The 144,179-nt window shown below is 40.8% G+C and overlaps 5 protein-coding genes, 1 non-coding gene and 1 pseudogene across 16 annotated transcripts; 4 read left to right on the top strand and 3 right to left on the bottom strand.

Moving 5' to 3' along the window:
- Positions 1-3,105: 3,105 nt before the first annotated feature.
- On the top strand, positions 3,106-7,187 carry LOC104588939 (P-loop containing nucleoside triphosphate hydrolases superfamily protein). Of its 2 annotated transcripts, none has more exons than XM_010247076.3 (10): positions 3,106-4,347; positions 4,421-4,504; positions 4,584-4,745; positions 4,851-4,954; positions 5,044-5,228; positions 5,321-5,485; positions 5,575-5,793; positions 5,963-6,000; positions 6,096-6,223; positions 6,322-7,187. In XM_010247076.3, the coding sequence occupies exons 1-10, from the start codon at positions 4,122-4,124 to the stop codon at positions 6,934-6,936; spliced, it is 1,926 nt and encodes a 641-aa protein (XP_010245378.1). In that variant the 5' UTR covers positions 3,106-4,121; the 3' UTR covers positions 6,937-7,187. The 2 variants fall into 2 exon arrangements, with proteins under 2 accessions (XP_010245378.1, XP_010245377.1); XM_010247075.3 differs by having other exon boundaries at positions 4,848-4,954.
- An 18,465-nt stretch (positions 7,188-25,652) lies between these two features.
- On the top strand, positions 25,653-26,717 carry LOC104588947 (uncharacterized). The gene has a single exon (XM_010247091.1). It carries the CDS (start codon positions 25,653-25,655, stop codon positions 26,715-26,717), a length of 1,065 nt encoding a protein of 354 aa, XP_010245393.1.
- On the bottom strand, positions 25,881-25,987 carry LOC148801769 (small nucleolar RNA R71). The gene has a single exon (XR_016084902.1). It is a non-coding gene; the product is annotated as a small nucleolar RNA R71 (small nucleolar RNA).
- Positions 26,718-45,799: 19,082 nt separating the features above from the next.
- LOC104588938 (uncharacterized) lies at positions 45,800-53,310 on the top strand. 6 transcript variants are annotated; one of them, XM_088902078.1, is made up of 3 exons: positions 45,800-46,269; positions 46,778-47,068; positions 53,214-53,310. In XM_088902078.1, the coding sequence occupies exons 1-3, from the start codon at positions 45,917-45,919 to the stop codon at positions 53,293-53,295; spliced, it is 726 nt and encodes a 241-aa protein (XP_088758204.1). In that variant the 5' UTR covers positions 45,800-45,916; the 3' UTR covers positions 53,296-53,310. The 6 variants fall into 6 exon arrangements, with proteins under 6 accessions (XP_088758204.1, XP_088758203.1, XP_088758202.1 ...); XM_088902077.1 differs by lacking the exon at positions 53,214-53,310 and adding an exon at positions 49,438-49,684; XM_088902076.1 differs by lacking the exon at positions 53,214-53,310 and adding an exon at positions 49,427-49,684.
- On the bottom strand, positions 50,380-52,142 carry LOC148801768 (protein ZW2-like; annotated as a pseudogene).
- Positions 53,311-60,554: 7,244 nt separating the features above from the next.
- On the top strand, positions 60,555-111,884 carry LOC104588937 (ARM repeat superfamily protein). Of its 5 annotated transcripts, XR_733875.3 has the most exons (24): positions 60,555-60,936; positions 73,656-73,757; positions 74,636-74,779; positions 74,908-74,988; positions 75,090-75,159; positions 75,262-75,332; positions 75,415-75,578; positions 75,713-75,784; positions 75,906-76,143; positions 86,410-86,472; positions 86,606-86,896; positions 87,861-87,974; positions 88,118-88,244; positions 88,335-88,504; positions 88,606-88,707; positions 91,025-91,128; positions 91,216-91,510; positions 91,716-91,960; positions 94,698-95,201; positions 95,297-95,591; positions 95,804-95,987; positions 110,985-111,115; positions 111,226-111,274; positions 111,394-111,884. XR_733875.3 is itself a non-coding variant. In XM_010247069.3 (22 exons), the coding sequence occupies exons 1-22, from the start codon at positions 60,829-60,831 to the stop codon at positions 111,471-111,473; spliced, it is 3,624 nt and encodes a 1,207-aa protein (XP_010245371.1). In that variant the 5' UTR covers positions 60,555-60,828; the 3' UTR covers positions 111,474-111,884. The 5 variants fall into 5 exon arrangements, 2 of the variants coding, with proteins under 2 accessions (XP_010245371.1, XP_010245372.1); XR_733876.3 differs by lacking the exon at positions 111,226-111,274; XR_016084190.1 differs by lacking the exons at positions 110,985-111,115; positions 111,226-111,274 and having other exon boundaries at positions 95,283-95,591.
- Positions 111,885-116,375: 4,491 nt separating this feature from the next.
- LOC104588936 (protein TRANSPORT INHIBITOR RESPONSE 1-like) lies at positions 116,376-119,618 on the bottom strand. The gene is made up of 3 exons (XM_010247067.3): positions 118,956-119,618; positions 117,686-118,178; positions 116,376-117,586 (listed from the first exon to the last, which is right to left on the bottom strand). Exons 1-3 carry the CDS (start codon positions 119,408-119,410, stop codon positions 116,786-116,788), a joined length of 1,749 nt encoding a protein of 582 aa, XP_010245369.1. The 5' UTR covers positions 119,411-119,618; the 3' UTR covers positions 116,376-116,785.
- Positions 119,619-144,179: the final 24,561 nt, after the last annotated feature.

The raw sequence follows: 144,179 nt of genomic DNA, 5'->3' as shown, positions 1-144,179 counted from the left end.
ACACATTGGACCCTGTCTTCCCCCCTACTTCAGCACAATGAAGAGCAATCGTGACATTGCCGATGACATACTACATGGGCTGCATCAAGCCCACGACACCAATGAGGCTCCACTCGACGATCCTACCAAGATGCAAGTCCCAAAGGGCCGCACAACTAAAGTTAGCAAGCGTGACAAATCTGTCGACCAACTAGCTAGCATGGACATGCGTATCCTACGTTGCGAGGCGACAGTGGGAGAAACCCGAGGTTGGGTTGATGAACTCCACCTCAAACTAGAGACTGTTGAGAATGCAGTGGTGGAATTAGAAGGACGTTTCAATGGCGCCTTCAGAGACATGCACACTACCATACAAAATTCGGGAGCAGGGCCTTCCCAAAGTAGCATACAGGGCTTGCTAGACAGATTTCAAGTGCAATTGGACGAGATGACTCTCCTAAAGAGGACGGTGGCCAACTCATCTAGCACTCCCTCCACCCTAGCTTCCATGCACATCAAGATTCGTGAGCCAACACCTTAGTCGGGTGCTCGGGATGCTAGGGAGCTTGACAACTTATTGTGGCAATTGGAGCAATATTTCTCTGCCACTGGCATCATTGACAACCAAACTCAGGTACGTACAACCACTATGTATTTGACTGTTATCACAATGTTATGGTGGTGTAGGTGTTGCCAAGACATTGGACGTGGAACCCCCACCAACGACACCTGGGTTGCATTCAAGCATGAGATCAAGCGTCGATTCTACCTTGAATATGTGGAGTACATGGTGCACCAAAGAATGAAGAATCTCAGACATCAAGAATCACTACATGACTATGTGAAGGAATTTTCGGCTTTGACGCTGGAGATTTTCGACATGTTAGACAAGGATCTCCTATTCAATTTCATTGATGGTCTTAAGTCATAGGCTGAGCTTGAACTTCAACAACGCGGGGTTAAGGACCTCGCCACCGCCATGGCCGTAGCTAAGAAACTTGTTAATTTGAGGGCACCTAAGGAAAAAGAGCAAAAGCCATCCAGCCCACGTACCATGAGTTTGAGTGGGGGAGATCAACAATCAACCTCTACAAAGAAGAAGCCAGTGCACACCGACAAGCCCATCAATCACCAACAAGGGAAGACGCCACAAGCAGCACAAAGCCATCAGGGCCACCGGTACACCAGGAGACCAACTACTCCTCCCGCACCTTGTTACATTTGCAATGGAAAGCACTAGACTAGCGATTGTCCTGTGCAGAAGAAAATCAATGCCCTCATTGCCAAACTCAGTGATGATGAAGAGAGTGATGAGGAGAAAACCATAGTGGCGCCAAGAGTCGACACCCTTCAACTTATAAACGCCATGGTTAAGAAAGAGGCCACATCCAAACGGCCCACCAAAGCCCACAAGGGGCTGAACTATGTGGACATCACCCTCGGCAGGAGGACCTAAGCCTTGGTGGACACTGGGGCCACCCACAACTTCATTTCGTTTGCGGAGCCAAAGCGATTCGGCTTGGCCACCACCAAACAAACAGGGTGGGTCAAGGCTGTCAACTCAGGGGCCAAAGTAGTAGTGGGCATGGCTCGTGGAGTAGAACTCCAAGTTGGGCCATGGAAAGGACCCATCAATCTATCTGTGGTACCTTTGGATGATTTTCAGGTTGTTCTTGGAGTGGAGTTCCTCACGCAGGTGGAAGCAACACTTCTGCCACACATTTGCAGTTTACTTATATTGGATGAGCACTCCCCTTGCATGGTTCTCGTATCATCAGCCCTGCAGATACATGGGAAGCAACTTTCAGCCTTACAGTTGTACCAAGAAACAAGCAACCATGAAGCCTGCGCCGTGCCAACAAGGAAGACCCCCTGTCAATCATCGCACATCAACACTGGAACTGGTTGGGAAGTCATCACCAGGAAGAAATCTCCCCCAAAACCGTTCCGTTTCTAGCGCCAGCACCAACATCAGCATCAACATCAGCTTCAACATCAGCAGAATCCAACTTTGTAGCAGAAGCCGCAAGTGCCTGCAATTGATGGGCCCAAGGGAAGACCCAAGGCCAACTCCAACACCCAGTTTACCTACCATAATGGGAAGAGAGTGCCACCCCAACTCGTTAGGGACCATTCCAACACTCGGCTTTCATCTAACCCATATAGTAACCCTGTGAGGAGAGAACCTTGGGAAACACCCCTCTACATCCAACCCGCTCTTAATCCAAACTCACCTTTTGCACCAATCCTTCCCTTAGCTAGTAGTGCAAGTCAACCTAGGCCTCATTTGACATACCTTCAAGTCGCTAGCCAAGGACTTAATCTAACATATAGCCTTAGATCTCCCCAACGCCTCATGAACATTCAATCCCATCACCTCAGCACTTGCCCAGGCCTTGGAAGAGAAGAAGCCCGTGGAGCCACTGAAGAATCATTCACCAACAGTAGTCTCATGCCACAAGCAGAAGTTGGTCTTTGAGGACGAAGATCGAATTGAGTGGGGGAGACTATCACAAGTGACAAAATTTTCATACCATCAAGTGCCTTCAACACGCCCACAGCCTGCCATCCGAGTGTCCAAGTGTCCAAGTGTATGTCTTGGGTGGGGCATTGCATGATTTTGTACAGGGAGATTGTCAATGACATTTTTATAATTCTATAGTATGATTTTTTACATTTTTTATGTTTTCTATTGCCACTCCCCCAAAAGGTTAATGTACTATTTGATGGGAGGTAGGTAGTTGAGTGAGTCAAGAGCATGTAAAGTTTAAGCATGAGATCCCCTCGACACTGAATTGAATTGTATGATTATGCTTGTCATCCATTAATGCAATAGAAGTTGTATTTTGTCCATCTTTTGCATTTTCTTGTATTGTTGCTTGTTAGTTATTCGTCGCATTCGAGTGTCGCACGGGCCATAACGACTAGCCCCATGACACGACCGCACGATAGGGATAGAGAAAATCTCTTTTTGGTGCAAATTAATCCGACGGATCATAGCCCTGGTCCCACCACATCATACGCGCATCACAAGTGCGGGTATAAAAAAAGTTGGTGGATACTCGTCAAGACTCAAAGTACATACTCCTGAAACGAGAAACCAACCCAACTTCCAAGACAGAGGCCGCAGAGTCTAGTACTCTCTCTCTCTCCTCTCACACACTTTTTAGAACTCACACCTTTCCAGCAAAGGCCACAGTGGCACCGTCCTTTCAGTCTCCCCAGAGAATCCAAGGTTGTTTCTGTCCCTTGCATCTCAACCTTTTCCCACATTCCGGTGGCCGGAGCTCAGAATATCAGCGCGGTAGTCTTTGGAAACTTCCACCGAGCAGAGATCCACTCACAGCAACCAATGAGTACGATTACATTAAATTTTGAAATTTAAACTTTTAACACCCCGGATATCAATCCTTGCCGCCATTATTACAGTTTTTTTTTGCCGTTAACGCCAAGTCTCCTCTCTATAATTCCGTTACCCAGGAGAAAAAAGGCACGTTACAGTCAAACGAACTGTCTCAAGACTCTCAACCACCGCAAAATTTAGAATTAAAAAAAGGGAATTCACTACCTTTTCTTTAATTCCAATTCTGCCCTCCGCTCCTCACGCTCCTGCCTGAAAATCACCTTTTGGCAGTTCAATTTTAGATCAGAATTCAGAAGCAACTAGAGCTAGAGATAAGAGATTCCCTTGTTTTATTTATTGCTGTTGTGACCTAACAGACCTAATTTGCAGAAGCTCTTAACTTTGTCTTAATAAGGGTGTGTTTAGAGTAGAGATTAATCAATCATCGAGAGTAAAAAAGTACCCAAATTTTATTTTGGTCTGGGTTCGGCTCTTAATGGTTTCTAGGGTTCTTTTTTTGATTCTGTACTGTTCAGCTACAGTGGTGTCATTGTAGCCGCAGTGGTCGTACCCGCTACTACTCGGCTCTTAGCTCTTAATGTTTCTTGCTCGGAAACATGGAGGATACAGTTTAGGCCCCAACATGAAATAATTCTTCGCGTTTGCTCTTCTCTGGAGCTAGATTTGTTCTCATTTTAGAATTATTCATTTTCGTTTAGTCATTTTTCTATTTATTCGGAGTTGCTCTTGATCCACATTAGTGGAGTTTGTTTTATTCTCTTCTTGTTCGTCGAGAGACATGTTCATTTCGACTGAAGAAGAGCAGATCTCCTTGCCTTCGGAGAAGGTAAGAGAGTCAATGGAAATGGAATCACCTCCTGGGTCTAACCAGGATTCCTTCGATGGGCTCCCACCGGTTTCTGAGTCGCCAGATTCGCCGCCGGCGTTGGCAGCTTATACGGATGTTAATGTTGTTCCTGAACATGAAAAGAAAACGCTCGAACAGACCATCCTGAATCTTGAAGGTAGTTGATCTTCTTGTGAATCTTAACTGGCTTTTTTTCCTGGTCAAGTTTTGATTCTGATTTGATTCTCTAGGAGAAATCATGGGATTGAAATCGAAGCAGAGGTCTCTGGACAATAAGCGGAGGGAGGCGCTGAACAAGATACTAGACCTGAAAGGTAGTGGGTCTCATTTGGTTAACCACGAGTGTCTTCCCTTCAAACTGAGCTTTACCCAGTCATGGATTTCATTTTACAGGCAGCATTAGAGTATTCTGTCGAGTTCGGCCTTTCCTATCCACCGACAGGAGAAGACTTCAAGAACCCATTTCTTCTGGATCAGAGAGGATCGTGGTTCGGTCGGCTGGAGGTAGGAAGGAATACGCGCTAGATAAAGTTTTCACTCAAGAGTCAAACCAAGGTGAGTACCCAATTCTTTGATTCTTTTACAAGTTGATGCTTTCTGATTTACAGTCTAAGAGACTGAGGACGGAGGCTCTATCCCTTACTGAAAACTTGGTAGAAGATGTTTTCGTCGAGGTTGAACCGATACTCAGATCTGCACTTGATGGGCACAACGTCTGTATTTTGGCATATGGTCAAACTAGCACTGGCAAGACATTTACCATGGTTAGTAACTGTGATGTGAATTGGATCTTTCCGGCCTGTGATCAGTTGAATTTTGCTTGCTCATCATTGTCAACACCGGTGATTTTTAGGAGGGGACCAATGATCAGCTCGGAATTGTTCCACGGGCTCTTGAAGAGCTCTTTTGTCAAGCTTCTCGTGATAGTTCGGCTTCTTTTACTTTCTCAATGAGCATGCTGGAGGTTTACATGGGCAGTCTCAGAGATCTACTTGCCCCAAAGCCATCTGGTCGAGTGTATGACTCTGTTTGTAAATGGTAATCAGATCAACACCCACCCAGAAGACTAGAGTTGTGAACTTGCAGACTATTTGTTGGGTTAATTTTTTTTGCTTTATCTGGTTTAACAGTAATCTCAACATTCAGACGGATCAAAATGGGTCGGTGGAAATTGAAAATCTCACAGATGTCGGTGTCTCTGATTTTGCACAAGCTAGTAGGTGGTACACAAAGGGGAGGCGGGCTCGATCCACATCATGGACAAATGTGAATGAAATGTCTAGCAGATCACATTGGTGGGTTCTGATGCCTCTTCTGAGTTTCTTGATTTCATGGATTAATTTGGATTGGTAATTATATTGTCTCTTTAGTTCTATATATCTAGCTTAACTAGAATTACTATTGGGCGATCTGGGGCTACGGCGGAAGGCAACACAGAAGTGAGCAAATTGTGGATGGTGGACCTTGGAGGAAGTGAGCGGCTATTGAAAACAGGAGCAATTGGGCAGACTCTTGATGAGGGAAAATCCATAAACCTGTCTCTCTCAGCTCTAGGGGACGTTATTGCAGCTTTGAAAAGAAAGCGCAATCACATTCCTTACAGGCAAGTTCTCATTTCTCAATTGGGTTGTTTTCAGGACCACGGCTTTACACATGTGACATTTTGTCCCATTGCTTCCATAGTCACAATGGACCATAAATACCTCACTCCAGCTCCATTTATTCTGAAAAGGCAATCTGTTTTAACTTGGTTAATTTTTCCTTATACACAGAAATAGCAAGCTGACTCAAATTCTCAGAGATTGCCTTGGTAAAGCTCTGCAATTTGATGTTTGTTCCTTTAACTGTATAGATTGTACCAACCTCCTAAGTGCTAATTGCTAAGCTACACCTTTGTTGATTCAGGTGATGGCTCAAAGGCATTGATGCTTGTGCATATAAGCCCATGTGAAGAAGATGTTGCTGAAACAATATGTTCTTTGAATTTTGCGAAGAGGGTGAGAGGGGTAGAGTCCAATAGGGAACTTCCAGAGGTATATCACTTTGCAACTGATAATAGTGATTCTACATGCTATCGTTTTCTTTCTTTTTTGTTTTTTTTTTTTCAATCAGGCATTCTTTTTGTTTTTAGGACTTGAAGAAGCAGCGGGCAAAGAGGATTGCTGAGCTTGGTGAAGAGATGAGAGATGCTGAAGAAGAGTGTCATAAAGTAAGGAACCAACTACAGAGAGCTGAACTTCTCTTACATGAAAACAAGAAGCTTTTCTCAACCACTTATGGACTTCTTGAAGAAGACCAGAAAGAGGCTCTCCTAACCCCCACCAAAGATCATAGAGAAGTCAGAGGAACTCCTCTTACAGATGATAAATTTACTAGAAGAAATGTTTTCCATTCTATGCCTCGGTTCATGACTTCAACAGTTGCCAGTCGCCAAAGGCAAAACTCCATGGAAGGGGAAATTAATAGAAGAGTGAGAACTTCAAGATCTGGGACTAGAAGTACAATATTATTTTCAGCATCTCAGTCACTCAGTTACACAGATCCTCATTTTAAGATGATCCTTCGAAACAGACATAAGAAACCCCGGCATGGAGAACAAAATACTCTACTTGCAGAGAGCCCAAATTGCAATCTGTCGGCCTCGATGGCATCTTCCATACCACGAAACAAGAGGGTCACTACCTCTTATTCTAATTTGAGAGTCACAGTGGGTCACCACAGAAGAAGGATGTCAGATCTGATCTGAGGGAATAAAATTCTTTACCATAGCTTTTTAACATTCTGTAAAATGTGTTTTGTTTTCATGTTTCGGTTAAAGGTTATAAAGTGCTGAGGTCTTGTTTTATTTTCCATTGTATACTGGCAGTTTGTTCAGGCTTTTATGCGATCTGTTAAATATTTGTCTAGTGATCTCATCTGACCACCTGGAACTAGATCTTTACTGTATTCAAAGATTATTTTGGAAACATCTGAGGCTTGAATTTTGTATCTTTGAAATTTCCCTACACTGTTCTACAACCAAATAATTGTGTAAACTGTTTATGTGCTCACTTGGTTCAATCATTTCTGCTGTGTACAATCATCATCATCATCGTCATCATCATTGTCATCATCATATAAATATTATATGGGGTTGGCTACATGAATCCTGTTTTACCACTCCGTTCTGTTTGGTGCCAACATTTAACCAAAACTGTGAATGATCTTCTGATCAATTGCTTTTCGGTGGTTGCTAAAAAAAATCGTTGGAGCTGATTGTTGAAGGGGCAATGACTGATGAAGCTGTGGGTTTTGCAGTCTCCTTTGGAAATTTTTAGATGCTTGCTTGCTTCAGACCACTTGAGGACGTCTTACTTGTATTCACCTGAATTCCCTCTTCCCACATCCTGGTTCAAATGCGTGGAGGTATTTTGATCACCATATCGTAATATTCTACTATGTAAATCATAGAAACAAAGCTCCACAGTATTCCACCAATACGGCAAAGAGAGACATTAATATGTATGCTGTGTCTTCAGTATTCACGGGCTTTAGTTCAGTATATATGATTTTATTTGTTTACTCATCTGAGGCCAACCATGTGATGGTAAAATGCTTGCTCTGCCACCTGCATGATAAGATAACTATAAATTTACTTCTCACTTTCTCAAGTCTGGGCTCTACTTGTCTGTCTTGTTGTGGCCTTGTGGGTGACTGGGTTCTTGAACCAGACCTCTGAAGAAATTCCCCCTTAGGAGTGGAGCCTTTTATCGTGAACCATCCTGATTTTGAATTAATTGGATTATGGAAGAGGAGACCCTTCCGGATAAGCTACCTTTTCTCACTTTTTACAGTGATGACAATGGCGATCATAATATCATATCTGAAGTGCTCTGGGCACTTGCCTGGTTGGTGGACCCATAGGTTGGGTGAAGAGATTTTATGTTGGGGATTCTATATCCAAGTTTTTCTAATCTTCTATACTATGGATTTAGATTTGCTCTTTGTAGTCTCGTTCTCCATTACCTATGTTCCTATATGAGCACATGGGAGATGGAGACCTGTGATTTAATTGGTCCCACAATCATGGCCGTCTAATCTATAACATTCTTTTGGATATAAAAGATCCTAAGATCTCAAGAAAGAAAAAAAAAAGGAAACTCAGAATAAGGCCCACTTATTGGGGCATTTTGAATCATCTGACCAAATTGGGGGCTGTTTAGTCCCATTGATGTTTATTTAATAAACGTTTTGTACTACATTTTCCTTGAAAAAATGAGAAAAACTGTTGAATAACATTTTTTGACAGGTTGAATAGTGAAAAAATATGCCAAGGCATTGGAGGAAACATAAATAGATAGATTTTCACACAATCTGAAAAAAATATTTATTTGATAAATGATTTAATCAAACAACATTTCAAATTCCATTGGAGAAATGCCTATGTAGTGCTGAGCTTGTGCCATTCTTCAGTAAACGGCAATGAAATCAAACACTATTTTGAATTCTAGATTTTGGTGGGTTTCAAACTGTTTCTATGCTATGACTTCCCATCAGGATCCAGCTATTCAATTCGATCAAGTTCAGATGTTTCAGTTGTATTATATATATTCCTTAAGGGCAGCTTGTAGATGCTGGATGGCCCTGAGGCCTTCATGGTTTTTGAAAGCATGGGCCACCAATTGAATGATAATGACCATTTAGGGGGTGATTGACAATAAGGGTGGTTTAGCTATAATTTTGCTGATGTGTTTTCAAAAACAAAATCAACCACGTTGTCAAATACCCCCTTAATTTATTAATGATTTTCTTGGAATGCATCATTGTGACTTTTTATAACCCACATAACTAAATCATTGGTCTAATTTTAGTACTGCTTTTAGGATGTGACCCATTAGCCAATAGATTGATGTGCTCATTGACCTACTTTTTCTCCCATGATTTCAGATTTGGAGTTAAAAGAAGTAATTTGTTCTACTTGTTGATTAGGAAGATAGTAGTTACTGCCACACTTCAGAACCCATTGGGAGTATGAAACATGAAAACAGTGTTTTTTTTTTCCCACAAGTAAAATAACTCGGGTAGTCAAAAAGAATATGGGTAAAAATAGTAAGAAATGATTTAAACACTAATAATTTAATAGTGAATATGGCTTTAAATAGAACCGATTGATGAAACAAAATTCATATAGCCGGTCTCATATAGTTGGGATAAAGCATGGATGATGATGATGATGACAGTGAAGTAGAGCTCCTAGTCACTGAAAATCTGAACTGGAAAAAAAGATTGGTTGTTTTGGTTTGAAAACAATTCAACTTGCAAAGCCCCTGAAGCTGCCCTACCTCCAAGGACAGGGGTTGATGGGCAGGCTGGCCAGAGGAGCATTATTTTTCATTTTTGGCCCTTTTATTGCCTCAGTACCTAATTCCATTCTCAACTTACAATTAAAAAGTATACTTTCTTGGTTGTTGTTGGGTGCATGCTTAACATTTTGTCCTTTTGTTTAATGTGATTTTTCCTATTATTCTTTTCTTAGGTTAGGTTCCATAGACTTGGATCAATATTATAGGTTACCTGTTCTTTGCACTATATCTGAATTATCAATGCCTTTCACTTGAGATTTTATTCTTAATTTGTGGTGCCTTATGTTTAATTTTTGAAGCCTTGTGGTATTCCTGTAATCTTAAATCAATAAGATAGTTCAAGGGAATAAATCAATTTTCAAATCAACTGAAAATGGTTCTATAGTCATATATATGCAATTTCCCTTCATCCATGTTTTTGCTTTCATGAGTCATGACCATTTTGATTAAATGAATCCAACCATTGAAGATTTCAGGTTGGGAATTTTGTCTGATGAAACCTAGAAGTATGAAACTGTGAAGTAAGAATCATATGTATGTCATTTGTCACTTTTCTGGGTAAATGATGGTAAGGCCTTATTTAATTCTGATTTGCAGTTTGCACAGCTTTAAATTCAGCTGATTTTTTCTTCTCGGCATTCTATTTCAAAAGATTCAAAACTAGGTTACACCAAGAAATATTTAATGTTTAAGGGCATCAAAGGCTGGGATAGATGTGGTGGGTTCAAAATCAGAGGGCCATGTGCAAGGTTTGACAACAAATCTTCACAGTTCTTTTAACTATTTTTGCTGTGTGTTCATGTGCTTGTGGGACTTGGATCAAAGTTTAGTGCATTGTATTTGTACTGCTTGAACATGAGACTGATAGTATAGAGTTGTAGGTTGATACTTACGTCATCTAAATTGGACTGAAGACACCATGAATTAAGTTTTAGAGACAACCTAGTCCTCAATGTTCTGTTAATAATAGTAAAACAAGTTAGTGCATTTGACTTCACAATTAATAAATGAACAATGATTTGTCCAGTCTAGCCTGAGAAAGATTTGAGGTTTCACAATAAGGAACGAACAATTTTTAAATTGAAGAAGGCAATATGTAATTGTTAAGTACATGGAATACGGTTTGCAACATATGCTTCATGCAGCACTCCAGTCATTAAAACCCATTTATTCATTGAGGTGGAGTGTATTATAATTTTTACTCTATTTTTAATCTGGTAATTCATGAGGCAGAAGGGAGAGAAGCACTAATGGCATCAATCTAGAGAAAGAAAATTTATGATCTATCTTTACTATTTGGAGTTGGGTGTCGTTTTCCTCTGTAAATATGTCTGCCTTGTGAGCCCATTTGGGATTTGGGAGGCTTCTGCGTTGATTGACCTGCATTGATTGAGTACCCGTTTGGGAGGGCTTTCGGGCAGCAGCTTCTGGCATTCAAAGGTAGGCTGCACATGGAAGACCCAGAAGTTATATTTGGTGAAAATCCAGAAAGCCAATAAATTGTTGAGTTAATATGAAACGGGGGTGGATTAGCTGGAGACAAAAACATACACACCCGGCTGAATTACCTATCACGATTGGACATGCTAGTGTTTAGTACAATTGGGTTCCAAATGGGGAAAGTTGGGTCAATGGGTATTTCTTTCATATTGACCAATTTTACAATATTTTTTCCTACTTGAGGAAAAAATATTATAAAACATAATGGAACAAATTTATCCTTTTTAACATTATCTTTTTATGGATAAAAATGTCATTACATTAATTGGGAATCAAAAGAATATGGGCAATAACTTACTTGGGTAAGTGTTACCTAAAAAAACATTTACATGGATATGTAAATGAGAAATTTGTAAATGAACGAGGCCTTAGAATGACTTACCCAGAACTGGTACGAACAACTCAACCAAAGCAGTAACTCATTGAAAGCTGAAGCCTTCCCAAATGGACCCTTAGCTGCTTGGAGAAGTTAACTGAGATGGCTTCATCGGAAAGTCAATTTAACGGTCTATGGAAGTCTATTTTCGACTTTCCGGTTGCTTACTAAGCATGACTTTCCTGAAAGCCCTACCAAATAGGCAATGCCATTCCCAGGTGTAAAAACATAAAACTAGTTTACTTTGAAAAGCCTAAGGCCAGTTAGATTTTAATCTTACTAAAAAAATAACTGCCATCATTTCCAATATAAATGGCCATAATCCATTAGTAACATCAAAATATTGTTTGGATTTAAATATCATATAGGCAGTGTTTGGTAAAAAAGAAAAGGTAGGGAAATTAGTGTTTGTTTCCATTAAATATCATTAGTAGCATTCGAATATTCTTTCCCTACCTTTTCTTTCAAGCCAAATACAGCAATAATTATTGTCCTTTTGATTGGATTATTGAAAATAATAGTAGAATATGTGCAGTCAGGCTTCAAAATTTCGTCACATATCAGCCCACATGGGTCAATATGTATCATATTGGTGGGTCACTAATACACAAAATATAGTTGTTTCGGACATTGGACCTATTCCAGGAGGTAGATATGCCTAAAACCATGGTTTTTAAAATCGGATTAGACCGGACGGTTGGACCGGAAAAAATCGGGAACCGGTTAGGTCTGGTTTCATTTTTCCTCAAAATCGTTGATTTTGATTAACAAACCACTGAATCGGTTGGTTAACCGTTCCAACCGGTAACCGGACCCCTAATCGGTTCGGTCACCAGGTCGGTTTTAAAAATCATGCCTAAAACCTACCCCTAACATGTTTTTGAAAAATAAAACTAAAAAAAAATAAATTGGGTGCATGTTGCAAAGTACTGATACACCCCTTGCACTGTATGGTATGGGGGTGTATCAATGATTTGAACCTTATGCAGCAGTGACATAGGTTGTTTCAGCAATTGAAAAGAAAAAAGAATAAATGTGAGATTAACGGTTTATAAAACAAAAATAAATTTTGTGGTATAGAAATTATATGATTTATGAAATGTGATATAACGAGATTAAAACATGTTTTTCGAAACAAAGTATTCAAGAACATGTTTTTTGGTTGCAGTTTTGAAAACAAAAAATAAAACATATACACAACCAAGAACATTCTGATTTGTGTGTGTGTTATTTATTTTTTTTTTGAGAAATAATATAAAATCAGGTGATTTTAATTTATTTTTGGAACCGACAATTAATTCTAATTGCTATGTCTGAACCAAACAGACTACGAACATTCCGATTCCAATTAATTCTAATTCCTATGTCTGAACCAAACTGACTACAAATATTCCGATTTTAGACTGCAAATCAAATGGACCATAAATCAATTCATATATCATACATTACATAATATATCGGATAAGGGTGGCCCCAAGCACCGCTGTTAACCCAAGTGGACCCCACTCTATACCAGATTTTCAATTCATATCTTTAATCCAATCGTCACGCTTTTTTCTTGTGTGAATTATAGACAATCCGGAGATTTTTTTTTTTTTTAAATCTCCGAAACTTTTAGATTGTAGCACTTTCACAGTTTGACCCATCCTTACTTCAACAACATCATGTCATTTAATTTTATTCCTTTAAACATTTCTAAAACACGAAGTATCATTATATTATTTGTATGGAACCATTTTGCCCTTTTAGCTTAAGGAGTGTTCTACAATATGAATGCTGAAGTAGGAGTATTTGGCCGACTCGTTGGTCTTGATACGTGGTATTGATCACATGCATCCCGGCCATCCTGCAGATTTTGACATGTGGTATTGGCCGGATGTATCCTGACCACCCATTACCAACTGCCACCACCTATTTCCAACTATACTTTTTTTAGGCCATTCCGACTATAAAAAGGGGCACCCACATTGAGGTAAGGGGACACTGGAACTTAAGCACTAAGTTTCCTCTCTTGTTTGGTCCGACCCCTCACAGCTCTAGGCTAACTTGATCGTCAGAGTCTTCGCTCCTATGATAACTCCCAGGGGCTTTGACATACTTCTTCTTTCAGGTTGGACTTGTCGACCTCGAATGCTAGAAATTACTTTGTTGCCCTCGACTCCACATTTGGTAACAACAATTGGCACTGCCAGTGGGAACACGTCTTTGAAACTTTTCCTTAAGAAAAAACTAACCTAATTTGATCAACTAGCGTCCCTGAAATGGTTGACAAGTAAGACCATGTCCTTGATGTCCGGAGCTTAGTCACAATAGACCAGTTCGAGCTGGTCCTAAGCAGGCTGAACAACCTGGCCCAACAATTAGATAATATAGGGCATCTAGAAGGAAGCCACCCACAAGGTGGCCGCCTCGCCAGAAGCTACGGACAACGCAAAGGGCGATCCGTCCACACCCCACTAAGCTAATGCTTGGGGGCCCAGAAGGGGCCGACCCTCAGATTCTGACAACAGCAACCAGTGGGCTAGCAGGCCCCATTCTAAAACCCCTCAGCTCCCCAACCAAGGGGGCGGCCCCGTAGGATCCCATGTCGGTCACAAGAATCAAGACCATCAGCATCGTCATGCTGCAAACAACCAAGACGATGACGAGCGCTCAAGCCACCACAATCCTCCTTCGGGGGCAAGAGTCCAACCCCACGCCTCTCCTTCGCCAGTCTCTAACCTCCGCGACCTCCTTAATAATCGCCGCACCCACAAGGCCTAGGACGTACCAACGTCCGAGCACTCTGGGAACAAGGCCGACCCATCCCATGTACGAGAGAACCAGGATCACTCCAAAGCAACAATGCCCTACATTGACAAGTGCTTCGAAGACATTCAAGCACAAATTGGTTTCCTTCAAGACCAGCTTTGACAGGTAAAGGAGGGCCGAGGTGACGTCTCCACCAGTTGCCCTGCCTCATCTAGGTGAATGGAGGCGTTCATAGATTCCATTCTCTCCAAGCCCCTCATGCCAAATTTCAAGGTCCCGACATTGGAGACCTACGACAAGAACACAGACCCTGAGGACCACCTCTAAGGCACAGGTACTCAAACGCCCTCATGTGTTGGGCCACCCAAAGCACGACGATAGTTCTCCACACTGCATCCACACTCCATCAGCTCCTGGGAACAGTTCGTGAACCTCTTCCTGGGCCACTTCATGAGTAGGCAACAGTGTCAGAAAACTGTCATCTCCCTTATGTTCGTCAAGTAGAAGCGCATAGAGAGACTTCGGGCATATATGAAGAGGTTCAGCCAGGAAGAACTCAAGGTCAAGGACCTAGACCCCTCGGTCTCAATGCATGCGACCATTAGTGGCCTCCGGCTTGGACCCCTCAGCCGGTCCATCTCCAAGACTTTGCCCAAGACCAAAGCCGAGTTCTTGAAGAAGGTTCAGAAGTACATCGCCACCAAAGAGCCTGAAGCCAACAAGTGCCTCAAGAACTAGAAACCGAGGCCAATTGAGGGCCCAATGACAAGAAGATGAAGGAAAGAGATGGCGGCGATGACAGCCCCACCAATAAAGGTGGAGAAAATAATTTTTTGGCCCCTTCCTTCAATAAGTACACACCATAAAACTCCTCCAGAATGCACATACTGATGTAATTACGGAATGAGGAATTCATGAAGTGACCAACTAAGTTGAAGAGAAACCCAAGAAAAGGGAACCCCAAGAAGTACTACAAGTACCATTGTGGCACCAACCACGACATCGAGGACTGCTACAAGCTCAAGAACAAGATCGAGTCCTTCATCCGTTGCGAACACTTAAAGGACTTTGTTGAAGGTGATGCCCCAGCGTCGTCCTCCTAGCAGCCACAAGCTGAGCCCCGCAATCACCATCCCCTCGCCAAAGTCATAAAGTCATAGCTAGAGGCTCAACCTGGGGGGGAGCATCCGCCTCGCCTCATAAGGCGAGGCCCCACGATGACACGTTGGTGGTGCTAATGACCATTGCCAACTACATGGTGAAAAGGATCCTCATAGACAACAATTCCTCAGCCAACATCTTGTTCTATGAGACGTTCGAGAAGATGCAATTGACACCGGACCATGGTTTTGAAAACCGGACCGGACCGGACAGTCGGATCAGAAATCAGGAACCGATCAGGTGACCAGTTCTGATTTTCCCCAAAACCGGGTTTTCCATAAAAACCGTTGGTTTTGGTCAGCAAACCGCTGACCCAGGCGGTTAACCGTTCGAACGGTTTTGACCGATTTTCATTTTTTTTGTCAAAACGAGTCGACTGTTCGGGTCGACCCGGTAACCAGACCCCTGACCGGTTTGGTCTCGGGTCGGTTTTAAAAACCATACACCGGACCAACTACAGCCCATTGACGTGCCACTCACTGGCTTCTCTGGGGCAGCTATCATGCTCAAAGGAAAAAAATCCTACCGGTCGCCATATGGACTAAACATCGTAACGTCAGTTGGATGACTAATTTCTTGGTCGTGAAGATAAGCTCGTTCTATAATGCCATCATAGGGAGGTCGCCCCTTCACGCCCTCAAGGCGGTCATCTCATCTTACCACATTGCCATGAAGTTCCCCACGAAGCTTGGTGTAGGAGAGGTTAGGGATAACCAGAAAGCCGCCAGATAGTGCTACATGGCAACGCTAAAAGGCAAGAACAAGGAAGCCCTACCACTGGAGGAGATTGACCTCAGGGACAAACCATCAAGTTGAGGCCAGCCAGATGAGGACCTCATCTCGGTTCCCCTAAATGAGGTTGAGTCTAAGAAAATGGTAGGAGTTGGGTCTCGCCTCCCTCAGGAGACATTTTCTAAATTTGTAAGCTTCCTCAAAGCCAAGACCCACGTGTTTGCTTGTTCCACTACTGATATGTCAAGAAGTGACCCCTCGGTCATTACTCATAGGCTGAGCATGGACCCGGGCTGTAGGCCAGTTCGACAAAAGAAGAGAAACTTTGCATTGGAGTGTTGGAAAGCCATCAAAGAGGAGGTGGACAATTTATTCGGTGTCAGATTCATAAGAGAGATACACTACTTCTAACATGGTCATGGTTTAGAAGGCTAATGGGAAATGGCGTATATTTATTGACTTCACATATCTCAATAAGGCTTGGCCCAAAGACAACTTTCCTTTGCCGAGGATTGATCACCTCGTCGATGCCATCACAGGGTATGAGCTATTGAGTTTAATGGACGCCTTCTCCGGCTACAACCAGATAAAGATGCACCCAATTGACGAGGACAATACCTCATTCATCATAGAGCACAACACCTACTATTACAAGGTGATGCCTTTTGGACTAAAGAACACTAGGGTCACCTACTAGAGGTTGGTGAACAAGATCTTCAAAGAGCATATGGGGAGTAATGTCAAAGCCTATGTCGATGACATGGTTGTGAAGGGTCTTAGGGCTAGCCAGCACACCTTGGACCTCGATGAGACATTTGGAGTACTAAGAACATATAACATGAAGCTGAACCCCACCAAGTGTGCCTTTGGGGTCACCTCGAGAAAATTCTTAGGTTTTGTAGTCACCCAACAAGGCATAGAGGCCAACCCTGAAAAGATACAAGCCATACTGAACAAGGAGCCCCCACGATCAATAAAAAAACCCAAAGACTCACTGATCGAGTCGCGTCCCTCAGCCGATTCATGTCCAAATTGGCCGACCAGTACATACCCTTTTTCCGAGCCATCAAGAAGTTGAAGGATTTCCAATGGACAAAAGAGTGCAAGAAATCCTTCAATGAGTTAAAGTCCTACCTCGCATCACCACCTTTGCTCACGAGGCCCCTTCCGGGAGAGACTTTGTTCTTGTACCACTTGAATGAGGACGAGGTCATCAGCTCAGTGTTGGTTAGGGAAGACAAGGGAGTTCAAAGGACAATGTATTACATCCGCAAGGTGCTCCACGAGGCCAAGACTAAATGCCAAGAAGTAGAAAAAGTAGCCTTTTGTGCTAGTGATCTCGGCCAGGAAGCTGAGGCCTTACTTTCAAGCACACAACATCTTGACGTTAACTGACTGGCCCCTCAAGTCGGTACTCTCAAAACTTGAGACCTTGGGTTGGCTAACCAAATGGGCAATCGAGGAAGGGTAATTGCCGACTTGGACCTTGTTCATAGATGGATCATCCAATGCTAAGGGAAGCGGAGCCGGCCTCATACTTCTCACCTCAAATAACAACGAGTTGGAATATCCAATGTGATTTGGTTTCCCGACATCCAAAAATGAAGCCGAGTACGAGGCCATGCTAGCCACCTCCAACTCTCAAAAGACCTCGAAGCAAGTGCATTGAAGTATTCAATGACACATAGTTGGTTGTGAACTCGAGGGAATATGTATAGAAGATCCTTCACCATTCCCTATCTCAGATGCTTTCACCGAGATGAGGGCGAGTATGTGTTGAGAGAAATCCATAAAGGCATATGTGGCAATCATTTAGGGGTAGGGCCCTAGCATAGAAGGCAATCAAACAAGGATACGTTTGGCCAACCATCCAAAAGGATGTTGTTGAATTGGTATAGAAGTACGATCGATGCCAAAGGTATTCCAACATCCTCCATCGATCTGCAGCGACCCTCTCGGCTCTTAGCAGCCCATGGCCCTTTGCAAAGTGGGGTATGGACCTCCTTGCATCCTTCCCCCCGGCCACGGGGAACAGGAGGTACCTTGTCATGGTAGTGGACTACTTCACCACGTGGGTCGAAGCCGAACCCATGGCAACCATTACGGTTAGGGCGATTCAAAGCTTCTTTTTGATGAATATCATTTTCCGGTTTGGCATCCTATACATGCTCATCACCGACAACGGTCGACAGTTCGACGACACCAAGTTTAGAGAATGGTGCGGAAGCCTAGGGATAATGCAGCAATACACGTCTGTTGGCAATCCTAAAACTAACGGGCTAGCCGAGGTCACCAATAGGACAATCCTAGACGGACCAAAGGCAAGACTAGACAGAGCCAAAGGGCTTTGGGCAAACGAATTATACAACATTCTCTGGAATACCGAGCGACACCACAAACTGCCACAGATGAAACCCCCTTTAAACTGACATATGGGAGAACGGTTGTTAACCCAACAAAGATTGGCCAACCTTTCCTTCGAACTGAGGCCTACCAGGAAGCCGAGAACAATGAAGAGTTAAGGAAGAACCTCAACCTATTGGAAGGTGTCCGAGAACAAGCCTAAATCAGGGTCACGGGATACCAACAAAGAGTTGCAAGATACTACAACTTCCGTTAGGGAGTGTCACTTCAAGGAAGGTGGCCTCGTCCTCAGAAAAGTCATGATCCCTAAACCTGGTGTCGGAAAGCTTGTTTGAAACTGGGAAGAGCCCTATATAATCAAGCAAGCAATAGGACTTGATACCTTCCCACGGGAATACCTGAGTGGAAGACTGGTGTCTCGCACTGGAACTCTAAGAATCTCCGAGTGTACTATCAATAAAGTTGTAAATACCTTAGTTAAAAATTATGAATGAAAAGTGCAAAGTTCCTCTCACCTTGGATCTCTCTTTGTGTAAATGTTCTCGTTCCCTCCAACTACTATGACTCCTCGATTGGTTGACCACAGCATACATCCTTCCTTAAGGTTATACACTCGGAATGGACATCGACCATAAGGCATACAACCTTCCTTATGGTTATTTGCTCGAACTAGATTTTAGCCACCAAGGCATACAACACTTTGCAAGTCATAGGCCTATCTGCCTTTTTACTTTCTGTTACTAAGGCAAGAACTTCCGAGACCTCGGCAACTGTCGATAAGTTAGGTCACGACCCCGGCCTCAGCCTCAAAGACACTTAAAGAAGCGAGTCTTTGGAGGCCAACAAGCCAATGTCGGCCAATGACTTAATAAAAAATGCAACAAACGACACACTAAGTAAACGACACTTCTCCACTAAGGCAAGCAACCACTAATGACCTTGACCACCAAGCCCCTGTGAGATGACGCACTAAGCATGATGTCGGACTCAACCATGACCATCTTTCTTCTTTTTCACTAAGGCAAAGTGTTCCAAGACTAAGTAAATAACGACTCATGGTGTCAACATTGGCCTAAAGGACTCAGATACGAAACATCCTCACAAAAGACTAAGAAAAGAACACTTTCGAGGTAAAAGGATTACTTTCAAGCCAAGTTTCTTTGCAAAGATGCCTCTTCGCAGTGAGGCGTTGGCCCCTAGTGCAAAACAAAAAGAAGAAAAGAAGAACATCTTTGGCAAGAATCTCAGATTGCATTCACTCAAGTGTCTTTACAAAAAAAAGGGCCTCTTATGGGGGAGGCGCCGGCCCCTTATAAACAAAAGAGAAGAAGAAAAGTACCTATGTATCAAGGACCGCATGCCCAAACAAAAGAAAAAGGAAGAAAGTTTATTGGCCCCCTCCGCTCTAAGCGGTGGCCTGGGCAGTGTCATTGGCTACTGTGACGGCGAATGGGTATATCTACATTTTGTTGAGTTTTAGCGGCAAACGGATCTAGTTGGCTAATGTCGAAGCTCAAAAGGATCTTCGTCACCTAGGCCTTGCAATCCTCGAAGCCCTCCAAGTAAGCCTAGGAGGCGAAGGAGGTCAAGTCCGTCTCATGTTGGTCCGTAGTCTTATATTTTTCAGCCGCATTTATAGTTGACTCCTTTAGCTGCTGTTCCATTGATGCCAAGGAGGACTTCAACTCCTTAACGAGATCTTTGTTATTAGCCTCCTTGGCCTCGAACTTCTTGCGATGCTCATGCCCGTCACGCGCCCAGCCCTTGGCTTCCTCCTGACCGGATTGTGCCTTAGCCATTTGCTACTTTAGGCACTCGATTTCCTCTTGCACCTGCCGAAGTTGCTTAATCATCACCTTGACCTTATCACAAAGGCCGATTGAGCAGGAGACCATATGCACATAAGAAATGAAAAACATCAATCACATACCGCTAAGAAGAACTCAGTGATGCCACAATCTAAAAGATGTGCATGCATACCTTAGCGGCCTTGTCTAACAGTGCGTCTTGGACTGAGTCCACCGAATACTATGTCCAGGAATCGGCAAAGAGTCCACCTCTCGAACACTCCATGTTGGCCAGAAGGTCCAATGAGTAGTGAACAACTCATTGTCCTAGGGATCATACGACCGAGGTTCCGCCTGATGCGACCTCGGGTAGACGCTGCTCGCGCAGTTGAAGCCTTTTGGCTTGAGGATCTTGGGCCGTTTCGGTAGGGAGCTCCTGCGCCTGTCTTTTTGCAGGCTGCCTCGACCTCGGCCCATTGTCTTGCGTCCCCCTCCTCCAGTTGACACTGAGGCATGCTCTTGTCTGTTTCGTTCCCAATGGCTCTCTTAGATGTCGTAACCAGCAATTTTGCCTTCCTGTTGACCTCCATTTTTTGCGAACAAGAGAAGCAAACGAATTAGAAGAACGCCAACAAAACTCAAGAAACTTTACAATTGGTAGACAATAAGAGTGTCCATATGGGGGGGGGGGAGGACTAAGGCCGAACATCACCAAGGCCTCATCCTCCTTCACTAAGGGTTCAGCGTGAATCGTCCCACCCAATCGAAGCCAACTAGCCAAGTCATCACAGCTTTCTCCTCATCGTTGTTGCATGGCTTAATCCTCTCGGGCAACGTAACTGGTCTCCCCCAACCAAATCGAAAGGACCATCCCTCGAGGCAACAAACGAAAAAGAATTTCTTCTTCCAGTTGTGAATATACGATAGGTTGTTCACCACCCTTCCCCATCGGCCTTGGAAGTAAAACGGGCCCTCCTGTCGGTGCGAATAGACACCGAAATATATTCAGCATCACAGTGGGCCATGACCAATACAACCACTATTGTCCTAATGGCATTGGGGGTGAGTTGGCTAAGAGTGAGGTTGTAATGGTTCTGGATCTCGAGGATGAGGGGTGCAAGGGAAACCGCTGCCCGAAGTAAAGGTAATGCTCATAGATGAACACCTCCTCTTCAGGAGCAAGCCACGACATATCACCCACGCTGGGGACTCTAACCCTATAGTCCCCGGGAATGTAGTTCCTCTCAGCCAGTGTGCTAACCTGCACCTTGCCTAGAGTGTTGTCTAAGTCAGAGTGGGGGTAATGCCCCAATGCCACACCACGCCTCGGCCCATTGGGTTCTTGAGCCTCTTCCACATCCACCACCTCAAGGTGCCCAAGAACACTCCTTAGGGTGTCGGCCCTTGCCGCATGGAACCGGTGCCCTCATTGACAGAGCCCACACTCTGTTGATTGCGCTCGGCCCTACAAGACATGACTCTCTTCCTCAACACTTGGGCGTTAGACGTCCAAGAGGAGCTCTAGGAGTTACTACTATCACTCCCGTCACTACTAGGAGTGCTGTTAGGAGTAGTCCAGTCAGAAAGGTTATATCCCTCACAACCTGAATCCGAGGTCAACATGTTGAGGAGAGGAATCCTTTACCAAAATGTTTGTTAAAGAAAGTTTAAGGGAATTGCTTATTGATAGACAAGGTGTTCTGAGTAGCTCCCATGTAGAAGGTTTTGAACAAATGGTGGAGTGGTGCTCAACCAGCCTCCCTATTTAAAGAAAAAATGTATGGCTCAAATCTAATTGATCCAACGACCATAAACCTTTCGACCCGGAACCCCAAACCGACGGGCTCCACGTGGCACCAACTTAGGGAGACAAAACGATGCCAAGAGACGGGGCCAGTTTGTCCATCAACTCTACCTCAAGGATACTTCGAATCGGACCCCCCTGCATAGTCTTGAGCACGACTTCATTCAGTCGACCACGATGCTCGTCCTGCGTACGAACATATGACTGGAGACATCAACGCCTGTGTGAGGCATGGGAAATGGGCGCGAACAACCTACAGTCACACAGACCACGGTCGTGATCCCTTAACCCGAGATGGTCCTTTACTGACGTAAAGGGTGAACGGAGGAGCAGTTGCCTTTTGATGCTGAGAAGATCTCTACAACCAAGGCTAATGCCTCCACGCAAGTACACTATACTCTCTTCGGCCAAAGCTGAGGCCTCAACGCAACATGCCAAACAACCTCGATTGCTACGACCTCAAGAGTGGGGGGAAAGTGATGTAGGAGAATTTGGTCAACACGCAGATCTTGACTCGCGGTGTCAGCTAGACGTATCCTAACCATCCTTCACCAACCACTGCCAATTGCCGTCACCTGCTCCCAACTACTCCTCCTCTCAGGAAACTCCAACTATAAAAAAGGGGCTCCCACATTGAGGTAAGGGGACACCAGAACTTAAGCTCTAAGTTTCCTTTCTTGCTTGGTTGGACCTCTCACAGCTCTTGGCTAACTTGACCGTCAGAGACTTCGCCTCGGGATAACTCTCGGGGCTTTTGACATACTTCTTCTCCCAGGTTGGACATGTTGGCCTCGGATGCTGAAAATAATCTTCTTGCCCTCGAATCCAGATTTGGTTGTAACAAATGCTTTTGCTGAATCACCACATTAGCAAAAAAAAAAACATATTATTGAACTCTATTTTTGTTTTCGAAGTGAAAAACAAGTTGGTTTTATTTAAAAAAAGTAATACATGTTTTTGGAACCAAAAAATATTGGTTCTTAAATAGATCGCATGATGGTTCACGTGCGATCTAACGGTTCACGTGAAAATCGATCGCACGACGCCCTCTGAACACAGATCTGAATTGATGCAAATTTGAGGTGAATTGGGTGCCATCATCACCCCAATTCACCCTAGGACACTTCTGCTATTCCCCCAAAGCCATTTGGTTGCAATAACTGAAGGAAAGGCAATTGAGAATTCTGATCCAAACTCAGACTTGAGTTTAGATCTGAATTCTGTTGTTGCAGAACTGCTCAGTTCAGATCTGAGTTCATTTGAACTTAGACGAACTCGCACGACGCCCTCTGAACACAGATCTGAATTGATGCAAATTTCAGGTGACTTGGGGTGCCATCACTACCCCAATTCACCCTATGACACATCTAACCTGCTTCAAGGGTGATTGGGTAGCAAGGAATGAGGAAATTCAGATCTGAACTGGTACAGATCCGAATTGCAGTTGAGGACTGAACTGATACAGAGCACATTTTGAATTTTGGGTGGACTTAATTCTTGGCTTTATCCACTTGTACCCAATCTAAATTAGCTAAAGATGTGTGTTTGGATTGAATAATTGTGATGCCTCAAAATATTCAATAAAAAGCAGCAGTGCATTCTATTAGCATTCAGATCTGTAGCAGGGCTGCTACAGTACAACAGTTAGAAGACCTGATTTCAGGTCAGGTTTGTGCTTTCAACCACCCGCACACACTCTTGGATATTCCTTAATTTCAATTTTTTTTTCTTTCTATGATGGCCAGCTCTGATGTCTATTGAGAATGGATATGAGGTCTGATCTGAACTGGAACTCAGACCTGCTAATTTGCAGCAATGTAATGCAGACTTGATTTCAGGTTTCTGCAAAAGTTGTGTGGACCGAATAGCTTGATATACATAAACTAGAAAGCTATGGGTTGATTTACACTTGTATGGACCTGTAAGAAATTTCAAGCAAAACATGGGCTGAATCAACTGTGAACTGAACTGCTGTCATTAGTCCGAATTGCAGCAGCATATACAGGGTATAAGCACATCATACTTGATTTCAGGTCAAAGAAGTTCTTCAAGATTATGAGCCATACACTTGCATAGCTTACAAACCTGAACCCAAACCTGGCTCAGGTCTGGTTATAGCTCAATTTAGGTCCTCTGAAGGCACCTTGGCAATTCAGCTCTGATAAGCAGCCCTCAGTCTAGTAGATGTGAATGGATATATGCAATAGTGTGCAATAGTTCCAATAAGTGTATATTCAATTCAGACTCCAATTATTATTTGTTTGTTAATTTTTCTGCACCAACAATCCAAAAGAATTGCAGGTCTGAACTCAGTTGAATTGTATCTGAATTCAGATGCTGCAATTAAGGGATGTAAATAAAATTGTTGGTTCAGAGCCCCTTTTAATAATCAAAATCATTTATGATCTAAAATCAAGTGGTTATTTGAATGCTAATAACTACTGATTTCAGTATAAATGACTACTGCAATTTTAGATATGAATTTAGATCCAAAGGTTGCTATTCTCCATAGGTAAGTTTACTGATCTGATTTCAAGTCTATAATTGAGGCTTACAAGACATATAAGTTGGGTCTTGAAATGAGAAATCTTAAGCTCTTGAGTTCAGACTTATTTCAGACCTAATTGCATCATATTTCAGACGTATTGATATTAGGTTTTTTTTGCAAGACTGTTCTCAAAAGCTAAGACTTCGGGTCTAATTCTATAAGAGCCTGAAGAACAGCCTAAAGATCCTAATTTCAGCAATGATTTTAGATCTGATTACAATAGATTTTAGATTGTTACTTCTTTTCATAGTGTGTAATAAACTCCATTGATAATTTAGCTAGCTCTCTTTTCCACTTATGATCTATTTCACACTTGAATGCTGGTCTAAGTTTCAGTAATGGAGCTCTATTTTTCTAGTCTGCAAAATTTGTGGATAAGATATGCATACACTCTATTACATTGCTGAAATCAAATTGCAGATCTGAGCACAAATAACTTTGGTAGTTTTCCATTCTATCAGTTTATTGCTTGACTTTTATCTTATTTTTGAAGTTTCTCTTGTTGGATAGAAGTTAGACTTCTTGGTTTTGTAAATTTCTCTTGTACAGTAATCTTTAACTTGTAAATGGATGCTAGATTAGGATTACTTACATTCTTTTGATCTCTCTTGGTTTAAATTATTTTTATTACTTGGTTTAAATTATTTTTAGTTAGAACAAAGCTCATGATCTCTCTTGCAAAATCCTCATAATAAGATTGCTGGTTCGGATCCCTCTTAATAATCAAAATTATTTATGATTAGTAAATCATTGTACATATCTCAGTTATGATAAGTTTACATTTATATTCTGTTGTATTGGCTTTTTTATTGCCTTGACTTTCACAGTTTATGACAATCAGAGTCGAGCTGGAGGAGATCCTCTACGACCCGGAGATTGAAAGAACTCTCCGTGTCCGTCTAAGAGCAGCTAGACAAGTCCAACAAGAAGCTCAAGAAGCTCAAGAAATGGCTGAACAGAGAACCATGATGGATTATGCCAAACCCTCACTCATTGGAGCTGCTTCCAGCATTATCAGGCCTACTATTGTTGTTAACAACTCTGAGATTAAACCTGCCATTATACAAATGATTTAAAACACTGTGCAATTTTATGGAATGGCCCACGAAGATCCCAACGCACATATTGCTAACTTTTTAGAAATATGTGACACCTTCAAACAAAATGGGGTAAGTGATGATGCCATTAGGCTGAGGTTATTCCCATTCTCTTTGAAGGATAAAGCCAAAGCATGGATGAATTCATTACCATCGGGATCAATAGCTACGTTGGATGAAATGGCTAGCCGTTTCCTCTCTAAGTATTTTCCCCCTTCTAAAATTGCTAAAATGAGGAATGATATCACTACATTTTTCCAACAAAAGGGGGAACCTTTATACGAGTTATGGGAACGATACAAGGAGCTGCTGAGGAGAGTTCCCCACCATGCTCTTCCCATATGGCTGCAAGTGCAGACCTTATATAATTGTCTTACCGAGTCAAATAAGACCATACTAGATGCTGCAGCTGGAGGGTCCATAAACAATAAGACTCCTGAGGTTGCCCATGCACTCATTGAAGAAATGGCAGCCAACAATTATCAATGGCATTCTGAAAGAACCCAAGCTAGGAAGCAGCATGGCCTGCATAATGTTGATACTTATACGGCTCTATTTGGTCAACTTGGAACACATAGCAAAAAGTTAGATGAAATGCAGATAGCAGCCATGCATGTACAGTCCCTGCCTTATGATAAGTGTGGGGGAAGCCATAATAGCACTGAATGCCAAGTTGGCAATCAGTCTTTTCAGTCCACGGAAAGGGTAGACTTTGTTGGCAACTTTGCAAGGCAGCCAGGAAATCAATACCATCATGCCCATAACCCCGGATGGAGAGACCATCTGAATCAGCCATGGCAGAATCAGCATGCATCGAAGCCTTTTCACCAAAACTTCCATCAGCCAGAACCGAAATCTAACTTAGAGGAGCTGATGACCAAGTTCATAACTAGTGTGGAAACTAGATTTCAGAATAACGAAACATCGATAAGGAACTTGGAAGCTCAGGTTGGGCAGTTGGCACAGATGATTTCAGAAAGGGTTTCGGGTACCTTACCAAGCAACACCGTGGTAAACCCAAGGGAACAAGAGGCTGTTGGGAGAATTCCCAATTCAGATGCTTAGTCATAAAACTGCCTTACTTGCTTTCTGTCTTTCTTTTGCATTCATAACATTTAAGTTTAGTAAGTTTTTCTTAGAATTTAATTGAATAAAGCTATTGATCTCCTCTTCTAGTTTGAAAGTGATTTCTAGCATAAGAAGCTTCCCATCGATAGCATATTGTAGAATTTAAGAATGATCTTCAGGGAAGTCCTCTAAACACCTCCTGACGGTGCACAATCTGGTCGGTCTTAGCTGCCGGTAACCTTGCCTCTAACGGAGTCGAAGATGCCTGAAACAAGGAAGAAATTGGAGATTTCCGGGGAGGAACCCGATAGGAATACTCCGAAGATCAAGTTAATATTCTTGAAAAGGCAAGAGAAAATAATAGATTTCAAGACCAGAAAGCCCAAATATCACATACCTCTTTTGTCGTGCCAAGCTGACGTTCTTGCCAGGCCACCCCGGTTTCTTCCACGTGTCGCACAGCCAAGGGGTTCGGTTAAATCTACCTCCATCAATTGGCCCCCACTCCTCGTGTCTAGGGTCTTGACCCGGCGCGGGGAGTTCACGGACTGACGGGTGGATTTGCTCCGTGGTGTGCTTAGTCCAGCTCGGAGATTTCCCGATCTGACCTGTCGATGCCCCTGGTTCGGCTAGGATTAGCGCGACTTCACCAGAGTCAGCCCGGGTCGCGTACAGCTCACGCGCGGACGTCAAACGATTTATCAACTATCAGACGTCAAAAGTTCGCGCTAAACTGATTTCACCAAGGGGGTCGTGCAACCGATTTTCCTGAGAGCCATTGGATGGCTTTGATCTCGACCGTTGATGCGCGAGTACAGCGGCTATAAATAGTGGGGTCCCTGGTCACTTTTCCTTCGCCAATATTCAGCGATCGTTCCTTGAGCTTGCGTTCAGGGTCCTCAGCTCGCGTCACTTTCCCTAATTCGGGGTCGTTTCCTTGGTGAGTTCCCTTAGCCTTTCTCGATTTCCTTTCCTTTCCTTTTGCGATGTCTAGTTCAAGTAGTTCGGGTAGCTTAGATAACCTCTTGGACGGGCCTGAGGCAGAGGCCTCAGGTCGGGCTGACTCTTTTGACAACCTTCTGGATGAGCACGAGGTAGGGCCTTCAGCCCGGGTTACCCCGGGTAGTCTAGAGTCCACTTCTCGTCGGGTTCGGATGCCGGACACGTTCGGACCCTCCACCATGATGTCTAGGAGACTTCGGTCCCTTATTCGTCAGTTCAACCTGCCCGGGGAGTATGTATATAGCATACCTTCGGGCAACTTCCCTTGGGAGCATGGTCCAGATGAGATCGTGGTCTTCTGGGAGCATCTCATTGCCGGGTTGCGCCTTCCTCTTCACCCTCTAATCGTCGAAGTCTTGAACCACTTCGGTGTCTCAGTCGGTCAGCTTCACCTGAACTTTATTCGCAACGTCATCGGGACCATATCCCTCTACTACGAATATGTCATACCTTTGGACTTAGAAATTTTCTCTGCTCTTCTTATTTTCAAAAAACAAGCGAGCTTCCTTCCCAAGCACAGGCGGGCTTACTACCTGTCTCCCCACCCAGGATTCAAGCTTCTTCACAAACTCCCGAACAAGGTCCCGGCGTGGAGGCGGGACTACTTCGTGGTCCGAAGCGCTACGGGGTGGTTGTTTCCTACTCAATGGAGGGTGGTTGTCCCTGACCCCGGCGTCATGTTGGATAAAGACATGGCGGAGACATTTCAGTCCTGGGCCCAGGTCGAGCTTGAGTGCGAAGAATACCTCTCGGAAGCTAAACTTATTCAGGTCGGTCTGAGTCCGGGTAGGCTTCTTTACTTAGTTTCCTTCTCTTTTATTTTTTTGTACTGATGTCGAGCCCTTTTTCGCAGGTATCATGGAGGCGGAGAAGACCCGCGGTGCCAACCTACTTGACGGTCTGAAGAGGAGGAAACGAGTCACCAAGCGTGCTCGCGTGGAGTCTCCTCGGGCAGTGGAATCCGAAGCCCCGAGCCACCCTCTGGTCATCAACCAAGATTCTCCCAGGGAACCTAAGGCGGCGGGGCCCATCCCCGAAGTGGCAGCGGAGCCCGTCGTCACGGAGGCTCGAGAAGCCGAAACCACAGAAACTCCGACAATGTTTTCCAGCTCGGGGAGCCAGGAGGGGGTTGGCAGTGTGCTGACTCCGAGCTGTGCTCTTCGGAAGAGTAAGAAGGCTGTTTACCCAGGCGAGGTCGCGGCATGGTCCAAGCTACCTCCAAGTCACATCGGCGCTCGTGCTGCGTCTCATGTCATGGTGGTAAGTTGACGCGGTTTTCCCTTTGTGATTTTTCCTTCATTCTTTACTTTCTTTCCGAACTGACTCCTTGCTTGGCAGGCGAACTCCTCCATCCATGCCCTAATTATCCAAGCAGAATGCAGACTGAAGCGGGCACAGGCTGCCGAGGAGGCCTTGGAATCAGCTCGGGAGCGGGCGCAAACTGCCGAAGAGGCTTTGGGATTAGCTCGTGAGCGGGTCTAGCGTCTTGAGGGCGAGACTTCAGCTCAGAGGAGTGAGTTGGAGAGATACCGAAGGGAGAAAGGTGCCCTGAGGCTTGTCGTGAAACACCTCGCGACCTCAAAAGGGAGCCTGGAGCACGAGGTGGAATACCTCAAGGCCGACATCAAGGAGAAGTCCGAGATCTTCTTCTAGGCCCTTGAGGACACCAAGGTGAAGGCCGTCAATGACTACATAGCGTCGGAGCGCTTCGACAACCTGATGGTGGGCTCATACCGGAGGGGCTTCCAACTGAGCCGGTGGATGATAAGGCATTCCTACCCCGAACTTGACATTCGTGCTATCACCACCTCGCGTATCACTCCGGAGATGGCTGCGGCCGATGAAGATCCCAACTCTGATGACGAGGTTAACCATCCGAGTGTTGCCGAAGTCCCTTCTGAGGGCAACGGGGATATCCCGAAGTGGTGTACCGGGCCTGTGAGCCCGAAGTGATATGTATCGAGCATGCGAGCTCATCATCTTTTTTTTAACACTGTAAAGCAAACATTAGTAATGAAGTACTTTTTCTGCTTGTGTTGTGCAACTATTCTTCTTTTGCCGAGGTGATTATATTGCCGAGCTATATAGAATTAGGTCCCCAAAACAAGGCTTGAGGCGGGTCAACATAGTAAGGCTATATGCCCGATTTGTACTCCGCCTGAGTAAACATCAGTTTAGTAGGCCTGGCTTGGAGCGAACTATACACCCTGGGTTTCATACCCGTGCTGCTTGCTCTTCTTGGTGCTTAGCTTGCGTTGATGAGGTCCCGAGGTCATCCTCAGCTCGACGCTTTAGCCCTTAGGATATTTTCCTAGGTTTTTTGCCCATGCCGGAGAGGCGACCGGGTCTTGTAGCGTCGAGGTCTTTGTTACCTCGGCATTCTGGCCCTTAGGCTCTGGGAGCGGCTCACAGTCCGCCCAATTCGGTAGCTTATAGGTAATATCGCCTTAGATTGACGATGTTCGAAGCTCGAGGTATTTGCCTACCCTCCAGGGTCTCGAGCTCGTACGCTCCTCCGAGTGCTCTCTTTACTCGGTAGAGTCCTTCCCAGTTCGGCCCGAGCTTGCCAACGCCGAGCTCAGGTACCACGACCTTGCGGAGAACCAGGTCGCCGACGCAGAAGTTCCGCTTCTTGACTCTGGCGTTGTAGTACCGAGCTACCCTTTGCTGATACGCTGCGGTCCTGATGTATGCAAGGTCCCTCACCTCATCGAGCAGGTCGAGGTTGGTATGTAGCTCGTCGTTATTGGTATTGTCGTTGTATGCTTCCAACCGAAGTGAAGGGATTTCGATTTCGGCTGGGATGACTGCCTCCGTACCATATGTGAAGTTGAAGGGGGTTTCTCTGGTGGCAGTTTTCTCTGTAGTTCGGTATGCCCAAAAAATGCTGGATAGCTCGTCCGCCCATAACCCTTTAGCTCGGTCTAGCCTGGCCTTTAGTCCGAGGAGAATAGCTCTGTTCGTGACTTCTGCCTGACCGTTTGCTTGTGGGTGCGCGACCGACGTGAAGTTTTGCTGGATCCCCATGTCTTGGCACCACTCTTGGAATCTTATGTCTTTGAACTGCTTGCCCTTGTTGGAGATTAGTATCCGGGGTACCCAAAGCAGCACACTATGTTTTTCCAAAAGAAGTTATGGACATTTCGAGTTGTGATTGTTACGAGAGTTTTAGCTTCAACCCACTTTGTGAAGTAATCTACCGCCACTACTAGGAACTTCCTCCCACCCGTTGCTGGCGGGAATGGCCCGAGTAGGTCGATGCCCCACTGTGTGAAAGGCCATGGGCTGGTGAGATACTTGAGGTCGGCGACGGGCTGGTGGTGAATATTGACATGCTTCCTGACTAGCTCAACGGCGTCTGCTTTCATTGTTGGCCAATAGTACCCCTGTCGTAATCCTTTTTGAGCGAGGGCCCTGCCCCCCAGGTGTCTGCCACACAGGCCTTCAAGAATGTCGTGGAGTATGAGCACGACTTCAGGAGGCCGCAAGCAGCGTAGGTAGGGGAGCGTGGAGGATCTTCGGTACAACCGTCCGTCTATTCTGACATATTTGGCTACCTGGCGCTCTACCCTCCTAGCGGCATTGCGGTCTACAGGGAGGGTTCCATGTACCAGGAAGCTCGTGAGTGGATCGATCCAGCTCGGCTCTGCTTGGGCGACAAGAGCGAACTCCTCTGCCCCCCTGAGAATGCTAGGCCGAGGTACGTTCTCTATGTACACGGTTCTCATGGTGTTGTCACTGGTGCTGGCTAACCAGGACAGGGCGTCGGCCTCAGCATTCTCTGACCTCAAGATTTGCCAGATGAAGTGTGACTGGAAGTTAAGCAGAGCCTCTTTTACTTTTGCTAAGTAGGTGATCATTGTTGGTTCGCGGGCCTCGTATTCGCCTGTAACTTGGTTAACCATAAGCTGGGAATCGCTGCAAATAACTATGTGTTTCGCTATTACCTCTTGTACCAGGGTTAGCCCAGCTATCAACGCCTCGTATTCCACCTCATTATTGGATGCCGTGAACTCAAAGCGTAGTGCGTACTCCAGTTTCGTGTCACTCGGGCCGCAGAGAACTACACTGGCTCCGCTGCCCTGCTGATTTGAGGAGCCATCTATGTGAAGGATCCATGGCTCTTCATATCAATTCGTGCTTGGCCTAACCAGGAGAGATACCGAACTGGATGCGACCTCACGGTGCTCGGACTCAACCGGCCTGGGAGCATTGAGCTCCCCCGAACTTGGAGCCTCGTGCTCAACCGGACTAAGGACCTCGGAGCTGAATGTGCATTCTGCTACAAAATCCGCCAAGGCTTGGGCTTTGATAGCAGTTCATGGCTTGTACTAGAGGTCATACTCACTGATTTCGATGACCCACTTCGTCAATCGACCGGAGACCCCGGGCCTGAGCAACACTTGCCTCAAGGGTTTGTTGGTGAGGACAATAATGGTATGGGCTTGGAAGTATGGATGGAGTTTCCAGGCCGCAATGACCAGCGCATAGGCTAGCTTTTCTATCTCTGGATATCTCGTCTCTGCTCCATGCAATACTTTACTAACATAATAGATGGGTCGTTGGACCCGATCTACTTCCTTTATCAGTACCGAACTGACCACTTCGTCGCTTGCCGAGAGGTACAGTTCTAAAACATCACCTTCTTCGAGCCGGGTCAAAACTGGGATACTTGCGAGGTATCTTTTGAGCTCGTCAAACGCGAGCTGGTATCCTGGGTTCCACTCGAACCCCTTCCTTTTCATTGCTTTGAAGAAGGGCAGGCAGCGGTCTGCCGATTTGGACATGAAACGACTCAGAGCGGCTATTCTGCCATTTAACCTCTAAACCTCTTTCATTTTTCAGGGTGGTCTCATATCTAGGATGACCTTTATTTTGTCCGGGTTGGCCTCAATAACGCGCCGGTTGACGATGTACCCTAGGAGCTTACCCGAGGTGACTCCGAAGACACACTTGTTTGGGTTTACTTTCATGCTAAATTGACGCAGGATTTGAAAGACATAATGCAAATCTTGTATTAATTCATGCGAAAACTGTGTTTTGACAACCATGTCGTCTACATAACATTCTATCTTTGTGCCAATTAAGGGTTGAAACAACTTGTTCACAAGCCTTTGAACGGTTGCCCCGGCATTTTTCAGCCCGAAGGGCATAACCTTGTAGCAGTATAGACTGAACTCGGTTTTGAAGGCGGTTTTTTCCTCGTCGGTCGGATCCATCCTGATTTGGTTGTAGCCTGAGTAGGCATCCAGGAAGCTTAGCAACTCGTGTCTGACGTCGCATCCAGTAGGCGGTTGATCCTGGGGAGGGGGAAGCAATCTTTTGGGCAAGCTCGGTTCAGGTCGATGTAGTCGACGCACATGCGCCACTTGCCGTTTGCCTTCTTTACCAGAACAGGGTTGGCCACCCAACTCGGGTAATGAACTTCCCTTATGAAGTCTGCTGCGAGGAGCTTCTCGACCTCCTCATCGACCGCCCTCCAGCGTTTTGGGGCTAGGTTGCGTTTCTTGTGTCTAATGGGCCTAACTACAGGGTCAGTATTCAGCTTGTAAGTTATAAGGTCGGGGTTTATACCGGGCATATCTACCGCGGACCATGCAAAAATATCTAAATTTTGAAGTAAGAAACTTACCAGTTCGGTTCGTAGGGGTTCCTGGATGGAAACACCGATCTGAAGCGTCCGAGCTGGGTCTACGGATGAGGTCGGAACATCGACTGTTTCTTCCATGGGCGCAGCTCGTTCTTCACCTTACTCTGTAGGCCGCTCCAGTTCGAGGTCGCCGACCATCTTGGTTTTTTCCTGTAGGGCAACAACATAGCACTTGCGAGACTCGAGCTGGTCGCCCCGCGCTACCCCCACACCAAAGTCTGTAGGGAACTTCATTGCCAAATGATAAGTGGAGACCACTGCTCGTAGGATATGGGTGATCGGCCGACCTATTATGGCATTGTATGTGGAGGGGGTCGCGACCACCAGGAAGTCGTTGTTGAGTCTGACTACGCAGGGCCATGTGCAGACTTCCACAGGTACTGTCACTTTCCCAAGGGGCCTGACTTCTTCTCCACTGAAGCCCACCAAAGGAGTGTTCGCGGGCTTCAAGTCACTTCCCTGCAACTGAAGCTGGTCGAACGCGGCTTTGAAGAGAATATCTGCCGAGCTGCCCGAGTCAACAAGTACGCGTCTGACCTCGAAGTCATTGATCTTTACCTTTATGACGAGGGCGTCATCGTGGGGGTAGTGAACCCCGCGCGCATCGTCCTCGGTGAAGTATATGGGGTCTTCCGTCCTTGGTCGCTTTGGGGGATTTTGTTATTCTCTGGCGGCCTCACGGGTTGATGCCCGAGCTGCTGCCGAGGTGCATCCTGCTACAATCGATCCTCCAACGATCACATGAATCATTCCCCGAACCGGCCTTTCCTCCAGGGGCTGCTTTTGTGACTGTTCTGCTGGACGACCGCTGGACTCGGGGGCATCTCTGCTGTGTTCCCCCTACCGACCTATCTTATTATTGTTTTTATTATTATGTTGTACAAAATTTCTTAGGTACCCGCAACGGATAAGTTCCTCTATCTCGTCGTGGAGATTCTTACAATGCTCGGTGCTATGACCGTGGTCTCTATGAAAGCTACAATACAAATTTTTGTTCCTCTCATTAGGGTTCCCTTTCAGACGAGGTGGCCACTTCACGTACGGGGCATCCTTGATCGTCATCAGGATCTCAGCCCGCGAGCTGTACTACGGGGTCTAGGCGCGGTATCTGCAAGCATGCGTCGTTGAACCGTTTGATAAAGCCTCGGATGGATTCTCCTTCCCTCTGGACTATCCCGAGGAGGCTCTCCTCGGTTCAGGGACACCGCTTGCTGGTAACAAAGTGCACGGTGAAGAATTGCACAAACTGGGTCCAGCTCCTTATCGACCCGGGGGCCAGGTTCCTATACTAGGTGCGGGCCACTCCCATGAAGGTGGTAGTGAAGGCCACGCACATGCAGGACTTGCTGGCCCTCGCCAGGTGCATCTGGGACTGGAAAGCATCAACATGATCACTGGGGTCAAAGGACCCATCATATTTGTCTAGTGGGGGGAATTTGAAATCCTTGGGCATGGGAACGGCGAGGAGTTCTGATGACAGGGGGGAAGGGACTAAAAGAATAGGATCAACCTTTACCTCGTCCGAGCTTGCTTCTTCTTTACCTTGGAACTCAGGCAGGACATGGGTGGTAGTTCGGCGGCTCCGTCGGCGCCTCCGCTACTGCTTGGATGGTCCGGAATTGGCACTGCTTGCCTCGGTGTTGCCGAGCTCAACGGGCTCGGACTGCTGGGGGTAGTCTGCGGCCAGGGCGTCGAACTAGTTCTCCACGAGCGGGAGCCCGAACTTAGAGCGCCGAGGTGGTGCCGACTTGATTGGCTGGGAGGTTCCCAATCCACTCGCGAGCTGCGAAGTGGGGGAAGTTAGTCTTCCCCTCCTGCCAGGGGATGAGGTCTGGCTTCTGGCGGGGTTTAGAGCTTGAGAAGCCTCCCCTCGGTGAAGGCGCCCGCCCTGAGGAGAGGGCTTGACTTACCAGGCAGCAGGGTGCCGAGGTGGGAGCTGTGGCAAGTTCTGAGGTAGTTAGGGGAACTGCTGTTGGTACTGGTGCTGAGAAATGTGGTGCAGTACTTGCTGCTGATGGAGTTGGTGTTGTTGAAACTGGTGCATTTGGGCTTGCATGGCCCGCATGCATTGCATCAAGTCATCAAGCTGGTTCTGGCTGGTCGCCAGAGGGACAACGGTCGGTTCGGCGAAGGTTGTCTCAATAGAGGGGGGAAGGGGAACATTCACAGGCACCACTGTTCGTGGCGCATTGAGGCTAGGGATTCCGTCCGCCGAGAGGGGGACGGTGAACTGTTCGATGCACACAGTGGCGGGCTGGGGGTGTTCTCCTACAGCATTCAAGTCGACGTTATGTCTGCCACTGCCGGAGGAAGCCATGAATGCTAAAGTTTTCTTTTGAAGAGAGTTAAAGGTTAGGGGAGGCTTTTTGAAGTTTTTCCCACTGACGGCACCAAATGATGGTGCACAATCCAGTCGGTCTTAGCTGCCAGTAACCTTGCCTCTGACGGAGTCGAAGATGCCTAAAACAAGGAAGAAATTGGAGATTTCCAGGGAGGAACCCGGTAGGAATACTCCGAAGCTCAAGTTAATACTCTTGAGAAGGCAAGGGAAAATAATAGATTTCAAGACCAGAAAGCGCAAATATCACATACCTCTTTCTCTGGGGAAGAAGGTCTTTTATAACCACCTGGTGCATTCACTCCCAAGTTTCTGCCAAGTCAGGTATAACCGCCTCTGTGGGGGGGGCAGACATAACCGCCACTGTCCTCTCTGTCAGAGCCGTCTCTTCCACAACTGAGATGGCGGTAGTAGGTGGCCGTTACGGCGTGGTTGCCATCTGTCAAATCCAGACCAGTCAGGCGTTCTTCCTCAGAGTACGGACTTGTCAGGTACGGTTTCACAATTGCGCGACCTGGAGCCGAGGTGTCGGAGTGGTTCGTGAGGTGAAGTCTTGAGTTCGAATGGGTCCTATTGTCCCGAGGTGCCGGCATATAGTCCAGACCGACCCGAGGTGGGTTAGTCTGGGCTTTGCCCCTTGCGGGCTTCTCTGTTAACCTCGGGTTTCTTAGGGAGAGCTCGAGTTTCACCTCCCAGGAAGTGTGGGTTCCTTTTGGGGAGCTCGGGCCTCTTCTTGGGGAATTCGGGAGCTCGGGCCTCTTCTTGGGATGGCCGTGCTATGTCCCCGTGCCGAGCTGACGTTCCTGCCAGGCCACCCCGGTTTCTTCCACGTGTTGAACAACCAAGGGGTCGGGTCAAATCTACCTCCATCACCTCCTATTAATTGATGATGCTCTTGCTAGTTTTATTATTACTCCCTAACACTAGGAACATTGAGGACAATGTTCGTCTTAAGTGTGGGGGAGTGAGCCTGAGGCTAGGGTGTGGGGGCTGAAACCATGCACCTCATTCACCCCAACACACATATGCATGCAATGACATATCCAAGTAGACTGGGTCCCCTCAAGTTCATTGCTATTTATCATGTGATTTTTAATAAGGAATACAACGAGTTGAGGGAGACCAATGTATTTGTTAAGTTCTTATTCTTGTAAACGACCTAACTTAGTATATGCATGAGAAAAAGGGGGAGCTGAATATGTCTTTTAGCATAACTAGCCTTAACTACCTTCATGTGTATGAAAGCACTTGATTTCATTGTTAATGATCAAGAAAGCTAGTGCGCATCTGAACTTCTGATACATGAGGTTCAATAATTGAGCCCAAATTGACTTCGCTATTTTGAGCTGAATAGTAAAATTAGCAGCTCAGAACATGAGTCATGTTATCTACGTCAAGCATGTGACCAGTGTGAGATGGAGCATAAAATGCACTCACACCAAAAAAAAATAAGAAGAGTGTGAGACGGAGCATAAAATGCACTCACACTAAAAGAAGAAGAAAATGGTGAGACGGAGCATAAAATGCACTCACCCCTAGAAATAAGTAATTATGGTGATAGCTGAGGTTCAAAGGGGCATACTAAAGTTGAACTCTCATTAAGATATAGTTACATATGTGAAACTTAGTGCAATTAGATTATTAACTTTGACAATTAAGGAGTTGATTTATATATTGATTGGGAGTGAAGGCTGGACTTTGAAGAACTTCATATTCTCTATTCCTAGGATCTTATACATGTGTTAAATGGTAATTTACAGGAATAAGAGCTGAACACTTACAAAAGTTCCCCGACTACTCAATGCATTTCTATCCTAAACATTCACCGGGTAAATGGTGAGAATAGATAAAAGGTGAGAATAGAAGGGGGGAATGTTCAGTTTATGGCTGATGTCTTTGCTTGAGGACAAGCAAAAGTTTAAGTGTGGGGGTATTTGATAAACATACAATTTATCTTTAATTTATGAGGACTTTGCATGGATTATTATGTCGGTTTTATTTAATTTTTCCCTAATTTAGCTTAATGCTAAGAAAAGATTTCGGGGGTAATTAATCCAAGAAAAAAAGGCAAAAGGTAAGAAAAAAATGTCCAAAAAGACCAATTTCAGCCCAGCCCGATTATGGAAGCAAGAGAGCACACTTCGGCCCAAAAAGTACAAGTTGATTCCTTGAAAAAACCCAAAAAAAGAAAGCCTAGCAAAGAGTAAAATTTGACCCAACAGAGAAGGCCCATTCTCAGCCCAAAAGGGCAGCCTAGAGTGTAGCTATCATGTGCTAAGAGGGAGCCTAAGTGTAGCCCAAATAGCAGCCCAAAGAGCTAGGAGCGGCAGCTCTTAGAAGTCTTTCAAGAGAACTCTAGAAAGTTCAAGAAATGGGTGTAATACACCCCATTCTAGAGGCTTCAAAAAGGGGCAAGAGCCCCCTTGAAAATCTATATAAGGAGGCCTCTAGAAGGGGGAAGGTGTTCAATTGCTTGAGAGAAAGGCTCTCCCACTCCTAGAGGTTCGAATACCTTGAAGAGAAGAGAAGAAGGGCTAGGCGCAAGGAGGAGAAGAAGAAGGGTTGAAGGAGTTCAAGTCAAACTAGCAAAAATAGAAGGTGAGTTCGAAATTGGGGGTTTTTTATTCAGAGATCTATTGAAATAATTACATTTTAGTTTCATTTTCCTTTGATTTGAATTCAGCTTCCTTGTTGTAATTTTATTTTCTTTCTCCCTCTTTCATTCTTTCTTGATGTAATTAAGTTTGTAAAATTTCAGTTCAGCAATCAATTTCTTTTTTATTCATTCGAATGCGTGTGAATTGTTCTTGAAGTTTCTTGATTAGGGGTTAATTGTAGATCAATTCAGCCAATTAAACTTTCAAAACTCATATCTGAATTCTCAGATCTGAGATTACAAGATCTGAATTGCTTGAAAGATAATTCAAATCTGCAACTTTTCAGATTGGCCGAATAGATTTAAGCTTGGAATTCTTAGAGATAACTTGGATGCAAGGTTAGAGATAACTTGCACAATTCAGTTGGTGATCAATTCAGATTTGAATTGATGCCTTAGAAGTGTTTGAAGAAATGCATGCATGGGGATTAGATTCTTGTTAGAGATAGAAGAACAGTCACTCTTGCATAGGATGAACATGCACTTGAGAGAGATTGTTCATGACCTTGGGGTGTCACCAAACCAAGGCTCAATCATGATCTATTCGAATGGTTCAATTTGATTGATTGCTGAATTTTGAGATTGACATTAACTGCTTACTCTTCTAACCTGAATTGAAGGCAATTGGGCCAATAATTTATATAGATTTTAGTTTAGGATTTGTAGCTTTTGAATAAAGTTTTGATTTGTTGTTGATCAGATAAGAAGTGTCCATTTTAGTATTGGTAATTGTTTCCTAAATCCTCCTGGGAACGATACTTTATTCACTACTTTACTACTTGAACGACTAGATCACTTGCTAGTGTCACAATGAGCCACATCAGAGCCCTAGATCCTCCATGTTGACGGCTCGTCTAACCAACAAGGAAGAGGAGCGGGCATAATTCTGTACGGACCAAGCGGGGTGAAACTGGAATACGTGCTCCGGTTCGGATTTACAACTTTCAACAACGAAGCAGAGTACGAGGCGTTGAAAGCCGGGCTCACCTTAGCCAAAGAAGTAAAATCTAAACACCTCATCATCTGCAGCGACTCCCAGCTCGTGGTCAACTAGATCAACGGCGAGTATGAAGCTCGCGACCCCACCATGGCTGCCTATTTATCCAAGGTTAGAGAAGTTCAGCACGGCTTCTTATCCTACTTCGTCAGGCATATCCCAAGGTCCGAGAGTGCTGAGGCCGACGCCTTATCCCGGTTAGCCAGCACAAGTAGTAACACAATGAGGACCGTGTACATAGAGGACCTGCCTCGACCTAGCATTCTCGAGGGGGCAAAAGAGGTCGCTCCTGTAGTACAAGCAGAGCCGAGTTGATTTGACCCACTCACGAGCTATCTGCTTCACAAGACCCTTCCTGTAGATCGTAATGCGGCCCAAGGGTAGAGTGTTAGTCAGCAAAGTACGTTATCATAGACGGACAGCTGTACCGAAGATCTTTCACGCTCCCCTACTTGCGTTGCTTGCGACCCTCAGAGGCTGAGCTCGTTCTCCGCGACACTCATGAAGGCTTGTGTAGCAGTCACTTGGGGGGTAGAGCTCTTGCCTAGAAAGCGCTGCAACAGGGGTACTAATGGCCCACGAAGAAGGCAAACGCAGTCGAACTCGTCAAGAAGTGCAACAAGTGTCAAAGGCACGCCAACATCCACCACCGACCTGCTGCCGACCTCAAATATCTCACCAGCCCATGGCCCTTCGCACAGTGGGGGATCGATATTCTTGGCCCATTCCCGCTAGCGACAGGACATAGGAGATTCCTGCTAGTAGCAGTTGATTATTTCACGAAGTGGGTGGAGACGGAACCCCTAACAACGATCACAGCCCGCAACATACAAAATTTCTTTTGGAAGAATATAGTATGTCTTCGGGTACTTATCCCCGACAACGAAAAGCTGTTCAAGGACATCAAGTTCCAGAATTGGTGCACCGAGATGGGGATACAGCAGAACTTCACTTCGGTGGCACACCCTTAGGCAAACGGGCAAGCAGAAGTCACGAATAGAGCCATACTCCGTGGACTAAAGGCCCGCTTAGCCCGAGCTAAGAGACTATGGGTAGACAAGCTGCCTAGTGTATTATGGGCCTACCGAACTACCGTTAAGACCACCACGGGTGAAACCCCCTTCAACCTCACCTATGGCACGGAAGCGGTGATCCCAGCCAAGATCGAGGTGCCTATACTACGCCTGGAGGCATACAACGAAAAAGTAAACGACGACGAGCTTCGTACCGAGCCCGATGTTGGTAAGCTCAGACCGAACTGGGAAGGTCCGTACCGAGTAAGGCGTGTACTCGGGGAAGGTACGTACGAGCTCGAAACCTTAGAAGGAAAACAGGTACCTCGAGCATGGAACATCAGCAACTTAAGGCAATACTACCTGTGATCGCCGAACTAGAGAGCGGACTACGAGTCACTCCTAGAAGTCCAAGGACTAAAGCTCCGAGCTGATAAAAGACCTCGGAACCACATAAGATCCATTCACCTCTTCGGCATGGGCGAACAAGTCTCAGTTCCCTCTTCGGCATGGGCGAACAAGTCCCAGTCACCTCTTCGGCATGGGCGAACAAATCCCAGTCACCTCCTCGACATGGGCAGATAACTCCTAGTCTTTTCTTCGGCATAGTTAAAGTACCTCTAATGCCTAAGGCATAGACAGCTCGGGTATAAGCCCTATGATGTCTAGCCCACTTCGGCATATAACAATAGGTTGGGCCTGTTAGGGACAACTGGCATCTAAATGAGTAGCCCGTGCGGGACAGGTCGGGTATATTCCCTGCAATGTCGCTCACCTTGGCATACATTACGTTAAGTTACACTTACTAGTAGTCCGGGTAGACAGTTCGGGGTGACCTCCACTTAGAAAAATTTTATTTTTGGTTATCCTTACTTGTTGTCCAGCTCGGTAGCTCGACAATTCGGGGTAACCTATACACCTACTCCTACCACTGTCTGGTTCAATTCGCCAGATTGGGAGTCATTTACACTTAGAATATTTTTGCACAAGGATTAGTCAAAAAAGTTTCTATTTCATTGATGAAAAGATTTTAAGTACAAAGATCTCATTATAACCCGAACTAGGTGGCCTCAAGGTGTACATCCAAACAGTAAAAAGAAGAAAAAGCAGGGATCATGCATGCGGACTGCCAGGCAGGTCGGTCTCCATATGCTCCTTCGCGTCCTCTAGCACTTCGTCATCACTTTCTTCTTTAGAAGAGTCGGGCTCTCCGTTCATCGCCTCTGCCACCTCGAGAGTAAGGTCAGACATAGAGACGACTCTGAGGTCAAGATCGGGGAATTTCTGCTGCATTAGATACTTGCACAGCTTGAAGCCAGAACGGTAGGAGCTCGGTCCATATTCGACCTGGAGATCGTAGAACTCCGAGGATTCCTTGAAGTGGTCGATGGCGTGGCTTCTTTCTTCAGCTCGCGCCTATTGGATGGCAGTCTCGAAGATCTCAGTTTGCTCTCGGATCATTTCTTCGAGATTCTCGATCTCTCGTTGAAGCTTCGGCTTCTCCTCGGTCATTGCTAAGATCAGCTCTTGTTGCTTCGGCTTCTCCTCGGTCATGGCCAAGATCAGCTTCTGTTGGCTTCGAGCTCCCTTCTTGGCCCGAAGAACCTCGCCCCGAGCTATGTATAGCTCGCGGTAAAGTTTCCGCACCTTCTCCTCAGCTTCCCGAGCTTTCTTCAGGCAGACCTCAGACTGGTAGATCAACGAATGAATGACGGAGTTCACCTAGTAAAGAAAACCAAGGTATGTACGTTTGAAAGGTTGACAAGGAAATAAAATGTAAAGTAAGATACTTACCACCATGCAGTAGCTGGCAACCCGGCCTCCGAGCTGGCTTGTGGGCATGTTAGCCCATTCCGCAACCTCGGCAGGAAAAATGGCATCCTTGCTCTTAAGTAGTCCAAGCCGAGGGGTCATTATGCTTTCTTTGGGGGACTCAGGCTTGGGTGCGGAAGTGCTTTCCGGCTCATGAGGCTGGACGCCTTCCTCTTGGTCTTCGTCCAGGTCCACTATGGGGGGTTGAGGGCGGACCTCCTCCTCAGGGAGCTCGGCAGAAATTGGCTCTGGAGCATGGACTTCGGATGGGGCAAGGGCAGAAGGACCTGCCTCCCAACGAGACTTCTTCGAAGCCTTCCTCTTCTTCCCTCTCTGAAAGCTCTTGAGAAGGTCCTTACCATTGACCTCCGGCATGGTAACTACAAGAGTAAGAGAAAAGGTTAGCCGCGAACTAAAGAAAACGTTAAAATAAAAACCGAGGTGGAGACCTACCAGGAGGGCTCAGTCCAGCTCGCACAAGCTTCTCCTTGGCCAAGAAATTTTTCATCTCCAGGCCGAGGTCCCTCCAAGAGTTGATAACTGCCATAGTCTCCGCATCTAAGGTCACCCCGGGATCCTTGATAGCCACCCTCCAGTGAGTTGGAAAAGACCATCCCTCAAGATTCCGGACAAGGAAGTACCTCCTCTTCCAGGCCGGAACCTTGTTCGGGCTGCCGAACGGGATTTTAAACCCGGGCCGAGGAGAGATGTAGTAACTTTGTCTGACGTCCCCGTGCAGACAAGTGGAATTCTTTTTTATCGAACAGATCGAACTGAAGACGTCTAGGGACAGAGGTCGGTTGTACTCATGGAACAAGGAGATAGTACCTACTATGTTCCGGATAGAGTTCGGGTGTAGTTGGTCGATGGTGATATTAAAAAACTTGACTATCTCTATAATGAAGGGGTGGAGCGGGAAGCGCAGCCCGACAGCGAGCTACTCCTAAAAAACCGCGAGCTCATTAGGATCGTGAGCCCAAGGATACTGACCTAGAGGAACACTAAAGACTAAGCTATCGGGAAGACAATAGCGAGCTACTAAATACATTAACCTATCCGAGGTCAAGGTAGAAGGACCGAAGTTGTCCGGATCCCGACCCCGGGAAGAAGATGGGACCTCCGCTCTAGAGGTCGGTCCTTCCTCCCAAGCCTCGGGTCCCCAGGCCGAGATGGCCCAACTTCAGGAACAGAAGTTTCCTCTAAAGACCATAGAGGGAAGTCGCCCAGCGACGAGCTGACCTCCCTAGCAAGGGCCGCGGACTGCACCTCGGCACCCTCGACCTCACTAGAGTCACCTAAGAGCCTATCTAGACTAGAGCTAGACATGATTAAAAAACAAAGGAGAACAAACTAAGGAAAACACGAACTCACCAAGAGAAGGACGACCTCGGAATACAAAGAAGGAAGTAGCGAGCTGAAAGACTCCAACGCGACCTCAGAGAGAGCTCAATTACAACTTTTGGCGAGGAAGAAGGGCCCCTCGACCCCCTATTTATAGCTCTCCGCGAGGCGATCAACGGCTGTGACCTACTTGATATAACGGTTCACGTGAAAACCGATTGCACGACGACCGAGGATGAAATCGATTGAGCCCATTTTTGACATCCGTGGAGTCCATAAATAGCGTGACGTCCACGCGTACACCTGACGCAACCTGGGCTATTGCTGGTTAAACCGGAAGTTCAAACAGGTCCAATCGACTGATCCGCTCGACAAACCGCCTAGGCCTCGTGCCAAATCCACTTGGACCCGTCGTGAACTCCCCGCACCGGGTTGGGACCCCCGGCTTGGGGAGTGGGGGGCAATTGATGAAGGGTGATTTGGCCCGACCTAGTAATAGGGGGACACGTGGACACAACCTAACTAGTAAGATGACAGCTCAGCCCGACATGCCAAGTCCGCAACAGATCGAGTTTGGATAGTCAAACCACCTCGGAACGAGTTCACCTTGGTGTAAGTGGATGAGTTCACCTTAGTGTAAGGTCGCATCAGGACCACCTCGGTCCCAAGGCACTTCGGTGTTCACCCGAGTCGGATCTAAAGAGCACTAGCTCGTGTAATACTGACAGACCACTACATGGCAACCCCAAAGATCTCGCCGTCAAATTCCGAGCCTCGCGGGATCACGCCTCGTAACGGTAAGCCTTATCTCCTCTCTGCCCGTTTCGATCAGAATTGATAAGCCCTATCAGTTATCCCCCATTAACGCAAAAACGGATCTCATCGTGACGAGGATCCCGGAACTGCTCCGCGAAACCAGCGAGGACTCCACTATATAACGGCTCTACCCCCGGAGGCCCACGGTATGTGTGATTTCTCTGCTCTCTAGCCAGGCAAACAACCCTGAGTTCTCTGATTCTTCTTTTGTAGATCGACCTAGTCCACCGTTATTGGAAGCCAGGTCACCTCCAACAGGGAGCAGTCAGATCGTGCTTCATCAGTAAGGTTGCAAAATTGCCGCTGCAAAATCATCCACCGCCGCTGCAAGTCGGTCACCGGACCTGCTACTACCACAACCCACAATTGTTACGGCTGGATCTGCTGTAAAATCAACGTTGGCCGCTGTAGATGAAGCTCACCGCTGTCGCTGGTTACCGTGAATCGCCGTCGGTCGTTGTATATTGCCATCGGACGCTGTAGGTTGTGGCCGCTGCAGGTGATCGGTTGGGTGTGGCAGCTGAGAGGAGGGAAGGGTTAGAATGAAAATGGGGTCGTTCTAACCCTAAACGTAAGAGATGGGATTGGGGATATGGGTGTCATTTTGTTTTTTGTTTTTTTTTATTTAAATCCGTGAAAATAAAAATTATAACCCGCGAACCGCTGCCTGAGTCAAACGGTTTAGCGGTTCGATCGCCCAGGTTAGCACTTTTCTGACTTTTTCAACGGGTTTTAAAGATTAAACGATTTATAGTATAACCGGACCTAGGGGGCTGAACGGTTATTGGTTTTTCTGGTCCGACAGTCTGGTTCAGTCCAGTTTTGAAAACCATGGTCTAGAAAGTAGACAAGTCTGGATATTGAACTGGGTTTGGGCTGATTTGATCGGAAAAGGAGCTTGGCCCAATACGGTGACATCATTGGAAGTGAGAGTGTTGTCACCGAGTCCGGATTACCTGCCAACAAAACACGTTCCAATCTATACCAACTTTATTTAACACTGCACATCTCACCATGAGATTGGGACCCATCATAAAAATGAAACCCGCCATGTATGAGATATACGGCATCAGATGATGTTGATAGATTGGTGGAATGCATATTATTGACAAGTGATTCAAACTCGTTGAGGGAGCATCTTTAACTTGTATATATTATTTATGAGGAGATGTTCCCAATAAATGATAAGATGTAGGTGAGGAGTAGATATCAATTTGAGGTGAAGCCAAAATGTAGAGATTGATCTAAAGAATTGGAATCTGTTCCTCACATACCGTATTTCACACCAACATCACAAGCACATCTTACCGTGTATTGCGAACATCTCCCATCAATAATAAGATAGAATTACGAGAGATGTTTCCGATAGATGGTTGGATGTGCCTGTGAGGTGGAATGAGGTGCGGCTCTGATCTGGGGCCACACTCTTCTTCAAAATGACCAAAATTTCCTCATCAATCCTCCTTCTGAGTTCTGACTTCTGAGTGCCAAGCTGCCAATTTCCAAACCCGTGCTCCGTTTGGGATCAAAAGAGAACTCAAATTTCAGGAAAAGAAAACAGCAAATCAGCAATGGCTCCGTCGAAGGGTGTGGTTGTTACAGTTCCAGTTCTAGCACTATCAGTTGCAGCAACAGCCATTCTCCTCTTCTTCCTCATTCCTTTCCTCTCCTCCTGCCCCGCCGCTCCTTCCACGATCTCCGCCACTCCCTCCACCACTCCCTCCACCACCACCACCACAATCACTTCCACCGCTGACAGCCGTCAAGCCTTCGACCGATCTAACTATCAAATCTCTGCAACAAAAGAAGACATTGCTTGGGTGAAAGATCAGATCCAACAGAACAAACTTGCAATGCAACCAAATGTTCTCCGCAAGGGCATCAACCCTCGCACTCGTGCCCAACAGCTCCAAGATTTAATTCAGTACTCTCTCTCTCTCTCTCTAGCTGCTTATATTTCAAATTAATTATTTTACATTTCTTAGTGAAGAACAAATCGGAAACGAATCTGTGACCTGACCTCAAGGTTGTAGTAATAAATTGACGTTTAAATTGAACTATCATCTCGACCCCCAAACGGAGTAAACAAAATGAGGGTATTTTCTCAATTTGTGCATAAGATCTTAAACTTATAATCCTTTTCTAAATTGCATTGAAATTTGGTTTTTCGCAATTCTTGATTGAGATCTAGGAATTATATATTCAGTTTTCGAATTTAAGGAAGTTTTATGTAGTACCAATTTTTTCGTTATTTTAGGAGACGCTCTTATTAGTTTAGTACTTTTTTTTCAACGGTTTGCTTGAGGTTTATGCTTAATTAATTTTCCAGATACTGAAAATCAAGAGCTTTAGTTAATTTAAGTTTTTCTTTCGTTTATTTGTTTCTCCCCCTGTAGTTGTTGAGACCTGGGGTTAACTTTGCCATTGTTCAGATACAAGGGCATATCCCACTATGAGGGAGAGGAAGCTAACAACCACACTACCCTGCCTTGCCCCGGGGAATTGCTCGTAGAGGAACACCACAGCAACTATGGGGAACCCTGGGCTGGAGGTCGCGATGTGTTTGAGTTCCTCGCAGAGTCCATTAAGCTCAGGCTTGATGCCCGGGTGCTTGAGATTGGATGTGGCACTCTTCGTGTTGGATTGCATTTTATTCGATACCTGATTCCGGAGCATTACCATTGTCTAGAAAGGGATGAGCTTTCTTTGATGTCTGCATACAGGTACGAGCTTCCATCTCAGGGTTTATTGCATAAGCGTCCTTTAATTGTGAGAGGCGAGGACATGGATTTCAGTAGGTTTGGATCTGGTATTCAGTATGATCTTATATATGCTAGTGCTGTTTTTCTTCATATGCCCGACAAGCTGGTTTGGGTAGGACTAGAGAGGTTAGCTACCAGGTTGAAACCTTTTGATGGACGGATTTTTGTCTCTCATAATATAAAATTCTGTTCACGGTTGGGTGGAGAGGAATGTACAAAGCGGTTAACAAGTCTAGGACTCGAGTATATGGGTAAACACTTCCATGATAGTCTGCTCTTCAACCATTATGAGATTTGGTTTGAGTTCAGGCGGTCCAGGGCTTAGGGTTATCTCAGATTGTTCCTCATGGGTTCAGAGGATTGTGATTTGTTTGAGAGGAAGGCAGCTGAAAGCAGCTTCAGTATTCTTGTTCTTGCATCATGACATTCTTGGAAGCTGAACTTTGAATTCTTGGTTGACATTTTTATATGAAGCAAGAGGTCTGAATATTTGGATGTGATGGATAATTCAGCCAGAAGTTTGAACCATGTTGTTCTGGGATTTTTCATCTATAACTTCGGTTTTAGGTGCTTACTATGGCATTGATAGGTGAAGGATCTTTGGCATTTGTTGACTGTCACATGTGGGGACTACTTGTTACAATCAGAAGCATTGGTTGTGGTATTTCAATCTTTTTTATTGATGAATACTACAATGAAACCACTTTAAGAGATGTGCAAATAATAGAGAAGTAGCCCCACAAACTTGGAGGAATGTGAATTGATCTGTTGTAATTATCTTTTAATTAACTTTGTTGTTGGCACATCAGAATAGGTGAACAATTTGACTTCTCAATTCATATATTCACTTGAAGTAGTTTAGAAATATGTGTGCAAGTCATTTATTTGATTAATTCTAGATGGGTGCATATATTTCAATGCAATTTATTTTTGTCATTTACCAAATAGAAAAGCAAAGGTTATTGTGCTTCTAAATATGGTTCCAAAACTCATTCATGTGACATCCTTCTTTACGAAATTTGTCAGCCCATCATGGCACCTTGCTATCGGTTCTGTTTTAAAAGCAATCAAGTGAAACCAGGTAGCAAATTACCTTCTATGGAGTTCTTTGTGGTAAGTTTGTGACAGGGGCTCAGACTTGACACTTTATGATCAAGTAATTAATGGACTTAAAAAATGTTTGTTGTTATCTCTTTAGATATTCTTTTTTTCATTGCAAAAAATCAAATAGTATAACTAATGCTAAACCCAGTTTTTATACAAACTATACAATAATAGCTCAGGCCAAACTAACTTGATTAACCATAGTTGTCAAAGAATCTAGGTGATTCTGGGTGACACTGGGGGTGCCCAATCTCTTTGCCCTAGGCAATGACAGATGGTGAGAATTTTACAAAATAAAAAACTAACCTTTGGTTAGTTCACTAGTTTTATATACCATTCAGGTTGTATATTAATTGAAAAGAATTAAATTTCTTTATTTAGAACATTAAATTTCCTCTAAAAATATGCCCAATCATCATATCTAAACTAAAAGATAGAAAACATTTTAAATAAAGTATTTCAGTATTTTCAAAAATAATTACCTTTACATGGTAAAAATTCAAGATGGAAGGTAAAAGAGAAAAAAGAATAATTAGCTTCTATTTTGTTTTGTATGTGTGTGTGTGTGAGAGAGAGAGAGTAGTAAAACTTAACAACAAAATAATATATATATATATATATTTATTTATTTTTATATATAGACATACACATTAGTAAAATGTAGCAATATGAATGATATTATAATAAGGCAGTGTGCCCACTTGTTGCTTAAGCAGGTGCCTTATTGCTTGGTCTGCCCAGCCAAGGCTACCTAGTCACCTAGACAATGGCTTGACAACTATTTGTTTAACTATACCCAAAAAAGAAATTTACAAAAAACCCCCTGCTGTTTTAAATTGAAAGATTTGCTCTCTAAAATTTCAGACATCCAGTTGAGATAACTAGGTCTTAGGGTACTATTGTGGTGCCCTAAAGAAACAATTGCTGTTTGGGCCCCACCAACCAAGTTTCCTCCAAATCTGGTCTTCTCTCCCCCAAGGTTTCTTCTACCCTCTTTTCTGAATTTCCATTAATAGGTATGTTGTACAATAAGAATAAGGTTTTGGTCCCAGGCTCCCAGTTATCTGGGCCCTGGAAGGGGTTACGGTCCTAACATTTGGGTGGTATTTCATTCAATGCATACTATCTCTTAAGGTGCATATCTGGGTTACTTTTTTAGTGGTTATCCGTGTTTTTATTTTTTATTTTTTTGAGAACTTCTGACATATATTTCAGCAATTATAAAGGATGGACGACATGCATGGATATTCTATTGCCTGTTTGGAGTTCGTGTGCATGCGTGAGAGAAGAATCTATGTACTGTGCTTTTATCAGTAACAGTAAATGATTTTGTTTTATTGATTAAAAGTGAGCTAATGTACATATGAATGGCTGGATGGTCAGCCTCATAACCATACATGATGATTGTGACATCAATTACCAAGTCCCTTCTTGTTCAATTACTTCCCAACACGGCAACACATTGAGTTCCTTGCCGTCCCCTGTTTTGCCAACCTGTCCACTAGCCCATTATCAGTCATAGGTGTACTGAACCCCATTACTGGTTGAGATCTTGGTTAATGCTCAGTTGTAGTTGGATGATCCCAAGTCCTAACCATCCAATCAATTTCTTTGTTTTCTTTTGAACAAAGTAAGAAGGATCAATTCAAGTGGTCAGATGGGGTATAATCACCTGAGGCGTTTAATTTTGGCCTAAAATCTTTTCAATGGGATCCATTGGTTAGTAGCCTTCTGTTTGCTGCCTGTGGGTCAGATGTTCATTATTGCCAGATAGAAATTCCCATAATTGATCATGGTAATATCCAGACACATGTCCTTTTTTGGTTCATGACAATCTCCATTTTAATGCACTGTTTTTGTTAATGAATCCCCTACTGCTTATTGTCTTGAATTCCTGTCCAGTTCCTTTGTCTTGCTTTTTTTATTTTTTTTCTCAGCAATAGCAATCAAAAGCTTATTAATGAAGCGTAGGATCTATAGTCCAAGTGTCTAGAATGAAGGGAACCAGTGCAATCAATTCATGGTTGACATTCAAAAAGGCAACAAATACATCACAGTTTTATATTTTCAGTTTTTCACTCATCCAAGTGTCTAGAATGAAGGGAACCAGTGTAATCAATTCATGGTTGACATTCAAAAAGGCAACAAATACATCACAGTTTTATATTTTCAGTTTTTCACATTCAAAAAGGCCTCGCCTTGGCGCCTTGAAAACTATGCTCTCAAAGATATAGCTTTAGCTGCTGGACTCGAGTAGCTAAGCATGATGTTTCTGTATGATCTTTTGAAATTTCCACCTACCCCTTAAAGTAAGGGGGTTGTGTTTTATTTTTTTAAGGGTTTCTTGCCGATAAGGGCAACTTTTTTGAAAAGCGGTGGCAAACCTTCCCCACCTCCGATCTCCCCCACCTCTCTCCTTCTTCTTCTCTGCATCTGAGTTCTTCCAAACTTAGAGCAGAGCATAGTTTCCCTCTCATCTCACCATTCTGCTCTGAGTTTGGAACAACTCAGATGTGAAGAAGAGAGAGAGAGAGAGGGTATTAGTGGTTTCTACTTACCCTCTTGCTCGGCGTCTCTTTGAAAACCCAACCTTCGAATCCTGAGCTGAAGCTGCACTGCGGCTGCTAAGAAGCTCACAGTCTGAACAGGTCTTAGTAACTGAATCATTTTGGTTGCAGTGTTTGCTCGTAGCATGTCTGGACTCCCCAGCAAAATCTTGAAGTCAGTCCCCTCCTCCCCGTTCACCGCCCTTCCTCCCCGCCTCAGAAGTTCAGACAGGGGTGGCGCCACCATGCTCTCCTGTAGCCTCGCCAGTTCCTCCTCCGGTTGCCTCCTCCACACTTGTCTCAGCCCTCAGCGTTTCCATCCTCTGCACTTGGTCCTGTGACAGGTCCCCAATGGAATTGGCAACGAGCCGGAACACCAGTCCGGGTCTGAATCCGCCAATCCAGAACAAGGCCCGCTCTAAGGAGCTGAACCCGGGGGCGGCAGTACGAGGTACACGTCCCTGTGAGCCGCTCTGGATTTCTCCTCCAAGTGCTGTTGGTAGTGTGTCAGGACCCGTGCGATGAGATCTCTAAGGTCCTGCTCGCGTGAATCGTTCGAAGGAGGAAGGAGGTGAATAGAATTTTTGCCCTCATTTGATATTTTTTCAAAAAAAGTAACCTATTCTAGAAATTATATTAAAAATTTTATTTTTATTGATATTAGGGGCCAAAAGTTGCCGTTATCGGCAAGAACCCCTTTTTTTTAAAGATAAGTAAAAGGAAAATTCATAAATTCATTAGGCTCAGTTTGGAAGGAGTACAAATGCAAATATGTAGAGTGCAAAACCTTATATTTTGTATTATTTTATATGTATTTGCACTGTACATATTTGCATTTGTACTTTCCAAACTTAGGCTCAGTTTGGGTAGAGACATTATAAAATGGTTAGGGGAGAAGGACAATGGCCCTTGGAGACTGGTAAACTATCTGGACAAGGTAAGTGACATTATGGCCTAGATGACTGTAAATGGATCCCTAGGAAACTTAATTCTTTGGCAGGGTCCATAGAGATCCTTTGTTTAGTGATTTTTCTCTGCCCTTGTAGTCTCTTAGGAGAGTCCTTGTTTGCAGTTGTACATCTTCTCATGTACCTTGTTTCTTTTCTCTTTAAATGGAATTTGTTACTTTCTTTAAAAAAATGCAATGAGGTTATACAATGTTTTGCACTGAACATATTTGTATTCGCACTCTTGAGCATTAATCTTTAAGAAAGAAGGTACAATCAAGAAGAGGTGACGAGTAATCACCAAACAAAAGCAAGGCATCACCCATCAAAGTGTATTTTTATCCCTTCAATCTCTTATGCTGTCCAAGCTTGAATAACCTGCTTCTTTCTAGGGTCAAATCCTGCTTGGAAGAGCAGTCCTCTCAAAATAGAGTCCATTGTGATCCCCTTAAGTTCCTCCTTGTTAGATCCGATGTGCTAGTCTCATCATAATGAGTTGTCCTGTTACTTTTTATTTTTGCAGATCTTGGCATTCCTTTCACACCAAAAACTCTAAAGCACTACTCGGTATTCTCCATTCCTATCTGATCCACCATGGTTCTGATGATCATTAACACTTTTATCATATCGTCTGATTCCTCTTTTATTACTAACATCATTCTTTCAATTTCATTCTCCTGAAATCCAAAGTCTGTTCAAACCTTAAGGTATATGAATATTGTCAGTCTTTCTGCCTTTAGACCGAATCTTCAACCGAACACACCGACTTTTTAGGCAGCTGTTTATTTTGTTTGATTCTGATCAGAGTCTCTCTTGTCTGTCGATCATAGAAGACAAGTGTTCTATGGTTGCGAACATACACCCATTAATACTGTAACGAGAGACTATTTTCCTTGCGTCTGTTATGGTGAAAGCTAAGATTTTGTATCTACGGGACTGAGACTCATAATTTCAAGGATGGTAACATCTCATTAAACTTTTCAGCACACATCCAATCAAAACAGAATATATTTATGTAGTATTGTTATTTGTTAATGTGTTTTCTGCAATATATTGTTAACTCTTAATCCTACAATTGCGTTGCTTTCACCTGTATTACTGTATACACTGATATTCTTCAAGGCTGTGTTTGGTTCCAGAGCAATTTTATTTGCATTAGTAGAAATGCATGGGGTGCAAATGAAAATAATAAAAATTCTGGTTTAATTTTGGGGCTGTTTGGCATGTTTTTCTAAATAGATCTTTCAACAGCTCAGAAGACAATAAGATGCATTGAGCATTTGGGGTTTTGTTTTTAAAGACCAATACTCTCTGGTTTGCATTGTGGTCTACTGGGCTGTTAAAACAGTTGGGAAGGCTATTTTCAGCGTGGAAAGACCAAAAGCTTCATTTAAAGTTTCTCGATTTTCAGATTTTTTGGTCTTTTTTGTATGCTCATCTTCTACTCTTTCAGTCTGTACAATACCAAATGGAAAAAGACCATTTTTTGGTCTTTTGAGCTTCCTGCAGATTGAAAAACACTCCAAAAGATGCTCCAAACATCACTCCAAGTCTTATTTTACTTTATTTGTACTCCAATCAAACAAAATGAGGTAAAATTTGAAACAAAAATAAATCAAAATTTGTATCAAAATCATTTGCACTACTATAGTTTTATTTTATCAGTGTAAATAAAATTGCACTGCAATCAAACACAGCTTAAGAGAAAAATGAATAATTAATATAATTATAAAAAACAGAAACAAATATAAAACCTAAATAGGACAAACTTATTATCACACAGCTCTTCTCTTCTGTGGAGTGTTGACGTTGGCCGCACTGGACATTAGTGCATTTTGTTGCAAATGTTCAATATGAAAGTTCTGTAATACGATTTTTCTCCTGATTCTCTCTTATTTTCTATCAAACCAAATACGGTATAAGTGAGATGATCTAACACAGTGTAAGGCTTGGGTTTTCTCTATGCTTTTCTATGTATGGCTTGTTGTTGTAGCTTAGATAATTCATCGTCAATTAATCATTGCTATATCATTGCAACTGAGCTTTCTCCCGTGCTCAGGATCTGAATCTTTTTCATCAGCAGTTTGGTCTATAGTTGGGCTTTTATCTTTTTTTTTTATATATATATTCTGGCTGATTATAATATCTGAAATGGACCGTCCTCTCAGTCCTTTGCATTTGTGCATTGGAAATATCTCATCAAATATGTTCCCAATGCACAGCTGCAAAGGACATTCTTGTGCGGGAGTATCGGATTCAGTCCTCACAATATCGTTTTTACACTGTGCTCACAGCTTTTTGTAGTCATGCATCGGGAAGATTACCATATTTGTATGTTTTTATACATGGGGAGATATTCCTAAGAGTGTATTTCTTAAACTATTCTTCTGGTTTAGCTAATTGACTAAGTATTACCCTTATTGTTTGAAAATTGATTGATGCTATCCATATTGTTTCTGACAATTGACTAATATTTCCTTTACCGTTAGCATCTGTTATTATTCTGTCAAAACCCATGTACATGTGAGACCACGTGGTGTTTAAATTTTTTTTAAAACCCAAAATTATCCTTCTTTCATCCTGAATTCATTTTCGAGAGAACAAAAAAAAATACTATTCATCGTCTCTTCCAATTCTCGATACAGCGGCGGCAAATTGGCATTGACCCTCTCCACCTTCCACCTTTGACCAGGTCCCTTCCCCGGTCTCTCTCTTCCCCCCTCTTCTTCTCTCTCTCTCTTCCCCCCTCTTCTTCTCTTTCTCCTTCTTCATCTTGTTCTCCTTCCTTCATCTTCATCTTCATCTCTATTCATTGTCTTCTTGGCAGTGAACAGAGAATTACCACTGATGAAACCCTATTGATAGACTGAATCTGTACAGTTCAGCAACCAGGGTGCTTCTATTCTGTTCATCGTTGCTTGTGTTTTTCGTCCTCCCAAAAACCTAGTTTTCTTCCTCCAATCTCCGCCAAATCTAGCAAAGATTTCTCTATCTTTACTGGCACCCCTTGCACAGCGAATCCCGCGGCTTTGGTCATTCTAAATACCAACATATGTGCGGCCACAAGCCATCCGATGACGAACATTGCCGCAACCAATTGCTTCGGTAACTATACCCCTCCTTCCTCACTGTAGAATGCACCCCTCGAGTTCTTCACCAGTAAGATGAGCTGGTGAAGAGAGAACGACCACGTGCGTGTGGAATACCCCGAATGTATCATCCACTTTATTGACCAAAGTAACAGATTAAAACGACACTGACATGTTAATCTCTGCACTCCACTATGCACTACCTATATTTTTCAATGAATTAAATGCTAGCTAGCTCACCTTCTATAGGAACGAAGACTTGTTGTAGAGGATCATCATGGTGAACCATGGTCTTTCTGTTAACAGACGCTAATAGTAAGGGAAGCATTAGTCAATTGTCAGAAATAGTAGGGGTAGCGTTAGTCAATGTTCAAACTATAAGGGTATACTTAGTCAATTATCTAAACCATAAGGGTAGTTTAAGAATACCCTATTCCTAATGCACAACTACATGTGGTTGGGAGCACGTTGTGACAATGATTTTGTGAGGACTAAATCTGATTTCCCCGTGAAGACCAAATTAGATTCTCGTAATCTTATATTCTTAGAATGAGCATTTTTAATGAAATCTGCCTGTAAGTACATATAATTCGTCATCATCGAAACTGTAATGAAAGCCTTAAGCAAAGACTACATAAAGAAATCTCAGTCGAAAAAGATAGAGCAATTAGAGTAAACAAGGCGATGAGAAATGCCTGAAGTGCCAAAGCAACTGAGACAATGTGCTATCTAAGTATATAAGCCACCTACACTTGCGATGAGCATGAAATCCCTTCTAAGACTTGCGATGAGCACAATGTGCTATCTGAGACCAATGATGGGTATAAAATGATATCGCAACTCTATGACAAACTTAGTACACTACCAACATCTTGCAATGAACATAAAATAGTAACTCACGCTATGCTTAGACACGTGGCAAAACCTAAGTGGAGTTCGCTTAATAGCTGATGTAAGGATAAATATCCCCCTTCTTAATAGGGAAAGGTTTATCTCTTGGGATCTTCTCCTAATAGCCTTAGTATCCCATCTATAAAAATGAGAGCAACTCTCCCCCCCCTCGATGTAGACACAACCATATAACCCTAATCCTAGGGTTTCTTAGGGGATCTTGCCATCTTTTCCCCTCTCTTCCCTATCATTCTCTCTGGACCTTCGGAGGCTTGACCTATCAAAGTCCATGGTGATTACACTACCTTTTGTGGCTTGAAAAAAATGAGATTTAGAACCATCATATCTTATAGATGTTCATTAAAGAAAACCCCATATCTTGATAAATGGGGTGTTTGCATGTCCATGAAAATTTAAAAGAAAAACATGGGAACCAAATTAAATTAGGGAAATGTCTCTTGTTGGTTGTAACAGTTGGGATCGAATCGTTCCTGCACTTGGATTGGGGGGTGGTCTACCCCCATTGCGTAGCTCTTGAAACAATAATAATAATAATAATAATAATAATAATAATAATAATAATAATAATTAATTAAATAAATGAGATAACATGTTAATTTTCAAGGGGTCTAGTGGAAAGTATGGAACTTTGTTTTTGTTTTATTTTTTATATCTTTTTTCATTGATTGAAGACTTATCAGCATTTTTTTAAATAGTGTACGTTTTCAGCCTCTTCTGGGAAGGAAACCTAGTCGTGCATCTAGAAGTACAGAGAACTTCAATTATCAGGAGCACTAATTGAATCATCACTCGCATTAGGTATTGTGTTGCTCTTTCCCCTATTATTTAACTTACCTAAATTACCAATTGGTATCATCTTTGACTTGTTGTAGCAAAGACCTAGGATCAAATCCCATTGCCACAAGGGTTGGGGCTTAAATGGGATGGGGGATGTGTTACCCTTACACTATGTAACCCCATGAGAGCAAAAAAAAGGGTAAAAAACTTCAACATACCTTATTTCTGGTATTTAATACAACACACTAATAACTCTCAACAAAGGTGGTAATAGTGAGACTCAAATCCACGTCACCCCTGGGATTACCCCATTAATGCACCAATTGAGCCACCACTCAATTGGGACTTAAACATAACTTGAGTTTTCGTAAATTGATTTAAATGTACATTGAGTTTTTCAAATAGACTTAAATATACCTTGCGGGTTGACCCATTAGACTTAAACGTATCCTCCATCAATGAAATGTTACAAATGAACTCATTTAGAATTTTTTAAACCTTATTTTACCCTTTTAAAGAAGAAGAAGAAGAACCAAACTAAGTTGTCCATGGCTCTATTTTGACGTATGAGAGCGTTGAAATCACCTCTTTGGTTTTCTCTCATTCTCTTCTCTACCCAAAACTGAATTGGAGAGCTCCTATCTTTAAACTGCAAAACTGAAAACAAAAGAAGTTCCTTCTCTCTAGTCACAATTGCTCTCATTTGGTGGATAAAGATACTAGATATCCAATATAATTTTAGCTCATTTTTTAGGGAGATATAAGTTGGGAAAAAATTGGATGAGTTCTTGGATTTCCCCTAGTGGAATTTTGTAAATTTCCTTTTCCTTTATTGGATTTCATCTTAGTGGAGGTATATCCTTTTGTCAAATGTGGAGCTTGAATTCCTGTTAAATTCACTTAAGATAGCTTTCATATCACTTTCTTGTTGGTATGATATGGTTCCCTCAATTGAAAACAGATAGTGACATTTCCCGAACTACGGTGCTTGGAATTTTGTTTTGCTTCGTACTAATCTATTCACATATTCTTCTTACAACTTATGTTGCCATTTAACTTGTTGATTTGTACCAAAAAAAATCCAACTCTGCTATAATCTACACAAACTCTACTAAAGTTAAGTTGAAGAGATGCAATTTAACAAACAAAGAAGAGATGGCAAAAAAAGAGATTTACAGTAAATATTCCTCCCTCGTTCCTTTTGGCTCTTTCTAGGTATTTTTGTGTGAGCACAGCAGCCAAAGAAGTAAAGAAAGCATACAAGAATTAGACTTCATTTGGGGTCCCTTTGGAAATTCTTATACCTTGAGAAAGCTTGGCCATAAACCGAGAGAGAGAGAGAGAGATGATAATCCCACCACCCACAATGCCAACAACAAGAGCAAACACCTTCTATCTTGGCCATTGACATCCAAGTAATTTTCCACCATCCCTTTTTGCTGGTTCCTCAAGTAAGAGCCTATGTGTGTTTTTATTTCATTTATCATTGACACCGGAGAAAGTATTTATGGAAAAAAATTAATAATAAATAAAGTTTATTAATTTCTTTCCACACATACCAAATTACCAATCAATATATATATAATGCCACTTAAAAATTAATGAAAATCAATGCAAGTTATACAGGATATGCTTAGCCGAATGCAATAGTTGTTTAGTAACTGTCTAACTAATAATAATGCTCCACACCAGTTATAAAATACATGGGACCGTAACCATTCAATCTTTTCACTGTGAGCCCTATGTAATTTATCTCTGGTGTGGGGTGTTATCATTAATTCCATAACTTGCTACACAACTAATGTGTTCAGTTAATCCGAATTTGGGTTATACTAGTTTCTATTAAGAGAAGTAGGGTTGCTATTGGTTCAAATTAAATGGCAAATCTAATTTGATCTTATTCTATAGAGTTGGGTGGGTCATGTTTATTTGAGGTTAGGGTTCTCAGTTTTGATTAACCCAAGTAATCGGCTTCATTGGTACCCTTGCATATACAATGGGTATTCTTGTAATTTGGTATATGATTTCTAAGTTGATTTTTGTTTTGGTTTTTCTTCTTTCACCATGGCCTCATTTGTTTTTTGGGAAGTGGGACGGGTAAGTTGGTGAGTCCCATGGAAAAGATACGAACCCGTGTTTTTATTTTAGTATGAGATGGTTCTATGGAAAACAAAGATTCATAAGCGACTCATTTACTTGGACAAGTAAAACCCTCCTCAGACTTAGGGCTTGCTCGATTGATCTGAAGTTTGACATCTGAAAGTGCAATAATTACATTAAGAGGTGTATTAGTATCGGTGAACTTTTCTTTACTTTGAATTTTGAATGCATAAAATGTTGTTATGAATTCTGAATTATGAAATTTATCAAATATTCATTTTGACCTTATATATGAGAGTTTTTGTTTGTCTTACAAAAAAGTTGTATGATTGCACTTCAAGAAATAAGAGATGAATGAAAACGAACACCTATTTTTCTCTTAAAGTTAAAAGATTCCTCTTAAGATATAAGAATTAAGAGGGAACAAATAGATCCTTACATTGTGTTTGGTTTGAAGGAAAAAGTAGGAAAGGGAAAGGAAAGTTAGGAAAACTTTTACAAATCTTGTATGAGTTTTCCTATCTTTCCCTTCATTTTCCTACATTTTCCTTCAAACCAAACATAGCCTTAGATAAAATCAATTACCCATATGCACTAAAAATTGCTAATACATGATGAGTCCATATTGTCCCCTCAATAATGTCATGTTTTCGAATAAAATATTCATTGTACAACTTTACCTAAGGAATAAAACAACATTAGTAAGCAAGGGTGGAACTAGGGGTCGTAGAGGGGGCCATGCCCCCCTATGGCTTTAAAACCCCCACATTTTTACTTACATCTCACTTATATTTCAGCCCATCTATCCTTGTGTATTTACTTTTGGCTCCCAATCAATGTTTATTACTTTTTGGCGCCCCTCAAGAAAAATCTTGACTCCTCATTTGGGCCTCACGTGGAAATGCCATAAGGTGTGTTTGGTGAAAATCCGGAAAGCCAACCATCATATTTTGGACGTGAGAAATGCAACTAAAATGCAAAGCTACTCCAAGTAGCTTCACCGAAACATCGTGCTCACTATGGTTGTCAATGGGCTGGGTCTACCCAATGGACCTGAATTGACCAAATCGATTATAACAGGTCTGGTTCTAGTATTTTGTCCTGGTTAATAATTGGGTGGGCCGGTTATGGTTCTTGTTTGTCCAGAAACAATTCAAACATGAAAACAATTATTTTATTAAATATATAATATTTTATAACTTTTGTCATATATTATGTTTAGAATAGTATATTTGATAAACAATAAACAAGATATAATATTAGTTAAAAATGTTTAATTTATTAATATATAAATAATTTAATATTTCTATATCATTTTTATTATGGTTATATTATCAAAATTTAAAATTTAAGTTATAATTTAATTAAACAAAGATAATTTTCAATATAATCGATTATGAATGTGTGATTTTGTTCCAATTAATAATCAATTCAAAATTGGTTATTACCTAGACTCGACCCATTGATAGCCCTGATCACTCACCATGGGTCAATCAATGCAACTCGCCTCCAACGTGGAAACCATTCCAACCAGGCTTGTATGGAGGCCCCATTCGTTTATAATGGTGCAGTTTATTTGGGTAACTGCACTTATTCATGTTCTTTTGATTTTTATGATTCACAGGTAAATAATAAAATAACATTTCTATCTACAAAAAATAATTATTAAAATGGGTAAAATGGTTCAATCAGATTTTGTAAAAATTTCTTAAAGCTATGAAAGTTAGTTAGGCACCTGGGAGATGAATAAGTTTTATCCAAGAAAGTAAGAGTAATTTTACTGTGGGGCCCATTGTTAATGCAAAAAGAACATAGGAATACGCGAGGCATTGTTGTCCAACCTATCCAAAAAATAACCCGACGGACCACCCATCAAAAAAGGTGAAAAAAAAAATTCGGACAGGCATTTCAGGCCGGTCCGACCAACCCGGGTTGCCGTGTATACCACCCTCGTTACAGAGAGATCAGTGGCGAACTGCAGCATTATAATCATGTCTTCCCTTGTTCCCTCTCCATGGTGAAAAACGCTCCTGTGTTTTACAAAACCTCTCCGTTTGGATGTGCTAGCAATCTGTAATATGTAGATGCTCGAACCCCTGCATGTTATCTCCTCATCGCTCTTCATTTTCTTTTTTGGGCTCTATTCTATTTGGCCGCAGAGAATCCCACAGAGACTAGAGAGGTCACTTAATCACTTTCCCCTGCAACAGCACTCTAATCAGACCTTGTTCGACACTTGAACAGAAATGGACGAGAGCAGCATAGCGAGCAATGTTGCTCGAGCCATAGTTGCAGCCCTAGATTGGAGCTCTTCACCTGAAGCAAGAAAAGCTGCTGTCTCCTACTTGGAGTCTGTGAGTTCTTCAGCTGCTCTTCAATCTCTTTATCTCACCATCTCTTACTATGCATATGGAACCCGACTTCTCTAGATGTATGTTTGAGTTATTATAAGTAGGTTGTTTTTTATTTTTTTTTATGCGCGATTCTATTTTGTTAATCTTCAAAAATGGAATTGATACCCTAGCGATAGGTTTGAACTAATTAAGATTGTAGAATTTAGGGCAGATAATGAACATGCATGATTTTTGAGACTTTGTAGTAATGATTTTCATGCTGCGTTTGTTTGGGTTTAGAGGGGGGGGGGGGAAGCAAAGCTTTGTCTGCAAGAGGGGCAGAAATATAACCACAATGTTTTAAAGTGAAAAAATTACCGCCCGGTTTACGTTGCAATAAACGGAGCCTTGCTAGGTTTTGTTACTTCTGGGCTTACAGTTAGTAAAAGAAAGGATTCGCAGTTCCAGCTTTGAAAGTCCGTGCTTGAAACTAATATACTTGATAGTCGATACTGATACTGCAAATGTAGGGTTATTTGGTCATTGCATATTACAGCTGCGAATATTCTCATACATTGTCACATTGAGATGTTTGGGAAATAGGATTTAATTAAGGAGACAATGTGAAGTGGTTAGAAAAATTTAATCATAGACATTTGTTCAATGTTTTTCAAAACACAACCCCATCTCTCAATGATGAAAGAGATTAGTTGATAATTAAAATGATAACAAAAGATATAAGCAAAGACCAGGTCTTGTAAAAGGAGACCTGAATCTAAATCTTAGAGAGGCTTTAAAAAAAGAAAAGAAGGCTATGTATGCAAAATATCATTTAAGCTGGCATATCAATATCCTAATAGTGGTCCTCCTCGTACTCCTTTGGAAAGACTATCAACTAAAGAATTAGCTGATTTGGTCTGAATGATATGTTCACTGTGGTTTCCATGCTCTCACCTCCCTAATGTGATGTATGAGCTTCCAAGGCTTTGTTATGTCACATCACCTTGAACTAATAATAATAACATAAAAGTCTATCTCTGTTGCAATCTGCAAGATTGGCATTTTACTAGTACTAGTCCAGAACAGGAACTGGAAACTTGGTAGCAACTCAACACAACTCAAGTTAACAAAGTCTTGTCCCAACTATATGGGATAAGCTACATGAATCCTCTTCTACCATTTTGATGTGTTCAGTGCCATATCCATTGTCAAGTAATGGGCCCTAAATCATTATATGAAAAAATGTATTAGAATCCGAAATTTTTCTTTTGTGAGGTTTCACCAATATATATGTAATTAATCTTACCATGCTGTCTTTGTTAGTGGATGGATTTGTGGCATGAAGTATGTTATAAGCGAACTAATGCCCTACCCAATGGGTTTGGTTGTTCATTACGAAACACAAAGTTATGGTTAGTGCTGTTGGGTTCCAACTCCAAATAGCAGGTTTTGGGAGAAATGGAGCTCTAAATTAGGGGGTGGGATTGAATAGAAAGCAAGTGCAAGCCATTTGAAATGGTTCAGATCTTAGTAATTAGATCATGGTGTTGAGCAAAATTGGACCATTAAAGCAAAGCACACAGTCTGAAAAGCTTCACAATTTTGTACACATATATTGTTAATTTATCAATGAACGGACTTTTTAAAATCTTATGATTTGAGATACAATTGATTATTTGAACTCTGATATACAAGGGTTCTAATTTGAGTATTACTGTTAAATCATTTTTTGAAAGAATACAACAATTATTGTTTAAATGTTATGGCTTGATTCATGAATCTTATGATCTATCTTGTTGATGTGCTTCAATTCTGGTGAATGGAGTAGCCAGGGATTTTTTTTCCTGCTAAGAGGGGCCTTAGACAAAGAGATCCCCTATCCTCCTTTCTATTTACTCTGGTGGCTGATGTCTTGAGTGATTTGGTTAGAGGTTGGAGAGTTGGGGGGGGGGGGGGAGGATGTGGTGGTCACACACCTACGGTTTGCATATGACATTATTTTACTTTGTGAAGGAAAAACAGAAGAGCTTGTGAACCTAAGGAGGCCTGTGAATAAATTTGAGAGAATCTCCAACCTTAAAGTGAATTGGGGCAAGAGCTATGTGGCAAGAGTGAACCTAGAGAGTGAAGAGGTGAATATTTTAGTTAGGCTTTTGGGGTGTGAAGTGGGTGATTGGCCATTATAGTATTTGGGGCTACCTTTGGGAGGGAATCCAAACTCAAATAGCTTTTGGTATCCAGTGATTGAGAAATTTGCCAAATGACTGGTGGATTGGGAGAGAAATTACATTTCATTGGGAGGTAGGATAACTCTTATGAAGTCAATACTAGCCAATTTACTAGTGTACTTCCTTTCTACCTTCAAAATTCTAGTGAAAGTGGCAAGCCGGTTAGAGAAGATCATGAGGGACTTCTTTTGGGAACCAGGGGTCACTAAAAAAAATTAAAATTGAAAAATGATAACTCAAAGTCTCCATGATACTGGACTTGAACTGGCAAAGATCTAGAATCTGCTATGGAGTTTGCAGATCTTGCTGCCTGTGTAAATGAGGTGTTCAAGGCTTCAAGCCGGATGCTAAAGATCTAGCCTCTCTTATCTCATGCACCCAAGGTTGAACTGAGGGTCTCAGAATGATGGAAACATTGTGGAAAGCTGAACTAAGGGTTGAGACAAAGAGAATCATGTTCGATTTTGGAAGGGCTGGAGTTAGGAACCTGTTGAAAATCAGAGAAGAAAGGAGGGTGACGATCCTCCTGCCTGACGAAGCTGTGTTGTGGTTGAAAGGTTTTATTGATGGAGTAACCTACTCTATTAGGACAGTAGGTTGGTGAAATTCCGTAGAAGTGCAAAGGAAGAGATTTGAAGCTGAGCTGAGAAGGAATGAGAGAGGATGGTTCATTGCTATCACAGAATATTTTGACAGCAGGAGGCAGATGGTATGTCTTCTGGAAGGGAAGGAGGTACAGGGATGGCCGGTCTTTGCAGATAAATTACAACAATACCTTTTACATGTTGACAGCGTTTCAAACAAGGTACAAGACACAAACATAAAGGAGCCTAGTGAGCAAAATCATCCGAACCAGTTGGTAGTTGACACAAATGATGAGGAGCAGGAAGCTACAAAACAAAGCTCCTCCCTTTGTGGAGAAGCCACTGTTAGTTCGACGGGTGTAAAAAGGTTATTGCTTGAGGCTGAGAAAAGTATCTGGGAGAGGAGAATGGTGATAACAGTCAACAAAGAAGTGAAGGATTGGAGAAAGTTGCTGGACACAGTGGTGTGTAACTTAGAAAACGGAATCCGCTGTAGCATTAAAGCTGTTCTCAGACAGGAAAGCAGTCCTTGATGTTGGGGATGGAGAGTGCGGTTTCACAACGTTCGATTCTGTAGAGGGCTTGATCCAGCTTCAAAATTGGAAGCTGCTATGTAATGAAATGGAACACACCTCTGGAAGCTTCATGCTCAAGTTGATAGGACTTCCTTTTCATCTCTGGAACGAGTTGAACCTGGAGAACATAGTGAGGCTGTTGGGAGGGGCTCTGGAGGAGATTAATCTTCAAGACTTACACGCTGCCGAGATTAAGATTGCAGGGGTGAAACCAGAACTTCTGCCCAGATCAGTTGAAGTGTTATCCGATGGGTTCTGGTACCGTGTCTGGCTGATTTTAGTAGTCGATCAAGACTACAATCAGTCTTGAATTCAAAAGAAAAGAAAGAGGAAATTTCAGAAGAGAAGGAGAAGAGAGGGAGAAAAGAGAAGAAGCACACGAAGAGATTTTGAAAAGAGAGAGAGGGTTGATCAGTTGATCTGCCAACCCACTCTTAATATTTATATATGTTGACTAATTGTAAAAGGGCTGAATTGCCCTTATTGCTTACATGGCAAATAAACTAATAACAAAGCTGAAATAACAAGCTGTAATAACAAACTGAAATAACTACCAACTAACACTAACATAACTAACAAAAAATAAACTAACAAAAATATGCTGCCATACGAACACAGTGGGGACCACAGTAGTGGGGTCCACATCAGTGTTCTCTACACTCCCCCTCAAGTTGGGAATAGATATTTGTCATTCCCAACTTGCATAGGTCTGCCTCTAACTTCTTCCTTGGAACAGCCTTGGTGAGAAGATCTGCGAGCTGCATGCTGGAGGTGATATACGGGAGACACACTTCTTGAGACGAAACCCTTTCTCTGACAAAATGTCGATCGATTTCAATATGCTTAGTTCTGTCATGCTGTACCGGATTATGAGCTATATTAATAGCAGGCTGATTATCACAATACAACATTAAGGGCTTCTCATAAGCAATACCCAACTCCTCAAATAATGACTTCAGCCATAGGATTTCAGCCACACCATTAGCCATAGATCTATATTCAGCTTCTGCACTAGAATGAGAAACAACACTTTGTTTCTTACTCCTCCAAGAGACAAGGTTACCTCCTACAAAGGCACAAGATCCAGAGGTAGACCTCTATCTGTATCATCAACACTAGAATGAGAAACAACACTCTATCATCAACACTCCCAGCCCAATCAACATCTGTATAAACCTCTATCTTCATGTGATCAATATTCTTGAATAATATACCTCTACCTGGACATCTCTTCAAGTATGCTAATATCCTCTCAACTGCAAGGAGGTGAGTAGTTCTAGGAGAGTGCACATATTGACTGACAACGCTGACTGCATAACTGATGTCCGGTCGTGTGAGACAAAGATATAGGAGTTTTCCAACTAACCGTTGGAACATAGCTTTGTCTTCAAGTGGCTCTCCACCTTCTGCACTGATATCTGCAGGCTTAACACCCAACTTTCCAATTTCTTCCAATAGATCTAGAACATACTTCCTTTGAGAAATAAAAATCCCATGTTTAGATCTAGCTACTTCAATACCCAAGAAGTATCGTAGCTCTCCTAGATCTTTCACCTCAAACTCTTGATGAAGGAGTTGTTTAAGAGACTCAATCTCACTGTTATCATTCCCTATCACTACAATATCATCCACATATACAACAAGCAAAGTCAAGGAAGAGTCCACTCTTTTAATGAACAATGTATGGTCTGATTGGGCCTGTACATAACCGAATTTTTCAAGGGCTTGTCTGAATCTATCAAACCAAGCTCTGGGGGACTGCTTTAGTTCATACAAGGCTTTATTCAACAGGCAAACCTTCTTTCCTCTCTCTGCATCATAAAATCCAGGAGGTAACTGCATGTAGACTTCTTCCTGTAAGTCTCCATTGAGGAAGGCATTTTTAACATCCATTTGGAACAAGGGTCAAGAGTAACTGGCTGCAAGGGATTACAAACTCTAATAGTGGTCATCTTTGCTACAGGAGCAAAAGTCTCCAAGTAGTCTATACCATAAGTCTGAGTAAATTCCTTTGCAACTAACTAGGCTTTATACCTTTCAATGGAACCATCAGCATTATGTTTCACAATAAATACCCATTTACATCCAACCGGTTTCTTTCCTTTAGGCTGGTCAACTAGCTCCCAAGTATTATTCCTCAGAAGAGCATCCATTTCAACCTTCATTGCATCTTTCCACTCAGGAACTGACAAGGCTTCCTGCACTGTTCTGGGAATAGGAATATCAACAATGGATGTGAGAAAGGACTTGTAAGAGGGGGACAGGCGATCATAGGACAGGAACTGGGAAATGCAATGAGTTGTGGATGTGGTGCAACGTTGTTTGCCTTTATGGACTGCAATGGGGAGGTCAAGGTCATCCAAAGGAGGTAAAGTAGCAATAGTGGAAGGTATCTTAGTGGGACCTGAATCTGATAAAGGGACTGTGGTACCTGGATCTGGATCCGCAGAAGGAACTGGGACTGGCCTGGACTGCTGATGACCGAAATCAACCTGCCTCCACCGCCTGTGATAGACTCTCAAATCTTGACACCTCTGACAACTCTCAAGATGGCATGTGGATCATGGTTATTATGTTTCTGTTGAAGTTTGACCTGCCATAGAATTCTGTCTTGTTCGTTGACTGTAGAGTAAAGTAGACAGCAAGAAGTAGGAGAGGAAAGAAGAAAAGAGAGAAGAGAGAGAAGAGAGAAAGGCTGGTTCGAATTAGGGAAAAAAGTTAATCCCTTGATTCGGCCAGACCTGTTATTATATTATTAACTTATTGGAAAAGACTTGAGTGCCCTTCTTTAAGTAAGAGGCACTCGAACTAATATAACAGTACACATCAGCATTCTCAACAAGTACAAAGACTGAAATACCCCTTCACTAACACCACTAACACTCCCCCTCAAGCTGGTGAGTATATATCATATAATCCCAGCTTGTTACATATGTAGTCCACTCTCCCCCGACTCAAGCCTTTTGTAAACAAGTCTGCCCACTGGTTTCCCGTACTAACATATGTAGTTTCTATCACCCCATTCAGCACCTTCTCTCTCACAAAATGACAGTCAACTTCGATGTGCTTGGTTCTTTCATAAAACACTGGATTGGAAGAGATATGAACCGCTGCCTGATTGTCACAATAGAGCTTCATTGGAGTACTGATGTCATATCCTATCTCCTGTAGAAGGTTCCTCAGCCACACTAGTTCACAAGCAGTATGTGCCATGGCCCTATATTCTGCTTCTGCACTGCTTCTTGCCACAACTGTTTGCTTCTTACTTTTCCATGTTACCAGGTTACCCCCCAGAAAGGTGCAATAGCCTGTGGTAGATCGTCTATCAGACATAGAACCTGCCCAATCAGCATCGGTGTATCCTTCTACTACCAGTTTTCCACCACTTCTGTATAGCAAACCACGACCAGGAGCTCCTTTCAGATACCTCACAATCCTTAGCACTGCATTCCAATGTGGGACCAAAGGTTTCTGCATGAACTGACTCACCACACTAACCGCAAATGAAATATCTAGCCGAGTAATGGTTAGATAGTTTAGTTTGCCTACAAGTCGTCGGTATCTACCAGGCTCTTCAAACACTTCACCTATATCACTGCTCAGCCTCGTATTTGTTTCCATAGGTGTCTCAGCCGGTTTAGTACCCAACAATCCTGTTTCTTCCAGTAAATCAAGCACATATTTCCTCTGGCACAAATTAATGCCATGCTTAGATCTTGCTACCTCTATGCCCAAAAAGTATTTCAACTTGCCAAGGTCCTTTGTCTGAAAGTGTTCCTGTAGGAATGCCTTCAATCTGTCAATGCCCATTTTATCATTCCCAGTCACAACGATATCATCCACATACACCACCAATATTATTTTACCTGCCGAAGAGTCAAGACTGAAGACAGAGTGATCAACTTGGCACTGTTTCATACCAAACTTCTTGACCACCTCACTGAACCTACCAAACCATGCTCGAGGGGACTGTTTAAGTCCATAAATAGCCTTCTTAAGTCTGCATACCTTACCATCCTCCCCCTGAGCAACAAACCCGGGTGGTTGCTCCATGTAGACCTCCTCGAGCAAATCCCCATGCAAAAAGGCATTTTTGATATCGAGCTGATGGAGAGGCTAACCAGACATAGCTGCAAGAGAGATGACGACACGAACTGACCCTATCTTAGCAACCGGGGAGAACGTCTCCGTGTAGTCAGTGCCATAGGTTTGGGAGTACCCTTTGGCAACCAGCCGCGCCTTCAGGCGCTCAACACGACCATCTGGCATGTACTTAACACTATACACCCACTTACAACCGACAGCCTGCTTCCTAGGAGGAAGAGCGGTGAGATCCCAAGTGTGATTATGATGCAAAGCAGAGAGCTCTTCTTCCATAGCACGACACCACTCTGGAGAGGTAAGGGCTTCTTGGACATCCTTAGGAACAACCACGGAGGATAACAAAGATATGAACTGGCGATGGGAAGCGGAGAGATGGGTAAGTGAAACAAAATTGGAAATAGGGTGAAGGGTGCAAGTATGCTTACCTTTCCGTAAGGCAACAGGAAGATCTAGGTCGGAGGCTGGTGTCGGAGCTGGAGCTGGAGCTGGATCTGTCGACGGTGATGAAGCTGGAGGAGCTGCAGCCGGTACACGTGGGAGATGTGTATACACGTGACGGATGGGTGGACGGTCAACCAATGGTGGCACCGGAGGCAAGGACGTAGGCATGACTGGAACCAGAGGAGGTGGATCAGCCACAGGAAGAGGAAGAGGAGGTGGTGATGTGGGGGAAGCAGCAGCACCGGACCCCACGAAGAACGGAGTAGACTCGAAGAATGTAACATCAGCACATACCAAGGAACGACGAGAACTAGGATGATAACACTTGTACCCTTTCTGAGTTTGGGAATAACCAAGGAAGATACACTTCACGGAACGTGCATCTAACTTGTCAGTCCCGGGACTCAGATTATGAACGAAGTAGACACACCCAAATACCTGAGGAGAAAGCGGAAACGGAGACATGTTGGGGAATAAGACACTAAAAGGAGAACGACCATCAAGGATAGACGTGGGCATCCGATTAATTAAGAAACAAGAGGTGAGCATTGCATCGCTCCAAAAAGTTTTGGGAACATTCATGTGGTGCATGAGGGAGCGTGCCGTTTCTACAAGATGGCGGTTCTTTCTCTCAGCAACCCCATTTTGTTGCGGAGTATAGGTACATGAAGTTTGGTGTATAATGCCATGTTGATCCAAGTATTCTCGAAAAGATGAAGACAAGTATTCACGACCATTATCAGAACGGAAAATTTTGATGTGAACACCAAATTGATTGCGGATCTCAGCATGAAATTTCTAGAAGATGGAAAATAATTCACTTCTTTCTTTCATTAAATAGAGCCACGTCATTCTTGAACAGTCATCAACAAAAATAACAAAATATCGGTATCCATTATATGACATCACTTTATAAGGACCCCAAACATCTGAATGAATTAAAGAAAAAAGACTCGACACACGGTTATCGACCCTAGAACGAAAGGGAACACGATGGTGTTTCCCAAATTGACAAGACTCACAATCTAAAACAGAAAGTTGACTCAATGAAGGGACTAAGGACTGCAACACTTTCAGCGAAGGATGACCAAATCTACAGTGCCACTGGAGAGGAGAAATGGATGACTGAAGAGCCGTTGACACCACCATCAAGATAATATAGTCCACCGGCTTCATGCCCTCCACCAATCTTCATCCCCGTCTTGAGATCCTGAAAAACACACATAGAAGGGTAAGAAGTGATGGAGCACTTAAGGGACTTGGTCAGCTTACTAACAGACATAAGATTAAATGGAAGCTTAGGTACATATAAAACAGAGGATAGGGATACAGGGTCTAGGTCAACATTACCAACACCACAGATAGATGACGTGGAGCCATTAGCAAGGGTAACAGATTGTGATGTTGAGCAATGAGTGAGAGATGAAAACACACCTGGAGTTCCCGTCATGTGATCGGAGGCTCCAGAGTCAATAATCCAAGGGTTGGGTGTGGATGCCAAACAAGCCATACCTGAGTGTGCAAAGGAAGCTGTGTTCTGCTGCGACTTGGATTGAACAAACCTCTCATACTCATCACGAGGAACACTCACTATCTCCTTGCCTGGATCATCTGAGGGAGTAGAAGGCATCGGGTCAGCTGACCGTTTCTCCTATGTAGAGCTGAAACTGGTGTCACTAGTCATGGCATGGTTGGCCCACGTCGAGGGAGGACCATGCAAGTCATAGCAGTAGTTAATGGTATGTCCATCCAAACCACAGTGAGTACACTTCCGTGGACCCGAGCCACGTCCTCTACCACGAGCTCCCCCTGAATCTCTGCCTCCAGTACGACCACCACCACGGATATGTGTAGATCCACCACTACCACTCCTGCCAGGCTGGGTTCCTCGAGTCCCACTTCTGCCACCTCGGCCTCTTGACACTGCAAATGCTGATTTATCGGAGACATTAGAGTCCATAGATCCAATGGAAGCCCTCCGAAGACGAGCAAACACCTCCTCTAAAGATGGAAGAGCAGATCCCCCTAGTATCTGGGCTCGTACAGGTTCATACTCAGACTTCAGCCCCACCAGAAACCGTGTCACATCAAGCTGCTCTCGCTGTTGCTGTTGAACTTTGACATCTGAAGTGAGAGGATGATAGACATTTAACTCATTACGGATATTCCTCACATTGGCATAGTACTCCTCAAGGCTCTGATTTCCCTGTTGCAGATTGAAGTATTCCTGATACAGTTGATATACCCTAGTGGTATTATCCTGACCTGAATACAGTTTCTTAGCATGATCCCACACCTCTTTGGCTGTGTCAAGAAACATGAAGTTCACACTGATTTTGGGTTCCATACTGTTCCACAACCATGTAATGATCTGTGCATCTTCCTGTTCCCAGTCTTCATACTCCTGAGAATTAGCGGGGGGTTTCTCCTCTCTTATATGCTTCACTTTCTTCTTCGCCTTCAGAAAAACCTCTACAGACTTGGCCCAAGGGACATAATCCATTCAGTTTAATGGAGGTCATTTGGACATTCAGGTAGTCAGTAGATATCATGACACTAGGTTTACTATCACTGTTATCTGCCATTGCCGAACTCCCTTAATTCTGAGCACTGAATTAGGAGCACTACACACTGCACACTACACACAGACACTTCACCGAAATCTGCACACTGATTTCAACAGCTGAGAACTGCAACACCACAAACCCTACTCACCGAAATCTGTACATTGATTTCGGCAGTATTAAATGCTGAAAACTACAACACCACAACCCCTACTCACCGAGGTCTACACACTGATTTCAGCGATATCAAAAGCTGAAAACCACACTTGTAACACCACCAACATTAATCCACAACTATAGGAAGCTTCACCATTCAGTAGACACTATTGCCATTCGAATCACACACAAACCAGAATAAACCCTAGCATACTGCAATCTGAAAACCCATCATGCGAACTGTACTACACCTCTCATGTATTCCAAAAAAAAAAAATATATAAAAAAAACTTTACCTCATCGCCTGAAGGCCAACCATACGAAAGGCTGAGACACCACTGCACCACACGTACCAGCCCTAACTAGGGCTTAGAAACCACAGCAACCAATCACCAACGACACAATCGGAGGCATAGAGACCTCCTAGGGAAGAGGGCGATCACTCCTTTTCAGCCCTTTTCCCAGTCTCCAACTCACAACTGAGAACCCCAAGTGAAACCCTAATTCAAATGCGCAGAAGGCAGAATTCTAGCAAGTCTGATTTGGTGAACCTAGCTCTGATACCATGTTGAAGTTTGACCTGCCATAGAATTCTGTCTTGTTCGTTGACTGTAGAGTAAAGTAGACAGCAAGAAGTAGGAGAGGAAAGAAGAAAAGAGAGAAGAGAGAGAAGAGAGAAAGGCTGGTTCGAATTAGGGAAAAAAGTTAATCCCTTGATTCGGCCAGACCTGTTATTATATTATTAACTTATTGGAAAAGACTTGAGTGCCCTTCTTTAAGTAAGAGGCACTCGAACTAATATAACAGTACACATCAGCATTCTCAACAAGTACAAAGACTGAAATACCCCTTCACTAACACCACTAACAGTTTCTTTACTGTTAGTTTAGCTATTGGTGTATCTGGATTTGGAGTTTTGGATTGTGTAGCTCTTGGTTCTTGTTGGACTTGTTCTGTAGCTCATTGTGATATCTTATTGCCTTATTGTGGAGGCATTAAGTTAGTATATTAGTTTATGCTCTTCCTTATGTTAAGTCATATGCCATTGACTTTATTCCCTTAGAATCCACTTGCACTCACAAAGTGAGCAAATAAATGAACCTTGACTAATGCCTCTACTCCATCTAATGCAAGCTGTTGAAGTTCATATTTTGCAGAGTTGAGTGTAATTTCTGTCAATTTATTTGAATAATAATTCTTTCTGAGTATTTCATATTTTGCAAATTTTACCCTGTTGAGTCCTATTTAGCATCAATATTTCTGGGGACTGAAGGGCTCGTATACTTTTTAGGAGTGTTTACATATTACATGATAACATATTGTGTTTCAATGGTTTTCCAGTGACTTTTATTTTGTTATTTAGTTACATTTGGGTTATAAAATAGACATGTAAGATGTTATCTTTATTGCTTAATTAGGTATGAGTTTACATATGTGAGATCTTTGATATTGGCATATAGTCTCTTATTGTAAAATGCTGCATCTGTGGCATCCTAAGGTTAAATTAAGAGTTTTTTTCCCTGCACTCATGATTTGTTTCTTCTATAGGATATGCTCATCGTGAAATCTTTTTGGAGTTACTTCGCTGATAAAAAAGTCTTTTTGTAGTTATATAAAAGCTCATATCATGCCATTGATACTGAACACTTTAAAATTATGAAATTTGTAATGTTGTACAGACTTCATCAAGAAAATCTCTCTAAAGAGTTGTGTGTATGGATTTCTTAAGAGAAATTGAATATTTCTTTTCTTAATTTCTGTGAAAGCTTGTATAAAAGAGAGACTTTATGGTTTGGTGAGACATTTGTTGAGCCTTATTACTGATATTTTCTTTTATTTTTCTTACTTTCTTCTCTTAGAAACCTCTTTAAATGGTAAGACTTTCTAATAGTTTCTCAAGGACTTCTGTTGTGTCTCCATATCTTTGATCAACTTTTATCATTATGAAAGTATGACATAAAGACTATCATCTTATATGACCTTTGCTAATTTTAATTAGTTGCCAAAACAATAAATAAACAACTTTCTATGTTACTTTTCAATTCAAACTGTTACTGGCAGTTACCTGTCTTTCTTTTACTTTTGCAGATAAAGGTAGGAGATCTTCGTATTTTGGCAAACATATCATTCCTTTTGGTTAGGAAGGATTGGTCTTCTGAGATTCGGTTGCATGCTTTCAAAATGTTGCAGGTTCATGTCCATATACCAATGCTAGATCCTATTTGAAAGTATTATGTACTAGTTCAGTTTGGTAAACTGCAAAGAGGACATATTAGTGTCAAGTGATAAATGTGATACATCTCTTCTGGATGGAATCATTCAATGTTTTGACATGGTTGTATTGATTTTTTTTCCTTTTTCCATGCTGTCTGTGTTGAGTAATTCATATATATGCTTGTTTCTATCTAAACTCTAAAGAATCTCTAATCATCAGGAAAATATCTAGCTTCAGTATATCCCGACCTACTGTGCCAAACCATGTATCAACTTGAATAAACATATGCAACTGAAGAATCTTCCTTTAGTCCGACAGAGTATTACTCATTTAATAGTTCCCTAACAAGCATGGTTTTAAAAAACAACCTGGAAACGGAACCTTTTTGGCCACCGGTTTCTGGGTTGACGGTCCGATTGTCCGGTTCGAATGGACGGCCCGTTCTGACAAAAAATTAAAAATATAAAATGGCCAAAACCGTTGAACGGGTTGACGGTTCGACCGCCTGGGTCAATGGCTTGTTGACTTTTTCAACGGTTTTTGGCCAAAGACGAGGTTTGGGGTAAAATGGAACCGGTTGCCTGGGTGGTTCCCGGGCCGAACAGTCCGACCGTCCGGGTCAACGACGTTTCGAAAACCATGTTAACAAGTACTTTCTGCTCAAAATTCATTGCTTGTTTCTCTAACAAGCATTTTCTGCTAAAAATTGATGAAAAGGTCATAAAACAACAGTGATCGCAGCTATCTGGGTTCTCGGGCAGGGTGGATTGCATATGATACACTTATCTGAAGTCAGTGGTATTTGTATGGCCTGACCATCATTTTTATTTATTTTTATTATTTTTTTTTGCAGCATTTGGTTCGGTTAAGATGGGAAGAATTGAATTCCATGGAAAGAAGAAACTTTGCCAATGTTGCTGTAGATTTGATTTCTGAGATGGCAAATCCTTGTGAAGAATGGGCTTTGAAAAGTCAAACAGCTGCGCTTGTGGCCGAGGTTTGTCTTTTTTACCTTGCCAGATTTGGGTTTTCTTCAACTTTCGATGGACAACACCCTCCTGGCCCCAAAAAAAGAAGAAAGAACTCTTCCTATTGTTGCACTCATTTCTTTTGTCTCTATGACAGATAGTTAGGAGAGAAGGGCTAAGCCTGTGGAAAGAACTCCTTCCATCTCTAGTTTCTCTATCGAACAATGGTCCTATACAAGTAAATTTCATCTTATTCTGTTTGCTATTGTTGGCTTGTTTTGTTACATTATGACCATAAAATTTTTGTGAGGTAGTTAACACAATTTTCCTTTTTTGTAGGCTGAGTTGGTTTCCATGATGCTGAGGTGGCTTCCTGAAGATATTACAGTTCATAATGAAGATTTAGAAGGTATATAACAGGACATGGTGCATGTCACTTTGTCATTATGATAAGTCTTTTCCTTGTCTGTTGAACTGTGACCTTTAAACTACTACTATATGTATTATACAGGTGATCGACGCAGGCTATTATTACGTGGGCTTACTCAATCGTTGCCTGACATCTTGCCTTTATTGTACACTGTAAGTGGTATTCTTTAATTTGTTATTTTCCAGCCCATTAATATGTTCCAGCATCATGAAGATGTCCTAATTTGTAATACAGTTGCTTGAGAGGCACTTTGGGGCTGCTTTGAGTGAGGCAGACAGACAACAATTGGACCTTGCAAAACAGCATGCAGCCACAGTAACAGCTATTTTGAATGCTATTAATGCATATGCTGAGTGGGCCCCTTTACCTGATCTTGCAAAATATGGCCTAGTTCATGGGTATTATTTTTGTCTTTTTTAGTGGTTCGATATGATTTTTGTCTTCTTTCTGCAAATATTTTAAACACCAAGTTTGGTCTTGATTTTTTTTTTTTTTTTCCATGGAATGGGTTTCCTTGTTTTTTCTTAAACAGATGTGGGTACTTACTTTCTTCTCCTGATTTCCGTCTCCATGCTTGTGAATTCTTCAAACTTGTCTCCCCAAGGTATTTAATGTGACATCTTGTGGAAACTTCTTTGTTCTTTCTAATGCAAATGGTTATCGAACTGGTTGTGTGAAGAATTCTCTCACTGTTCCTTTTTGGCTTGTGCTGATGTGACTTGCAGGAAGAGGCCTGTTGATGCTTCTGCTTCTGAATTTGATTCTGCAATGAGTAATATCTTTCAGATCTTGATGAATATATCTAGAGACTTCTTATGCAGAAGTAATTCAAGTGCTGGTGGCATGGATGACAGTGAATTTGAATTTGCTGAATATATATGTGAGAGTATGGTCTCTTTGGGTTCTTCAAACTTGCAATGCATTGCCTCAGATAGCACCATTCTTCCTCTATATCTTCAAGAGGTACTTTCTTATCAAATTAACATTGTTATCTCTAGAAATCTGCACTATCTTTGTCTTCAAGAGTACTTTCCTATCAAATTAACATTGGTATCTCAAGAAATCTGCACTATTTAGTGCACAGGTTCTGTGACCCAAATTATGATGATAAGCTAATTTTGATGAAATCACAGTCATCAAGGTGGTCCAGGGTTATGCAATCATAATAATTTTAGGATAATCCTTGTTTTTCTCTGTATTTACTGAGGACTTTAAGATGTTTTATAAAGTTGCATGAGCTGTGTCAGTCTCATGCTTGAAGAAGGAATTTTCGAGGTCTATTATTAATTAAGCAATTTATTAAAAGTTAAAACCTTGGGCTGACAAGCATGAGAATGTGGGTTCTAGTCTAAGAGTTGCCACTCTGTGCCAAAAAAAAGCAACAGTTAGGTTTGTATCCAATCTACCCCTACCCCCGATAACTGGGATCAACATTGGTCAATAGCCTTTTTTTTTGAAGAATAAAAAGGAAATTCATTAAATTGAAAAAAATGCAGTACGTCTCAAAATGCTGGTTGTCTAGATGACAAACCATATCCTTAACAGAATTACACTGAAAGGAATCAAAGTTAAATGGATTCAATTCCAAAGTGTTCCAGAAGTTCTCTAACAGATCTGCCTTGTGCACCCAGGCTGAAGTCATATTGCCCACTCCTGCTATCAGATTTTTATTTTTTGACTTGTCCTCAAATACCCTTCTGTTCCTTTCTTTCCAAATGGCCCAGCATACTGCAAATGGGATACATTTCCACAAGATTTTGGCTTTCTTGCTTCCTCTGATTTTAGGCCATGAGGAAAAAGGCTCTGCTGATGTCGCGGGATGAAAAGCAGCCACTCCAAACAGATGAGAGAAAAACTTCCACATAAAGTTTGCCACATTGCATGAGAAGAATCAGTGGAGAACTGTTTCCTCCGCTTGGCTGCACATATAGCAACAATTTGCATGCTGCAAGCTTTTGGATTTCAGATGATCACAAGTTAAGATACTATCATGTGCCACCAGCCAGGCGAAAGCCTCTACCCTTGGGGGTACAGGATTGCCCCACACACCTTTTATCTGATTTGAATCCCTACCATCTCTGAGAAGAGCCTTGTAAAAGGATTTAACTGAAAGTCGTCCTTCTATGCAATCTTTCCACCATAAACCATCTGTTGTATCTCTGGAAATGCTAGCCTCTTCCAATTTATCCAATAGCTGAATGCATTCTTCCACTTCTTGGTCCAATAAAGGTCTTCTAAACTTTGGATTCCAGACCACTTGCTCCCCCCTCCACTCGTAACACTGCTCAATAGGCACTTGCTGATCTGTCAATTTATAAAGTCTAGGACATACCTCACATAATCTTCCCACCTCCAACCACTCATCTTCCCAAAACCTTAACCTAAAGCCTTCCCCCACTTTAAACTTAACTAAACTTCTGAAATTTTGATTGAAGCTCATGATTCCCTTCCACACACTCACCCCATAGGAACTTCTTACCTCCCTGGATTCCCACCCGAACCTTACCACTCCATATTACCCTACCACCACCCTTCTCCATAATGCCTCCCTTTCTCCCTCTTGCCCAAACCTCCACAGCCGTTTCCCTAACAGAGCTTTATTAAATAACTTTACCCTTCTCAGCCCTAAGCCTCCCCCCTCCTTTGCTCTACAAACCTTCTCCCACTTAACTAGGTGGAATTTTTTGTCCCCCCACCCTTTCCTGTAGAAAATCCTGCTGAATTTTTTCCACCTTTGCAGCCACTTCTTTGGGAACTTTCAAGAGGGAAAAGTAATATGTTGGTAGGCTTGAGAGAACACTCTTGATGAGTGTGATTCTCCCACCCATAGAAAGGTACTTGGCTTTCCATCTGTCTAGCCTCCTCTCTACCCTTTCTAATAAAGGTTTCCATATACTACTTGATGATGCCCTTGCTCCCATTGGTAACCCAAGATAAATGAAAGGCAGCTCCCCTACCTTATATTCCAACACCTCTGTATACTGTCTCACTACCTCAACTCTTATGCCCCCAACTCCTATCAAAAAGCTCTTCTCTAAGTTCGCACTTTCTTCCAACATCTGTTTCTCCTTCCTCTCTGAATTGGGACTTTGGGTTTCGTAGGGGCCTGAGGGATCATGAACTTTCTTGTGTTTCAGACCTTTTGTCACTACTTGAAAGCGTTTTTTTGTACCCTCTCAGATCTGATGTGAGACTTTGGTCCCCTAATCCAAAAGGTTACTTCACGTGTGCCTCCTTCTTTAAGTCCCTTTGCTCTTCCTCGGGACAGTTGGGTTTTCCAGCTAAGGAGATCTGGTCTAGACCTGTACCTCCTAAAATTATTATTTTCTGCAGGGAGGTGTTCTATAGGAAAATCAACACTTCAGATTTATTGCAGAAGAGAAGGCCTTCCATGTGTTTGTCTCCTAACTGGTGTGTACTTTGCTGGGCTAATGATGAGGATTGCTCTCACTTACTTTTAACCTGTTCCTTTTCTGATGCTATTTGGGGTTGGATCTTTGCCTTGTTTTTGGGTGCAAGTGGAATTTGACTACAACTGTAGATCAGCTCTTTGACCCTTCCTTCTGTGTGTGGCCCACAAAAAATGGTAAAACAATGTGGAGGTGCATTAGAGCTGCTGCTTTGTGGACAATTTGGGAAGAAAGAAATGCGAGGATTTTCCAAGAGAAGGAGAGAAATATTCAGACTGTAAAGGATTGTATTTTGACCAGGGCAATCCATTGGCAGAGATCATTGGATTCCTTTAAAATATACTCCTTTGATGACATTTGGAGGAATTGGATAGTTGTGGTTAGTAGCAGTACCAGGAAGAACATGGTACCAGCTGTGTGGGTGCCTCCTTTTGAAGGCTGGACAAAGCTGAATTTTGATGGTAGCAGCCAAGGAAACCCAGGTCCTTCTGGGATAGGAGGGGTGCTGTGAGATAAAGACAGCAATATCTTAGCTTTATTCTCAGGCTCCGTGGGTATAGGAGACTCTATTAGAGCTGAGATTCTAGTGGCGGTACAAGGTATTCAGATTGCAGATCAGTTAGGAGTTCAGAATTTGCTTATTGAAGGAGATTCCAAAGTTGTTGTGGGTTGGTTAAAAAATCCATTCAGTTATTTGGTGCTACAGGGACATTATGAGGAAAGTTAATTGGTTTTCAAGGAACATGACTGTTAATTCTCAGTGGGTGGGTAGAACAGCTAATACCATAGCGGATATTCTGGGCAGCTCTGTAAACTTTCATTTCCTAGTCTGATGTAGTACATTGTTGTTGTTGAGGAGAGGTACCAGCTCGTGCCTCTCCTCGGGCAGTCTGTATTGTAACATCATATTGTTTCCTTTGAATAAAATATCACTCATTTATCAAAAAAAAGTTCACCTTTAGGCCAGTCAACATCTCAAAATTGGCTAAAATAACTCTTAGGTTCAGGACTTGGTTTGCTGAAGCGTCTAGGAATGTTAGGGTATCATCAGCATATTGTAGGTGAGTGATACTCAGGCCTTCATTTCCAACCTTGAATCCTTCTAACCATCCCCTTGCACTCCTTTCTTCATGATCAAGTTAGTGCCTCCATGACTATGACAAACGGGAAAGGGGAGAGTGGAACCCCTTGCCTCAATCCTCTAGAGGCTTGAAAAAATTCTGATGACACATCATTAATTAGCAGTGAGAAGGAGGCTGAAGAAATGCACCCATATATCCAACCCCTCCAAACCTCCCCAAACCCCATCAACCTTTACATTTCCTCCAAGAATCCCCATTCAACATGGTCATAAGCCTTTTCTATGTCTAGCATACAAACCAAATCTGCTATTCCACTTCTTAACCTTGAATTTATACATTCACTAGCAACCAACACCCAGTCCAGAATCTGTCTACCTTCTACAATGGCCATCTGAGTCTCCCTTATCACCTCTTGAATCACTTTTCTCAGCCTTCCTGCCAGTACTTTTGCCAATAGTTTGTAAGGCCTACTTAGCAAACTAATTGGCCTGAATTCTGTTATGTTCACTGCATCGCTTTTGTTCTGTATTAAAGAAACGAAAGTCGCATTCACCCTCCTATCTAGATTTTTGGATTTCCAGAACCCCTTGAACATCTGCATAAAATCCTCTTGTAAAAAATACCAGCAGCTTTTAATGAAGTTAAAATTTAAGCCATCTGGCCCTGGTGCTGTCTCCATTGATTTTTTTTAGAGCCTCCAAATCTCCAACTTCAAGATCCCTTTATAGCCAACCTGTCGCACTACTTCTTAGTCCCTTTGGTTCCAATTCTCCCAAGGATACCCAACTCCACCCTCTCCCTGTGTACAAGTTCTTATAATATGAAACCGCTTTATCTTGGATGTCTCCCCATGTGTCGAACACCTCCTTCTCCACTTGGATCCTCGTAAGCAAATTTCTCCTTCTCCCATTTGCAAAAGCATGGAAGAAAGAAGAATTCTTATCTCCCTCTTTCAACCATATGACCCTAGATTTTTGTCTCCACCTAACTTCCTCCAACATTAAATTCTCTAGATTGGATTCCAATACAGCCATATCATTTTGAGTCTCTGACTCTCTTCTAAGATCTCCTTCCTCTCATGCCTTTTAATCTGGCCAGCTTTTCCAAGATCTCTTTTTTTTCCTGTCATGCTCCCCTCTAAATGCTTCCTTCCTCCTCTCCCTTAATTCTTGCTTAATTACTTGCAGTTTTTAAAAAACTTTTATATCTGCTGACCCATGCACTTGTTTTCTACCCATTCTACAAAGTTTGATTGAAGAAGCCATCCATTGTTCAACCTGAAAGGTTTGAATTCTGTAACAGCCACAAATTTTCTCAACAGGATTGGTGTATGATCTGATAATTGAATGGTTAATGGTTCCTGAACCGCTTCTCCTACATAACCTGCCCGTCCAATCTTCAGAGAATAAGATTATGTCCAGCTTCTGAGAATGGCTGGAATTTGGTCATTCAACCATGTAAACTTCCCTCCGACCAATAGTGGATCAATCAGCTCATTATTGGTTATAAATTCTTCAAACCTCCTCATACCTATAGAAGTTCTTCTTTCCCTTCCCCCCCTTCATTTCATTCCTTCTCCTTACTATGTTGAAGTCCCCACCACACACCAGGGCCCATCCCTCTTTTCTCTCCCCCTCCTCATTTGGCCCACACATTTGTTAAACCCCATCTCCAGTCCCCATTTACTTCTTGTAAGCATACTGAGACTGAGAACACTCCAACATCCTCCCCAACCTTTTTAAAGACCCCTGAATTCCATATGATTACAGCTCCCCCTGACAAGCCCGAAGCTTTAAGCTCTACCCACTCTCCTCTCTCTTCCCTCCATATTTCATTTTTCAATTTCATATCAAAGTTTTCCAATTTTGCTTCTTGGAGTAAAACCACCTCTGGTTTAAAGCTTCGAAGCAAGTTCCTTACTATCCCCCTCCTCCTTCCATCTCTCAACCCTCTTACATTCCAGCTAAGAATCCTCATCTTCCTCCTCCTCCCCCCAAATTACTTGAGCTTGTCCAACCCTTCCTCTTCTCTTCCCTCCTCGACCCACCCCTTTATTTTTTCTAAATATTCTTCCCTCTTTTTCTCCTCTCTTTTCTTCTTTTCAAACTTCTCAAATGCTATTTTTGCAAAGCCTTCCCTATTAGACAGTTTTGTATGCCCTTAGCTTCAATCAGAATGATGTACTTTATGAGTTTATTGTAAATGAATAAAAGTGCATATTTGATTCATGTTTCCTTGGTATGTTTCTGTGTAATACCCTTAAACTGGACACTTAATGAGACTCGTGTTAGTTTAGAATGTTCACAGCCAGTGGATCGGTCTGGGGAGACCTATCCTGACAAGGTTGACACTGTAGTGCCACCAAGTCGGTTGGGGTGACCTGTCTCAGCTGCCAGGGTGAGACCCTAGGCACATACAGTGTAGGATTAATTGAATCTTTGAACTGGACCAGATTTCCAGTATTGCCCTGGACCTTGGAGATTGATGGGCAAAACTGGAAAGTTACACCCGACCCCTAGACTCGATTATGATACTGCACTCAGTGTCGGATTGGGCTGTCTTTGATGTACCATTCAGTGAGATCCTTAGCGGGGGTCAAAACCTGGGTATGTTGGGACAGTCTGAGAATTCATCTGAGTGGGTGATCATAGTGACAGGATCAGCCCCTTTGTCGGACAAAGGTAATGATCGGGGATGCACTCTCACTGATGGAAACCAAGACTGCCGGCAGCCGATTTCAACCGTTGAGATTTGTTTTGCAAAGTATATTTTATATGAGATATAAAAGTATATATATTATGGTTTCTAAAATGTTTGCAAGAAGGTTTTAATTCCCGGGATCCATATAAGTAGAGAGTGCAACACTGTTCCTTGCAGCCGAGGGAGAGGTCCTCTCTTGTCGGCCAGTGTATGATCATTATGGGCTGAGAGGTTAAGTGTAAGACCATTGAGGATAATACTTGATGGGCTAATCTTGCATCTGCCCACAGTCCCTGGGTGTTACAAGGTGGCTTGGCCCAGGGACCACTTAGGGTAAATGTTGGGCCCATAGAGCCCATTCGATGGGTTTCAGGGGGTGCACTGTCTTTAACAGTGTATTCGACCAGGCCTTGTAACAAAGGCTGGGCCGAACCCATGTGGCTGGTGTGTAGATCAATGCTTGGGTCCCACGCCATACAAGGAAGCCCAACTGGGCAGCAGTTAGGAAGGTTAAGTGAGCACATAAGCTTAATGGGCCTAAAGCCCATTTCGAACTGGGCTATTCATTTAGTTAATTAAAGGGGCGAATTCTGAGATGGATTAGCAGATAGGATATGGTCTTAATCCTATCCACTCAGAGAGTCCAGATCTGAATATGATTCAGATCTAGAAACCTCCTAATGAGATTAGGAGAAAGCTAATCTAATATGCAGATAAGATAAGGGTTTATCCCTATCACCTAAAGAGAAGTTTTATCCAAATATGATTTGGATAAGCTGCTCCTATTTGGATTAGGAGCTGATTTTTTAGGTTAACAAAAGAAGGGGGCGGCAGCTTAAGTGAGATCATCAGATTTTCTTTAGTGCTGAAATCAAGAAGAGAGAATTCTGCACCCTGCGAATACTCTCTTGCCGCCTCCCTGTTCTTGCCGCCCTGTTTGCCAGTTCGATCTCCAGTTGTGGGAGAAGTCAAGATTGGATCTTGACATCAGTTCTTTGAGAAAGGATTGAAAGGAAGTTGTGCTCACGTACCATCCTGCTGATTCTTGCGAAGGACAAAGTTCTTGGAGAACACTGCTGATTCTGCTTTATCCTGCATTGCGCCATCTTTAGTGGGAGTAGATTTTGCATCCTTCCTTGGGCATGAACACCTCTGTTGGGAGATACTACTTCTCCGTATCAGGTATAATCCTCCCCTACTCCTTTTGGTTCAGATCTGATTCAGTTTAAGGTTCAAGAATGATCATTGAAAATATGATTTTCTAAATAGGGAATGTGATTCCCAGTTGAAGGGAGATAATTTTTTTTTTGAAATTCGCCCCTTATTCCGCAATCTTTGGGTGTCCATGTGATGGATCTCTCATCCCTTCATTCCCCTCCCCAGAAGACTAGCTTGAGAGACTTTCCAACCTCCACCTCCCTCTCCACCAGTTTGTTAATATTTACCTTCCCATTTTGTATTATTTCCTCAACTTCGTGATCTTTTTGTGTGTTCTTCTTTATCTTTCTCTCCATTCCTTTACCCAATCACCGACCCTTCACCTTCCCCCCCTTGTTCCCCTACTTACTAATCTTTTAGAAGAGTCTTTAGGTCTTCTTTTTCTATTGTATACCCTGTTTCGTCTTCCACCCCCTTTCTTCTCTCTCAGAGATCTCTTAACTGAAGTTTTTTCCCCTGTCCCTCCTTCTGTTTCTTTTCCTTTTTCCCCTCTCTGTTTGGAGTTTCCAACACCAGAATGTTCGGCTTGCCCGACTGACTTACCCCTTCAACTCTGAGCGATGATATCAGGATACTTGAATCGACACTCCCATACTCTCTTTCTTTCCTTCTAATTCCTTTTCTGTATTCTCTATAGGACTCGAATCCTGGTTGATCGGGAGGCACTCCCCTTCCTGAATGTGCAGCTTCCCCAATGTCACTGACTCTTCTTCCTCTTCTCCTTGAGATTTCTCTTTCTTATAGCTCTCTGTCTTGCAGTTGGAATTGGAAACCCCTTCTTTCAGCCTATTGGGTGAATCTTTTTCGACGTCCTGGATTTTTGGCTCTTTACTTCCTTCTGACTCCACAAACTTCTCTTTTGTATCTGTTCTATGCAACTCTCCTGCCGCTGAGCTTGTCGCTCTTCATTTATCTACCTCGCTGCCCAAAATCTTAAACTTTCGTATGTTCTCATACTTGGTGACCACCCAGATCCAACCTTTGCTTTCTTCTTCCTTGTGCTCAGCGCTTTCTTGTTTCTTGGACCTCGAGCATTCAAAACTGGTTTTCTTTGAACATAGGCTTGTTCTTCCGTTTTTACCCTCTTGTTCTCCCGTCCTTTCTTTTTGGTCCATCTTTTAAAGTTTACTGCTAAGCTATTGAAGCGGTAACCTTTTTTTAGCACCTACCTCCTTAACATCGGTTGGTGACGATTTCTTTCCCCTTCGAATCGCCCCCCTCTTTACTACTTTCTCCTCCTACTAACTCGGGCCCACTAACTTTCAAGTTTACCTTATGCTGAACTTCCACCTCACCCTTGCCTTCCACGCGCCTCCTTCTTCTTAATGATTCTGCCAGTGCATCATCTTCTTCCTCTCCCCTTCGTCTATTTGTCTCCTTTACCTCTTCAGCTCCTCCCCTGTTCCCTATCTCTTCCTCTCTCCTTCCTCCTCTGCTTGATCTTCTTCCTCTCTCCTTCCTCCTCTGCTTGATCTTCTTCCTCTCTCCTCCCCTTGTCCTGATTCGTCTCTGCACCTTGATACCTCTCAGCTCTATTGTAAGTGCCATCTACTCCTTCTACAAACAATCTCAGATCGTGCCATTCACCTGCGAAACCCAAGCACAACCTCTTTGGAATGTTAGAAGTGTTTTTGACTTCAACCAGTATCCTTGCCATGTCCATTTTCTCCCAAGTCCTATTTCTGTTGTCCATTCTAATGAATCTTCTGCATGAGGCAGCTAATTCCTCGGATGTATTGATACACCACATATGTAGTGGGATCCCTATGATGTCTATCCATACTGCCCCCTTCCACTTGCCTTCTACCACTTCCAGCTGCCGACAACTATCTATCCAGCCTCAAATTGAAATCTCTTACCTTTTTTTTTTCTCTTCCTCTAAAATATGTTCAGCAAATTGTCTACTGTGAAACATTACCAGTAATATCTCTGCGTGCAGTTTCCGTACTCCCAAAACCTTTTTCTCTTCCCCATTCTAGCTTCACCCAACTCTTGAAGTCCTTTATTTCCACTTCTCTCCCTACTAATCTACCGACCAAGCATGCTTGAAGAATGTTCAATCTCTCCTCCAATTTCCCTGACTTTCTTACATCAACTACTACCTCCAGTCCCATTAATAAATCTTCCTAGACTTGAATTTGTGGGTGTTACTGCAGTTCCCGAGCAATTCCCACGCATGTAGTGCAGTAGTGGGATCCCTACTATGTCCCCCCCAAACCCTGGGCTCCCAAATGGTTTGCTTTCCTGCTATTGATGTCTTGCATGAGTAAAACAGGTGGTAGACCCTCTCCTAATCCAAGCATATCTAAGGCTAAAGCCTTTTCTTGGGGGGGGGGGGGGGAGGGGGGATTTAGTGGCCTTTTAACTTTTTCTCAACGATTTTCCCTTCTGCATGTATATTGTGTACCATTTCTTTTAGCTAGGCAATTTATTAGAAAATCATCATTTGTGGTTGTCAGGATTTTTACTATTTTATTTCGCATATTGTTTTTTGGAGAAAGTTAATGTTTTAGAAATGTTACAGTACACAAATCTTAACTAATCCCTAACTACTCATGGGTAAATAAGATTTTAATATTTAACGGAGAATATTTGTTGAGTAAATGCTATGAAATATTTCATATTGATAAATGATAACTTGTTATTGATAAAAAAAAAAATATACATTTATACTAGACTAATCTTTACTTCTCAAAAAAAAAAAAAAAGAAAAAAAAAACTAGACTATGAGTTATTTCATTTGCATGTAAACCACCTTTAGTTTTGATTTGAACCATGTGCTCACAGTTTATGAGTCTTACACCTTTTTGCCTTCTCAGATGCTGGGATATTTTCAACATATAAAGCTTGCTCTTCATTTTCAATCTTTGCTTTTTTGGCTGGTATGTGGAGCTCTCTTGCTGGTTTTTTCACTGGTGTGGTATTGTGATCATTAAAATCAAGGCTAGAGTATGTGATTCTCCATTAATCCATTTAACGATTTTTTGTGCTTCTTTTCTTTCTTTTTCCTGATAGGCACTAATGAGGGACTTGTTGGCCAAGCCAAAGGCTGCTGCGCAAGCAACTGGGGATGGTTCTGCTGTTTCCAATCTGAGTTCTGCTTCTGGACAAGCTGATAAGGAAAAGAAAGGAATTTTGAATTTCGTTAATGACGATATCTGTAGTGCTATTCTGGATGTATCTTTTCAGCGTATGCTAAAGAGAGAAAAAGTTCCACCTGGAACAGCTCTGTCTCTAGGGGCACTGGAGTTGTGGAGTGACGAATTTGATGGCAAGGGAGAATTTAGCCAATATCGTTCTAGGCTTGTATGTATTCATACTGAACATTTAGTTATCCTTGTTGAATATCTATACAAGCCTTTTCTCTCTATGGACTTAGGATGAACTCTTTGTTTGTCTGCTAGTTTAGGTTAATAATTGGTCCCCCTCCCACCGCTGTGTTTGTCTGTGTTCCTTATTCATATTTGTTTAACATATTATGATGTCCTTGTAAGTTATAACTGAACTTCATGTAGTATATTATATTTCTGCACCATGTTGTACTTTTCCCCTTTTCTCCCCTAAATCCATATTTAGGTTCAGGGATTTCTGTAAGTGCCTTTTATTTTCTTTGTACTTCTTTTTACTCCTTCTCTGGTCAATCTGGTAAATTTTTTACAGTTTGGTGGGCATGGATTTTCCTCTTTATACATAAATTCTGTTTGCCATTACTCTCTGTCTAGGGCCATATCCATGGTTACATTAGAAGCCCTCAGATCATTTTTTACTATGTCAACTCATGTTATTTTTGGCCACCTCTTGGCCCTTCTAGACCCTCAAGCATCAAATCACTTTTCACTTTTTCTTATCGGTACAGTAGTTGGCCTTCTATGCACATGGCCCAAACAGAAATTTCTCTTTATAGTTAATTTATTTGTATGTAGTGCTTTCAGAGAAAACCTAATTCAGTTGATATATATATATATATATTTTTTTTGAAAGGTTGAATAAGATTTCATTAATAAAGCAAAAGGAAGGAGATGTTCCCCACAGGAATGCAAACAAAAATAAAAAAAAAAGATTTCAGACTACAATTGATCATCCCAAATAACCCTCTGCACTGGGAAGTGGGAACTACAAACAGAAAATCTCAAGCCAGAGAACTCCTTATACAGCACAGCCCACTTAATAATTCAGTTGATATTTGTTTATTGCCCTTTTTGCCATTGTACATTGGTTGCTTAATTCAATGACTCTATTGTTAAGTCTGATGCATGGGCTCTTGTTGCAGTTGGAGTTGATCCGATTTGTTTCTTCCCACAAACCTTTTGTAGCTGCATCCAGGGTTTCTGAGAGAATTGATACAGTTATTAAGAGCCTTTTGCATGCACCAAAGCCTGCTCAGGTTTGGTTATAAAAACATCATAGATGAATTTGGTTTTGAAGTCTAAAGTTATTGAATTTGCTATCTTGGATTTCTTTGTGGTTGTACTTTGTTTATTCTTTGTTGTCACACATTTACAATTTTTTTATTATGAAAAATTTCAGGAGTTAGCTATAATGGACAGCTTGCAACTGGCACTGGAGACTGTTGTGAGTGTAATTTTTGATGGATCAACTGAATTTGGTGGGGGTAGTTCTGAAGTTCAGATCACACTATGTAGAATATTTGAAGGTTGTCCAGTGAGTTCTTCATACATTATGCGAGCTTCTAATTTTCCTCATTCCAGGGCTTGCAAAATAATTGTCTTTTCTTTTAATGAAGGTCTACTTCAGCAATTTCTTTCATTGAAATGGACTGAGCCAGCACTAGTGGAAGTACTTGGGCGCTATTTAGATGCATTAGGGCCTTTCCTGAAATATTTTCCAGATGCAGTTGGTGGTGTCATCAATAAACTTTTTGAACTGCTGACCTCACTTCCTTTTGCAATTAAGGTTGTTTCAATATCACTTTCTTTATGGAGTTTCTGTGACATGTCATTCAGTCATTGTAATTTTTCAGCTTGATCATTATAAACCATCTATGCGATTGACAGGATCCTTCACTCAATAGTGCTCGCCATGCAAGGTTGCAAATTTGTTCTTCATTTATTCGGATTGCTAAAGCTGCTGATAAGGTCCTCCTTCCTCATATGAAGGTTATTTCATGCTCTCTGAACCAGTATCATAAAGAGTACCTTAAAAATTTTTATTATATTTCAATAGATATTATTCCTTTTAGTGGAAAATGGAAACTACTAGATATTTCATATTTGTATATCCCATTAAACAGTAGCAACAATTACAGTCAATAGGCATGACAGCCTTATATTGCAGGCTGCATCTAGGTGGTTGGAAACTTGAAATAAATTGTTGGGCTTGGCCTGTTCATGGGATTGCTAATGCATTAGGGCTTGGCCTATTCATGGGATCACTAATGCAGTAGATCTTTCACAAGGGACTTGATGTAATTGGCTTGCTAATGCAGGAGTTACCCTCCATGGGTGCCTTGTTGCCTAGGTGTCACCTTGACAACTATGAATAGGTGCTTTAGGGGGGTCCCTTATAGTTCATTTTTTGATTTGGGTACTCTTTGTAAGATCTTTTAAATATGAGCAATGTGGCCATGTTTTATTTGTGCCCTGATGCATCCTAGGCTGTATTGTTGCTGCAAGTGAACTTGGAAAAAGGAATGCTAGTTATGTGGGTGGCTGGCTAAAAAGTAGTGTCAGCCCCAAAATCTATCATTTCCCATTAATACTTGTAACAATCACAAGTCTAGACTCCTCCGTAAGCAGTTCTCCAATTACTGAATCCAAATTTGGAAGTGTACCCCTATTCAAAATGTTAGACCTTATTATAATATTATCTCATATTCAGGTTGAAGCTTCATAAGAAATTGGTTTACCTTTTTCTTCTTAAAATGTTTCTGAAGATACTTAACACACTCTGAAGAGTCTGATGGATCAATGTGAATTAATTCATATTCAGCCCACAAGTCAAGGAAGACAGTAAGCAAAAATTTCATATTCGATTCAGATGATAAACCTTCTTCAGATAAGCATACATTTCATAAGCTGGCTCATTCTTCTTATAGGTACAACAATATGAGCACTATTCCAAGAGACTAGTTTTTCATTATCAACTTTCCATTGCTGAAGAGCTTTGGCAACCGTTCCATTCAAGTAACCCTCTAGGCCTTCAACAAAGAAATTGAAATTGAACTTCCTCATGCTGTAATTAGTTCCATCAAACTTCAAAGGAATGACATCAACTTTTTCAGCTATCTTCAAGAAATAAACACAATCTGGGGAGAAAACAGCACTGAAATCTATACTAAAAGTGAGAGAAACAAGCAACCTACCAATCAAAACTGATCAAAGTCCAGTCTAAACACTTGGGGGGATCACCAACCACTGAAAGGAATAGGATTATTCAAGAAGAAATCCTTAACAGCAAGTTTCTAGAGATGATAGTCTAAAAAGGAAAGTTAAAGGATTGCCAATCCAAAGGAGGGATCCAAAACCCTTCAAAACAGGTAAAAAATTCGAGCCAATCAAGAGAGATGATAGAGAGAACCCTAAGGTGTCACCAGATTTAAGAACCTAGGCTGATTGAATCAGGTGATTAAGAGGAATCAACAAAATACCTGCCTGCTAGGTGCCTTTTACAGGAAAAACAGCAGCTTTTTGTGCTGATCGAAACAGCCTTCATAGAACTCTCAAACCAGCAATTGAAGATAGAATAAAAGCCTCTTGAAACACCCGTTTTGTACCATGCTGACTTGGTGATTTGAACAATGAGAACACACAGTTTCAGGGATGTCAATAGAGTAAAATAACCTCCACCCCCAAAGAGTCCTATATATATTAATGATATGCACAACTACAAGAAAGTCCTTACAGGGATAAAAAAAGAGAAGTAAAAAATATGCAATGTACAACAGGGATATAGTAGTACAATACATCAAAACTCTCCACAACTGATTCTATTTTCACCCAAGGGCTATGGATCTCTTAGTCAGAACCTCCTCTAGAGATCACTTAGGGCAATTGGACTCTAAATGCAGGAAAATCACAAGAAGACCTTTCTTCTTCACTTGCATTATTTCTAGGGCAAAAGCATGATACAGGACCATGAGGCACCACTTGTTTAGCATGGTTAACATTTAGCTATCATTTGGAAAAGAGCAAGAAGATGAAAGATGAAACAATGATCTCTGGGCATTTCTCCAGAAGCTTGTTAAAAATTTGGGCAAATATTGATATAATGACGTCTGAGATAGTGAAACATGTAGTGGTTTACTACAAATGCACCCTAATTTAATATATTTGATGACTATGATTCTTCATGGATTCAGCAAGATGAAATTAATAAGAAAGATAATGTAAGTCCAATATTTGCCTGCTTAAGTGTAGATGTTAAATCAAGGGAAATATTCTTGTGTTTGTTTACTCTGTTCAGTATGATTTGTAGGTAATTGCTGACACCATGGGCTATCTGCAAAGGGAAGGGCGTTTACTTCGTGGGGAACATAATCTTCTAGGTGAAGCATTTCTTGTTATGGCTTCTGCTGCTGGGTAGTTTCTTGTTTTCCCATGACACTCATACATATTCCAGCATTTTATTGGAAGAATAATTTCTGAAGCCTCCAAATACTGGTGCAGGATTCAGCAACAGCAAGAAGTTTTGGCTTGGTTACTTGAACCTTTGAGTAAACAGTGGATGCAGGTAGAATGGCAATGTGTTTATTTGTCTGAGCCAGCAGGACTGGTCCACTTGTGCTCTGAGACATCATTTATGTGGTCAATTTTCCATACTGTAACATTCTTTGAGAAGGCTCTTAAAAGGAGTGGAGTTAGAAAAAGCAATTTAAATTTGCAAAATGCATCAGTATCGAGTTCTATTCCTTCACATCCTATGGCTTCTCATTTGTTGTGGATGCTCCCTCCTCTCTTAAGAGTAAGTATATCCTTATTCCTTCATAAAGAGGATAATGTTGTATTTCCTTCTCTATGTTATTATTAACTACAATTAGTGTAGTTTAGAACTGGGGCTTGGTGAGGGAGGGAAGGGTGTATAATTTTTGATATAATACAACATATGTAATTCTTGTGACAAATATATAGCATAGTGATATCTCCAGCTTGTCCTTGTTGACCTGCAGCTGCTTCGTGCTATACATTCTCTCTGGTCTCCCTCAGTAGCTCAAACCTTACCAGGAGAGTTCAAGGCTGCAATGAGCATGAGTGACATTGAACGGGCTAGTCTTCTTGGGGAAGGGAACTCTAAACCATCAAAGGGTGCATTAACTTTCACAGATGGATCTCAGATTGACATGAACAAGGAAGGATTTGTGGAGCCCAACGAAAATGACATAAGAAATTGGTTGAAAGGTATCAGAGACAGTGGGTAAGTATGAAAATTTTTGAGGTTACATTTAGGATCTTTGGAACTTGGGAGTTTATATTTGAACTTGATAATAGCTGCTCTTTTGACATTATGGGTTATGTCTACAATTGGTAAATTTTCTATTCCATCTTATTAGTCTGCAAGCATCACGGAAGCATTGTAAATATAACGTGTGAAGAATTTAGTGGCTGGAGTTTACCTATTATTATTTCACTTTGTCAGAATGAGATTATGCCTTCATAAATATTTTAGTGTACTTTTAATGCATCAAATGTTCTGTCGGGTTCCCCAGGTAACTGATCATCATGTCTAGTCTATGCTTAGACATGATACTCAGACACATATGTGTATATATTACCCTTGAGACAACATTTCCCAATTGAACATTATGATCTGTAAGAAGAAAATTTGTAAAAAAAGTCGTTACCCAGTGTTGATTCTGGCTATCTGGGGTCTTGCAAGGAGTGGAAGAATATGGATTTAACCTTTGGTATTTTCTTGCATGAAGTGGCCACTCTCAGATTTGAACCCATGTTCTCGCACTTGTCAAATGCAGTCTATGGAAATAATATATTTTTTTAACCTATGTTCTTTAAGAGAAGAACGAACTGTAGATTCCAAAAGAAATTTAATTTTCATGAACTACTTTTTTCTGGATTGTATTAATGGATTAGTTGTGTTTAATCAAAGTTGTTTCAAGCGAGTTAATAACCAAAATACAGATTTTACCCTGCAAATTGTTCGTTTTGTTTGAACCAAATTCATTTTGGTTGATTTCCTTTACTATAATTACATGCAAGTACAATGTACTTTAGGGGTAGTGACACTTAAGGGCCTGAACTTTCAAATGAGACATTTTTGTTCCCTAAACTTTTAAAAATATACACTTCTCCAACTCTATTAAAACTTAAGTGTCACTGCCGCTAAAGTACAGGGTACCTATCTGTAATTTACCCTAATTTTTGTTTGAGAGAAGGTAAAGTACAGTTGTATTAATGTGTTCTTTAATACTCAGATTACAACTGTATTGCATATGTGCAAATGTACAGCCAGAAATTATACATCAGATCTGAGTGTATTTTCAAAAAATTCACCCAAACTAAAAAACAATGTCAGCCCAACTTTTGTGGTAAGTAAGGGATTAAGAATAGTAAAAAAAAATGATCATGTGGGATCTTGTTGAGCTGCTCTTTGGCTGCTTTCCAGGAATGCAGAGGAGTCCTTGCCTGCTGACAGAACTCATCCAATCCCCTGCTCCTTCCTTAAAAAATTCTCCTGTTCCTCTCCTTCCATAGTACCCAGCATATTGCCGAAGGTATTGTGCTCCAAAGAAATTTCCCTTTCTTATTTAAACCTAGAATCTTCTAGGATTTCACCAACTCAGCTAGGCTTCTAGGCTGACACCAACACAGGTTCAACCTCCTGTGAAAATAGTTATATAAGGAGCCAAAGCTACTTTACAGTGCAAGGAGATGGCCGATTGACTCTGTTTCCTGGCCACATAAACTGCAGTTCATAGAATCCAGCACCAAGCTTCTCCTGTCTAACTGTTCTTTCAGCTGGCATTTGCCCTTTACAGCTGACCACATGAAAAAGCTTACCTTGGTTCAGTTGGGACTTGAGGAAGACAAATATCCCTCCAGGGAAAGTCCTGAGGGAGAGGGTATTAACCTAGAAACTGAGACAAAGAAGGGAGAAAGAGCAGAAAACACCAAGACTGTTTGGTTGGTTCTAATGTCTCGACCCAACCAGGAAACATCGCTTTATATTAAAAGGGGCAAAAGTACAACACTGCCCTTACATAAGAAAATAAAGTACACTAAGGTACAGAGATGTCTACTATAGACACTGTACTAATAATATGGTACAAAAGAGAAGTATAATGACGAAATTACCCCTTCCCTCTACAGAGGGGCTCTGTATTCAGGTAAAGGGATTTCACAGAAAATTTGCCATCTCTGATCCATCTCCATATTCTTTCATCTTGAAGCTCTTGGGCAGGTTTGTGATTTTCAAGCAGTTGCAACAAACTCAACAGATCTGAAATTTCCCAATCATTTAACTGATGCCTAAAGGTTAGACTCCAACTTCCAACACCTCCAACCCAGTCAAACAGCCCAGCTACCTTTTCATTCCTGTTTTCTGCTATCAAGATCAAGGAGGGATATTCCTCCATCAAGTGACTGGTTGGCTGTTCATAATGTATTTAAAGATGATAACTTTTCTACTTTGTTTTCTGAAGGTGGACTTTTTCCGAGGTTTTTACTTGGCTTACACATTAACAGCATGGCTACTCTCATGGAATATTTTTTGATATCTTTTGAAGGGCTACACAACAGGGGGTAGCCCATCCCCCAACCCAGGTGCAGGCAGGATTCGATCCCGTCTCTGCCACGACCAGCATGAGACCTTAGCAACCAGCTGGTTGGCACCTTGAAATTAGTTAGAGTTTCGATCAGCACAGAAGGAATAAGACTCTTTGAATTTTCTAATAAGCTAGGAGAATAAGATGCTTATGTAAAGGTTTTCCCCATGATCAATTGTAGGAACCTTTTATTTGCTTTTCTTAATATGGGTTATTCCTGTTTAATACAACTTCATATCCATTTTCTCATGTCCCTCTATCATTAGCTTTTATATTAAATAGTAAAACTACAATGATACCCTTAGGTGCCTACTAAGCAGCCCAAATATAAATAGTAATTGTTGGAAGTCTAACGCATCTTCCATATTTTAGGTACAACGTTTTGGGCCTATCAACAACTCTTGGGGATTCCTTTTTCAAATCCATGGAAAGTCACTCTGTTGCTTTAGCTCTTATGGAGAATATACAATCAATGGAATTCAGGCATATAAGGCAGCTTGTTCACTTAGTTCTGATTCCATTAGTCAAGTTCTGCCCTTCAGATTTATGGGCGGAGTGGCTAGAGAAGCTCCTGCATCCATTATTTCTCCACTGTCAGCAAGCTCTTAGTTGTTCATGGTCCAGCCTTCTAAGGGAAGGTAGAGCAAAGGTTCCAGATATGCATGGCATCCTCACTGGATCAGACTTAAAGATAGAAGTGATGGAGGAAAAGTTGCTTCGGGATTTAACTCGTGAAATATGTTATCTACTCTCAGTTTTAGCTTCACCTGGGCTAAACAATGGACTCCCTTCCTTGGAACAGTTTGGACATGTTAATCGGGTAGAGGCATCCTCCCTCAAAGACTTGGATGCTTTTTCCACGAACTCCTTGGTTGGGTATAGTTTAATTACCGAAGTCCTACTTTTGTTCTTAGTGATTGTTTTTTTTTTCAAGTAGCATCATTTTTCTTAAAATAGTTGTCCACTTGCAGCTTTCTCTTGAAACACAAGGGTACAGCTCTTCCAGCACTGCAAATAAGTATAGAAGCTTTTACATGGACAGATGGTGAAGCTGTCACAAAAATTTCTTCTTTCTGTGGAGCTATGATTCTTCTAGCTATTTCGACAAATAATATTGAACTTCGAGAATTTGTTGCCAAGGACTTGTTCTATGCAATTATCCAAGGTTTGAGCCTTGAATCAAATGCCATTATCAGTGCAGACCTTGTTGGCCTCTGTCGGGAAATTTTCATATATCTCTCTGATAGGGACCCCTCTCCTAGACAGGTTTGTTGATATATCTTGATTTTTTTAGTCTTGGGTGAATGCTTGTGAGATATGGGATTCTATCGCTCTTGACATGTCTTTTGCAGTCGGTCATTTAGTTATTGGTTGATACAGTTAAAATTTTAAATTGAGGATTGTGAGATTCAATCAATGAATCAGAATCTTAGTCAAGGTTTTGGATGATAAGGTTGGTTCCTATTTGTGGACTACAGGTTCTGCTTTGTCTTCCTTGTATTACATCCAATGACTTGCTTGCTTTTGAAGAAGCTTTGACAAAGACAGCTAGCCCTAAGGAGCAAAAGCAGCATATGAAGAGCTTGCTTTTATTAGCTACGGGAAATAAGTTGAAAGCACTTACTGCTCAAAAAAGCACAAACGTAATCACAAATGTTTCAAGTAAGCACATTACCACATTTTTTTTCCTTCTTGAAGATCCTGAGTTCTGTGAAAAATTTTATCTTTTCCCCCATCTTTGCCTGATTAATATCTTGTCTTGCAAGGTGAATTTTTCTTCTGATTCTTTTTCCAAGTCACTAGTTTTAGTGAAGAACACCTTACCTTTTAGACCTGGAAAAAACATGAAATTAATCATCAAGGGTTCTCGTATACCATTATTACAAAAATGGGAAGGTTTTGGAAACAATTAAATATTCTAATATTGCAGCGTTTAGAGTGAGATCAAGGGAATTGTTTTCTAATATTGCAGTTGTTAGTACCTATGATTGAATAACATCCATGCTTGATCCATATATTGCATTGACAAAGCGGTTATATCTAAGAAAATAGTGAATTTGTGGAACTGTTAATACATTGTTAAACTGAAACTCAAATGCAACTTAAAATTTATTTAATAGATGTATCCCCAAATTTTGCACTCTAGCAGATTCAGTTAGGAGCTGTTTGATAACAGCTGAAATGGCTGAACTGAATGGCTTATTGCTTTGTAACTTATAGTGAATAAGTTACAAGAAGGTTGCACGGTAGTTAATTGCTGAAACTGAAGTTGTGTTGGTTACTGTACACAAGCATTTCTATTATTTTATTAGTTTATCCACTAAAAAACAAAGTAATAAGTCACTCAGCTCAGCCACTTTAGCCATTATCAGATGAAAGAAATTAAAGGGTTTTTTCAGAAAAGGAGAGAGGGTTGGAAACTATGCTAGAAGTGATCCATATAAGGGTAATACACTGGTTGAAAACAATGGACAAGTTCACAGATTTTTCAATGGATGATATGTTAAGAAAATGGAAAGAAATTGCAAGTTCAGTCTCAATTAAGAAGACCTCGAATCCCACATGGAACCCTCCACCTCCTGGTTTTATCAAACTAAATTTTGATGGCAGTAGCATGGGGAATCCAGGACCCTCAGGTATTGGGGTGGTGCTAAGAGTTGAGAAGGGGAATGTAATAGCTATGTTTTCTGTCCCAATTGGAGTGGGAGACTCTTTGAGGGCTGAGGTGTTAGCAGCTTTGGAAGGGGTACAAAGGGCTAAAGACCTAAATGTTAAGATACTGATTATAGAGGGAGATTCTGTGGTTGTAGTGAACTGGCTAAAAGAAGACACTTCTAAGCTTTGGAGCTACAGCAATGAAAGGAGAAAATTCAAATGGCTGATAAAGAGAAATGCAAACTCCTTTTCTGATGGATTAGCTAGGCATGGGGTGAATAGGGTTTCTGGTTTCTGGGCTCAGTTGTAATTGTTTTTATTTCAGTTTGGGTGGCTACCCAACTTCTGGGGAGTTAAGATTCTTTAGCTCCTTTTCTTTGTAAGCTTAATCCTATTTAATGAAATCTGTTGTTATTGATAAAAAAAATATATCAGATGACCCCTTTGTTTTTGCTAAGATTTGTCCCCTCAGCCCTCCTTTTGTTGGTCAGCAATGGAAAGAGAATTCTATTAGAAAACAAGAAAGGGCATTTATACTTGGAGGAAACTAAACTAAAAAAGAAATTCCTCACCCATTACATCCGAGGTAATTGAAAGACTGCTTCCAGTGTCCTGCACAATACAATGATGACTTATTCCAGGCGTAGTCAGTTTTCATAGGGTATCTGTCACGAAATGAGCACCGCATGAAAACCTTGGTGCTTCGAGACATAGTTTTCAAGGCGCCAAGGTGAGGCTAGGCGACAGGGGGGCGCCTTGTCGCCGCTTAGGCGATGGATTTTTTTAAGTAAAAACATCTATCCTAGGGTAGTTCCCTAGGTTCCATAATCATATTTCCTTAATAAATATCCATAATTTTCATAAGAAAAGTATAAACTAAATGTTTAAGTATAGAAAATCAACATATTCCAACATATTCATGAGAAGAAAAAGAAGAAAGAAAAGAAAATTCAAAAAATATAGGGGCTGAACCCCTATTTCTGTTATAGGAAAAGAAGAAGAAGAAGAAGAAGAAGATGTGTTGATTGGGCAACATTTTTTGTTCTTCCATTCATAAAAAAAAAAAAAAAAAAAAAAAAAAAAAACATTTTATGTTCTTCCTTATTGGTTCAGATTTTGAAGTCTTTGAGGGTTCAATACAGCATTTAGTAATGTTCGTGTTGATTAAACCCTAACAAATAAGAAAATTATAAAAAGAAATTAGTATATAAACACACAAAATGAATATTTTAGTTTAAAAATGTCTATTTTATAATTATAACCTAAAAAATTAAGAATATAAAAGTTTTTTATAACACGCTATGGAAAACTGCTTGGCGATTAGGTGAGGCAAGCCTCCAAGGGCGCCTTATTGCCTAGGCGTCAGCGCGTCGCCATGACAACTATGCTTCAAGACAATCTATGGAGTGTACTCTTTTAGAGAAGTCCCAATTGATCCAATAGAGGGTTGGAATTAGTGGTAGGAGAAAATAGTTTCTAGAAAATAGTATGGCTTAAGAGCAAGGTTTAAAATATCAGTACTCACGATATGTTAGGATATTTCACAAATATGTTAGGATGTCTATTAACCTCTGAAACTGTTAAAACCCTCCTAGCTCTCATTATCTATTGTTTGGTGACCTTCAATAGAGTAGAAAACTCAGATCTGCAACCTGATTTGATTACAGTTATAGGAAGAAAGAATGATAGGAGTTTCTTGGAGAGCAGAAAGAGAAAAAGAGATTGGAGAAGCCAATAATGATCTGGCTGTCCCACTGATTATCTTATATACTCACAAAATAAAAGAGATTACAATGACTATGCCAGGGTGGCTACTGCTAATAACATAAAAACAGTCTTTAAAAGTAAATGTAAACTAATGGGCCTAATAACGCTAACTAGTAATGCTAAATAAAAAGAAACAAAAAATTGTTGAATATCTCAACACTCCTCTTCAAGTTGGGAGTAGATGTCACACATTCCCACTTGCGTAAATCATGTTGAAGCTTATTTCTTGCAACTCCCTTGGTGAGTACATTAGCAAGTTGTAAGTCAGATGAAACATATGGTAGACATACTTCTCCAGTTGTCACCCTTTCTATTATGAAATGCATGCCCACTTCTATTTGCTTTGTGCTATCATGTTGAACTGGATTATGGGAAATGCTAATTGTTGCTTGATTCAAGGTTCAAAGTATTGGAAACGTAAGGTGTATCAGGAAGACAGTTTTAAGAGACATATCGGGATACACTTTAGATATGCATGGATACTGACGAAAAATCAAGATACACATAGATATGCTAGGAAGCTCAAATAAATCCTAAAATATATATTAATAACAATAATTACAAGTTTTATATGGCTGTAAATAAGTTATTTAAATGTAAAAAACCATAATTTAATGGTTTTTATAAAGTGTGAGATATTGTGACACAATTAGTAACCATTGAAAAATGATGGAATAATTAAAATATGTTTGTACACTAATTTTTAAATAATCTATATACTTTCTCTTAATATTTATTAATAAATAGGTTTTAATAATTACTTATAGCATTTATTGACAAACATCCACTAAGAGAAAATTTACTTAAAAATAAAAATGCATATGACCATAACAAACAAATGAGTGTGGCTTAGTGGTGAACTTGTGGTCATTAAAACCTAACCACCAAGGTTTGAATCTTGTTATCATTGAAGTTTGTAATTTTTATACTTACAATTATAAGAACTAAAGTCGATGGCTAATGGAATTAATGAGTAACAAAATAAGTTAATGAGAGAAAGGATCATTAATTAATGAGAGAGGATTCGAATTAGGTGCTAGAATTCAAATTTGAGTAATTAACTAATTAATAAGAGAGAAAAATTAGACTTAAATATAGGAGTAATTAACGAAATTAGTGAGAGAGAATTTGGAATTAAATATAGATTAAAATAATTAATGAGAAAGAAGGGACATGCGAAATGAATTAAGTGTACCAGGCTGTATTGAACTGTTTTGGGCCCGTATTGATCGATACGGATCTGAAACTGCCCGATATGGGCTTGTATCAGCCAATACATACAAAAAGAAACACAATAGATGATTTTTACATGTTCCATGTATTGGGCTTTTGTCAGAACGATACATATCAGTTGATACAGCCCAATATGTTGTAAAATTTTGAACCCTGGATTGATTATCATAGTACAACATCATAGGTTCCTCTGCATCAACTCCAAACTCTCCTAGTAGGGATCGAACCTAGAGAAGCTCTGAAACACCATGTGTCATAGCTCTATATTAAGTTTTTGCACTTGACTTGGATACAACTAGTTGCTTTTTACTCTTTTATGAAATCAGATTACCCCCAACAAGAGTGTAGACTCCTAATGTTGGTCTCTTGTCATCTAGGTACCTTGCCTAATCAACATTTGTGTAAGCTTCTAGCTTCAAATGTCCATGGTCAACAAACAATATCCTTCTGCGTAGGTGTCCTTTCAAATAGGCAAGTATCCTATTTATGGCTTCCTAGTGCTGAACTCGTGGGGCATGTATGTATCGATCAACTCACCACACTACGTAGGAGATATCTGCTCGTGTCATACACGAGTATAATAGCTGGCCCACTAATCTCTGATACCTCTCGACATCCTTTATTATCACCATCTGATGCATTACTTCTGTGATTTTAGTCAATGAGTGTATTAGCTGGTTTAGCCCCATATTTTCTTGTCTCTTGTAGTAGGTCCAACACATACTTCCTTTGGGAAATGAAGATCCCATGTTTGGACCTTGCCACTTTAATGCCTAGAAAATACTTTAGCTTCCCAAGTTCCTTAATCTCGAACTCTCTATGTAGGACTGTAGGTTCCTCTCAAGGCATCAATCTCACTCAGGTCATTCCCTATGACAACAATGTCATCCACATACACTATCAGCATTGGCACTAGTGATCCCCTTCTTTTCACAAACAAGGTATGATCAAACTGGGTTTGAATATATCTATCCAAAACCAATCAATGCACTCTTAAACCGGTCAAGCCAAGCACTAGGTGGTTATTTCAATCCATTTAAGGGCTTTTTTAATTTGCATACCTTTCATTTGCCCACATCACCATAAAAACTAGCTGGAAGATCCATGTACACCTCCTGCTAGGGATGACAACGGGGCGGTTTTGGGGCGGTTTCGGTTAATCGGATTTTTCGGATTGGTTTCTACAGTTTGGACTGGTTTTTCGGTTTTTTGGTTTTTTATGGACACCCCTACCGGTAGGAGGGAGATAGCCCACTATAGCAAAGATGATGTGAGATACAATGGGTTGTGCACTTTCTCTTCCCCTTTCAGAGTGCAATAGGAAGTTCTAGGTGATCTGTAATAGTGTTAGGTACAGGAGTAGTATCAACAGGAACTGAAACATCAGAGGAAGCAAAAGGCATACATGGGTCTATGCCAATCAAACTTGGAATCTTAGATGAGTCGATAGGAAGTGATGTGGGTTCCTCTTTGTGGAATCAACCTCCCTGTGTTGTCATAGGCGTTGATGTGTAAAAACTGAGTAGGACATAATGGAGCAGGCAAAGTAGGTGAAACAACTAGGTTAGACATTGGAGTAGGTAAAGGAGTTAGAATAAAAAATGGTGTGTGTTGCTCATTTCCTCCCCAAAACACTCCCTCTTAAGAGGACTACTTGAAAAGAAAGGTATGGACTCAAAGAAAGTGACATCCATGGTGACATACCAATTTCTCAAAATTGGATTATAACAACAATACCCCTTTTGCTTTAGGGTCCAGCTTTGAGCGGTGATTACCAAGGTATGGACAAAGCATACACATCCAAACATCCTCAAAGGAATATGAAACATCTCCCCTGTTGAGATTTGGGCTGATATAACATGTTTTTTATTTACATAGCATAGTTAGGGAGTTATTGGGCCTTAGGCCCATTAGTTTATTTTTTAAGTTAAGAGTGTTTTTTAAGTTCTCACAAGTAACCAACTTACTAAGGGCATACTTGTCTTTGTACTCTCTTTTATTTATGAGTATATAATCTAATGAAAGGGGCGACCAAACCTAATTCTGAGCTTCTCCCATTCTCTTCTATCTCTCATCTCTCTCTTTCTTAGCTGAAACCTTTTTCTCCTCTTTCTTTTCTTCTTTCTTTTACAGTTTTAATATCAAAACCGGTTGTCCAAACCTTTCTACTTGGTATCAGAGGAAGTTTAAACATTTCTTGAGCTACTCTATCATGTAGTCGGATCATGCAGCCCTAGATCGGCCGACTGCATGATAAGGTAAAGGGCTGATCGAAGACTTCAAGTAATCCCAGTTTTTGGATTTTTTGGTGGAATTGCAATCCCTTGTAGCTGGTCTAGGGTTTTACACCAAAATCAGGAAGAACTGGAGAAGGGAATCTTTGGAGGGAGGGGCACTTTAGTTTTTTAGGGTTCCTTGAGGTGGCACTCTAGTTTTCTTCAATTTTGACCTAGGAAGTGGCACTCTAGTTTTCTAGGGTTCCTTGAGATTTTTTGAAGGGGCGGCTCAAGTCCTAGCCTTTTTGGAGGTCTCTATAGGGAGCGGCAACCTCTTTTCTCTCTTCTCTCGCTCCCATAGAAAAGGGAATCTTTGGATGAAGGGGCTTCTAGGGCTCCAAGAGGGTGTTTGAGGTTTCTAAAGGAGATAAATACCTTCCTTTTCATCTCAAATTGATTCCCTAACCTATTCTGAGAGTTATGGAGGGTTGTATAGTTGAAAACAAATTTTTAGGAGAAATGGGATCCGGGGGAGGAGGTACTAGAGACCTCTTCGGGGTCGGAACCATCACTACAGTCAAGTTGGATGGTACAAACTACTTAGAATGGTCACAATCTGCAAAGATGGCCATTGGTGCTCGTGGGAAATTGGGGTATGTCACCGGTGAGGAAGAGAAAACTGAAACTAACCATTCCCGATAAGTACAGGAGAACTACATGGTAATGACTTGACTGTGTAATTCCATGTTGCCCCATATAAGTAAGAACTTTTTATGGGCTAACACAGCTAAGGAGATTTGTGATGGAGTAGCAAAAACCTAATCACAAAATGAAAATGTTGCTAGAGCCTATCAATTGAGAAACCAGGTGATTGCTACTAGGCAGGGAGATAAGTCTGTTGCTATTTATTTTTCAGCCCTAAAAACCTTATGGCAAGAGATAGATCATTTGGAGATTGTGGTTTGGGAAAGTATCAAAGATGCAACAACTTATTAGAAGTTGGTAGAAAAGAATAGGGTTTTTGAGTTTTTAGCTGGACTTAACCCTGAGTATGATATTGCACAACAACATATTCTTTCCCGAGACAATCAGCTATGGTTAGCACAGTGAAGCCTAAGTCTTGTGGGGATAAGGGTGGAAATGAACCGAGGAAGGACAAAAGGGATCTGATCTGTGACTACTGTAAGAAACCCAAACATTCCAGAGATACCTGTTGGAAGCTTTAACCACATCTTGTACCGAGACGACTTAGAAATAAGAAGGGAAATGTGAATATGGCAAGTGACTGGTGATTTATCAGGGCCACCTACTACAACCTCTCTAGAATCTTTTGCAACAACTGCAGTGAGCCGAATTGGAGAGATATGGATAGTTCCTAAATCAGAAGGATACAACTAGTTCCAACTCGGTATCAAGTGGACAACAAGGTGCAGGTGGATCAGGAGGTAGTCATTCTACCTCGTTTGCACACACAGGTAGTTCACATGCCACTACAAATTATGTATCCACTATAGGTAAGGGGGGACCTCCCTGAATTATAGACTCGGGAGCCTTAGAACATATGACCACCATTTTCACCTCATACCACCTCTGCTCTGGTAGAGATAGAGTTTCCACAGTTGATGGGTCACATGTTCACATTGATGGGAAAGGGTCTGTCAGGATAACTGATACCATTACCCTACCTTTGTCCTTCATGTTCCTAGACCGAGCACTAATCTTTTATCTGTTAGTAACTAGACAAAGAATTTGAACTGTTATGTGATTTTTTCTCTTGGTCATTGTGTTTTGTAGGATCTAGAATCAAAGAGGACGATTGGGAGTGGTCGTGAGGTGAATGGAATCTATCTTCATGATGTGCTTTCTAGTCATCAGATTCATCATGTCAGTAGAAGTATTGAGTCAGAGTCGGTGGGTCAGGTTATGCTTTGGCATAATTGGTTCGGACATTTGTCTTTTGCTTCTTTGTGTTTTTTGTTTCCCAAATTGTTTGAGTCTATTAGCTTGTCCAGTTTAGAGTGTGAGGGTTGTCAATTTGGAAAGCATCTTAGACATTCCTTTAAAGCAAGTAATAGAAGATGTTCTTTTGTTTTTGATATTGTTCATACTGATGTGTGGGGGCTATACCATGTTTCCTCTATGGGCGGCTATCGACATTTTCTTTTGTTTGTGGATGATTATTCTCGGTACTCATGGATATATTTGATGGGATCCTGTGATGAGGTACCATCTTTGGTTCAACAATTCCATCAGATGATGCTGACACAGTTTGGGGCACGGGTGAAAGTGTTTAGATCAGACAATGTTAGGGAATACTTTGAAAAAAACCCGTCATCATACCTTTTGGAGCATGGAGTTATCCATCAGAGCGGTTGTACATACACTCCACAACAGAATGGTGTAGCAGAAAGGAAGAACAAACATATTGTGGAAGTAGCAAGAAGCATGATTTTGAGCTCTACAGTTCCAGTTCGTTTTTGAGGTGATGCAGTTCTCGTGTTCTTGGATATAGCACTCCTTCAACCTTCTTTTTCTTGAGGGGGAGACATTCCATATTCTTTTAAGGTTGTTTGGATGTGTGTGCTTTGTCCATGTTCTTGGTTTTCACCGCTCAAAACTGGATTCTAAGGTGAAGAAGTGTGTCTTCCTTGGGTATGCAGGAAATCAGAAGGGGTATTGTTATGGTCCAATCTCCAGGAGTCGGTATGTTACTATGGATGTCACCTTTTTTGAGTCCATACTTATTTTTCTTTGGGGGTTCTTCTCAGGGGGAGTGTTTTGGAGAAGTGAACAGTCTATACCACTTCCTGTTCCAGCTCCTTTGTTTATTCCAATGTCTGACCTACCTATTTCACCCACTTTGCTACCTTCATTGCGTCCTGTCTCTCAATGTTTTACACGACAGCACCTACGACAACACAGGGAGGTTGATTTCATAGTAGAGGAACCCACATCACTCCCTATCAGTTCATCGAAGATTCTAAGTTTGACTGACACAGACCCAAGTATGCCTCTTGTTCCCCCTGATGTTTTAGTTCCTATTGATACTACTACCCCTACTCCTAACGTAATTGCAAATGACCTTGATTTCCCTATTGCCCTCAGAAAAGGGAAGAGGAAGTGTACTGCTCATTGCATCTCACACTATCTTTCATACAGTGGATTATCCCCTTCCTATTGGGCCTTCCTTTCCTCCCTTGACTTTGTCTATACCTTGGAGTGTTAGTGAGGCTCTCTCCAAACCTGAGTGGAAGACAACTATGCAGGAGGAAATGAAAGCTTTGATTAATAATCAGACATGGGAGATTGTGGATTTGTCTGATGACAAGGAGATTGTTGGATGCAAATGGGTTTATACAGTGAAGTACAAGGCGAGGCTAGTTGCAAAAGGGTATACTCAGACATATGGCATAGACTACTTGGAAACTTTTGCACCAGTGGCAAAGATGAGTTCAGTCCGAATTCTTTTATCACTAGCAGCTACATGCTCTTGGCCACTCTTCCAACTTGATTTGAAGAATGCCTTTCTCAATGGGGACTTGCAGGAGGAGGTGTATGTGGACTTTCCAGTTGGCTTCTACAATAATGTGGAAAAATAAAAGGTATGCAGGTTGAAGAAGTCCCTATATATGGTTTAAAACAATCACCCAGAGCTTGGTTTGACAGGTTTAGAAGTGCATTAGTTGTATTTGGCTATACTCAAACTCAATCTGATCATACTCTTTTTGTGAAGAGGGGTTCACTGGTGTCAGGAGGAGGTGTATGTGGACTTTCCAGTTGGCTTCTACAATAATGTGGAAAAATAAAAGGTATGCAGGTTGAAGAAGTCCCTATATATGGTTTAAAACAATCACCCAGAGCTTGGTTTGACAGGTTTAGAAGTGCATTAGTTGTATTTGGCTATACTCAAACTCAATCTGATCATACTCTTTTTGTGAAGAGGGGTTCACTGGTGTCAGTTTTGATAGTGTATGTGGATGACATTGTAGTTACAAGAAATGATTTGAGTGAGATTGATACCCTGAAGAAGAATCTGCATAAAGCATTTGAGATTAAGGATCTTGGGGAGCTGAAGTATTTTCTGAGCATTCAAGTGACAAGGTCCAAGCATGGGATCTTCATCTCACAGAGGAAAGCTTGGGGCAAAGGTAGCTGACAAACCTATTGATCAAAACCACGGGATAAATGCTTCTGAGAGTGAACTAGTGAAGGATGTTGGAAGATATCAGAGGTTAGTGGGGCGGTTGCTATACTTGTGTATGACACGACTAGACATCTCTTGTGCAGTGAGTGTGGTGAGTTAATACATGCATGCCCCACGAGTTCAGCATTAGGAGGTTATTGATAGGATACTTTCCTATTTGAAGGGACACCTAGGTAAAGGCATAATGTTTGCTGACCATGGACAATTGAAGTTAGAGGTTTACATAGATGCTGATTGGGCAGGGTGCCTAGATGATAGGAGATCTACACCAGGAGTTTGTACTCTTGTTGGAGGTAATTTAGTTTCATGGAAGAGTAAGAAATAGACAGTTGTGGCAAGGTCAAGTGCATAAGCTGAATACAGAGCCATGACACATGGTGTTTTAGAGCTCCTTTGGATTTGTTCCTTGTTAGGGGAGATTGGAATTGAGGTCGAAGAACCTGTAATGCTATATTGTGACAATTAGGCAACAATTAACATTACCAACAACCCAGTTCAGCATGATAGGACGAAACATATAGAAGTTGATAGACACTTTATAAGGGAAAGGGTGACACCCAGAGAAGTTTGCTTGCCATATGTTGCATTTGACTTGCAGCTTGCTGATGTTTTTACAAAAGGAGTTGCAAGAAACAAACTGGAACATGATCTATGCAAGTTGGGAATGTGTGACATTTATTCCCAACTTGAGGGGGAGTGTTGAGATTTGGGCTGATATAACATGCTTTTTATTTACATAGCACAGTTAGGAAGTTATTGGGCTTTAGGCCCATTAGTTTATGTTTTAAGTTAAGAGTGTTTTTTAAGTTCTCACAAGTAGCCAACTTACTAAGGGCATATTTGTCTTTGTATTCTCTTTTATTTATGAGTATATAATCTAATAAAAGGGGTGGCCAGACCTAATTCTGAGCTTCTCCCATTCTCTTCTATCTCTCATCTCTCTCTTTCTTAGCTGAAACCTTTTCTCCTCTTTCTTTTCTTCTTTCTTTTACAGTTTTTATATCAAAATAGGTTGTCCAAACCTTTCAACTTCCCCCTTAGGATAAAGAAGGCTATAAGGAACAACATATCCAAGAAAACTACTGTGAGAATTGCATCACCCCAAAATTGAAGTGGAATTGTGGAGCTCACCATAATACTTCTTGCCACTTCTATAATGTGTCTCTTCTTCCTTTTTGTTACACTATTTTGTTGTGGAGTATATGAACATATGCTTTGATGAATTACTCCATGATCTAATAAATAGGGTGACGAGTTTTTATAAATATTCCATAGCATTATCTGATTTGAACACCTTGAACCGCACTCCAAACTACGTCAAAACCATTTGATGAAACTATTGTACCAAGGCAGGTACCTCATTGTGAAATCTCATCAAGTATGTCTATGAATATTGCGAATAATCATTCATAAATAGGAGAAATTAGCAATAGCCACCCATAGAAGGAACATGATATGGTCCACAAACATCAGTATGAACAATATCAAAAATTGAAGAACATCTTTAATTGCTTGACTTAAAAGAATGTCTACAATGTTTTCCAAGTTGACAACCTTCATACTCCAAACGGGATAACTTAACAGACTCAAATAGCTTTGGAAACAAAAAACACAAAGAACCAAAAGAAAGATGCCCTAACTGATTATGCTTTATGTGAAAGCATAATCTGACACTGACTTTGACTAATTACTCTTTTTATTGACATGATGACCTTGATGACTAAGAAGAACATCGAGAAGGTAGACATCATTCAACTCATGACCACTCCCACTTATCATCTTTGACTCCAGATCCTGCAAAACACAATGACCAAGAGAAAAAAATACTGATCAATTCAATTTTTTTTGTCAAACTACTCACAGATAAAATATTAGTATTCAGTCTAGGCACATGCAATACAGAAGGCAAGGTAATGGTATTAATTATTTTTATGGACCCCTTCCAAGCAATTGGAACATGGAGCCATAAGCTATGGAGATTCTATTTCTACCGGAGCAGAGGTAGTATGAAGAGAGGATGGTGGGAGTGTTGGTCATATGTTCTAAGCTCCTGAATCTATAATCCAATGAGGTCCCCCTTTACCTGTAGTGGAAGCATAACTTGCAATGGCATATACCCATATGAGCAAATGAAGTAGTGTGACTTAGCTCTTGGGCCACTTGCACCTTGTTGTCCACCTGGTGAGGAACTGGAACTAGTTGTATCTCTTTGACTTAGAAATTGCCCATATCTCTCCAACTCAACCCTAAATGTAGTTGCTACAATTGATTCCAAAGGTGTTGTAGGTAATCTAGGTAAGTCACTAGTCATTACCATAGTAGCATTCTCCTTTTTATCTCTAAGCTGAATTGGTATAAGGTGCGGATGAAGCTTCCAAAAGGTATCTGTGGTGTGCTTAGGCCTTCTTGCAGTAATCACAAATCAAGTCCTTCTTGTCTTCCTTTCTATTATCAGCACCACCCTTATCCTCATCAGGCTTAAGTTTTACTGTGCTCAGCATAGTAGACTGCTTAATGCTTAGGTTCCTAGTTCCTCATCATAACATTCCTCCTCTATTTTCTAGATACAAAGGCATATGCCTGAGAGATAGTTACACTGTCATGAGAAAGAACATGCTGTCGTGCAAAATCATATTCTGGATTGAGTCCTATTAGAAACTCAAACACTGTTCTTCTGTACTAGCATCTAGTAAGTAGTTGCATCTTTACTACTCTTCCAAACCACACTCTCCAAATTGTCCATCTCCTACCACAAGGTTTTTAGGGCTGAAACTCCATCCTAAATTTCCTTGGTTGTGTTAGCCCATAGAAAGTTCTTGTTTATATGGGGTAACATGGAATTGCACAGCCAAGTCATCACCATGTAGTTCTCCTACACCCGCTGAACGGAGTTGATCAGATTTCTTCTCTTCACCAGTTACATACCCCAATTTTTCACGAGCACCAATTGCCATTTTGGTTGATTGTGACCACTTTGTACCATCCAACTTAACTGTAGTGACGGTCCCTACCCCAAAAGGATCACCAGCCCCCCCTACACCTAGTCCCATTTCATTGGTAGGCTTGTGTTCCACTCTACTGCCCTCCATAGTTCTTAGAATAGTTTAAAAATCAATTGTAGACCTGAAAGAATAGATAGATCCCCTTTGGAAGCCTTAACCAACGTTCTAACACCTAAAAACCTTTACTTGGAGAGATTCCCAACTTCCAAGGTGCTGGTAGAAACAGGAGGAAGGCTGCTGCTCCCTCCAGAGACCTCAGAAAACACCAGAATTTGAACTGCCTCTTTCAGAAAACACCAAGGATCCTAAAAAATCCTGAGCACCCCTTCCTAGGTCAAAAATAAAGGGTCCTACTGCAATCAAGGGTTCTAGATCCACGAAAAAAATCCAAGAACTGGGCCCTTTTGAAATCTTTCATCAGCTCTCTAACTCAACATGCAGTTGGCTGATCTAGGGCTGCATGGTGGAAAACTCAAAAATCTTGTAATGTGGTTCTGATACCAAGTAGAAAACTCAGATCTGCAACATGATTTGATAACAATGAAAGAAAGAAGAAAGAAAGAAAGGAGTTTCTTGGAGAGAAGATATGGGAGAAGCTGATAATAACCTGACCGCCCCACTCATTATCTTATATACTCACAATAAAAGAGATTACAATGACTAATATGCCCTTAATAGGGCTGCTGCTGCTGCTGATAACATAAAAACAGTTTTTAAAAGTAAACATAAACTAATGGGCCTTGGGCCCAATAACACTAACTAATAATGCTAAACAAAATGAAACAAAAAACTGCTGAATATCTCAACAACACACAATACATATTGATACTTTGAACCTTGCTTCAGAGTGGACAAGGGAAAGAATAGCTCATGGTAGCCTGTCTGACAGTTCTTGGCTTTTAATCTTTCTTTTGTAACAGAAAAAGGAATGTATAAATAGGATGAAAACTGATGGGTAGCTGTATTAAGTTTTAAACAACTGATCTATTAATCTGCCAACGTCAGTAGAATATCCACATGTTGTCAATAAAGGAAAAAATCCCTATTTTCTCTCCAAATTGCCAGTATATTTCTTTTTCTCGTGTGTAATGTATTTTCTGTAGACTCTAGTTCACATAGTTGAATCTTTTATTTATTTTCAATTTTCTCATTATCATTCTGGTGACTCTTGTAATGCACTTGGACCCAAGATGGACAGTTTATAAACTTTCCTGGAATCAGAGATCGGCATTTCTTTTTCCTGTAAGTCATGGTCAACTATATTAACACAAATATAGCTATATCAGATGAAGACCATCTTTACCTATCTTGTTATTCTTAGGTTGGGTAAATTGGGATGAAACCTACAACCTAATAGTTGTGGTATAGGAACATCATAGAATTGATGCCCAGCCTTTGTGTCATAATCTTCATACTTTGTCAATGATATATTTTCTGTGGGTGCCTGGATCAACAATTTCAGGGCCTAAAGCTGCCTCTTGGGCCTTGTAGCCCCTGTGAACACGAGTACCAAAAAAGCTGCATCTTGGGTTGCATCTCTACTGGATATATGATGGATAACTGATGGACTTTGTAACCTCAGGTGCCATACCCACAGGGCTTCTTTGATGTCCACATGCCTTTTTATCTACAGTGGTTTCATGTGGAGATCAGTATCTCCAACTCAACAAGATTAGCTTCTGGTCCACATGCAAGAATATTCTTGGTTGCTTGGTAATTGTTAATTTTGTTGTGCAAACCAGGGTTGCACTATTGTTTTTCTATGTACAATATTTTAGTTACCTATTTTTTCTCTGACGGTGAGATTCCTACATCTTCCTTAGGACTGGCGAGTATTTTATGAAATGTTGTTGCATGTGTTGATTGATCAATGTAAGAGAAATAGCCCATGAAGGCCAGTGCTTGCATATTTGATAATTAGATGCATGTAATTTATGGATCCCAGTCAGTATGGTCGGATTGTAAGCCTGTTTCCTCACTTTTACTTTCAGCAAGGACTCGCAGTTCAGGCATGGCTCCTGAAATCAACACTGAAGAAGGTGATGTCGTGGGATTGGCAGCAATTACATAAGGAGTTTCAGATATTCATGTTTTCATGGTGAGTGTACAGAAATGGAATTTAATTTAATGAGGAAAACATGGCTTCTTTTTGGTCCTTCCTCCAGTAGTCCCCCATGTTGTACATTATTTCATATCTTGAGGCTGTCTCAATTAGAAGTTGGACTATCTGTACAGAGCATGCTTTGTCCTCTTCGTAGGAAGATCAGGTTTGTCAAAGGGTTGATTGCTGTTTTTGTACATTTTTTTTCTCTTTTTTAATTAACATTTCTTTAATAATATAGTTGATATTAATGGTGAGATTGAATGTGTAACCACCTCCCCAAGTATTTGGGATCAAGGCTTTCTTGAGTTGAGTATTTTATTTTAGTTATCTCCCAAGGTTGCAACATAAACATCATAAATACATTATTTGGTTTTGATATTGGTTCGCCTCTTGACAGTTTAAAAAGCCTCTATTATCTTTGGGACAATATCTTTCCATTAGTGTTTTGTTCAGAATCATGTTGACAAATTCATTACCTGGGATCGAGTCCCACCACCAGGGTTGGGGGGGTGGGGGGGGGGGGGGGGTTACCCCCTGTTGCGTGGCCCATTACTGAGTTGAAAATTGCCACTTTTTGTAAATAACTCCTATGTTAAAATTTAAACTAAAAAGTATGAATGGATTGGCCGAGCCAAAACATCTGTGGTTAACCTACATCTTTATCTATGTTTTTTATAATATTTTATAAATATAAAAAACCAAAAGAAACAAACATGTCATTCAATTAACCGGTTGATTTAATTTGGTTTTGGTTCACAAATATAAGAAGCTGAAGGCGTTGGGTCGGTTTCAAAAATAAGCTCATGGTTCGATTAACCAAACCGTGAGCAATCCTACATGCGGCTTATCCAGTCTGCTTTGGATCAGCTATAGAATCCCTCATGGTCATAGCAAAAATAGATGGGGTCTTACAGCTAACAAGTAATAAGTTAATAACTAATAAGCTACTCAATACGAACCTTTAGTTATATTTCTTTCTGTACATGCATCTTGGGAGAATGCCAAGGAAATTCAACCCCACTCATGGGGCCTTCTACTAAATATGCATTTCTGAAAACAACAATACATCAGGGAAACAAAAGGTCCTAAAGTTTTATCCTTCTTCCTCCCTACTTGTATGGCTGTAAACCTTGATCTCTACCAAAAAGCGTCAACATCAAATTCTGGTCATGTTTTGTATATTATTCCTCGAGGGCATATAACTAATGTTCCAAAAATAGGTAATCAAAGTAAAGGAAGTTTTTATTAAAGAAAAAGAACATTGGCATTGGGTAGAAAATCCAAAACCAAATTAACAGAATACAAATGTCTGCATTTATATATATATATATATATATATATATATATATATATATATATTCATAATTCAATAAAAAAGTTCCTTATTCTTTGTCAATATTTATATAATTATTATAAAAAGCCAGATTCTTTCTGCTCAGAGAATTTCCAATTCAGCAGTGCAATTACCCAGAGGTGGAAATTTTGGCCTTCCCTCACTGTCAATCTTCTTGAATTTTGACCGAGTGCTTGGTTGGCGGAAAATCAAAATTGGATGAAAAGTTGAAAACTGGATCAGTGTTACCGTACCGTACCTTGACTTTGTTACCGAGAAGAGCATGATGATGGTGCCTTTATTTCTAGGTTTTTTTTTTTTTTTAATTCCTGGGTTGAAAATTTCATTTAAAAAGCACCAACAGTCCTGGGTTTTGGATCCTTGGAACGAGAAGCCCTGCAACTGCATGCATGAGCGATGAGTCTCTCCTCTCAAAAAAGATGGTGATTTACAATTCAAAAGCCGAAGAGGGAAAAAGAAAAAATCTGCAGCGTTAACTCAACAACACTCCGGACAGCTCCACATATAGAGGTGGTGACGTGAGTTGGATAGAGACTTGGCATGTGCTGGTTGAATTGACAAAACAAAAGTAGTAGTACCCAGAAAAAGGAATACCCCATCATCATCATCTTCTCATCTCTGCAGTCTCCTCCACCCATATTAAAGTTTTAATCCCTGGATTCTGACCACCCAAAACCCAATTCATATCTAAATTTAGAGACAGAAAATCTCTTAAACTTTGAAATGAAGCAAGGCAATTTTTGTTCCTAAAACTGTTGGATTCCTCTGTTTAGACTAGAGGCCAATCCTGAGTCCTAACTTCTGCAACACTGAGATGAAGCACAGAGGAAAGTCAATATTGAAGGAAACGGTGCGTGACATGAGCACTGACAAATTGTGTTTTCTTGTCTCTACTTCACCTGCATATGGGTGGTCTTGGTCCTACTGATTGCTGATTGCTACTGGACTTGATCATCTCTCTCTCCCTCTCTCTCACGGTTCTGGGTTCTTCAGCTGGTACATTGGCCTTTTCCTCTCGTCATCTAACCCAAGTTATATGGTTCAGGATGATTGTATGGCTATGCATGATTTTCTGCTCTGCTCACTTCACCACTTGCTTACAGTCATAGTGTCTCACCAATTGGGAATGGTCCTGCCTCATGAAACGTCCTAATTAGTGAAGAAGGTTGGGAAAAAAACACAGGGAAAGCAGAATTGGGCCTTATTAATTCCTCCATTACTGGTTGAGGAATGAGGGGGGTTGGGGAATCCATGACCGACCCAACACCTTTCTCAATTCTCATGTTCTGAGGATGAGATCTAACGGCTCAGTGGGGACCCTCTCTCTAGGGCCTGTGGGGCCAGATCAAAATTGACAACTCGGTGGGCCCAAAGCAATCATTGATGGGTCTACTCCCCCCATTACTCGCCACGTCTCTCATCACATGCTCAGTTCAATTCCATCACACAGAGAGACTGATATCTCCTCATGGTCCGTCGTATATGTTTATTGCTGTGAGGTTAGCATTAACTCCACGTCCAAACATGGCGGGCATTTTGAATAAAAAAGAGTTGGATCTTGGTTGGTTATTTACGTATTGTACAGTTCACTGTCTGTGGGTTCTCTGTTCTATTACTTTCACTAGTCTAATTACTCTCTCTTACCTCTCTATCAATGTATCTATGTATCCTTCTCTGTTTTTGTCTGTTTGGTATTCAATAATCAATAATACTCAGAAGTCTGTGAGTTCTCTCTCAGGTGGGATAAAGAGAGAAAGAAAAAAGGGTTCCCTGTAGCAAAAGTTGTGGAGGCCATGAATTTCCCAGGAATATATCACGTGGAACAACAGTCGAGGCTGAGCAGTCAGCAACTCAGCACCTCTCTTTCTCTCCAGTCTCTCCCACACTGTAAAAGTTATTCACACAAGTTACCTTTTCTTTCTTTTCCATTTCACTGTTCCAGGGTTCCTTTTCTTTCTTCTTTTCAGGGTTTTTTCTTTTTCATGGAGGCCCAAGCCTTCATTTATTACCAAGGCCGCCTTACATTATTATATTCAAGGTAAAGGTCAGGTGAGGTTAGGGCTTCCAAGTTGAAAGTTGAAACAACCATAAACAAATATTTGCTAGTAATGAGAGTCTGACTACTGAGGACTGAAGACTGAGGAGTACATTGGTGTAAGATTTTTGTGAATGAAGGGTTTTTGAGTTTTAATACTTCATACACCTTGATACGTGGCTTCTGACATTCAGAGTCTGAGATGTGGGGGCTTTCTCCTCAGCAAATGATAAGTTCCAGACCCATTTCAAGATCTCTCTGATGCCCACTCCCACCCCCCACCCCAACAAAGAAGAGGGAGAGAGAAAGAGAGCAAAACACAACTCCAATGAATAATGATCTCATCTATCACCTTCAAAATTGTTGAAAGCTGCTTAGATTATAATATCAAACCTGCTGATCTCATCCCTGCAAGTTGGAATCTCTCTCTCTCTCTCGGTGGGGAAGTTAATTGAGTAGTAAGGATGATTCATGTATCAGATTGCCCGGTCACATTACTCATCACACGGGGAGGATACGGCAGCATAGCAGGTTTCTTACTTTGTTTTTGTACCTTTTTTTATAATTTTTTTTTTCAGTTGCTCCTCAGAAACAAGCAACTCTAACCCTAATGATTGATTCTACTTCTATCCCCCCATCTCCCATGATATTAAAATGGTGATAAAGCATATGAAAGATCAAAGTGTTTTAACTCCATAATTATTAAATCCAATTCCCTTGAACATTGAACAACCACCCTGAATGTCAGAACGGTTCGGTCCAAATCATTCCTAATATCATCACAGCCATCTGTACACACAACACAGAAATCACTTGTGACATCCTCCCCATGGCATCGCCCAAGCAAGATTTATTAGATTTTTTATAACCACAGAAACTACTGTTCATAGACCATGTATTTGTTCTTCTCGTCGCGTAAAAGAAAAACAAGGAACGTCTGTCTGAGTCTGGATTCCTCCTCATGTTCGACCATTCAATTTGACTGATAGAAGAGATCAGGAAAATGTCTTTTCCATTTGACTGATAGAAGTCTATGAAGCTTTAAAGGCCACTATTCACAGTCAAAGAGACAAGAGTCCACTAGATTCCGGCAGCAGCACATCCACTAGATTCCGACACTAGATTGTGTGAGAGATCATCACCCAGAATCCCTAATAAGCACCTCCAAGCGACAGAGTTTCAAACAAGGTACCCTAGACAATAAAAATTCAACCACAATTACCGACACGTCGTGCATCAGAGGGAACGGACCCACCACCCTCAATAATTCTCACCCAACAGGTTTACTCAGTCAAAGGGAAATACAATGGCAAACAATTTATCCATTTTTTCCTTTCGGACGAATCCACAAACACCTGGCGATACCATTCTCAGCATCGGACAAGGCGATCACTATACATAGTCAATCAGTTTGAACGTTATTGAAGTGGGTTTGCTCTGGTATGAAAAGAATTAAAAAAATGAAAACTGCAATTCGTGCTTTTTGATCTCCAAAGACAAAGTTCTTGAGTCAAATAAACATCATAATTGAAAATCTCCTCTCCACAGAACAACTGATACAAATGCATCATCATCACTTTGTGAATGTTCGCACGTATACAAGATTATGCTGCTGCATAAGATTTTATAACAAACCCAACTACCATAACTTATTATCCCCTCATTGTCTATGCTTCCTCAATCTCTTCTGCTCAGCCAAGCAATAAAACAAATTGGCCATTGAGCTCCGAGGTCTCTTCATATAAGCCTGGCATCACTGCAGTTATCTTAGGCCTTATAAGATCAAACTATGACACCATGACAAGTAAAACAGAGTCAATACCTGCAACCTTCCACACAGAAGCGTTAACTTAAAGGCTTACATTACAAAGCTTTGACCCCAGGTGGAGTTTAGGAAAATTCGGTTGCAGATTTCTCATCACCCATAGTCCAAACAAAGCCAGGCATGTCGAGTCTAGGCCCTGCGATTGTCCTGTAAACATAAAGCCTCTCTATGGGCTCACTTTCTGGCCTCAAGTCTGGGGGGGCCCTTTCATCAATAACCTCAACGTTGAGCCTAGGCATCTTCTGACCAAGAAGCTTACATGCTCCAAAACTCACTGAGCATGAAGACATCCAAAGGGATCGCATTGTCTCCAGCTTTGATGCATTTACAAAGAGGGCTTTGTCACCAAACGGGCAGTCTCGGATCTCCAACTTCCGAAGGCTCTTGCACCCAGACAACACGTGATGAAGGCCCAAGTCACTCTCCCCAGCAAAGGCCACTGATAGCATCTCCAGCTTTTGTGCATGGGTCCCAATGTACTCGAACACGAGGTCTGTGAGGAGACCAGAGAGCGAAAGGCGCCGGAGATCCTTGCAGTGCTCGACAATGGCACCAAAACCAGCATCTAGTGGTTGCAGTGTAAGGTAATCCGGTGTCCGGGGCTCAATGATGCAGAGACGGAAGCGGGTCATGTTGGGACGGTTCCTTGCAATGGTAAAAAGAGCAGCATTTGTCATCTGTCGGCAGAAATAAAGAACTGATTGAAGCTTGGGGCAGCCCTCAGAAACAGAGACAAGACCCTGCTCCGTCAAGGACACATTAGCTTCCTGGCCAAATGGGTCTGATGGGAACACCCTCAGTTCCTCAAGATCCTTGCAAGATGCCGCAAGGGCATTGAGTCCACTGTCTTCAATGTAATCCAGTACCTGTTGCAGTTACTTTGCCTTAGATTTCTGCGGACTATGCAAATAAAAAGAATAGTGGCCAGTTGGCCACCACAGAGTACACAATTAGAAGAGACCTACCCACAACCGTTGAAGATTCCGGCACTGTCTGATGAGTTTGATAAGATCAGGGCTTTGAATGGTGGCATAACTCAAGTTCAAAAATGTAATTCCAGCACATACAGAGTAGGTAGCTGGAAGGTATGAGGGAACCACGTCCCAGAACCCAGATAGGCTTTTGAGACCCTTGCAACCTGCAAAGGCATTTCCAAGCCTGGAGTAGAGCTCAGGGCGGAGCTCTGCCGTGTAAGCACCCATGCCCAGATCGACAAGCTGAGGGGCCCGGCGAAGGAGGTTAGGAAGCTTGTCAAGGGGCACAGAATGGTTGAGCCGGAGGGCCCTCAGGTTGGTGCACCTGCTCACCAAGCGCTCCAGGGCAGAGAAGCTCACCTCCCCTTCCAGACATGAAAAGCTGAGAGAGACCAGTGATGTACATGACTCAGGGAAATGGCTGAGCCAATTGCCGCTCCGATCATCCACATCGCATTCCCGCAAGTCAAGTTCTTTCAGATTCCTACATCAAATCATAGAGCCAAAAAAAATCTAAATCAGAGCAGCAAAAAAGAAAAAAAAATAGAGAAATACAATTCTGCAACCAACTGCAGCCAGCCAGCCACATAACCCATGCTTTTATTGAAAGAACTTTTCTTTCCCCTCTACTAAAAGTTCAAATAAGCAGGATCCTGAATCCCAAAAAGTGCAATGCAACAAAACCCTAAAAGGACCCAGGTAAAGAAAACCATTCTTCATATTAAAATGTAAACAAACAGAAGAAAAGGGAGAGGAATCCAGGAATCCGAAACAGACCCATATAATATCGGTCCATAACAAAACACAATGAGCGGAAAATAATGAACCAAATGACCGCCACTAGGTTTTCCACATTGGTCATTTCAGAACCCAATTCCACCCTAGACCTCTTGAAAACAAAAAGGGAAGAAAAAAAGGATTTCACAGATTAACCGAAAGAAACACAAATGATTACCATCAGAAGTTAGGGTTAGTTCAGGACCTCAACAGAAAGAAGAAACGTTATTAAGCCGAAAATGGCTGAAGAGCAACGAAAAATACTCCTGGTCTGAAGAAAACTGCGCCACTCACCACCAAACGACAAAATTTTGAAACGAAGAAAGGGGGAAATGTTCAAATCTTTTCATGCATTGACCGTCAATCAGCAACTAAACTATCATACTTCATGAGAACTTGGGGTTTTAGCTAAACCTACTAAAAATCGGTTTCAAACTGCCGGCCAGCACAAAGCAACAGAAATGAGTAGTGTAGGTAAAAGAACCTGCAATTGGCAGCAATGGCAGCGAGTCCATCGGTAGTGAAACCCTCACAAGACGAGAGGACCAAAGCACTGAAATTCTTAAACGAACGCGAGATCAGTTCCAACGCCTCGTCGGTCACCACCATACGCTTCAATCTCAGCTCCTCTAACCACGGGTAAGCTTCGGCCATGGCCGAGATCCAGGGGTACACATACCCTCCCCACCCCTCCGGCACGAGATTGAAATCAGCAAAATGCGGTTTCCCCTTGAGCGACACAGATCGGACCTCCGGAAACCGCCTGATCACAATCCTAGGGCTCACTGCGTAGCAGTTCCCAACGAAGATCCGGCGCCGGCACCACCTTTCAATCTCGTACCAAGACTTGCACACCAGGGAAACGGCGTTCCTGTCCTTATCGGAGTGAATGAACGAGAAAACATGCTCCAAGACCTCTTCTGGAAACGAATACGCCATTGAGGCTTCGACTCACCGAGCTTTAATTGCTTCAGTAATGGAGACTAAAACTAGTTAGCTCAAAGCATAGATTTGTGTATCCGGCTGTCAAAAAGAAAAATACGAGGACAACAAAGACGCCATTAACAAGCTTCAGATCAAACAACTGAATGAGTTGCAGAGAGAGAGAGAGAGAGAGAGAGAGAACAGTGAGAGGCGTTAAGGGGATAAGGTTTTATTTTGGGCACGGTGGGGTTAAATCGTAACCATGGTTGCGCAAATCTTGAGTTAAGTGGTGGTGAAGTTAATCGACGGCCCAGAACCAGACTCATTCCAAAAGGTCTATCCTAGCCGTTAGATTAACTTACGGACGTTCTTATCAGTTATCCGTTTGGGTCGAAGCGCAGCCGCTAAAAACCGGAAACATACGGAATGTCTACGAAACGAAACCGTTACATCGTATACATAACGTATCGCGATAAATTGATTTGTCGAATATCGTGTCGGAAAGTCACCTGTGGGGCCCAAAATGGTTCGAATCTCCCCATCGTGGATTTCAATGGTGGGTCCACCTGTGAAAACCGGAGGAACGATCTGATGCGAAAACGATATATGCGAAGTTAGGCATCAGTGGATGAGATGAGATAAGGGGAGTGCCCCCCAGATCCGCCAAAAGAGACAACTGTACGAATACGACGGTAGGTAGTCGGTACAGTACCGTCGTATGGTGTACAATAATACGGTGTATATACGGAAATAATAATCTATAAATGGTAGAAAAGGTGTGTTTGGGCAAGTACAGGTATGATATTCAGTTATTCACTAATGGCGTTACCAGTCTGATTGACCGAATTATTGATGTCTGGTGAGCGAAGTGACCAAATCAGCCATGTCGATGAGGATGGAATAGCGGGATAGCATAGTCATTTAGCAAAAGGACAATAGCATGTATGGGCAGTATGGAGATGTCGTTTTTATATTAAACGCACGGCCAGGATCAAGGGATGGCTAAGAAAACACCTAGACCGTTTGATCGGCACCTCGCCTTCTGTTATACGTCTTTATCGATAACAACCGAGGAAAAGCATAAGATATCTCTTCTCCACTCTCACACGAATGTGCAAACTGCAAAGACACTTTATCAGTTTATCTAGGCCGTGGGATTGGAATTACAGGCAATAAAGAATGAACGGATCGGATCTTTCGGAAGGTTCCAATCCAAGGTGGAGAAACCATTTTTAAAAGGCAAAGTGCAGGACCGAGTACACTGACACGCGCCTGTCAACCAACGGTGCGGATTGGGGGGATGTTGTCCGATTCACGTGGGCGAAAGAAGACAGGGATTAACCCCAGGAGATGTAGGTGACCTGTCACCGGTTTAGAAAATGGAAACCCCAGTTTCCGATTTTTTTAAATAATAATAAACTAATTTATGAGAATTATGATGTAGGGAATTAAAAAAAGAGATGAGCTGGGAAGCACATAAATGCCTGAAATCCAGAATAAGAAAATAATTAGGGAAAAACAGGTGGGAAGGACATAGGGGGAAATAATTAAATAATAATACCCCCACGCATGGGTTTCCGGGATTCTCTCAAGTCTCATCGTCTCGAAGGGGGAAGAAGGTTTTGTACTTGGCTGTATACATTCTACTCCTAGCAAAATTCCACCACCCACGGCCCACTCAGCCACTGCCGTCAGTAGGAAGAACTCAAGCCCATTCAAAGGGGATATTTTTTTTCTTTTTTTATTAATTTATTTTTTGTTAATTAATTAATTAAAAAAGGGGTTTTGAGTTCTGAGTCATTTGACTAAATGACTAATAAATAGATAAAAGGGTCATTTATTGAAGCACAAGCACTACTCATAGTTTATTTTCTAAAACCTGTTTATAGTTTGTGTTTTACTAAAGCATTCTTATAGTTTGCAAATTTTACTTAATCAACCTTTCATTAGATTATAGTGGAAACAATTTTGTCATTAACATTTATTTAAATAAATTTAATAAAAAATAAATATAAATGAAAATATCAATTTTGCCCCTACCCTAATAAGATACAAGCAACTAATGTTTTAAAAACCAACTTGGAGGTCGAACTGTTTTTGCCTCTAGGTCATAGGTCACCGGTTCGACCGGCCAGGTCAGATAGTTCAGACCATGCCATATCATCACCTATATATGTTAAGTATACATATATATGTATATATGTGTATAAATATATATTTTAGCAATAAATAATGTATAAATATGTTTCAGATAATTATATGTATTATTTTATATTTAATATATATTTTTTTAATTCAATTTTTTATTATTTATTTATAAAAATATTAAAATTTGCAATTTGATACCTAAAAAGGAGCTTTTTGCAAAAATAGTGGGGCAAGGTGCCTATGGCGCCGTGGGACACATAGATCTCGAAAAGTTACAAAAAAAAAAAATCACCCCAATCAAACATCGGAGTGCAAAGTTATGGCCTCCAAAAGTTTTGTATGCATTGAGTGTGCAACCCACGATCCGGTCACTAGGTCAAACAAGTAAACGGCTGAATCGGTCGGGTCAAATAGTTCTTGACTAAGTTAATGGTTTTTGACCGTTTGATGGGTCTTGATTGAACCGGATCCAAAATCTTAGCCAAGTGACAGTTCAAATGATTGAATCAACCAAGTCAACAATGGATTAAAAACATTGCTATTTGGTTCTATATGGTAAATTTTATCTTTTGAACAAAGAAGTGTTATGGGGTATTTTTAGAATAAATAACCTTGGGTAAAACTAATTCTTAGTTAAATGTTGATTAAGTAGATAGGTTACAAATTTATAAAGGTGTTTTAATAAAATAAAATTTATAAGGTAGATTTGAGTAAATACATAAAACTTTAAATTATAGAAAGTATAATAGTAAATGACCCTAAATAAAAAAAAAATGAAAGGAAATCAAGGAGTTGTTTGTTGATTAAGGAAGGGTTAAATCGAAGCGAGTCTCACATCAAAAATCAGTAGTCGGTGGTTGCTTGTGGATTAGTGAGGAATGAGGATGTGTTCATCAATCAAATGACATTATGAAAAGTTCTTTTTCCTCTAATTAAGTACTATTTTTGGTTGCTTCGGAGGAGAAGAATTTCAAATGACGATAGATTTGACAGGTCATTTATGAGATCTAGGATGGCAGGGAGAAAAAGGAAAGAAAGAAAAGATAATTTTGTCGTGGTTGGTGGGTTGAGTGAAATTGAAATCTGCCCTTCACAAAGGACGCCTTACAGGGTTACACCGATCTCACAATCACATTCCATCGTGTATCGAAAATATCTCTTATAAATAATAAATATAAATAAGGGAGATGTTCCTGATATACGACCAAAACATGCTATTAGATCGATGTGAAACGCGCTTTGTGAGGAGCAGATTCGGTCTCGGGCTGAATGGCCGATTTTGCCTGTTGTTGCTTGTTGGGAGTAAAGATTTGGAGGACAGAAGTGCGTTGCCGTTGCGTGAGTACATTTCGTTGTTTGTACGCTAAAAAGGGAAACGGTGTTTGATTCAAATTTCTTAGAAGGTCCAGTTTATGGGTCTTTTCGTCATTACACGATAACCCCACTAAATTACCAGAATATTATAATATATTTAATTATTAAGATATACTATAATTCACAATTAATCAGTAAATAGCAGAGAGAGAGAAAGTGTGGCTACCCTGAAAAACTAGGGTAAGGTTGGTTTGAAGTTTAGCTTAAGGTAAAGGTTGTAAAGTATGAACCTGATTTTTAACTTGGGATTGGGTTAGACCAATCCAATCCAACATATCAATTTAAATTTATATTTCTATAAATATTATATAAATATGTATTTATGCATGTAATTATCATTCATGTTGATATGTATTTATCATTCATGTATGTATATTGATGTAAATATATTTTGGTCAATCCATCAAATCCTGACACGTGGCATCGATTATGACAATGACAGTTTCCTAAGGGCATTTGGGTAATTGTTTCCCTTAGTGATTGTGGAACAATTGATGTGGGTGCATTTACTCTTGAGCCACTAACATGGGCTTGTGGTGGGTTGACGCCTTTCTAAATCCCCCTACGTGACTAGGAACGATTACATATCATGCATTATTCTCCACTCGGGCGATTCCTACTATAAAAAGGGGCACTACAAGCTAAAGGTAGAGACGCATAGTTGAGATATTGCTTATACACTTGTGGTGACCTTTGCTTGTTTTGAGCCCTTGGTTAACTTGACTGTCTAGTCCTTGCCCCTTAGAGAGAGAGAGTGGGTGGATTATTGGTGAGGTGAAGAGGAGAGATGGAGAGAGAGAAGGAGAAGCAACGAGGTTTGGATGCTTGAAAGTCGTGTTAATGTTGGCCGCCTTGTCATATCAAAATATCAATCAACGCATACTTTCTTTTTTACTACTACTAGCCATTTTTTTTTTCGTATAATTCATTTTCGCAACATGCGTCACGAGTCATGCCAAATAGGGTTTCCACTTTTCTAGACAAGCGGAAATGAGGGGGACCTTTTGTGTACATGTGTCATTCCTATATTACTTGTATCATCTCTTATCATACAACCCAGCTCGGCTCGAACGTCTGAATCGGATCAATCCCGAGTTCATGATTCAAGATTAGATTTGTTCATGGCGGATTCGGCCTGGTTTGATCTAAGTCGGGTTTGGATAGGGTTTCTGAAGGGGCGGAGTCAAGAATTTTTTATGAGGGGGGCCAAAACTTATCGATGGACCATAAAGGGGACCAACCATTGGATGAAAAGTGAGGAGAGGGAACAAACTTACATAGAAAAACTGCATTGAGTGTATAAATTTCTGGACCATAGGGGGGCCCATGGCTCCCCTGGGTCCCCCCTAGCTCCGCCCCTAGATTTCAGGCCAATGGGTTTGGGCTTAGGCCTAAAACATTGGGCTTGACCTTTTTTTGGGCCGAGTTTAGGCTTTCTCAAAAAAACCCAATCAGAACCTGAATTCAACTTGATAATGTATTATATAAATAAAAATACTTATATATAATATTTGTTTCTTTATTATTCTTCCTCTTTTTCCAAGTAATAGTGAGGTCATTCATTATTTTTTAGGTTTTAACATCTTTTAGTATAAATGAAACAGTTTTTTATTGAATAAAAAAAGAAAAAAAAAAACTTTTTCCAAATTTCTAGCTGGACTTGAGCCCGGACTTTGGGCTTCATATAAGGGTCGAGCTCAGGCTTGAGTATATTTTATTAAAACAAAGACAAAGCCCAACCTGAACCCGAACCATTAACAGGTCTATTCAAGACTAATGGAGGTGAAACCTATATCCGACACTAGCTGAAGTAGCTGAACTAAATGGCTTAAAAAGGATAAGCTTGACTTACTTTCATTTAGGGTTAGGAGGTGTTTGGACAATTTTTTTTTCAGAGAAAACAATGTTATTTAAATTAGAGAATGCATGTTTATGACGAACATTAAATTTGACCTTTTAGGTGAAAATGACAATTTGCATTGATCAGTTCTAAACATTTCAAGCAGAAAAAAAAAATCTCTTTTACACAAATTTGTATTGATCAACCAAAATGCAATGGCAATATAATACTGCTGTACCAAACACCTCCTAAGCTAAAAGAGCACATCAAACCCTATCATTTATTGCCTAGTTGTTTATTGAAGTGCATTTATGCATCACCTCCTCTTGGTGGGGAAGAAACAAAGACAAATAGATCCCCTTTATTTTTTCTATTTGAAAAAACTTTATTTTGATTTGTTTACTTTATTAAGACCTAACAATCATAGGAACTTCGATCTCTTTGAAAACAAAAGCTCTAAAAACACGTAATCCAGTTATACATTATTAATATCTCCTATACATGTATGTATGTTAAAGTTATAGGGAAGTGACCGTCACTTATATCCAAATAGCAGCACTCGTTACCTATGTTATCCCGAGCATCGTATCCAACTCCTTTATTCACATTGCTCGGGATGGTGTTATGATTTAGCCACTAATCTTTTTATTTATGAGCATCTAACCACACATTAGGAATGTCTCTTCATAAAGTTTTTGCTTTCAAAAGATCTCGTCCCATGCTCTCATTTATTTGCTCCATTGGGGAGGCATTATTTAGGCTCAGTTTGGAAGGAGTACAATATAAATATGTATAAAAATGCAAAGTTTTGCATTCTACATATTTGTATTTGTACTCCTTCCAAATTGAGCCAAAATAAAGTTTTAGAACAAAAACAAATGTATCTCATAGGAGGTGTTTGGTATGGTGGCATTAGGGTTGGTCACAAACGGGCTTTAAATCGAACTCAAGCCTACTGTATAGCCTTGTTTGCTAATCAAGCCGAGCTCGAGTTTAATAAAACTTGGCTAATGAGGCTCGTGAGCCTAATCGAGTATATATGTGCATAGGGTGAGTCACCTTGGCAACTTAAGGGAAACCTTGATTTGGCACATCAGCTGTTAGGAAAATCTTGGCTTGACACTTCAACAATTGAGGAAAATCTCGACTTAACACCTCGACAACTAAGGGAAAACCTCAGTTGTTAGGGAGACCTAAACTCAACACTTCAATAACTAAGAAAGACCTACAATCAAAGTTAGCTAAGTTCAAACTTTTGAGCTTTTGATTCGAGTCAAGCCTGAACTTAAACCTGATAATTTGTGAGTGAGTCGAGCTCGAATAACTAGGTATTTGACTCAAATAGCTAGATATTTGATTCGAACATGATAAACCGAAACTTGTATCGATCAACTCAAAATATTTTCAAAACTTTTCAGCAGACAAATCTAACACACAAATTGTAATCAATTAATCTAAAATGTAACGGCAAAGCAACACCATTATATCCAACGTACCCATATTCACCATGAGAGGATCCTCTATTGGCCAATGATATTATGCCAATTCAGGGGGTTGGTTGGCCCGGGAGAATTTTTTTTTTTTGTTTTTTTTATTAATGTAACAAAATGACAAGGGCATTTTGGTCAACACGGGCGGAATGTATTAAATCAAGGCTCCTACATAGAATATAATAATCAGTACACGTGTTGTTTATTAATTGGTTGCATGTTTCCACTCAAAATCGTGAATCGGAAAGGACAAAACAAGTTGTCAGGTGTAGGAGAGAAGTTTGTGGTATAGGGATTTGTGCACGGCCGTTCACCATTGTCATTGATAGGTTAAAGCCAAAGGCCAGCAGAAGAAATGAGAAAAGCAGAAAACAAAAAACCACTAAAGAAAGAAAGAGAGAGAAAGCAGAAAGAGAGTGCTTTTGTTTTGGGCGGATTGCTTGCCTGAGAAAGCGTGTCTCGCTGCTTTTCCTCTTTTTTCTATTCAAATCCTCCTGAGAATGTGAAGATAAAAAGTAAATACTCACGTGGACATGTGATTTATGAGAGAGAAAGAGGATAGAGAAGACTGAGGAGAGAGAGGGCGAGTTCTTCGAAGGAGAGTTTTGTAGGTTCTGGTGCTTTGACAAGATAGAGAGATAAATACATACGTACATGGGCTAACATGCAAACCCACGCGGTCGGATGGTGACGAGTGGGAGGATCCACGCCGTTGGATCCTGGTTCACTCGGTGACGATCCAAGGGCTGAGATTTCTTTAAATCGATATAGGTCCCACTGTATGATACGATCACTTTTGCATTCATTAGTCGTTGGGTTGTCTCTTCTCCCTTTTCTCTGTTGCTTTTCTTTTTCTTTTGTTTTCACTGCAGTCTCTTCTCTCAAGTGCCAATGGTGGTGGGGAGGGAGGAATTTCGTTTCCTTGGATTTTATTGAATGAAGAAGACATGAACAAATTGAGTGCATTTCTTATCTTGCTTTTGTCGTAAGTGGACAGGTCTTATGGGCTCTAATTCTCTAAATTTATATTTCTCCCTTGTAGAAACACCCCCTCTATGATTCTATCTATCTTAGATAAGGAAAAATTTAAAAGGGAGATAAAAAATAAAGTGGAAAAGTATGTGAGTCATTGTTTGACTCTTAGACACATGGCAAAGTAAAAAACTTGAATCAATAATAAAGTAAAAATTAGAGTAAGGGATAAATACGCCCTATGAAATATGAACAGAAAGTAAATAGACCATGTGATATCTTTAATGTAATTAATTAATATTTTGATTTAACGTGTATCAAATCTTTATAGTACACCATGGTTGGACTCTTGATAAATAACATAGAAAGATAGATAGATGTATGCAATTCCAATTCCAACTCCAACTCTAACTCCAAACTCCAACTCCTTTTTTGTTTTGTATATATGCTTTCAAGTTCAACAGTGTAGATTCATCCAATCTGAACCAAAGAAACCCGGGTTGCACATTAATCCATGGTGATGGGTTGCCCTGTCCAAACCCGAATTGATCAGGGTATGGAAGATGTGAATCCAAATGTGGAGTCAAGAATTGCCACCCCAAATTCAATTCCAATGTTAAGATAATAATTTATTAAACTGAGGAAGATGACAGGCAGAAGAAGTCCAAGATGTCTCTAAGAAGACTAGGCTACTATCCAATCAGGTTTGGGCACATTTTTTGGATATGGTTCATGTAGAAGAAGGAATCATCAGAAAATCAGGCAGCCCTAAAGTGTTTTGCTTCTTGGGTAACCTTTAGACAATTGGGTCACTCATCCTTAGATTTTTTTTTTTTTTTTTTTTTGATTGTGAGTTTCTTCTTTAGACAAGTGAGGTTAGGCAGCCCAACCTTAGCTACACCTACCCACAAATATTAAAAGAAGAAAAAGAGCTAAGTTGCATGGGACTGATGGGAGATTAGCTCTGAAAGGCCCACGGCCATGAAATGGGAAGAATATAAATTAAAAGTGAGAGAGATGTTTAGTTTGAATGTGCTTCCTAAGAATTGTTACCAAGTTAGAGATTCCTTAATTTTTTTTTTCTAAGTTGATTCTTTTGACAAAGGCTGGTATTTATTTGATACCACCGACAGAAGATGAACATTTCTATCTTCTTCCAAGGAGAAATAGTATGGTTTTATTGTATCTGGATTAAACTAATGATGAATAACAATGGGTCAAGTCCAAAGGGTCATAAAAAAGGTTGGTACCCCAGTGATGGATTATGAATTAATCCACAGAGATAAGGGCCATGGCCCATAAACAAGACTCTTTTAGACTCTGCTAGAGCTAGCTGTCCAATTTGGTTCACATTTTCTCATGGGTTGATTACCTTTGAGAAGGTTCCTACTTTCCTAGTTCCTAGTAGCAGTCTAGTGGGTCCAACCTGAAATGAGAGAAAATATAGTGTTTAGAAACTATTGGATGGTCAATAGGGGCAGTTGGCAGGGTAATACCAAGTAATTAAGTCTAGTCTTCAGTTCACACCTTGTATTGGCAATACTGTAAACATGGCTCCATGATTCATTTGGGTAAAATTGGTTAAAACTTGGAAAAGGAATTTGATAATAAAATAAGGGAATGTGAACAAGGAGGAAAATTTTGGTTAAGAATGCATTTTCTACATAGCCATAAGAACTGATGCAAAACTGTAGCAGTGAAAATGATTTGAGTGTAAAATATTGACCTATTTTTGTTTTAAATTTTAGTTTATTTTGTTTGACTGAATTATAAATGAAGTAAGTTGAGACATAAAGTAGAATAGAGTAAAATCCAAAACAAGATTAAATAAGAATTTGCATTTTTTTTTTTATTTTGCACTTCCATGTATTTGTGCTAGTGCAAATAAACTTGCACTGCAACCAAACACAGCCATAAGAACAAAATCAGGATATATTATTATGCAAATGGATATAAAGATAAAGGATTTAACATGAGGTAGCCCAAATGGGTCAATTAGGATTCCTTCTTTATATTTGTCCACTTTGTTATGTGTAGGGGTTTACTATGTTTCTCAATTATGAGGGAAGATATAGACAAACTGAGAATCTTCAATTAATAAAAAATCTTTGGTTGAGACCTAATTAAAGCTATTAAGTACTTGGATGAACATTACATTCAAAACCCTCCTTCCATTTATTTTGTTGAACACTCTTGCATTTCAAAAGAGCTGGTATCAGTTGCAGAAGGTCTAGTTGATATATGGTGGGGTATAGAGGTGATGTGAATTGGCATGATAATGACAGGGCCAATCCAAGACCTTCAATCTGGTAGGCAGTCTTTATTGGCCATATCACCCTCCCACATAATCGAAATTAAGGTTCGGCTTGGTAAGAGTATGAATACAAATATATACAGTACAAATACAAGGCTTAGAAATACCATATACAAGGCTTTGCATCGAACGTATTCGTATTTTGCACTATTTCTCAATTGAGCCTACAGCTCAATTTGGAACGAGTAGAAATACAAATATGTAAAGTGCAAATACATTCAAAATAATACAAAATACAAGGTTTTGCACTCTACATATTTGTATTTATAGTTTTGTACTCCTTTCAAATGGAGCCTACAGTGCAAATACAAGGTTCACAAATACTGTATTAATGTTTTACACTGTACATATTTGTATTTGCACTCTTATCAAACTAAGCGAAAATGCCATCTTCGCAAAAATAACCTTAAGTGCTGTCTAGAGCTTGTTTATCATTTCAAGCAAAATACCAAAAATGACCCTTTTCTCATGTGGGAATGCTACCCACGTGTTTAATATACATAGATGTTGTGAGATCTATGCATTCCTAGAGAATGTGTTCTTTGAGAATGTCGATTTATCACTCCCAAATAATACATTATTTGGGTGTTGTTCTCATACGGGAATGTCTTATTTCCTTCATTTTTTTTTTTGTTAAATGTGTTTCTATTCTGCAGGAACGCTAGGAAGTAGTATAAACACTCTCACAGAACGTTGGCAAATAGGGTCTAAATGACCTCTTTAGAAACAAAAAGTCATCTCCGTATTTTTGTTTGTCCATTTGCTTTAGATATTACTTTAGCTTTTGCTGCCAAGGGTCCAATAGTTTGGTTTGTCACTTGGCATCCCTCCATTCGAGGACACAAAGGGCTCTCCACATTGTGAATGCCAATGGACCTGCTTGTGCATCTCTACTATCACTAACCCACCAAACCTACTAAATGGGCCTAGCATATAGCACCCCACATGCATATCATTATCATCATCATCATCATCATCATCATCATCATCATCATCATCATCATCATCATCTAAGTCTTGTTCTAACTATATGGGGTCGGTTACACACACATGATATTTAGTCAAATTCCATATGGTTGGGATGGGGCTTTCATGATTTGTTTTTTTATGTTTCTATGATATTTTCGTTTTCTCCCATATCAATATAATTATTATTGAAATCTTAATGGCTGTTTTCTTATATAGTTTTTAGCTAAATCCTATTTTTATTGTTAATTACATTTTAGGGAAAATTCCCGATTAGTATCCTGTACTTTGGGCCTAATGCCACTTTGTATCCTTAAACTTTAAAATGCGACAATTTAGTACCTGAACTTTCAAATCGTGCCAATCCATACCTGTCGTTAAGTGGAATTTGAAAAAACACAAATGTCCTTCATGTGTCATCTAACTTTCTTTATTAACCATCCAAACGTTGAAAAAAATGAACAGTCCCAAATCCTTATTTCTATTCAAGAAAGTTGGAGTCACGTCTCAGTGGGCATTCTGGTGATCCCAACTTTCTTAAATAGGAGAGGCAAGGATTTGGGATTTTTCATTTTTTGTCAACATTTGGATGGCTGATAAAGAAAATTAGATGACACTCAAACTGCATTTGTGTCTTTTCAAATGCCACTTAACGACTGATCAACGGTAGATATGGATTGGCACGTTTTGAAAGTTTAGATATTGAATTATCTCATTTTAAAGTTTAAGGACAAAAGTGGCACTAGGCCTAAAGTACAAGGTAATAATCGGGAATTTTCCTTACATTTTAATATTCCAACATTATTAATTGCTGTTTTTCTTAAAACCAAAAGTAAATTGGAAGAGGTAATAATTTTATCCTTCTAACCGATTGATTAAACAAACATATATTTTTCACATTGATCGGAAGGAAAAGCCAAAGTTTTTAAGATATCTTACCCTCTAAAGCCTTTTAGAAATGAGAATCCTCCCCTTAGATGAAAATCAATAAATAAGGAGAGGGTTTTCATCCTGGTCATTAATTGAATTTGAGTCCAAGAGCTTTTAGGCCATGTTTGGAAGTGTTTTTTTTCCTGCCCTAAACGGTGTTATGAAAAACCCACTTTTTAAAATGGCCTCTTTGAAAAAGAACTTTTTTAGCGTTTGGTAAGTCATTGTTTGTGCCTTTTCAAACGTTTTGAGCTTTTTAACCAAAATGCAATTTTTTATTGATTTTTGGCTTCTCGAATGTAAAACAACACAAAAAACCCATTGGAGAAACACTCCCAAACGCAGCCTTAATAGCATCCCCACTTAAAATAGATTCCAGTTTCTAAGCATAGAGAGTACATCTGTTGATTTTCAACAAAAAAGAGGGAAAAAAAAACTCATTTGAAGTGGTATCATGGATTCATATGCTAAGAATATATATACCTTAAAAGATGATTTCTGACTATGAAAAGTATGTTTTGCCTTTAAAATTGGCACTCTGCAACTTAAGAATAAACTCTCAAAATGGAAAATTTATCCTTAATTCCCCAACTAAATGGTAAAAGTATCTTCAAAACAAGGTTCAAAGTGTCGATTCTTAGGATGCTTTTTTTTTTTTAAAAGATTATTAAAATCCCTCAACTCTGAAGCATTTATGTTATAATATGCACGGAGCATCTTATACATAATTAGGCATAATACATTCATCGTGCAACAAAATACATGATTGATTGAATGTTATGATAAATAAATCTTATTAAACAACGCAAAAACATATCTTTCCAAACAAAAATATAATATAAGATAATATACATACAATATTAATGAATGCATCATAATTGAACTCTAATAGTTAACCGTGTAGAGCTTTTAGGGCAAAGGAAGTGATTGACACTCGCATCAAGCTGTCAAGGAAGGCCCCATGATATTTAAGAAAAAGTAATTGGGGCGTTTGAAATCCTTACAAACCCTAATTGGCTGCTCTCCAGAGGTCCGTAAGATATTAATTAGTCAAACAACTGTGAGTGTTGGAAGGTGGGATGTATGAGAAGAAGCTAATAGCCTAATACCAACCAAAGATGGTTGGTCCCATAAACTGGATAATGAACGCGGCAGAGGATTGGGCACTGGAACCACAAACCACCAAAGCAACACGGAACTGGGTACGGCTGCAGGCAGAGGCAGCTCCTCCATGACCCTTCACCAACCTAATCTGGGCCTCACCCATTAATACCCAACATCCAACTTGACTGGTTCAGTGCTCAGTGGCCAGTAATCATGCATCATTTGGAGCATCCTTAATGTAAGATAGGGTTGTCCATGTCAATCACACATAGCCCTGCAAAAGCTGTGGTTCACTCAGTATTAAGTGAACTCCAAGCTGAAATGATTGGTATCGATTCACAGAGGGTCCTCAGTCCTCAGTCCTGGTGAGTCCTGTTTCCTCTCTCCGATGGTGACCCAGAAAGAGACCAATCCTGCTCTTGATCTGTCTTCAGCACTCATTACCATTTATGACTCCATTGTAGCTTTCCTCTGTTTCTCCCTTGTCTTTGCCAAGTTCTGTTAAAAGGAAATGTGTTTCCATTTACATGAATCACTCCTTCTTTGATGAGCTTTGTTTTTGGGTTCCTTCTCTTTTTCCCCTTTGGGTTGTTTTCCTCCCAGAGAAGCTGAGATAGACATGGTTCTTGTTTCCACTGCTTCAGGATCCAGTTTATCTATGCTTGGACCTTAACTCTAGATATCAAGATTTTCTGCTCTGTACGGTGAGTTATATTTATATGCCCGCCAACTTGGTGTTCCATTTCACCCAAGAATCACTAGGGGTGCAACTTGGTGGTTTCAGCGTAAACGGCTAAACGCCAACTCCAGCCAACTCAAGTTGGACCCCCAAGATTCGAATAGGGATCTCCTACCCACAAGAATCCTATTCATACCTACCCACAGAACATGAGAACATCTCTTCATAAATGGTAACATGTAAACACGGAAAAAAAAAAGCAAGAAACACCTAGCAAATGCCATCTCACATTAAAAAAAAAGTAGGAAACAGATTTGCTGAAGGGATGAGCAATTAAGGCCCTGTTTGATGATTAAGGGGATGTTTGGAACTGTGACCGTTTTTCAAAAAAATGGTGTCACGTCGGATCCACATAGGCGTTTCAACAAACACCCATGTATCTCATTGTTTGGTTCAACCGATTATTGAAAAATCGGGCATGCCTCGAAAATCGGGACTCCATTGATGCATGAAACACCAAATTTGCATCGGTGAACTGTTTCCCCCAATGGTTGACTGATGTGTATCCTATGTGGTGCTTACCTGTCAGCACATACATGAAAAACGGTGATGAAAATCACCTTACCAAACAGCATAGTGTTGCTTACTGCCTACGTGGCAAAAGCTTTTTTTTTGTGAAAAACGGGTCTTGAAAGCATCAAGCATGGGCATTTTTTCTTGAAAATCGGTCCCAAAAAGCACTCACACTTCCAAACACCATGTAAGTGGTTGTTGAAAGAAGTATTTGTTGCACAAGTACTTGTTTTAATAACCACTTAAGGATATTTGGTGACCCACTTGCCAAATCACTTATTATGTTTTTAAGCACTTATTGGGGTGGGGATGTTTGGTAAGCTACATTCCCCATAAGTGCTTATATTGACACAAATGACAATTTTAGCCCTCTAAAAAAATTGGTTTTAATCAAAATATTGCACTAAAAGTAGTTTTAAACAAAGACGAGGAAGGAGGATGGCTAACCTAAGTGTCACCGGTGAGAGCACAGTGAGAATGCCTGAAATTGCCCTAAAAAACCAAATATGCTAAAGAGGGTTTTAGGCATTTAAAATCTCAAAGAAAACCCAAAATATTCAAGAATATATGTAGAAAACAAGTCCAAATGTGAAACCGACCTGGTCGTTGATGAGTTTGTAGCTTGTTTGACAGTCGTCGGTCGCTCCCAAGGAAGGTGCTGCCGCTGGTATGCTCGACCTTGTTCGAGTGAGAAAAAAATGGGGTATTCTAGGTATTTAAAAAAATAAACAAGGACTTTTTAGTCTCAAAATTTTCACAACTCCACTTATTAACAAATACTTAAAAAAGCAACTCTCAAGTGGCTTTTTTAATAAGTACTTCTTTATCAAATAAGTATTTTTTTTGTACTTTTTTACCAAACACCCACAAGTGTTTATTTTCCACTTAATGTATGGTCCCAACACTTTTATTAAGTACTTATAAAAAAAAGTACTTGTTTGAAGTGAAATCAAACAGGCACTAAGTATATGTTTGGTGCACTAAGTATATGTTTGGTGCCATGGTTGTTTCTTGAAGAAACACTGCCACATCAACACCACTTAGACCTTTAGATTTTGTCTAGCCAAAATCTTAATTGTCTAGGTTGCAAAATCTTGTTTGGCTAGATTTATTCTAGTATAACATTCTATCTTATTTTCATCTTGGGTTACGTGAAATTGACTTTTGGTAAAGAAAAAATTTTGACTTTCATTGCTCTAAGGGGAGTCCAGATTTGCTCCTCACACCAACCCCACAACACATCCCAGCCTCACATCGGGAACATCTCCCGCACTTATGTGTTTTCATGGGAGATGTTCCGATACAAGGTGGGATGTGCTTCACTTTGTGAGGAACAAATCCCCATTCCTCCGAGGACATCTTCACTTCTAATTTGTGTTTTCAAAACCAGACTGGACCGGAAAAATCGAGAACCAGTCCATTTCACCCCAAAACTGTTTTTTTGCCAAAAATCATTGATTTGGTCAATGAACCACTAACCTGGGCAGTCAAACCATTAACCCGACAACAATTTTTTACTGTTTTTTTTTGTATTTTTTATTAGAACGAACTATCCATTCAGACCAGACAGTCGAACCATACAACCTGTGAACTGATCCCCAGAACAACTCCCTATCTGGTTCGGTTTTAAAAACTTTGCTTCTAATGTCTCATGTGACACTCAAAGTATGCATATGTGTATGCCGTTATGTACAAAACTTAACCACTTTCATTGTTTCTAATATTAAAGTACAAATATTATCACTCAGCCAATAATAGTACCAAATACAGCCTAAAAGATGTAACGGATTAGGTTAGCCTAAAGTGTTAGCAGCCCAATGGGCCTTTGGGGGATAGTGAGATAATGACTTGTGTGTAGGAGTTTCCAGGAAGAAGCAAAGCGATGTTGGGCCTGTGGCCACTAGGAACCACTATTTTTGTAGTTTGATTTCAATGTGAAGTACCCACATGCATTTGGATCCTTTTGGATAGTCTTAGTTCAATGATGATACATGGGGCCTGACCAGGCTTTTGATTATCTCATCCTTCTTCATTATCCATCCAGGACATTACTATTGTTCATAATATAGATGGATGACACTTCAATTAAAATTAAAATAATGTAAAGAAAGATCGAATTTTATTGAAAGCATACCATATGTATTGAGAAGAAGAAATTGATAATATTCTTAATGTATATATATATATATATATATGTATGTATGTATGTATTTAATTTGATTTGAGTTTCATACCATTTAAAGCCTAAATCTGTATAAAACTAATATAAATCTATAAAATTAAATATACAACAAAAAATATATTGTAAATAGAAAAAAATAGGTTTGTCTAAATCCAAAGCCCCAATTAATTTGTAAACAATGTATAACCTTGTGGAAAATTTTCATTTACCGGCTAAGTGTAACTTTTAGGGGGCGTTCTACAATGTGAATTGTTTTTCTTATTGTTTGTTCTAAAAATAAATCGAAACCATTGTTTCATTAGAAAACAGATTGTTTCTTAAAGTAAAACATTAAAAATGTGTTCTTGGTTGTGTGTGTATGTGTTTTTTTTTTATTTATTTTTTTGTTTTTTAAAACTGAAATGATTGATTAACAATAGATACTGAATTGACACGTTTTAAAAACTCGGATAATAAATTATTGGCTTGTCGCATTTTAAAGTTCAGGGGACTAAAGTATCACTAGACGCAAAGTACATGTACTAATCAGGAATTTTTCTTATTTTAATTTAATTTTATTTTATTTTGCCTAATTCGGAAAGGGCAATAAAATGGGAGGGGCCATTTTTATATGGGCCACGTTACAAAGCCATTGAGATATGGTGATCCAGAGCCCAATTCATTTTGTGATTCCAGCTATTATGCACCTGCAAAGTGGAAACCCTTTCCCATAAATTCCTTTGACCCAGAATGGTCACCGAGTATTTGTCATAATGCCTTGCTCGATATCCTACTGTAATGAGTCATGACATGGGTTTGCAAGTTCTGTATATTGTCTCGGGCGATGACCAATCTCCTTCACCATTAGGTGGGTTTTATGGTGGAGCCACTCAAAATCTTTTTTGTTTCTTGATTTCCGTGTAAGCCCAAAGCAGAAATTCTATTTTCTCCCATTAGAGTTTTATATGATTTTCTGTCTTACTCTTTCTCATCCTTTTCCACCATCAGGGGTACAATTTGAGGGAGCCCAACTCGAGCCCAGACCGATCCACAATTTTATATGGGTTGAGGTTGAATTTTCGATATTTGGGTTAGGTTTGGGTGAAAAATTAGGGCTTTTTAATTTTTTTGGATTGGGCTTGGGACTAACCGTTAGATAGCTGGAATCCAATCTAAGCCTGTCGTGGTTTTATCCCAATTCGAGGCCGATCAGATTATATACATATATATATATGTACATATAGACACATATTTGGATGTATACATGCGTATTGTTTTGGAGCTGAGTGGTTCAGGGAGGGCATATAATATATTGTTCTTGGGTTTTGGGGCAAGGCGGGCTAGTCCTCCCTTATATTTTTCTATACTGTTTTTGATAATGGTTAATAAAATTTCAAGGTGGACATCCCTCCACTGGAGTAAATTTTGGGGTTAGTCCTCCCTTATATTTTCTGCTTTGGGCTAGTCCGTATTTGTATTTGCACTCCTTGCAAACTGAGCCCACAAAGATAAATATGTAGTGTAAAGCCTTGTCTTTTGTATTATTCTATATGTATTTGCACTGTACAAATTTATATTTATACTCTTTACAAATTGAGCTTGAAAGGAATATAAATACAAATATATAGAGTGCAAAACTTTATATTTTGAATTATTGTTTTTGTATTCTAATCACTTCATTTTTAGTTTTGCAATTTCTATTTGTCGTCTGATTAGTGGCCTTTCCGGGGCCTTTCGGGTCACATCGACCTCCAGGAACATTTGGCTTACATGGGCCAAGTGGGCCAGGGCCCTTCTAACCGCTATTCTATCTATCATAGTAAGGCTGCAACTTGGGCCGGGTTGGCCCGAACCCAACCCGAAAAAGTTGGGTTAGGTTAATGTTCGGGTTAGAGTTAGGGTTAGGGTTAGGGTTGATCCCTTAGCCAACCCGACCCAATCCGAACCCGACTTTCTAGTACATGTCATATATAAATATATGTTATATGTAACATATAACATTAATCGATTTATTTAGATGTATGATATTTGTATAGACCCTACCATATAGTATTATGTATTTCTTTTAAGATAATCATTTAATTCTAATAAGAAAGTCTAAAACCTTAATAACATTATTTTATATTTTTTGAAAATTGTATTCTTCATCTCCTCTATGTTGTTTGCCGCCTAAGAAAGATCTACCGTAAGTCATACTTCATAATAAACTATAGTCATTTCTGCCACTTGTTTTTCTGAATTTTGTACCAAAAGAGCAAAAAAAAAAAAAAAAAGAAAACATCAACAAACAAATACCAATGAAACATAAGACTAATATATGTAGTGAGAGTTAAGATTTAAAACCGAGAAATTATATGAGATTTTAAGGGATGGGAAGAAGGTTAGATTGGGCTCAACCGAACCCAACCCACTTCAAGTTAGATTGGATTGGATTAGGGTTGAAGGAATTTAGTTAGGATTAGAGTTAAGGTTAGGTTGGTCGGGTTGAAGGTTGGATTGAGTTAGAGTTGGGGTTTAGAAGCTAAGGTTGGGGTAGGGTTGGCCTCAACCTAACCTAAGCCGATCCGACCATAGTCCATAGGATCGTCATGGACGGCCCAGCGTGCTTATGCGAATGCAAGGGATGCGTGTGTTTGTACGTCAATACACATGACAATAAAGCGTACCCCTTTGCTGATGTTGATGCATGAATTAGTATCTTCTTTTTTATGCCACGTGTAAAGTTAAAAAGGTCGGACATTGATTCGTCGCTGCATTTGTTTGTTTGTGCACTGGTCTACCACTGCATCTGGCAATGGGCATGACACGTATACCCATTCAATCCCCTTCTTTTCTATTTTGTTTTCAGTGCAATTACTCTTTTACCCCGCGCATATGATAATGTATTTGGCATCACAAATTTCTCATATTAAAAAAAAAAAAAAATCTCAACAGCCAAAGTTTTTCCATCATTATGATCGTATAATATCGGTTTGCAGGGCCGCTAATGCACTTAATGTTAACATTTATAAGGTATTTAAGTTTTAAACACTAATATATAATAGGGTTCGATTATGATATGGAAAAGATATGATATCCAAAAAATAATTGATTAATAAATAGGAATTATAAACATTGTATTGTGGTAGCGAATAAGGTATAATTTATCAAAATTTATGGGTGGCTTTTGATTGGTCAAATTTTTTTTCTATAGCATATCTTTTCCACTTCATAGATTTTCTTCTATTATAGGTTGTTTGTCAAAATGCAAATATCGACTTGTTCACAGGCCAGGCTCGGGCTTGGTTTTTGCCCCGAAGCCTGACCTGTGAACAGGTTACAATCTATCGATTCATATTTAGGGATGGCAATTTCTATCCTATTTGGTGGGTATTCATCTCAATGGGGCACTTTTTTTTGCTTCAAGGATAAGTTTTGGGATTTTACAACTCGTATGGGTACAAGTAGGGCAGTATTAGGCTAAACACAACCTCCTTGACTTGCATATTATTGGAAAGCATACAAACTATGTATTAGGTTTTGAATTTAATAATATTTTGAATTCTATGCGAAGGATAATTGATAGTTTATGTGTTTTTTACATATCTTAATCAAATAATTGAAAATTTTTGTTATTTGTTTGTGTTATTTTACTTATTTATTACTTATATAGAGGAAGAAATAATAGGGATTTATATGTGGGTTCTAAACGGAACCGACCCCTACCCCTTGAATGTAATAAGGGTAGGGTCAGGGAGGATTTGGATTCTCAAAATCCAGCCCACTATGATTTTGGAATGGGTAGGAGTTGAGAAATTGGGGGGTAGGGTCTAGAATTTACAATACCGGTTCCATTGAAAAGGAGAAATCTACTGATTGGATTCATGGGATTAAGATTGCTAGACCTGCCCCGTCTATCTCCCATTTACTTTTTGCTAAATAATGTTTTTGCGTTTTTTTAGGGTTTGTAGGGGGTGAGACTACTAATTTTCTGGATGCTCTTAATCTTTTTCAAATCATGTTGCGTCTTTGGTATCTTCTTTGTAAGATAAATTTCAATGTAAATTAAGTGGTTGGAAAGCTATGAATTTATCTCATGCAGGAAAGTTGGTTTTACTAAAGTCTACTCTTTTAGGCCATTCCTAATTCCTAATCATGTTATGTCATTAGTTCAGCTTCCTAAAAGCCTGAATGATAAGATTGGTTAAACCCAAAGAAAGTTTTGGCGGAATTTTGGTAAGACTGGTAAGGGTTTTGTTTGGGCCAACTGGGATCAACTTTGTTCCTCTAAATCTCAGGGTGGTCTTAGTCTTAGAAAGGCTTGTGTGAGGTGAATTTGGTCTATCAAGTTAAGTTGGGTTGGATATTTCTTAATCATGATTATAGGCTTTGGGTTAATTAAACTATTGAAATCTAAATATTTAGCTCAAAATCATCTCTTTCCTTATAAGTTAAAAACTGATTCTACTAAGAATTGGAGAACTTTGTTTAAATGCTTGAATTTATTTTTTCCTTTTTTGCACTGTAAGGTTCTCCCTAATCATTTGGTTAGTGTTTGGAATGTTCCATGGCTATAAAACTTAGGGGTGAGTAAAAAAACCGTAAAACTGAATCGATCGAAACCAGACCAAAAAATCGGTTAACTAAATTGGTCAATTTGGCTCGGGAAGTGCTACCTGCCCAATAGAACATACATCATATGCTTGCCATTTTGTTCTTGGCTCGGGAAGTGAATCAATCCTCAAGACCCAAGAGATTGCTGTATGAGCAAGAGCCATCAAAAGTTAAGGGGTGGATATAAATCGACCTTTTCATGACTTATTCAAGTTCAGCTTGTGAAAACCTCAATTTAACTCACTTTAAGGCTTGTTCGCTTGTAGGTAAATATGTATGGGAAAGTTGGTCAATGGGTAACTTTTTCCCATTGATCAACTTTCCTATGTTCTTTTTTTATTAAACAATGGGCTCCAGAGTAAAATTACCCTACTCTCCCAGGTGGATAAATAACTTTCTCAATTGGGAGAAATTTTTACAAAGAATGACGAACTACTTTACCCATTTTAATAGTTACTTTTTGTAGGTAAAAATGTCATTTTATTATTTATCTACAAAATCCTGAAAATTAAAAGAACATGAATAAGGATACTTAGCTAGGTAAATGTTTCCTGGATAATATTTACCGGAGCAAGTGTAAGCTACATTGTTACAAACGAATAAGGCCTAAATCAAAGTTTCGAGTCCAATAAGATTTGCTTTGAGAAATTCATAAAGCTAACCAACTTTGAAAATATGAAGATTGACTCATTATCAAACTCTAGCTTGAAAATATGAACGTTTTAACTTGAAAAAAAATTAAATTCATGTTTTTAGTGAATAGAGATCGAGCCTTCAAACAAACTTTATACTTTTTTGCTGACATCAAACAAAACTCAAACCCATTCCTAAACGGGTAGTGGTTAAAAGGCAGCACCAATCCACTCTTGCAACAGCTTTGCATTTCGAAAATAGTCAAGAGCTGTGTTGTTGTAAAACAGTTGGACTTGGAGTTGGAGGTGCCCCTGCAGCCAGCAGAAAGAGAGGGTACTTAAATAAGTTAAAATTGCAGCCATCTTCTATTTCGTCCACTCACTCGGCCTTAGAGTGACATTGAGAAAAAGTGTAGTGGCAGGCTCCACCATGGCTGAGTAAGATCCAATCCAAGGTTCAAAATATTGATACATCCGATATGCTGATAGGGGCGTATCAGGTGAATTGATATTATTTATATATATATATATTTTTTTCTAAAATCAGTTCAGGGTTTCGGTTTAAGGCTCCTCTACCCCTTGACCGGTCAAACCCCCGATACACCTACTATAAAGGTGTATCGGAGGAATCTTGAAACGATATGTATCGATATTTTAAACCTTGATCCAATCCATTAATAGGGTCCGCGATTTTATTCTATCCAGATATATGTGGTCTATATTCAATGAATACTGTTCGATCGATCATTTGTCTCTGATATTAGAAGTAGAACATCTCCTATGTCGGTCCACCAGGCCCACAAGGTGGTGTCTACGATCGGTGATACGTGGGGCAAATATCAGTCACAGCATTTAGTAGAAATTGAAATCGGAATTAAAATCTTTTGGATCAGAAATTGGGGGAATGCCATTCCACCATTCCAATTCCACCCGACCAAACGGTCGGAGATTCTGATTCTAGATTCCTATTATCGTGAATCAAACAGAACTTAAGAGTTTGTTTGATTTACAGTTAGCAATTGAATTAGAATCAGAATCAAAAGAATCGGAATCGGAATGATCTATTTTTATGAGGTCGGATTTCCTGCACTCGTTTGGTATATGCCGTGGTGCACTCCCAATGAAATCCTAACACGTCATGCTTTGTATGACCCTCCAACTCACCTGTATGGGAAATTTAAACGGCCCATTATATTTTTATACTAACAATAATAATAAATTAATAAAATATAAAAATTAGAAAAAAAAAACAATTCGAGAATTAGGAGTGAACAAGGCAAGGAACTCTTTCGCAGACCGAACCTCAGAACTGCGCAAACACCATTAACGATTGCAGACCGCCCTTTCATCTTCAAGCATTGACAAGGGGCAGGAATTTTATTTTAAACTGTTAAGTAGTGTTGGGAAGTTTTATCACTTCTTTCACATCTATTAGGCAGGGATCAGAGATCATAAATAGTCTCGAATATGGGAGGACGATCAGAGTTCCCGGAGTGCTTTATCCAGGGTGGGCACTCTGATACTTAAGTTAGCGAAGATAGAATTTCCCAAAGGCTTAATGAAGTACAAGGTAAGCTCATAGATGATCTCTGATCACAAATAGCCTTGAAATCTAAGAAGTTCTAATAAAAGTAAAAGTTTTGAAGATGTGAAAAGAAAAGTTCTATGGCAGGGATCAGAGATCATAAATAGTCTCATCGCTCTCACTCTATCTTGTTGAGTTTTACTTATGCTATGTTTGGTTTGAAAGAAAATGTAGGGAAAGGAAAGGTAGGGAGATCTTTATCAATCTTGTTTTGATTTCCCTATCTTTCCCTTCCTTCCCCTACCTTTTCCTTCAAACCAAACATAGCCTTATGCCAAAACCTTGAATTTATTCGAGGGCCTCTTGAATTCATAAGTAAAAATTTGGAAAATTAAAACTCTTATGAACTTCATATTACAACTATTTCCAATGCATCCATGGCAGCTATCTGTGTAACTATAGAATATAAAAACCCTGACTTGAGATCCAAGAAGTTCTAATAAAAGTAAAAGTTTTGAAGATAGAATTTCTCCGGTAATTGATACCAACTTTTCAATAAAATAGTTCATAGTAATTTATCCATCGGATCAATAATAATAACTTCTATTCTATTAAAAAAGACATGGGTTGAAGTAGTAAGAAATGATTTAAATGCTTATAATTTAATAATGTAGATGGCATTAAATTAAAATGCCATAACAGCATGCTTATACAGTTGGGGTAAGGCTTAGATGATGATAATTTCTATTCCAGCCGAACTCTGAAAAAGACTTCAATATCAAGGATCAAAATATCAATACATCAGATACCTTCCAATGGGTATCAGTATATATCAATGACCCATACCCCTTGTTTTTTATTTTTTACTTTTTTAATTTTATATGTATTAGAGTCTCACTCATCATTTTAAAGTTTTAAATACTAGTATAAAAGTACGTGTTATACATGTGTACAAGTAAGCATTTCAACTATATATCACATGTTATTTAGATTTAATTTTTATGATCAATATAGAATCCAAAGTAAATATTGGCTTTATATGATGAGTTCACATCTGCACCCCACAAGGGAGTGGCCCACAACGCCCCACAGTACACTCCCTCCATATATTGAGAATATCTCCCACTGATGACATCATCAGTTTTGATACTATCATCGGGAGATATTTCCAATACACAGCAAAGATGTGCTGTGAGACATTGTGGGACGGCCCTTTGTGGAGTACAGATCTGAACTCTTATATGATATATAGATTTTAAAAAATCTATGGATGTATTCATGCAAATCTGAGTGAAATGATACATAAATCATATTGATACTCAATATACTTAAAACTACCTAATGAACTGGAAAGATTGTCCCACCATCCAGTTAATTGCGGTTTGAAGACATTGCTAACCGACCACTGAAATCTGTTTTGTCTGGTAGATGGACTAACTACCTTTCTGCCCTTGATTATCGATGAAATAAAATTACCCTTCTG

The sequence above is a fragment of the Nelumbo nucifera genome, chromosome 3, assembly GCF_055504915.1.
Source record: "Nelumbo nucifera cultivar China Antique chromosome 3, China Antique-T2T, whole genome shotgun sequence".
Classification (NCBI taxonomy): domain Eukaryota; kingdom Viridiplantae; phylum Streptophyta; class Magnoliopsida; order Proteales; family Nelumbonaceae; genus Nelumbo; species Nelumbo nucifera.
This window is presented reverse-complemented; position numbering and strand designations above follow the sequence as displayed.

Excerpts from the sequence above, each read along its gene's own strand:
- LOC104588947 (XM_010247091.1), top strand. The coding sequence starts at position 25,653 with ATGGCCCACGAAGATCCCAACGCACATATTGCTAACTTTTTAGAAATA.
- LOC104588939 (XM_010247075.3), top strand. The coding sequence starts at position 4,122 with ATGTTCATTTCGACTGAAGAAGAGCAGATCTCCTTGCCTTCGGAGAAG. Across the intron at positions 4,348-4,420 it reads GACCATCCTGAATCTTGAAG|GAGAAATCATGGGATTGAAA; the intron begins GTAGTTGATCTT and ends TTGATTCTCTAG. Across the intron at positions 4,505-4,583 it reads CAAGATACTAGACCTGAAAG|GCAGCATTAGAGTATTCTGT; the intron begins GTAGTGGGTCTC and ends TTCATTTTACAG.
- LOC104588937 (XM_010247069.3), top strand. The coding sequence starts at position 60,829 with ATGGACGAGAGCAGCATAGCGAGCAATGTTGCTCGAGCCATAGTTGCA. Across the intron at positions 88,245-88,334 it reads ACTATGTAGAATATTTGAAG|GTCTACTTCAGCAATTTCTT; the intron begins GTTGTCCAGTGA and ends CTTTTAATGAAG. Across the intron at positions 95,988-111,393 it reads CGTAATCACAAATGTTTCAA|CAAGGACTCGCAGTTCAGGC; the intron begins GTAAGCACATTA and ends TTTTACTTTCAG.
- LOC104588938 (XM_010247074.3), top strand. The coding sequence starts at position 45,917 with ATGGCTCCGTCGAAGGGTGTGGTTGTTACAGTTCCAGTTCTAGCACTA. Across the intron at positions 46,270-46,777 it reads CAGCTCCAAGATTTAATTCA|ATACAAGGGCATATCCCACT; the intron begins GTACTCTCTCTC and ends GCCATTGTTCAG.
- LOC104588936 (XM_010247067.3), bottom strand. The coding sequence starts at position 119,410 with ATGGCGTATTCGTTTCCAGAAGAGGTCTTGGAGCATGTTTTCTCGTTC. Across the intron at positions 118,179-118,955 it reads GCCATTGCTGCCAATTGCAG|GAATCTGAAAGAACTTGACT; the intron begins GTTCTTTTACCT and ends GATTTGATGTAG. Across the intron at positions 117,587-117,685 it reads GGAATCTTCAACGGTTGTGG|GTACTGGATTACATTGAAGA; the intron begins GTAGGTCTCTTC and ends TAACTGCAACAG.